General features: G+C 37.9%; 1 protein-coding gene across 1 annotated transcript; it reads left to right on the forward strand.

The window, feature by feature from the left end:
• The first annotated feature begins 130,627 nt into the window (after nt 1-130,627).
• LOC129238478 (uncharacterized) lies at nt 130,628-131,644 on the forward strand. Its single transcript, XM_054873507.1, has 2 exons — nt 130,628-131,006; nt 131,073-131,644. The coding sequence occupies exons 1-2, from the start codon at nt 130,888-130,890 to the stop codon at nt 131,530-131,532; spliced, it is 579 nt and encodes a 192-aa protein (XP_054729482.1). The 5' UTR covers nt 130,628-130,887; the 3' UTR covers nt 131,533-131,644.
• The last annotated feature ends 12,535 nt before the right edge of the window (nt 131,645-144,179 follow it).

Below are 144,179 nucleotides of genomic sequence, written 5' to 3' on the forward strand. Positions count from 1 at the left end.
AGTTGAAAGCAAGTGGAAATTAATTAGCACATAAAAGGAAAGTTTCAATTTGTCTTTAGATGTTGCCTTTTCATCTCCTCGTTGCCTGCCTATGCCTTCGGCTCACTCGCTACCTCTGTGGCAGCTTCAAAGACTTTTCATCTTCTGCTGATTTTTTTAATCAAAAAGTGTTGCTACAATATTACCAGCAAGGCATCAATAACGCGGCTACTCATAACTCAAAAGAAAGAACACTTGACAACACGAGGCACGTTCGACAACTTTAACTCCAATAATGGCAACGATAACAAAAACAATGCCTGTGGCAAAGTTTCTACATAAATTGCGCGCGTTTTCTTTGTAGCTTCTGCAGTAGTGAACTTCTTATTGCTTATTTCGCCACAATGCAAGGCTGGAACAAGAGGAGGTGAAAGCGATTAGAATCGCTTCTACTAATGGCACTTGAAGCATAAATCGTAGGTATGCAAATGAGTCGCTGGTGCACGGCTGGCTGCTGGTGCTGCTTGATGTTGCGCGATTCGTAAATTTTATTCAAATAGTGTGCACTTGAGTGAGTGATATATACATTTAAACAACAGCGATGGGACAGTCTCGCTCTATTTTCGGCCGTTGAACAGCATGCTTGCGGCAAATACGTTTGGAGAGGCGCCCCAGCTGGTGGCAGTGCTTACCGCTTCTCGTTCGTTGATAATTTGGAAATAATTCGTTTAAAGCCAATGTACGTGATTTGTTTGGCAAATTGGCAAATCGGCTGAGTGAGCTCCGGGGCGGTTAGCTCGGTGCTGGCTTAGGCGCTAAGTTGCCATGGCGTATACGCAACAACTTAGCAACAGCTCAATTTGTCCGCTATTTACTGCGTTTGCTCAAGCACTTTGCTGGTGCTGTAGCAGTCAAGTGAGACTTTTTGGTAGTTGTGCGGCTCGCTGACTTACTTTTGTGCAGTTTGTTTGTTATTCCATACTCGGAGCTGGTGCTCGCGAAATCCAGTCAGTGGTTTCGTTGCCTAGTTTTGGCAACTTCCCCTAGCTTTGTTCGTGTACTCGAATGAGTGCGTGAGTTTATTTGGTTGCGATCTCGTGGTGACCCCGATTTGTGGGTAAAAGGATTTCGCTATAAAAGTGAAACTGCGCGCACTCGAAACTTAACTGCAAAACTGTTGCCTAATCATCGGCACCGACAACAAGTTTAGCATTGAAAGCGAGTGCAATAGAAACGGCGGCAGTGGTAGAGGATGAGCGCAAGTGTGGCAACCCGATACCGCGACAACGGCTGCTACCGTTGAGGCTTGAACGAACGTGCGTTTACAAACTTTCTATACAAAACTTTTGCTGCAGTTGAATTTAGCTTTTGTTGTTATTTTTGTTGTTATCATGAATTTTCTACTCCCATAGCTGTTGCTTCCACGCAGCTGCTACTTGCAACTAATTTATTGTTATTTTTGTTTAGCGAAAATGTTGCGTTAGCTGCACCCGTTGTTGCTCTTACCGGCAGGGTGCTTGGTTTGGGTTGCAAATTAATCGTGCCACGCATCCAGCAGATAAGATAATTGTAGCTCTGCTCATTGTGCCACTTTCGCTAATGTTGATTTGTGTTTGCGTATCTGCTCGTACGAATGCAGCTCATTGACAGCAACTGGCATGCACCGTTAAATAGAACAAAGGTAGTCCTGGATTCAGATTATATTTGCATCGATGTTATTGTTGTTGCATTGTTGTTGGCATTGCTTAGAAATGCTTTGCTGTAATGAAAGTCTCACAAAAGTTGCTGATTGTAATTTCGTAATTGTACCCATGTTGCATGGCTTTGTGAGTTTCACTTCGCCGCTTGAATGAATCCATTTTAATTACTAGTTAATGTTCCTTCTTGTGCCTCTTTTAATCATTGACTTTTCAAGATTTGTTTTTTAAAGTTGTCCTAGTTTCATCGGAATTCTGGTTTTCTTTCTGAGTATAGTGCCAATGTGGGCATGATGAGTTTGTTTTAAATTTAGACTTTAATACAAATATCTTCGTTTTGCTTAGTTTCACCTACGTTCGAACAAGATCGTCACACCTATTCTATTAGAAAGCGAATATGAAAAAGGGTTACGAAAGTTATTTAATCGCAAATTAAGTATATTATTTCGAAGAAATAGAGGTTGACTCAAAAGTAGGCAAGTGGCTCGAAGCTGAACGGAAGGGCTAGTGCAGAAGCATTCTGCGAGGAGCTCCCCATTATGTTCAAATTCAACTTTCATACCACTGTAGTGCTTTCCGCGCGGAGGTAGCCGCAATTAAAGAAACAAAAGAGGACTTGCTTATTTCTGTACGGACTTTAAGAGAGGTAAATGTCTTCTCCGACAGTCAGAGGGCAATTAGTGCCCTGGGCTCATTGTTTTTGAGCTCGAAGTTAGTCGTAGAATGTTGCTTTCTCTCTCAACTGCATCCGAATACTTCGGTATTAGACTTTTCTGGGTTACCGGTCATCCCTGCATAGACGGAAACTGCAGCGGTAATGAGCTGACTAGACAAGGCACTCTGGAGACGGTTTCACTGCAAATTTTTTTTTTTTTTTTTTTTTTTATTCCCCATTTATTTTATACATCTGTCCTTTGACATTAAGTATGTTGGTTAACAATTTGGTCAGGATTTATATACATCGCTTAATGGCCAGTGTCATAAAGCGATAAAATTAAAATAAACGAAATAATAGCAATTAAATAATATAAGTTAAGTTTTTATATTAAAACACTTTTTTTATTATATTTTTTTACATATATCTTTATTTAGTCCAGTTAAGTTTTTATATTAAAACACACCTTTTTTTTTACATCTGTATTTACTCCCGACCACGACTTATCGTCGTCAATCCACAAATCAAATAACTAACTATCACAAACAACATTTTCTATCATTTACGTTTCAAGAACCAACCCATTCGGGTTCAAATGCCACAATGTTTTTGTAATGCGTCTTCACATTGCAGTCCGGGGTGGACAATACGTCCAGGGTTGACCATCTACAATACGCCTCCGTCCTTCTCGACAACCCGCTTTTTGTAATGGGTCGGAATTTATAGTAAGGCTATATACAGCAATCATAAGCGTGGTCGCGGTTGTTATAATAATAATTAAATACAGGTAGTTTGTCAAGTAGTTAGGAATGTAAAAATTATAGTGACTTCGAGTCTAAACTTCAAACTTACGTGGGCCAAGCGTAGTAAAGTAGGGCGAAATTATGTTCAATGTTTGTTTTTAAGTCTACTAAATGTATGATTAAACCGCTTGGGTAACATAATAGCGTCATAGTGGCGAAACTTCGCCGTTTTGAATTTAAAAATTAATTCACAAAATAAAGTTCTTGGATTAAGTTAAACCATTTTTGTTTTTTTAATTTCATATTGAAAATTTTCGTTTGTGTCATATATTTATTTATAATTTAAATAAAGAAACACTTTTTTGTTACCATTTTTACCAAAAGGTATTTAAGAAAGTGAACAATTCTTCACCTGTCAGAATTCTAATGCCACAAGTGAGCAAACCTTTAATATTTGAATCATGGGCTCAGCGCCCCTCAAAAAGTTATCCTAAGCCACTTACCATTGCTATGACATTACTAGGAAATATAAAAAGTGTACATACACTGACGCTCCATCTTAATGCAAAATTGTATGTACGCTCATGTTACAGCTCATAATGCAGATATAATATAATATTATGGATATGGTCCCAAAGAATTGTTTGCCAAATAAGGAAAAATCTGTCACATGACTTCACACACATGCACATACAAACATATGTTTATCGTAAATGTTGCTTATCACAAATGAAAATAAACAGCTCATTGAATGAAATTTATAAGAAAAAACAACAGCCTTCGCTATGCGCTGACGTAGCTGAAATATCAGCAGCAGCTCCATCGCGGAGTGAACTTTTCTTCATTAACTTTAAAATTCCACAGTCAATATGTTGCAATCAGAGCAAAGTTGGCAACTTCTGGCGTAAATACAATTTTGCTTTGGCAAAGCGGTACACTGACGACTCTGGCAGTAATAAGAGAAGCAAGCACCGCGGCAACTTCGCGACGCTTGGCATTGGCATTGATGAGGGCGTAAGGAGCGTAAAACACAAATTACTTTTCCGCTTCAAGGTTTTCGTTATTTTTGTTTTTATTTGTATTATAGGTGCTGAACGGAGAAATTCCCTCAGTGGTGAAGTTACAACAGCAAAGTGGTAGCAGCAAAGACAAGCACAGCCTCAGGCTTTGCTAGCAAGACGTCAAGCTGTCATTGCTGTCGTTTACTTTGCTTATACCGGCATAAGATAGAGTTTAAGCTGTGTGTATTTGTATGAATTTGTGTAAATAACGTACACATGTAAATTTTGTGACCTAAGCAGAGGAAAACAAGAAAATTTAAAATTTGATGGTTTCATATTTGTGCTGTGTATTAAATGACTGGTTTTGTATTTGTATTGTCTCCATGTATTGTGTCCAAGGATCAGGATTCTGTAAGTAGATTGAACACAAAGTTATCCAACAAAAAAGTTTTGGCAATCGCTCCGCGTCTCTCCGCCTTAAAACTAGCTTTGATTATAACTGGTAAAAGTGCTATCAAAGATCGTTTATGGTCGTTCTCGGTCGGGGAAAGTGTTATCGTGTTCACATTATATAATCTAACCTAGTTCACGGTTGAACCATATTCAGGATAATAGCATTTCCTGGAACCAAGACTTTCCAAGCTCGTTTCGGCTCAAACAAACAATTCTTTGAGGCTGACGTGATAAAAAGGGGATTGGAACTAAAATTTACTGTTACGGTTAGTATGAATACGTACATTGTTTGCTGATTGTTTTTTGGTTTTCTGATAATACTTTACTTCATCGAGATTGGACCGAGACTGAACCGTGAGCGCAGTATGGTGGTGATCGCAGAAAGATGAAAGTGCGCGTAGGATAGGATAGGATAAATGGCTGCCCATGAGAGGGCACCCTCAACAAAGAATCAAAATTTGTCCGTTGTGATACCACACGGAAGGGGGAAAAATAGAACGAAAAGAACCAAACAGGTTGAAAAATGAATAGAGGCCTTGGATTAGAGGATGACAACCAACAGTGCCTAATTAAATTTTTGTTAACTGCTCCAAGCGATTGATATTTGATCCCGGAATATTCGCAGGTGTAGCCAAGAAAACAGAGCCCAAATGTCTAGACCTTAGCACGAGGAGAGCAGAGTAGCTGAGAAGAACGTGGTAAGCAGATTTCACCAAATCCTCTAGATAGATTTTCCAGAAAGGACTTGAAGCAATCCCAAGTCTAACCGCATGGATGGAAACCTAACGGACAATGTCGGATAAGGATACCTACAAATTCGAGAGCTGCGAAGAAGTTTCCTTGTACGATCCAAATCTACTAGTGGCCAGAAGAATAACGCGATCTTGCATGTTTGCGCACTAAGCCAGCGCTCACTCAGTTTGCGCGAGGCCCATATTTACAGGAGCAGACCACAGATTCTCAAGGTGACCCCAATCCTCTTACTTCGGGGTGAAACCGTCTCGAAGGTCCCCTGATAGCCAACTCCTTTATTTACCAAGCAGTTTCTAGCTAAGGCACTGTGACCGGGAACCCAAAAAAGCTTAATATCGGAGTATTCGGACGCAGTCAATAGAGAAATCAGGCATGTCTCCACTACGATTGCCGGCTGGCTGTTTGAGAAGAGATTTACCTCCCTTACAGTAATTGTAGAGGTAAGCAACCAATCCACTGCTGGCTACCTGCGCTTGGATAGCAGGGGTCTGAAGGCTTATATTTGACTTGATAGGGGGCTCCTCCTCCAAAAACTCTTCCGTCCAACTTCGAGCCTTCCGTAAACAGGCCTGCAATAAAATATAGGAATGTTCACTCAAGTCTTAATATTAATATAACGGTGTAGTATCGCGACTATTAGCGATATTTCGGAAAACGTTGAAGCTTATAAGTACTGGAGAAAGGGGTCTGTATATGAGCTCAGCACTAAGAAGAGGGACTTTATTGAGGTTTTGAAAGAATTGCACAACTATTTCTGTAAAAGCTCTAGAGGAAGATGGATCTTTAGTGCACAATTCTTTCGCTTACCTGATCCATGCATATATACTTATACAAACGGATCTTCAGATAGTTTTACATGGAAGGCGCGTTGACTGTTGAGAGGCGAGTAGACCGCCGAGCCTAAACTAAGATAATCTGGGTTTACTTATTATTTTTGAATTCAAGTTTTGGCTTCACTTCTAATAAATAAAACGAGCTTTATTCCTACGTCGATAAACTACTCCTAACTTCAGGGCATAGCTGGAGTAAAAATACAGTCTTATTATTTTTCAGGTTGGTAGTGGCAGCGAGCAATCTCAGGTGCTATTAAAGGTATGAGTATTCACTCCATTTCAAACTCCAAATTTTAAAGACCACATCAGCTGACCTTTAAATACTTTGGTTCGATAGCTCAACATGATTTCAAGAAGTCTGAAATCTATTTATTGATATGACAAAAAGAGCTGGAGCAATAGAGAAAATACCTATGAAGAAACGGAAAATTTTCTCAAACATTTTGTTTTTCTATTTTTCGCTATTTTTATAGCTTAGCTATGTTGCTACAAGGAAATTTGAAACGTATTTTTTGGGTATAGAAACTGTCAGCTAAATGTGACACTTTTTGTGGCCCCCACATAAAGTCAGTTAAGTTCGCTGATGGTGGAAGTAATGACGTCGCGCACGTGCGTGTTTCCTAAACACTCCCATCACATTTTGTTTTTATAACTTGTAACAGTATTTGTTGTAGCTGGCATCCATTTATGTTTTACCAAAAAGTTGCTATGATATTATTGTGGCTCCAGAAAGACTCTCAACTTTGTTTTGTTTGACTGGTTATTTAGAAGTGGTGGCTTACCCTCTATGCCTCGTATCAATCATCTCTCCAAAACACTTAACAATGCCGGAAAATAGACTGTTAACATTCTCATCAGGCTCTGCGCGACTTGGGAAGGGGAGATTGTGGTGTCATGCGAGCGTGTAACATTTACATGAATTATATAATTGGTTTTGCTAAGTGAACCAAATGAATGAATGGATGGTTGTTTTGGGAGTTGGGACTACGCGAACGTGATGTAGAAGAGTGATGCCCGATACAGCGCCGAAATGTTTAGATAAATAAGCAGCACAGGCACTCGTCGGCTCTTGAATACTTTCATTATTGTTGTTGTTCAATTGGTGTACCAGCACGCGCATTAATTTGTTGTGAAAGCTGGTGGCTGGCTGGAAATAGAAGTTGCTTATCTAATGACACTAAACGAAAAATGCGCTCTCATACTTGCGAAGGAATTTTTAATGTTTTAGTCCCAAAAACTGATTTTTTGTAGGAAGAGGGATTATTTGCGTTAAAAATTTAATGGATGAACAGGGATGTCTGATGGCAGAAAATGTTTGATTTTGAAGCAAAGTTATGCAAATGAAGATTAGAGCCATACAATGCGTGGTTGGCAGTAGCGCCAGTTAGTAGCAGGGGTCTCATCGTAAATTGTCAAATAATTTCAAAAGTTGTATTGATTGATTGGAATATTGCTGTCAGATTTGGTTTTTCAGAATTTTTTGTTAGTGTTGGCAAAGGAAACGTGATCGGAGAAGCTTACATTTATCTTCTTCTCTACAAACCATTGCCAGTTGCAGTTCGGTTGCGGGTTCGCGAGTTGTGTATGAAGCGTCAAAAGGATAGAAAAAATGTTTCTAAAAGCGTACGCCACTCGGGTGGGAGTGGCAAATCTCAGAGTGTAAGTCTGCAAAACATCGTCACAAACGACAGCTTGGAAGCCATGAAATTCTTGATCCTTCCAGGTGAGACCATGCCAACAGGGCACACTTGGAGGAGAAATGTCTAGTGAAAGATGTTTAAATCATGCTGCCATAAGAGCTGCCAAAGTAAGCGGCATATTAAGTAAGCTCATGGGAAACATTGGAGGTCCCATGCAGAACAAGCGAAAACTTTTAATGGGTACAACGAACTCGATTCTCTTATATGGATGCGAAATATGGGCAGATTCGCTAAAAGTACAATGCCGGCGGAAAACTCTGCAATATGCGCTCTCAGAGTGGCTTCGTCATACAGAACAGCATCTGAAGCAGCGGTGTTAGTTATCAGCGAACCATCCCTATAGATATTCCAGCTGAAAAGCGCAAACGGAGATGGGAGGCAAAAATCTCAGGAATCCCAGTACCTTGCTTCTTCGATATTAAAATTCAAATGCTCACACTTTGGCAGGCAAGATGGAACTCTGAACGGTACGGTAGATGGACAGAGAGACTAATACCTGACCTAAAAAGTGGGTAGAAAGAAAGCACGGTGAGGTTAACTATTACCTCACACAGTTTTTGTCCGGACATGGGTCCTTTCGCAAGTATTTGTGACGAATGGGAAAAGTGAGCCTATCAAACTGCATATATGGAGATACTGAGTATGATGATGTGGAGTACACCTATTTTAAATGCGAGAGGTGGAACATAGAGAGAACAGGTGTGCAACAAGCTATTGGTGTATTTTCACCTGAAGAAGTGATCGAGAAAATTATGATAAGCGAAGAAAATGGAATTCCGTCGTAAATTTCGTGGAGGATATTATCCGAAAAAAGAAGCGGGAAAGCAGGAGACCCTGAATGTAGGATGAGTAAGTAAGTGCCCTTCTTAGGACGCCGCACACTGGGGATTTTTGTACAGAGATGCGGAAAAAAGTATACATCCCAAAAAATATTTACATTTTTACTACTAACGAAGTTGTATATATTTGTGTATGAAAAGAACATGTCTAAAAACTATTTTTTAAAAAAATTTAAACAAAAATTTTTTTTTTTTAAATTCATAAATTTTAATTTTTTTTTTTTATTAATATAAGCCAGCAAATATTTACGCACAGGATACATGTAAGTTCATAATTCTGAATTACCCTCAAAACGTCAAAACAAAATTAAAAGTGTTTCGTTATCATTATGCACACACTAGAAAGCGTTTAGTTATTATCATTGCCAAAAAATAATCAGTGGCGCCTGGTGGCACCTGCAATTGATTAAAACTGAAAGAGACGTTATTAAGCAACACGTTGATACTAGTTTCTGACCGTAGGTAAATGTATCTCAACTTGCAGATCCAAGAATATGAAGGAATATGATTTTTTTTTCGTAAAATTAATTATAAATAGATAATCAAATGCTTTACAGCCTTTGTTCTTCCGGCTAAAATATATAAAAATATCGTACCCTAAATGAAAAATAAAAAATTGGAAGTCGGCTCAAGTAAAAAGAAAAAAAACCACCCTGGGCTTTGAAGTTTTTTCTTGGTCAGTTCAATACTATAAAAAAATTATACTTTTGACATATCTATAAAAAAAAACTGTAAGTCGGAGTTTAGTAATTCTTTTTGATTTAATTGTTGGTTCTATTCTGGAATTTAGAAATACCATTAAACATTGCGTAGGTGGTATGTTGCAAATTTGACTTTTTTCCGCAAAATCCCCAGTGTGCGCCGTCTTGGCCCTTTACCTCGAAGCAATGCGGAAGCAGTCGCGGGGTGGAGAGAAAAATCTAAGAAAAGAGGAGGGATGTTTTTAGTGGAATCAGCACACACGTAGCAGCGACGGTTACTATATGGTGCGAAGGCATTTTTAACCCAACCTTACCGCCAAAAAAAATATTGGGGTCGTACTGCCAAAACAACTATTGACACCATTCTAATTGCTTGTATTTAATAATATTCTAGATAATTTTCACTTCCCACTACCATATCCACTTCCTCCTTTTATATACCGGCCGGTCACTTTCACCGTTATTTTTAACGTTTTCAATATGAAAATGATATGAAAACTTCTCAGGAACTACTCCAAGCCGCCACTACGGCTACGGCCGGCCAAAATTCCCGGAAAATTACAGTAATTGCAGTTTTCTCCGAAATTTTCAGAATTTTTCACTTTGTGATGTATTTTTTTTTTGTATTGGCAATTGTTGTATACACTTGAAATGCACACATAAGAACGATTGAAAGAAGTGAAGTTGAAATACTTTCAATATTCGAATAATCCCGTTAACAATTATGTGGAATATATTTCTTTGAATTTAAAATTATTGTTACTAACATTGTAAATAAATTTAGATTTTTATTATAATAAGGGAAAATATTTTATATGCAGTGTTTTGTCCAGTTATAAAGTTTTAGCTTAAAAATATCGGGATGTCCGAAAGTACGCAGACTTTTAGAGGACATAACAAATATACGAGACGATTTTTTCGATACTGACGAAGTTGTTTTTGATTCTGAACTAGCAGATATTTCTGACGACCAGTTTGAAATAGAAGAAGTGTATATTTCCTCAGACAGCGATGGTGAAGAAGGGAACATCCTGAATGTACATAGATCAGGAAGATTGCCATCATCTTCGGATGAGAGTGACCGTCAGGAAAATGCAATTGCTGCTGATGGAACCATCTGGATTAGAATAAAAGCTGGAGCGATGAAATACGACAAACTGTTATATAATATTTTATAATACGACTAAATGTGGGGTAGATATGACAGATCAAACTGATATAAAATATAATGTGAAGTCAGGATTTCGATGATGGCCTTTTCAAGTATTTTTAACATTATCGACTTTGCGGCAATAAATGCATGGGCTGTAACGTAACAACCGGCGAAAATATAATATATTGCGAACAAATTGCTGGTTTCAATTAGTTGAATAACTTTTCGCAAAGTATAAACATCTATTTGAACAAGAAAACTTTATCAACATCTTAAACAGCCCTGAAAGTCCTAATATAAGAAAAACTTGCCAAATAGGTTTTTGTAATGAAAGTAAATCTATGAATATTTGCGTGGATTGTAAAAAACATGTTTGCGGTCAACGTACACTGAAAAATCTCTATATGTAAAAATCGTGGTGATCCAAATAATAACTAAGTAAAAATAAAATAAAAATCAAATAATATTACTACTTTTTATGCACATGGGTGTATATATTATGTGCCTGCACTATTAGAATGAAATAGATTTTATTTTATTTAAGGCTTTTCTTTCAATTTTTACGTTTTGCCAAATAAATTGCACCGGTCATAATAGCCGGTTGGGTAGAAAGAGGTATATAACAACGGTTGGTAGTTCCAGTTTAAACACGCGCAAAGGCTACGAACTCACCTAAGCCATCAAGCTGCTGTATTTAGCGACAAACCGCACAAACTGATTTGATTTGTGGTTAATATCCTATTTTAAATAGAAGTTTTTATCAAATGAAAATAATTTATTACTTTATTCAATAAATAGGTGTAATTATTATGAAACCTAAAAAAAGATTTGTTTTATTTGTTTTCTTTCAGCTAAATGGAAGTATAATGTGAACATGTTCTAATTTTTAAAATATTTGCGTTTCCTCTTGATGAAAATGCCGCCCCCCACCATAACGTTGCGCCCACCAAAGTTCATTTTTGACATACACACGCCGTTGTTACGCAAATCGTGCCAATAAAAACTGTACGAGTCTGGGCTGTGTAAGTTGGCTTTTTTTCATCGAAGAACACAACCCCACTCAGTTTCTCATTGATTTTGAGCGAAGTCTAAACTCGCTTGCCTGTGATGCGTTTCAATAAAGGCTTCCTCACCTGATTTTCCATTTTACATAATCTGTGTTGCGTAAAATGTGTTCCGGTTGTCACTGGAAGACCCAACTTCTCTTTTATTTGAGTCGAATTTAAAAAATTTGCATCGCTTCCTTTTTAATTTGGTTTATTAGGAGGTTAGTCAGTTTTTTATTGTATTTCGAAGGTTTCCTTACACCATATTTTTTCCCTTTTTTAAAAAAAGAGCGCAACACTGCCTCAGGTCTTCTTATTCTTCGTCCAATCTCTCGATTTTAGTAGCGCTCCTTATGGTACAGATTGATTTAGACCATTTCAGAATCATTGAGATATTTTTCCTTAGGCATTTTGACAAAAACCTTAAAACGTATATCATTAGAATAATTTTGTTGTGGAGTTGTTAAAAAAAAAACTGACCAATTATCAATTTAACTCAAAATCCACTTCAATGTTTTCGGTTTCTTTATTCAGAAGCGTTTAAATGAATATGTTCTCAATTTTAGTACGATATTTAAAAGGCCACGATTTAAGCATAGCAACATAGGGCGTCAAGAGATGTATTCATAGTGAAATACTGAAGAAACAAGATGTTTACAAAAAGAGTACCTTCTCTTGTTACATAACTTCAAATATAGCAAAAAAGTTGTTCTCTTAACAAAAAACTCATACATTTTAAGGACAATTTGTTACGCATACAAAGTTCTTTAAGTAATTCAATAAAAATTTGGTATTTTATTTTTTTAAATGGGCATTTTAGTGCGTTTTTATATTCAAAGCTAGGCAGCATTGCAGTAGCGAGAGAAAGGTTTGACTGCTGAAAGGAAAAGAACACCAACAATAACCGCAATCGCGGACAATATGACCAGATGTTAAAAAAAAGTAAATCTAAATAAAACTGAGTGAATTATTGAACTAATTTAAAAAAAAATGTATATTTTACAAAATTATAAACATTACATTTTAATTAGAACAGGCTACAATAATGTCAGGAAGAAAGAACGAAAACTCCGAGACTAAAGAAAAAAAAACAGCTAAATCAAGTTACGTAATCTGGCTATACTAGTGCTAATACGACGTAACTCATTGTCAAATTCGCTGAGAGCAAAGTAACGATACCACGATAAGCGCCATCTCATTATTCTTTCCATCATGTGCGCCACTGATACTTAGTTATGACGGCTAAGCCTTCCATACAAAGTAGGCTAATAGCCGAGGACGATGGTACAATAAAACGCGATCGTCACTTTTAAAGGCACCTAACTGGCTTAACCAAACTTTTTAAAATATGCAGATATTTATTGACATCTGAACATACTCGTATCACCAGAAGGCATTCGCTCGTTTGTGAAAATACAAAAAATTACTTCGCTGTCGCGGCGCTAATGTGCCCGTGTCGAAAGAAGCAAGCTGAGAGGTAAACAGAGCCTTGCGATAGCTCTAACACATTGATATTATTTTCCACATAAGCATCTGTATGTATACCTGGGACAGTGTGCTATTCCAGGAGCTGTGAATTTTGACAGGGTGACACAGATAAACACATTATGGTCATTATTGTAATTTTCCAGCAAATATTTTCGAATTTCATGCGCCGTTGGCGTTTTTGTTAGTCTCAGATGACTTACACACCCACACATACCATATACATATATGATTAACAGTTATGTGAGAGCATTTTTCTGTGCAAATGCCATTGTGCCGCATTCAAACTTAAAATTTGGCTGTATACGCCGGAGTACAGAAATACGCACACACACACACCTGGTTTTATTGGTATTACTGCGATAATTTTCTATAAGTAAGACAGGTGTTTATGTGAATTTATGAAAATATGTGAACAAACAGGCACACCCACACATGCGTGGCGCATATTTATGTTATTAATTATTTAACCCACTTCCATGTGAACCCAGACACACATATATACATGCATGCGTCCGGCTAGCTGCGCTCCTCCAAACGTATGTGGTAAGCATTAATCGCCCAATGACTATAAATGAGTGTGTATGTTTGTGTGTTCTGGTATGCGCGTGCATGAACAAATGCGTTTCGCGGTAGGAGACTGAATTGTTGATATCGCCGCATTTGCTGCATTTCATTGTTATAAAATTTTAATTAAAATGTGGTAGTGAATTTAAGTAATGCCACTGAGGCATGTGCAACACAAATGAAAATGCATATTTGCATAGCACAATACATATGCATAAGTGTGTGTGTGTATGTTGATAAATACAAGCAAATAAGTAAACTTTAATGGAGTTGCAAATAGTTCGATTTCCCTCAAATCAGCTGGATTTGTTTTGTTCTTTCGGAGAGGCTGTTTTGTGCAAAATACTTCAAAGAGGTAGACACTGTGTATGTATGTGTGTGTATGCATATACGCATGTACAAGTACGTACAATGCCAATATATCTCATGATGGTAATTGACATATTTTCCTGAAATGATTACTTTTGCCTCGACTGTGATTGAACAAATCATTGTGCAAGGTATGGAAATGCCTCGTTCGCATGGCATAAATCAATGGAAGAATTTTTTTGTGAATTATAGTTTTAGAAAAGTTGGCGTCGAAATAGAGCTGTTTGAATGTGAAGTTTTACTTTACATGGGAAAAGAAAAATATTCTTAGAAATTAAAAAAAATTGACTTCATTTGAAAAATGCTACTATTTATTATTGCAATGTATAGACTACAGTGTCCGGTAATTGACCATGTTTCTCACTTAAGTACATTTTGACAAATTACAAACTCAGATTCCTCATACATTTCCTAGTGTTATCATATACAGGTACATCTTTCTGTTGGGAGAAAATAATTCAGTGGTGTGAAATAGTTTAGTTTTGGTGTTAGTCTGATCGGTTATACACGAGGTGACGATATTTTCTTTAATTTTCTTTTATTTTTATATTTTATATTTGATATTTTTATTAAGGGTTTTCCAGTAACAGATGTTATTGGTGAATGGATTGCGCTATCGAGAGATGATTAACGATATTTTATGTCCGGAATTGGATGGTATTGATCTAGACAACGTTTATTTTCGACAAGACGGCGCTACGTGCCTCACAAGCAACGAAACCATTGATCTTTTACGGGAAAAGTGTCCGGACCGTGTTATCTCTCGAAGAGGTGATTACAATTGGCCACCGAGATCTTGTGATTTAACACCTTGTGATTTTTTGTCTTTGGGGCCACGTGAAAGAAAAGGTCTACGCCAACAGCCCAGGGTCGATCCAAGACCTCAAAGATAGAATTCGTGAAGCTATCGAGGACATAGGGCAGCCACTTTGCAATTCGGTTGTAGAAAATTTCATGAAAAGGATATTGTCCTGTAAGCGTGGTTGTGGTGGTCATTTGCCTTATGTTATTTTCCACTATTAACGGCATACCTTCCTCTTTATAATGAAATAAACATCCGATCATTTATATTAAAAATTGCTTTTTTCTTTGAATATCAAAATAACACCTCTTATTGGAAAACTCTTTATTTTCATATATTTATTGTAATTTATTTTATACATCCTCGTATGTAAAATTTGAAACTGGCTCAGCTGACATGACCATGTAGTCCGAATGAATACTATACAAATGCTCCGGCTCTCTTCGATGCGGCACCAGCTGGTGGTAGCAGAGGAAGAGGAAGGCCTCCGCTGCATTGGAAAGATCAGGTAGAGAAGGACATGGTTTATCTTGGAGTGTCCAACTGGGGCCTTGTTAAACCTCGGTCGAAGTCGCTTAAGCAATTATTGTACCAATCAAGAAGAAGAAGGAGAAGAAGAAAGTTTTAAACTTTGATTGATTAATGTTCTAGAATAAACTATAGTTTTTATTAAAAAATGTATGCACATTAATTTAAACTGCTTTAATAGTCTCCAGATATTTCGTTTTCGTATTTTTATTTTGTGGGCTTAAGGCCTGCTTAAGAATAAAACAACAAATTAAATTATTGCCTCGACTTCAAGAGCTGTTTGCCCAGAAAAAAAAAGTACGAAAACTAAAAAAAAGGAACAGTTCTCGAAATTAGTTGATAAATTCTTATCTATAGTTACGAAACGCGCTGTATATGTATTCAAGTATGAATATTAACGGTATGCCATAAATTTGTTGCAACATTTGTAGAACATAAATATTTACGAATATTTATTTGTGCAATTCTTTGCTCTTTTCCAAGCTCAATGAATTTGTTTGCCGGATTAGTTTTTCCACTGAATTAATCTATTTTGAATTTATGTTTTCAGTGAAATGGCCGTTTATTCCAATCAAAGGAAATCGAATGCGAGTGTAAATATTTTGAGAGAGAAGCTTAGGTAGAATTTTATAAATAATTTTAAGCAGCCATTAAATACGAGTGGAAATAAGCTTTTATGTGTGCTAAAAAAATAAAAATGAGAGACGTTGCTGGTATTTTCTTCCTGCTACAAAGACTGGTGCAACATGCGCGATAATTAAGTTGGGACTTAATAAATTTGTATGCCCCTCGTTTATTCAAGCTTTCGAAGTTGATTCAGGAATGATTTCTTATATTTCACTTTTGGGGTTTTTATAATTGTTATCGTTTAGGAAAAAACTCAGGAAAACCTTTAAAATCCAAATATGATAAACTTCACTTTTAAGCTAAACCAGACTCTCATCAAACTTCGGAATAGCGGATCGAAACTGACGACTTGGCTGCTACCATCGCAGGTAGGGGTGACGTTGAGTGAAATACTCACAAGGAGACTTAGAGAGATCTCAGAGCAGACGGAACAGTTTGAACTGGAAGTAAATCCATATATAGTAAGACAGACTTAGTACTCTTTACAAGGAAGTACAAGATTCCAAAGACTTGCGGCCTATCTCCTCGACTCACACATTGGATATACATGACGGCTTAGACCAATAATGCTTTATGGTTCGCTTGTATGGTGGACGACGAGCGATAAAGTGATTTACCTTAAAGATTAGAAAGCATAGAAAAGATTACAGGAATATGTGGAACCTTCGCTTTGAGCTCAACTCCAACAACGGCAATAGAAAGAATTTTCAACTGACACTCAATCAAACCAGTAGTAAGAAACTCAGCCAAAATATCTGCTCTAAAACTGAAGATGTTAGGACGATTCTGACAGAAGCTCGCTGGTCACAGCAGCAGGATTAAAACAGAAGGTCAGACTACGTAATTCCCCAAGTTAAATTTGGCAAAAAGCCCAAAGTCATTATAGAGCAAAATGGATGACAGGAAGGTGTAGAACTCACATATCATTCATAAAATTTCTTTACAGATGGATCACAAATGGCGAAAGGAGTGGGCCGGTCGTCTATGAATTGGTCGAATTGGCTTTGGAATTTTTTTTCTTCTTGACTGGCGCTATAACCGCTTAAGCGGTTTTGGCCGAGTTTAGCAAAGCGACCCAGTGCTTTCTAGCTACTGACGCCAGTTGGAAACACCAAGTGAAGCTAAGTTCTTCTCCAACCAATCTTTTCAATGCAGAGCAAGCCTTCCTCTTCCTCTGCTAACACTAGTTGGTGTGTCGTGTCGAATACTTTCAGAGCCGGAGCGTTTTTTTCAATTCGGACGACATGACCTAACCAACGAGGCCGCTATTTCTATGTCACCGTAAAGCTCTTACAGTTAAAAGTTTCATCGTCTGCTGTCTTCATCGTCATCAATGTGAAGAGTTCCACAAATCTTCCGCAGAATTTTTCTCTCAAATGCTCCAATAGACGCTTCAGCGGATGTTGCCATCGTCCAAGCTTATGAGCCATACGTTAAGACATTATTATGACGTGGGTGCCGATACTTCGTTCTGTCCTCGTTCACCATCAGATCTATTCGCTTTGCTTTTTTATCCAGTTTGGAAAAGGCAGAACTAACATTGCGTCTGTTAAGGCAGATGATGTCAATATCATCTCTGGAATTAACTCCTTTTATATTAATACTCGGACAAACATTTTCATTGCTAACCAAGCGGTTATTAAGGTAATTATGACTTCTTCGACTGTCTTGGAATGTGTTCAACAATGCAGATCTAAAATGGATGAGCTCTGTGGAAATGGGCAGGTGTTTAATTACTGGATAGTAGGTCACAAAGCAATAATGGGAAAGGAGAAAGCGGATGAGCTTGCTAAGGCAGATATTTGAGCAGGAGAGATTGAGGCAGGTCAAAAATGTACCAATCACTAGCCTTTCTGAAAACGAAACTAAATGAGGAACTAGGTCTCAAAACACAATCGATATGGGAACACTCAAGCTCGTACAAAATTGCTAAAATTACGAGTACGAAAACTACAAACTCCATTTTATCACTAGACTGCACTGAACAGACTGTAAAATATTGGTTGTAGTACTAACGGGACACTGCCTCAACCCACATCACGCAGCCTACATGGGACTAGTCCAGAGCGATGCGTATAACACAAGCAACGAAGCGAATGCTAGAGGTACTTCGGAACACCTACTTTGCCACTGCCCGGGTCTTTGTAGGACTCGACAAATGTGTCTCGGGTCAAGATATTTTTCATGCATGAAGGACGTTGCTGACAAAAGGCTGAACGGCTTGCTAAAACTCGCGAATACGTGCATTAAGGATTACGTAAAATAATATCTTCGACACCAAATACATAGCACTGGCCACCCAATGGACCCTAGAGGTCTAAGTGAGAGCTTTTTATAGATCAGCCAGCACTAACTAAGCTAACCTAAGTTAAATGGCTCATATGCAAAGTGGTCGAGAACGCTACCTGCCACACATAGCGCTCACCCACCCATAATCAAACAACAACCAAGGTGAGGCATGCCTTATTCCTACTTATATGAGTTAATACATTATGTATGCGAAAGCTTGCCACAATGCCAGTCGTAATTGCGCTGTATGGTAATTATACTCGTACCAACACCAACACAGTGTGGCTGTAGAGAAAAAGTGTTGTCGGCAAACTGTTGCAATGTGTGGCGTGTGACAGTTGGCATGTGAATTGCGGCAATGTGGCAGGCGTTTATTGTTCACGACATTGGCGCTAATAACAACATAACAACAACTTATAAACGTCCACAAATTCAGTGCACCTACGTGCACCGCATGCAAATGATTTTAAGGAATGCTCCACAGCAGCCAATTACAACCGCTGGGATCATTGCTACCGAAATGGGTTATAAAGGTAGCAACAACGATACTAAAAGCTGCAGTTAATTAAATATCTCAACTCTTTATTTATGCAACTAGTCGTGATTTTAAAGGAATACAACAATACGCCCATATGTGATGTGGCATGCATGCACACTTAAAAATAGGACGTGCCACTGACTGAATATTCAAGCACTTTGTGGTGCATATTTTTTGCAACGTTGCTGCAATAACAAAGTTAAAATCGAAATCGCCGCAAAATGATCGGAAAATGGAAGTTTCGGTAGGAACGAAAAGTCAAATATAAAATTTAAAGCAATTTCACAAATCTAATCTTGCAGCCATACATAAATATGCAACGCCTATCTAACAAGCCAAACAAATCACGCCCATCCAAGTGCTATCGCTCAGTGACGGTTTGTTTGTTCTATGCAACACAACATAATTTAATATTCTGGCATTTGCCTAAGAGCTCCGGACTGGGGCGTGCAAACTGGCAAAAAATGGTCGCAATACAGCGGTAGGCAAAGCGGGGCTTGGCGGTGGCATAAATGGCTTTGCTGGGCAATAAATATTTACATAGTGCGATAGGAAGCGCCATTCCTGGCTCAAGCGGCAATGTTGGCAGTAAAAATTGGCGCACAACGTAGATATTTTTTCTACACTCGCATGCACTCATTTTTTAATTTACATTTTTAGAAAATCAGAAAGTTGGTTTTTGATAGGTGTTGTTGTTTTCCTTGTTTTTGCTTTTGCCCTAACGTTATTGCTATGGCGCTTATCAGTTGGCACATTGCTGCATGCGACAAGCAATTTATGTCCGCTGCCTGGCACATTTCGCTACGGCCCCAGCTATTGTGTGCGTGCGTGTGTCTGTGTGTGCGTGCGTGAGGCACGAATGGTGTAGTTGGCCGGCAATAACGATAACAGTAACCATATAATAACAAAAGGAACAAGCTGAAATTGCCATAAAAATGTTAAAAGTCAAAAAGCGAGCTTGCAGGCGCACGGCAATGCAGAGTCGTACACAAATGGGCAGCACACATCCTGCTCGAAGGTTGCGGACGCATGCTTCATGTGGCATGTCGGCAAAGTACCTACTTCTACACTGCATTGCTGCAACCATCGTTCATGCGCCGCATACACGTCTACATATCATCGGTCGCTCCTTTGAGCTACGCGCTGGGAGTTAGAAGAGCAACTGCCGCCATTCGCAACGGCGGCGCTGATTTACACAAACTACAAATTCCATTGACCAATTTATGGAGCTGCTGAGTGCCGTCGATGTTGTTGCTGTTCGTCTTTCACACAGGAAGGCATATTCGGCAGATTCGCTAGATTGCTGAAAAAATGGAGGCGAGCAATCCATACGTCAGCGAATTTTTTGCATATTCCCAACTGGGTAGTTCTGAAGATAAAATATTTTTGATGAAGTGTCATTCATACGTGAATGGGTATTCATGCGGCCAGGGAAATCGTGGAATAGTTCACGCCGCATATACAAAGGAGAGCAATCAAAACCTTTTCAGGAAATAAAAGATAAATAGCACTGTGCGACAAACTGGGGCGAAACGAAAAAGGCAACAATGCGATATCGGAACTAATTGAGAGAAAGAGCTGTAGAATAATGGACCTTCTGCTATTTTACTCGTAAACGTCACAATTTCTTTTAAAGTGCATTAAAATTTTTCCAATATGAAAAAAACTCATACAAAATTACATTTCCCAATAAATTGTATTTAAACCTACATATAATAAGTAATAAAATCTAACTTTTTTGCAATGCAATATTTTGCGTGATTGCCTTTAGAATAAATGAAAAATAATTAAATTAAAATACACATCTGACAGAAATATTTTGTTAAGGTGCATACAGAATATTTTAGGTGGAATAATTTTTTAGAATATTTTAATCCTTTAGCTCTCTCACGAAAGGGTCGTTCTGGCCCCTTTTTAGTATAGTCAAAATAAAATGGCATTTTGAAGGTCGCTAGAGGGTTAACATATTTTAGAAAATTATTTGCCATACAATTTTACTAGGCACTAAATCAGATAAAATCTTTGCACGGAATGGTAAATGCGATCCACGCAGGTTAAACGAGAGTTCATTCCAATTTCCAGATTAATAACAAAAGATCAGAATTTTAATCGGTGGCACTAAATTTGGTTGGCGATATAAGATTGAAAGAACCAGCTGCGTTTTTGTAGCATTAAGCAGAGGCCATTTGCTCTGTCCGAGATTTCTTATCTCCTAAGACCTTCATTTAACCAAAACACAGGTATTTCTTCCCAGTCTTCAATTGATTGCGAGTAGTACATTTGTGTGTCATCGGCACACAGATGAAGGTGCGGGAAAGCAGTTAGAGTTGAATTTTTATAAAATGGGGTCAGGCTATAAAAACGCATCTATGTATGTTAATATATATCAGCTGATTATTTCGATCTTCTATTGCCAACTAAATTCAGTGAAACCAAATTGCATACCAAAAGTGTATTTTTTTTTGAAGGCACCATTGGCATACTTGGTAGTGATTTTAGCGTGGAGAACGAGGACCGTGGCCGGCCACCGAAAAAGTTTGAGGACGCCGAATTGCAAGCATTGTTGGATGAAGATGATGGTCAAACGCAAGATTTGATGGCAGAGCAATTGAGAGTGACCCAAAAAACCATTTCCAAACGTTTGAGAGACATGGGCATGATTTTAATGGTCGGAAGATGGGTGCCGCATGAACTAACAATGTGACAATGCACCACCACATCGAACAAGAGCGACCCGGGAATTGGTGGAGACGTACGATTAGGAACCGCTGGTGCATGCGGCTTACTTACCAGACTGGGCGCCTTCCGATTACCATTTGTTTGCATCGATGGGCCACGCACTTTCCGAGCAGCGCTTCGAAGAAGCCAAAAAATGGCTCGGTGATTGGTTTACGGCCAAAGACGGCCAATTTTTTTTGGCGCGGCATCCACAAATTGTCTGAGAGATGGGAAAAATGTATCGCTAGGGATAGCTATTATTTTGCAGATTAAATTTGTAACCATTTTTTGTTAATAATCGTTTGAAATTGAAAAAAGTTGCTTACATATTGTAAGCGAAAAGTTGATTCTATATCATGTCTGACTAAAAATATTTGGGATTTAGCTTCGAAACTGGCTATTTTTATCTAATCTATTACCATTACCACATTAAAAGCATCGCTACATGCAGCGCGGTGAGACTCCTACAGGGACTCTGACTGCTCAAAAACAAATCAGACCTCAAAATCCCTGACCTTAACTTCTAGAAAGATTTTACGGTATGTTTCCCATCGAGAGCCGAATGGAGGAAACAAAGGGTGATTGAGGGGGGGGGGATCGGGTACTTTTTTCCCCGGGCCCGGAGTTTTCAGAGGGGCCCGGACTCGAGAGTAATTCGAATTATATGAATTAGACATAATTGGGATGGGCCCGCATTTGCAATTTTCCCCCGGGGCCCGGATATGCTCTCTACGGCCCTGGGGCTGACCTCTATGCGGAGCCCATCAAATTATCCAAATCAATTCGACTTCTTGACTATGCCAGCATTTTCCAGGCAGAACTATTAGCAATCGGGGAAGTTTTTTCACACAGTCAAGGGCTATCAAGGCCTTAGATTCCAAGTCCGTTTCATCCAAACTAATTCTAGAGTGTAGAGAGAATTGATTGGCCATTAGCTTCAAATTACTCGGATATGGGCTTCCGCTCATATAAATATAGAGGGTAATGAGAAAGCAGACGAGCTAGCAAGAAAATGTTCGGCATAGGACATAGCAGGAGTCTTGCTACCCCATTCACCACAATAAAAACATCCATTGCTTCACACTACTATGCGTTAGCCGAAAGAAGGTGGAAGCAGTGAACTGCATGCACTACAATAAGACATACATGGCCGTCGTACAAAAGAGAATGAAATACCAGTTACGCTCATATATTTCTCGCATCACTGCAACCCTTACAGGTCACTGGAAGGTAGGGGATCATGCAGCCAGACTTAACCTTCCTTTCAATCCCATCAGCAGAAGCTGTCAGGCGGAGGGGGTGAATGAAAGTGTTTTCCACTATTAATGGGAATGTCCAGGTCTAGCTAGAGTAAGATTTCGCTCTTTCGGTAAGCCGTTCTTACAGGAAATTAATGAAATCTCAGGCATTGAGATAAAAAGTTTACTGTTATACCCGGATCTCACGAAATAGATTTGACTCAACAGAAAAAAAAAGAAAAGAAGAACAAGACATCGCATGAGCGCAGTGGTAGTAAACTGGCGTTAGTCGCTTATCCGGAATATTTCAACAGAAATACTCAACTCCTTCAACAACAACAACAACCTCTCTGAAATTACTTAAAGTGCCCCAATATTGTACTTTTACTTGACTTTATCAGAAACCGCACACCATTTTATCTTTACTGTAAATTAAAATTGCTCAATCGCCTTCGCACTCGGAAATTGTTGCCCCAAAATATCTAACACTAATGGCCTCAAGCATATTTTTTATTGGTGCTATCGGAATATGGATTTCTCTATTAGCTTCAGTTAAATGTTAGAGTTTAATTCAATGCCTCAAAACAGCAGTTGCAAGTCCACTAGAAGCATAATTATCCATTTTTTGTCATCTTATTTTGTTTTTAAGTTTCTTTCGGCGGTCAAATGCCTTTTTGGCTGGCTATTCTATTCTTTAGCGTTAGCTATATTTTGTACTATAATTTAATTCTACAAGCAGTACTAGAATCCAGTTAAATTTTTTCTTTGAAGTCTATATATTTGTGTGCTTAAAAACCTCGTGTTTTACTGTACCTATGAAATAAATAAATAAATGAAATCAAATGAAATGGGATGCTCTCTTAGTTGTCGGTGTGCTCGTGCAGCTGTAAATTCATAAACAGCTGATCTGTATGTGAGCAAGGTGGGTCCACCCAGAATATATGTACGCTTTGCAAACTCTAATTGTTATAATGAATTCCTATTTTATGAATGATGTCCTTTGTGTTTATTTATTAATGCCCCATATTTTGCAAGTTGAAGTCTTGTTTTGCTTTCAGTGCTCTGGGCTTATTTTGGTCTGATTAATTATTGCCGCAGCAGGTGTTTAATTAATTGTGTTCGAAACAATGCCACCTACTCAACAGTCGTACAGACCCATTTAAGGCCCGATTCGTTTCGTTTGTAATAATTCATGCATGACTACTCAATATCATTGCGATTGCTTTGAAGTGGGTGTTTAGTTGTGGTATTTTGAGGGAATTGGTGGTTAGAGCTCTTTGAGCACTAACATTTGCTTTCACTTCAAAGCACAATCGAGCGAGCAGTTTCATTAAGTTTGTACAATAATAATAATGCATGTTTATTTGTGTGTAGAGAAGTGTGCTTGGGAAAGTAAAATTCAAATATTATTGGAGCAACAAAAACTTTGTATTAATAATTGCGTTAACATTTTGTAAGTTTTATGTTGGCAACAACAATGCTTTTTAATACACTGGACTGTTGTAACTTTGCTGACTTTGTACGCACTTTGTTTTGTGCCTGTACAATGCATAAGTCGAGGAAATATTGTGAGATTCTTACAATATGGCACATGACGTCATTGATGTGGCCACAGGTATTACAATTAGATCTTATCGAATAAAAACTACGCTACGTAGGTAGGTGAAATGGTTGAAGTACCACTTTGGTACCACTATTATGAGACCCCCAACAGGCAGATGTCTACAAACAGCCAGATGTAATGGAGAAGTGTACTACTACTTGAGTATTACTCCAGGCTCAAAAGTCGTCTTCTCTGAAAGGTCCCCACAACTTTTGCAATTGGGATCAAATCGTAAACTTTGTTTTTCTGCGTGAGTGCAGATCGTCCAATGACCGGTAAAAACAGCTACGTGTTGGGAGATTCAGTGACATGGAGTCCCCAGGACTTTCGGAGTTCTGCGTCTATTGTACTGGGGACAAAAGTATTTCAAAATAGGACACGAAGAAATGGAGCTTCCTCTCTTCTGCGCTTTCTTGCAAAATAAGTAGTTCAATACCCTTTTAACAACAGGGATGCCAAGGGCAGGCTAGAAGATCTCTGAGACCTGTTCATTTGACCCTTTCTAGCAAAAAGTTACCCAAAAGTAATTCATTTTTTTTCCTCCAAAGTAATATATGCACTTGTCTCATTTAGGAACTAGAAGAACCGTAATCTATTTATGGGGTTATATACCTTGTGAGCCCGAAAAAATGGACGATTGCCATAATTTTTTTTAAATATGTTTTAGAACTTTTATTCAAATGAGGCATATATCATACTGAAGGGAGTTTTTATTTAAAAAAAAAAAATACCAGTCTAACGGTCAGACGCGATAGAAGTGAAACCTTCCGTAAAACAAACTGAGAGAGAATGAGACGAAAGCAGCATTAGGAGCGGGATAATTATAGGTTCCTTATAATATTGCTATAAAGTTCATATTTTATTTTCTTCATTTTATTATTATTCATCCTCAATGTTTTCAATGTCAACAAATGATACGAGTGGCTTATGATAGCTAAAATATGATACAAATGCTTTGGTTTCGATGTTGTCAACATATCTTTGAAATACCGCGTCAATGGTTGTTTTTGATCGTGTTGTCGATTCAGTGCGATTGTTACACATTTTTAAATTGAATGTTGTATTGAGAACGTCAATTAAAGGAACCGCTGTGTCCAATGCAAAATTTACGTTAAAATCGCCACTTAAAATCATTGGAACTTTATTGTAATCTTTTCTAAGTATCCGCGATACTTCTGGTGTATACTTTATTCACAACACTTTTCTGCATTATTTTTCGGCATAATTGCGGTAAATATTTAAAAATGAAAATATTTACGAATATAAAAATACACACGCGGTTGCTATTATGAGCGACCCCAGCAAAACCTGCGTGACCGAAACTCTAACACAATTACATTTTTTTGAATGTTACAAACACATATGCACGCAGGTTTTGCTGGGGCGTGACCGACACTCTAACACAATTACACATATGCACTCGTATTTGTTTGAAAATCGACTTTTTTTTTGGTTCTCCGTCACCTTTGGAAAATGTGTAAACAGTAAGCAAACTTTATTCATATATTTTTCCTCATTTTTGCATCAGTAAAATTAAACGAACGCCGTAGCCGAATGGGTTGGTGCGTGACTACTATTCAGAATTCACAGAGAGAACGTCAGTTCGAATCTCGGTGAAAACACCAAAATTAAGGAAAACTATTTTTCTAATAGCGCTCACCCCTCAGCAGGCAATGGTAAAACACCGAGTGTATTTCTGCCATGAAAAAAAGCTCCTCATAAACATATCATAAAATAAAATAAAATAACTGTATACAAAAATTTTTTTTCTTGTGATTTGAACCAAGGATTTTGGATCGGAAGCTCACATTGCTAGCCGCTCGGCTATCGCGCCATGCTGTCGGCGCTGGCCTAAAAGTTATTTAGTTCGTCGCTACGTGTTTATGTAATATTCGTAGCCAAGAGTGTCGCTTTTTTCGTTTCACTTTTTCTCAAATCACTCCCAACGATTCTAAAGAAGTTTTCACTTCAAAAATGTTATTATTTATTGTTAATATAGTCCCTCCCCCGAAATGCCGTGTTTTAGAAGAGGTTCGCGGTGATCACGGTAGCGCATGAGCAGCTCAACTGAAATCAAAAAAATTAAATGATTATTGTAGAAAAATGTTTTTTAGTGAATCTGAAAGGTTTATTTACCAAAAATAAAAAATTGTTCTGTATATAATAACCGCTTTGCACCAAAAAAACGATTTTTGAGGGGTTGAAATATTAAAAATTTTTTTTTTTATTTATTTATTAGAATTAATACCTATATAATACTAAAACTAATACAAGAACGAGTACTAGCTGCCAGGGCCTACAACTCGATAGTCAGATAGAACAGTCTGTGTTGTTATTAGCAAATCATATTAATTCATAGTAGTTAAGTTCCAATATTTCCAAAAATTATTTAAAGCAGTTATATTGGTGGTAGAAACAGTAGCCAGTAAAGCAGTAGGTTTGGTGGATCCGAAGTGTATTTTCCTGAAACTTTCTAGGGTGCGACAATCTTTTAAAAGATGGTCAGCTGATGCGTTATAATCACAAAATGGACATTGTTGTTGGGTACCTCCTGTGAGGAGGTATTGGTGTGTGTGTTTAGTATGTCCGATTCTGAGTTAGGCGAACTGGCTTGATAGGCTTGAGATATGGTTTGCGCCTGTCGTTGAATTCGGTATACGGAAGCCTAACCGTATACCATTCTGTCACTTTAATCGAGTCAATATGTTTTTTTATATGCCTATGTAAATCAATCTCTAAATATACTGAAAACAATGCGCTTGTTGCTGGCATAAGTCGAGCTGTTTCGTCGGCTCGCTCGTGCCTGGGCTGCCTTTATGGCCCATACTGTTGATCTTTTTTAAGTTCCGAATACAAAGGTCCCTAATTTTTTCAACCAATTTGCTACTACTATTAATGTTTTGTATGGCTTTAATAGACGACATGCTATCCGTACAAATGAGGAATTTTCCTTTATTACACTGCGCGAAATCTGCTGCTTTTATACGGCCATTGCTCGCGCTGTGAACACCGAGCAGGGTTTAGGTAACTTCTTCTCTTCTTAATTGGCGCTATAACCGCTTACGCGATTTTGGCCGAGTTTAACAAAGCGCGCCAGTCGTTTCTTTCTCATGCTAACCGGCGCCAGTTGGACACACCAAGTGAAGCCAAGTCCTTCTCCACCTGATCTTTCCAACGCAGAGGAGGTCTTCTTCTTCCTCTGCTACCACCAGCTGGTACCGCTTCGAATACTTTCAGAGCCGCAGTGTTTGTATCCATTCGGACGACATGCCCCAGCCAACGTAGTCGCGGGATCTTTACTCGCTGTGCTATGTCTATGTCGTCGTAAAGCTCATACAGCTCATCGTTCCATTGTCTGCGGTATTCGCCGTTGCCAACGTGCAAAGGTCCAAAAATCTTACGCAGAATCTTTCTCTCGAACACTCCAAGCGTCGCTTCATCGGATGTTGTCATCGTCCAAGCTTCTGCGCCATACGTTAGGACGGGCATGATGAGAGTCTTGTAGAGTGTTTAGGGTTTAGGTAACTGGCCTCCAGAAATGAGCAATCCTTGTTGATTAACCACAGCGAACGTCGTGTTAGTGCTGGTTTTTGGTCCGTCCGTATATACAAAATTCCAGTTGTTGTTCCGGTAGTTTCTTTCCTGTTCTGCGAAGAGTTGTTTATAGGTCGAACTACTTGTCGGAGACTTATTTAGTGCGTGAAGTATGAAATTCGAAAAAAAAATTAGTTCCAGCGAACTATGCAAATATTTATAAAAAATCAACCGTTCAGATTCACGAGGTTGTAACTTCGAATAATTTAAAAAAAAAGTTTATGCAAATCGGTCCAATAGTTTTTGATAAATAATGATCACCGCGACGGTAATTTAAAAAAAACACGACTTCGAGACAATTGCGTCTAAAGTTTTGCGTGCACTTCATTTATGGATAATTTACGCGCTTCCACTGTCTGTAACTTTCGTTCTAGTGCTCCGATCTTTATGATTTGATTGAATTTATATTTTTAAGAAGATTTTCGATTTTTTAGTCCGACAGAAGGTATATAACCCCTTATTTCTATCTACGAATTATTTTATTACATTGAAAAAATTTTCTTTTAATTCGTTTATGTTTTAATAGTCCTCTACACCATCAGGTAATTCATTAGAACAATTTTCTTTCCGACTTATCTTTGTGTATTTGTAGTTATAGTCTGTCGAGCCGGATTTTTGATATTTTTATTATTATAAAAACTATTATAAACACAATTAAAGTGTGACATTTATGACGTGAAACGCATATTTTTTTTAATTGGCGTAAATTACCAAAATTCTCGAAATTCAAAATCCGGCTGACAGACTATAACTACAAGTTTATTTTATAATAATATTTTTTACTTTTTACAGATCCATCAACATTTGTAGGAGAAGTGATGCAGACAATGAATCAACTTTTTTTCATTGTACTTTGGGTAAGGTGGTTTTTTATATACTAATTTCTGTAAAGAAAATTTAAATTAATTTTTTTTATAAAATTAAAATATTTTTGTTTTACGTACTAATAAAGAATGTATACAATATTTTATATTTATTTCTATTGTTATCGCTTCTAAAACACGTTTTTGGCGCTGCTGGCCGTATGTAACCTCTTAAATGAATAATTAAAAATAAAAATATTAATAAAATAAATAAATAAAATAATAATTAAATAATAATAAAATTATCAAGAAAAAAAAAATTAAAAATTTTAGTATCGTACTTTGGTACCTTAACTGTTTGGCAACTGACATTTGCTCAAGTGTCAAACTTGGCAGCCGATTGCGAAATTTCCAACGAGGTGCATGAAAACTTTAAAAAAATTTCTTTCATATCTACATATTATACATATATGCATATATACATAGATAACTGACAAACTTTTTAGCCAATTGACCCAATTCCGTGGGCGAGTATCGAACAGTGGGAGCCGGCGAATGAATAGAGGTATTTTCAATTTATGTTGCACATTTGCCTGCGCATAATAAATCAATAAGTCCGAACAAATCACACACGCACACACGCCTATGAATGTGTGAAGTGGTTTGAGTGATAAAAGTTGCGTATACGTCCTGCGGGCAGCGTTTGGTTGACACAAAACTGAGCTTTGATGTTGATTTGTAATTTTTTGGTTAGGCTTAATTTTTTCAAACTACTCTTTCATTGGCGCTTCTATCAATTACTGCTTGCGGCTTTGCGAAAATCTCTTAATTGCACTTGATTTATTGAAATGGGCTTGCAAGTCAAAATGAATTGGTACATAATTCAAATAATTTAATTTCTTTGGTTAAGTTACGCACCCATCTACATGTGAAAAAAGGGAAGATAAATTAAAGTGCAGGCACTGCTGAATTCGCTAATAGAAAACTTGGCTGCTTATTGTCGCTGTTGCAACCGCTGCTGGAGCGGTGACTGTCACACAAATCTGCGGCTAGATCAGCGACAGGATATAACATACGCTAAGGATGCGAAAGCATTAATGGGGTACAAACACGGCGAGGAAGCTGGCTACAACTGAGTTACGTCAGTTTGTTTGCAGTGCCAAGTCGCGCAGAAATGTAATTAAATTTTAATTGTTTACACTTTTGCAGCATCGTACTAAACAAAGCTCTGCCTGCAGGCTGTTACCCGCTCTCTGCCAGGCGGTGTGTTTGCTTTGGCGCAATCAGTTTGGCTTTGTTTTTGTTTGACAACTTCAGCTACCGCCACCGCTACCGCTTTCCGTTTTCCCGAAGTGCTACAGTACTTCCGCTTGTCTGTTCTTGCTTATTTTATACACATTTGAGCAATTCGCAATCGCAACAATGCTGCAATATTTTGTGCTTGTGTTGTTGTTGCTGCTTGTTGGTCTAGTATATTTCATTTCAATTGTTCTGCTACTGCTATGCTTCTGTAGCCATGGGAACGGTGCCAGCATCTTAGCAACTGTGTAAACACGTACGCAGAGCAAGTTGTCGGGAAGTGGAGCGGAAGAGGGTGGTAAGAGCACCGGAAGGGTGCAGCCCTTAATTATGTTTAACAGGAATCAAGACGAAAACAAAGCCAAATGAGGTAAGAGATGGAGAACTGGGCTAGTGCGTGTATGTATATAGGTGAGGTTGTGCGCACACTTACTTGACTTGAGTAAAGTCCCACCAAAACGGGAGCTATCAAACGAGTGAGAAATTTACAAACATAATACCGCACGAACTTATTCATAGACCTATTATTTTGAAGGCTTTGCATCAGCGTGGATATATGATTGGAAAAGGAAATGAAAATTAATTTCTGCTTTCTAGGCATTTCCTTCTAGGATCAACTAGAACTCAGAATGATATAAATTCTGAACTTTGCTATTCATAAACTCACCCAATCCTTTGGAGAAAACTAATCCTCTTTACTTTAATATTTTTTCTCACTGCACGTAGCATTTTCTGCATCTTTATTTTGTCAGCCTTGTCCAACTTTGCCAGGTATTCATCTTAAGTGCAGTTGAGTTCTTCTCCGGTTGGGTCTATCGTTGTGTCAGCTGACCCTTTTCCCTCACTGAAAAGTTTCTTTTAAATGATGTAATTAATGATAATTGACGTTGCTTATGACCGCTTTGACTCTTTTTCACAAAGGAAGTTCTATCGCCATCGAGAAAACGCGCTTCATTCCATCCGGCACACTTTTTGGAAAATTTGGAAATGATCTGAGATAGTCATAGAAATAGTCAAAAGTCATCAAATGCGCAATAGAAGCAATGCAGACATAAAATATGCAAATTACATATACAAATATCTAACGGAAGTTTAAATTATAGGCTGCAGTTCAAAAATGGATTCAACTTCAAGAAAAGGAAAAACTCTAGTTTTTCAATTATTCTAAAATCTCAAAAAATTTATGTACAAATTCCAATTTTACAAAGCGTCTGACTTGCGCTGCAATGATATTCAAATCATGTCCGAGTGTTACTTACTTTCCGATATATTCTTCTCACAGTGGACCATAGGGCCTCGAGAATTCCCCTAAATCTGCGGACGATATAAAACTCCTCAAAAAAGTACATAACCCAATAGATGGCCAAAAATTACAGTCGGATCACGATGCGTTCAAAATTGGTGCTCAGATGGTTAATTCTGAATGTCAATAAGTGTTTTATTCTAATATTTAGCAGGAAGCGAAAATACTTTTCTGTTAACTACAGATTAAATAACTGTATACTAAGTAGGAAGCGGAAGAAATGAAAAATCTTGGTATTATTTTTGATGCTAAACTTTCATTCACTAAACATATTGATTATGTGATATCTAAAGCATTTGCAATGGTTGGTTTCATCAGAAGAAATTCCATTGACTTTAAAGACCTTAAAACTTGGAAATCTCTCTATGTTGCCTTAGTACGATCTCACATAGAGTACTGCTCATTAATATGAAACCCATACTACGAGGCTCATTCGAGGAAAATCAAAAATGTACAAAGGATTTTCACAAAAATAGCGTTGTTTAAAATGGGCTGGCAAGCTTATCCTGCCTCCTATATAAGTCGCCGTAAATGACTTGGCTTGCAGTCATTAGATGATAGGCGAATACACTTCTCCACAATCTTTGTCTATAATATCATAATTTTGTAGTCTAAGAATTATTGGTTTATTTAACTTTTCTAAAAATACCACCAATTATGCATGTAATGAACCTCTTGAGCGATCTGCACGATTTTGTCAGAATTATTGTAACGCCATTAACTTTAATGATAACACTGTAAAATTTAAGCTCGATCTCTTTGTCATATTTCATTAAGTGAATCAATCTGTAAGAACATTAATAAATAAAAATAAATAAATAAATAAAATAAATAAAAATCTAACTGGTTTGCTTTTCGTCATATTCTCATTCGCTATCGACAGTTCTCCGCCAGGTTTTAGCAGCTGAACTTGGCAGACGGGATCTTTGAGGGTTCCATCTTAGGCCTATCCATTGCCATTCTTACTTCTCGATTTAATTGCTTGCACGTACTTGATTGACTCGTTCCCAAAGCTTTTCGTTTGATGTGCTACCATATTTTTCGAACCTGCTGCACGCACTTGTTTACAGAGGCTTGGATCTTACGAGCAATAGCTTTTGGATATTTAAAGATTTCCGAAACATAACATAACACTGTTCATGATTTGATCTGACCGTCATATATTGTGCAACATACTAAACGCGGCTATGTGCTTAACAAATTGGGTAGTAGGGTCTTTGTTGGTGTAACTATACCCAGATATGAAAATCGATCGAATATTTATTGAATATTGCAGTTGTCTAATGCCAAAGTTGGTTTTACCACATTTTGTGCAAAGCAGGCAACCACATGGCAGCAGATATCTTTGAGTCGTTTCCAAGAAACTTCACACAGATATTATCTGTACCGGGGGATTTAGTGCTCTCTAAATCCTTACCGCAATAACTTTAGCTTTAGTTGGCGAAGACGTGCTTGTCCCGTCGAGATAGTTGGGTATATCAACAAAATGCATTTCATTATCGTTGCCGTTCACTTCTTTAAAGTGTTCAATCCAGCGATCTGTCTGTTTTTTCTTTTTGTCAGCAGTATGTCTTGTTGGCGGCCGCCATAGCCGAATGGGTTGGTGTGTGACTACCATTCGGAATTTACAGAGAACCTTAGTTCGAATCGCGGTGAAACACCAAAATTAAGAAAAACATTTTTCTAATAGCGGTCGCTCCTCGGCAGGCAATGGCAAGCCTCCGAGTGTATTTCTGTCATGAAAAAGCTTCTCATAAAATTATCTGTCGTCCGGAGTCGGCTTGAAGCTGTAGGTCTCTCCATTTGTGGAACAACATCAAGACGCACACCACAAATAGGAGGAGGAGCTCGACCAAACACCCAAAAAGGTGTACGCGCCAATTATATATGCATATATTAGGCCGGGTCGAATTGTGGGGAGGCAAAAAAATCGGCATTGCTCTGTGAAAGTCATATTCTAGGGATCAAAATAAGAAACTTTGCCGAAGGAACCATACCTCTAAAACGGATTCTGATGTCCCCCAAGTTGGGTCGAACTATTTAGTTTCTTTTCTCATGTAAAGGCCAAAAATGGTGATATTTTGAAATGATTGTATACTCGATTGGAGCACTCTAAATGGGTCAAAGTGGGATTTTTCGTTCGACCTAAATTGGGGAATATCAGAATTCGTTTTAGAGGTATGGTTCCTTCGGCAAAGTTTCTTATTTTGATCCCTAGAATACGATTTTCACAGAGCAATGAGCGATTTTTAAATCGACCCGCCCTAGTATATATATATGTATATATATATGTCTTGTTTATTCCTGACAGGTTTTTGTTTTCAAACGGCAGTACTCCCTTTTTGACTTGCGATATCTGTTTTTCTTTTCTTTTCTTTTCCTTGTTGGATTATGGTATGTTGCTGTCAATTTAGAAATATTGGGCGCAAGATGTGAAATCATGCCTAGGGATATATCAGATATAATATTCTGGAGACGAGCAATTCCATATCAACTGATCCAAGTATTTTCGACATTGTTGCCAACTTTTCTGGAAGTTGGTTTATTTGTAGGCTTTACTTATATTACATATAATGAGAAGTGAACTGAAAAAATGTTTAGAAAAATTTTATAATTGTGAGATTGCGTAATGTTGAAGATTTTGGTATATATTTTTGTGAAGTGAAATATCTCCGGTTAGTTTTAATATTTTTAATTTTTTTCCTAATTTTTTCAGATAATATTTATCAGCCATAATGATGTGTTTAACAGTTTGTAAGCAATTTCAGTGAAAATGTATGCGTTAAGTAAACTTTCTACTGGGAACCTGTGTTGAATCTACTAAATTAATTGAAAATCTTCATTAAATGTGTGGAAGCTGCGGTACCCTTCAATAAAATCAGGTCCGATTTTCATGAGTTTGTCGATGTCGACCATTTAATACATGAAAAATCGAAAACTCCTGCAGAAGCAGATTTACTTAAGACGGCGAAATTTTTACAAACGTCAAGCAATGTCGATGAAATCTTGAAAGTAATATTAATCATAGTTGTGGTAGCCTACCAAAAAAAAAAAAAACAGCTCTCAAATTAGTTGACTTAGACCGTCAAGGATTTCATGAAGAAGCCTTTATATCCAGCAAATGATTACCTTTCGATACAGTGCAGGAGTACCCAGTGATGCTTAAATTTATAGCATCCAGATACATTTTTAAGCTATTTAACTTTTCACTGCCCATAGGTTTTATCGGGGAAATTCATTGAACAGCTGCTTAAATCCATTTTTATTTTACTTAATTTAAGCGGTTTTAAGCTGACTAGCGGAAGATTCAGCATGAATGAGTATGCACGGACCAACCAAAGCGAACGAATAAGAACCAGAGAGAACAGCAATTAAAGCAGTCAACTATCAGCTTTCCCGGCTTTCTTTGCTAATGGGCTTACTGTCAAAGCGACAAGAGCGAAGAATACATTCAGCAGCGTGGATAAATTTTGTAAAAGTGCATCTGATATATACATACATACATACATATGTATGAAATATATACACACACAAGCGCTGCGTACATGTGCACATAGTTTGCAAATTGAGCGAATGTGTGCGGGCTTTGCGTGTGTTGGCGAACTTAATTAAGAGCAATCGCGGGCATATGTTGCTGCCGACACGTGTTCTAAGAATAGCTCGAGCAGAGGCCAGGAATTGGCTGTAGTCATAGATGTATTTCGCTCACTGATGTTTTGTTGTACACACAGCGAAGATTCACGCAATCAGCACGGCTCTTTAGGCAAGCAAAATTTCTTTCAGAAATTTAGTAAAATATTTTCCTATGTTTTCCATGCCACGACAATTGCTGAGTTCTCCATACTTTTTCTAAAATTCTTGCAATGTTAACGCACTGCTAACAGTTCATAGCAGTTAATTAATTTAAAATTGAGGCTTTTGTTCAAATCAAGTAGCGCTTCAAGCTAAGTGCCACAGACCACAAGCAATCAGTATAAGCAACGAAACTATTTTTTTCTTCGCATACTTCTATGAAAAATTTCTCACATTTCCATAAGGCAAATATTATATTAATTTTGCAAATATTAAAAATGTGTACAAAATGTTCAATAAGAAATAGTTCCTATGCAGCAACAAAGCAAACAGCGCTGGAATGAGTTCGTAATTAAAGTTTTGGTTACAAAAATGTTAGCTATTTACATATTTTATGGGATCCTTGAAGCAAAGGATGCACTTAGCTGGTTGTCAATACATTTTCTTGGTAATTCAAGGCATGTTAATTACACCCAATGAATGTGGTGGAACTTGAGCGTTTTCATACATACACACATACATGCACAGATTCATGCGCGTGACTACACTCGACATTTATTTGCTTATGCTTTTGCAAGCTAAGGTGCAATGCCCGTGTAGTTGTAGAGGAATGTGCCTTTCTCTTTATTCGTGCTTGACTTAAAATAATAAAACAACAACACCTCAAGTGGTGGGCTATCGATTGCTTTTCACCGCAGGCGTATATTACAACTTGAAGCAAAAGTGTTATGATGATGCATTGGAGTACTGTGAAAGTGTTGGTGTGTGGAATTAATATACCTATCTATATTTTATATAATTAATAATATATAATAAGAATAATGATAATAATATATAATTAATATAAAATTAACAGAGCTTATCTGACCTAAAATTCTGTATACTTCTATTTTGAAACCGCAAAAGAGTGGAGTAGTCTTTGTTTTAGCAAGTTTGGCATTTTTATTCGTGCCAAACGTACATATATTATATATATAAGGCTGCGCAAACTAATCACCCTATCAAATAAGAATTTCCAAAACTCAAAATTTTGTTTTTCCATTCAATACAAAATTTGTTCAAAAAGGACATTGGAAGTACTCACATGCATGAATGTTCGGAAGGTCAGCTCTTTCTTTTATAGCAAAAGTTAACGCAAAACTGCCATTTCGTGAGCAGTATTTTCCATAAAATCATTCGGGTGATTCAATTAAAAAAATGTCATTTCGTTAATTGTTTGTAAAAATACTTACATAGTTCAATTTAATTAAAACTGACATTAGAGTTTTCAACTTTATGATCGAAATTTTAGAAATCTTCCTGCTATGGAATTTTATAGCCCATTCAACTTCAGTACAGCAGAATGTAAGTTTGTAATCGCTAAAAAATCGCGTTGATTTCGGACAATTTTTTGGCATACGCAACTTATATATATTTACTTATTGATACACACGAATCATTTTCAAAGAAGCATTAAATTATTTCTACCAAAGCTTCATATTTCGTAAGCTTTAGTAAAGCCCGTTGCTGATTCTGTGTATTTTTATACAAACATAAATAAATAATTGCTTCCACGAGACACATATCATTTTGCACTTAGAAGCATAAAAAGTGCTACATAATTTATACGGAGATGATTTATTGGCTGGTTGGCACTTTAGACCACCTCCATCCATATAATTTGCTTTTACATTGCCTCTGTTTACCAACGTACGAAAGATGTGATGGTACGGATATTAATATCGACTCTGTGGGCTAGTGTTTCATCTGACCGTCAAGGCTACATCCATTAGATAAAAAAATAAAAGTCTGTAAATTCTGTAGCAATACAAATAAAGCAGCTCAAGAGCAATTCGAAGGACTTGGGCAGCTAAATGCTAACAACAACAAAAATATTGACGATGTAGACGCTAAGACAAAAGGACAGTGGCTGGTGTTCCGTACTGAGTTACTTCAATGGAATGTTGCCAACCGATCAAAACATGTAATGGGGCTACATTTACTTTCCACCATATTGGGAAAGGCCACAGCAGTTCGAAATGGGTAGAGATGGGCTGCGGTAGCTGCACCGATAGTGGTTGCGGTGGTGACATCATAAATGCTTGAATACATCTTGGCACAATATGTGAATTGTGTTGAATAAGCAAAGGCATACATCTATAGGGTGTTTTTTTAAGAGTTTGGGAACTTAAAATAGTAATGCAAAACAGAAATGGAACGGAAATGCATCTGTTTTATTATAATCGGGTAGATGATTTCATGGCATTTATTTTTTTATTAAAATTCCAGCATATGTCCAAATTTTGACTACTTTTTCCAAAAATTCTGATTGCTTTTTTGTCAGCATAAGCCAATGACATAGCCATGAAGCGTTAAATCGCACGAACGAAGGGGCTACTGGTCATCAAACGACTGCGATGTCACGCGAAACGGTTCAAAAAGGAAAGGAGCGACTTGAGCGAAATCCTCGACGAAGTGTCATTCAAATGGCGAAAGAACTGAAAGTATGTGACCCTAGCATCCGCCGCATACTGAAAAATGATCTCCAAGTCAAGCCTTACAAGATCCAAAGGGCGCATGATCTCACATCGAAGTAGTACAAGCCAGACTTGAGAGAGCGAAGGAATTGCTTCGTTTGGCCGAAAGCGGTCAATTTCCGAATTGAGCAATTTGTAAACTCCCAAAACGATAGGGCTTATTCGACCGACCGTTAACATGAGAATTTGAGTGATCGATTGGCCACCAGGACGCAGCACCCGCCACAGGTAATGGTTTGGGCCGCTGTAAGCGCAGATGGGCGTTCTCCAATCGTATTCATCGAGCCTGGCGTCAAGGAAATGCAAAATATTATCGGGAAAATATTTTGGAGGTTGCTTTAAAGCCGTGGGCGGAAAAAATATTTTGGTGGCAGTCTATGGACGTTTCTACAGGATTCGGCACCGTCTCAGAAAGCTCGACTGAACCCAGAGTGGCTAAAAAACAATGTTACGAACTTCATAATGTCCACACAATGGCTTTCAAATTCGCCAGACTCAAATGCGATGGATTGTTTTCTTTGGGCCGTTTTGGAGATCAAGGTCCGAACTAAAAGATTCACTAGTCTGGAGGAGCTGAAAAATGTCATTGTCCGGGGGTGGGCCAAAATTCTTGCAAGTCACATTCAGGCAGCTTGCGATTCGTTTCGGGATCGTCTCAAGGCCATAGTCCACGCAAAAGGTGATGATTTCGAGCAAAAGTAAATTGATTCTTATTTTTGCATCATTTTCACACATTTTTTACTTTGAATAGAATACAAGTAATTTTCCACTCTAAATTTATGGCCTTTTTAATGGGTTACACTTCGAGTGCCGGACCCAGTGAATTCCCACAATTCGGAAGCGTTGTTTTGGCTTTAAATGATTGATGATAATTTGCCAAGCCTTTCTGAACAGAAACCTCAAGACAGTTTGCCATTCTCAGCTCTCCAACTTTAGTTATCGTATCGATAGTTCGCAGCTCAGAAAACACCCGATACTATCGAACCTCTCTACTATTGAAAGCCCTTTCTCATGGTTCATACATATATACACACACCCACAGGCATACATACACCACCTGTAAATATGGTTCTTAATGTCATTTGTATATTTAAGGCAAGTTGTTTTTGTTGTCACTACTTTTACAGTACTGTTTCATGTTATTATATTAGTTGTGGCAGCTAAAACGTATTGGCTGCACATTGCACATCAACACCTGCCGGCTGATATGAACTTGCTTGTTGTTGCAATTTGTGTGCTACTTAATCAAAGCACTTAAAGTGTCTTGTCGGCGTTAACAACATCTGTGTCCTTATATGCGGCAAATTAGTTGCATCACTTTGTTTCTTAGAAATGCGGCAATAGGCGACGATGTGGCAATGGACAGCAGTAAAGTGCATAATGCAATCAGGCAGCTGTCAACATCGGCAGAGACAAGTGTTTTGAATGGCTCCACTGTGCGCTTGCAGATCTAATTTAAATTTATGCCATAATTAAAATGCAGTCGACTGGCTTTGTGTGTGTCTTTGGGGCCATGAGCAGCCAATGAAACGGCAAACATACAGAGAAGGCCAACTGAGTTTGTTGTTGTTTTTGTGCGAGTGTATGTATGTGAGTTGTGGGTGTAATGTTAATAAAATGGGACGGGTTTTGCATACAGCTTTTTTTGTAATTACCTGCCACTTATTCTGGCGTCACAGTGCAGCTGACATTTTTCCTTTTAACTTTTATTTATGGAAAAACTATATTTGAACTAAACACTGAAAGCATCTTTGTCATAGCCTGCTATCCAGTTTTTTCCTTTGGCTTTGTATTAGAGGTTTTGCAGCGTCCTAGCCTTCAAAGATTTTGTAAAGAGATAGTCGCAAATAGTTGACTTTTAACGCATACAAAATTATATTCCTAACGACAGTTAGGGGTGGGAGCGGGTGTGGGGATACTACAAAATATACTTGAGTCAAAGCTAAGTTATCATTGAACGTGCAACGGCTCTTAGCACTCAGCAGTCAGCTTGTTTTTGCTCCATTTCCCAGCTATCCACTTTGACGTTCCCTTTTTGCTGAATAATTTTCGTTGCAGTGCACATCGCTACATGACGCGTGTCACTGATCACTGCACGTACACTGTGAAAGATAGGCGGACTCCTTTTAGTGAGAAGATGCAGTTCTAAAGTTTAAAATATTTTCAAGCATTTATGTAAGTTATTTCAAAGCATTAAAAATTTTTCAAAGCATTTATGTAACTTTGCAGCTGCTCACCTTCACTGTAGTTAGCTTTTAAATATCTTCTACTCAGCTAAGTTAGAGAAGTTTTGGTTCATCGAATTTTCAAAAAGCTTCATTTAGGGTGTAGGAGAACCTACACCTATGTGCACCTGTACGCAAAATTCGCTATACTGTAGATGTGTTTGGATATGAATATAAAATGGCTAGGTCTCTATTGAAAAATCTGGTACTTCGGAAATCAGCGAATTTTGTTGCCAACTATTGACATGAGTAATTCTGATCTAAACTAATTTTGCTAAAATTTTTGTTATATAATCGAAATCCTCTTAAGGTGAATGTTTTTAAAGGAAGATATTAAAATCTAAGTCGGACCTTTTTTCTACAGCAAGAAACTGAGGGTTATCCGCCATATACTCATATATACGTCACAGCACTAAAATCAGAACCCCTTGTTGATTTGTTTTCTGATTTTAAGTTCCTCCGAGATGAAAGTAATGGATCTGACGATAATTGCAAATTAGTCATTGAATCTTTATTGGACGCTTTAAGTTTTTCGAGTATGAGACAGCAGAAATTCTCTAGGTTTTGTGTGGCTTTTCTAAGGCTTCTCCAGATAAGAAACCTACCGAGACACGTTAAAACAAATAATTAGATAAATAAGTAAATAGCTCTGAAAATATTGTCTATTGTTAGGCAAGAAATGTAATTACTACGACTATAACTTCTGGGGCACAAGTCTCTTGTTTCGGTTACCAAGTTACTGAACTCAGAGGGAATAATAATTAGCTCTCATTATGTAAATACATTTGCAAATAATGCGCAGACTATTATGTGGGAGCAAGGATGGAAAGAATAAGTTTTTGGAGTTGAGGAATGGAATGGGAGGATTTGTTTTGTTTGTTTTAGAAACAGGGATAGTAGGTAAATTTGGAAAAGTGCGAGTACATAGGATTCGAACCCACAACCTCTGGGATGGCAGGCTAGCGCAATTACGTTAGACTTCCGAGGCCGTATATACATATGAAATAATTATAGTTTTTTTTTTGCATTGTTTCAGCTAGCTTTACTCGCTATTCTATCGCTTAATAGACCGCTTGGGCTAACTCGAACTTTCGCAGTCATTGTTATTAAATAGAGTTCAATTAACAAACGAATTCTTTCACGTAAATTTTCAAAAATTGTGTCAATTGTTTTTGCATCAAACCAGCTCCTTTCATAGTAAACGTTAGTAAATTAGTACTTTTTTCAATCAACTGCTTTATACCCTTTCTAACAATATTTCATATTCGTTTTCATTTAGTTTGATACTTTTAAGCTGAAGCTTTCTTTAAACTCTCTCTTTGGACACCAATAATGAAATATCTCACAGAATTCAAAACAGGCAGCCTCTTCCAAAAATATACCTATTTAAACGAAAATTTTCTTAGATCTCTTCCGTTTGACATCCATATTTAAATACAACAGTATGTATTATAAATTAGCCAAAGGGTTCAATTAAATCTTACAATGCTAACAGATGGCAACCCTATTTAAAAATAAAATATATTCCAAATGGTAGCCAGAGTTATAAGCGAATCGTGTGTCAACGTTCATCTAAATCTGTCTAACCGTTACGGAGTGAAGAGAAATCATTAATGGTGCCGGTTTTTCATTTCATCAAATTTCAAAACATTCTGTATCGCTAAATCGAGTTCTCAGTTTCAAAAATAGTTCTTTGTAACTCGACAGCTTAGTTTTGAAAATCGGACAAACAATGCAAATATGGATAAGCTAATACAAAAAAAGTTATAAAGGACTTTCTGCTGGTGTAGAGGGTTCAAATTTCCATAAATTATAAACAAATTTTAGAAGGTTTTAGGATGTTTTTTTTGTCTCTAAATTCTCCCAATTTTGGGTTTTAGCATCTTTGAACACGGATGTACTCAATATTTAAAAAAATATTTATTTTTAATTTATTATTTTTTATGAGACATCTGTTCTTGGGTTCACATATGTAACTATCTCTATAAAAGGATAAAAATGTATTTTTAGCAATTTTTACCACAATTACTTTTATATGACAAGCGTGGAAGTGAAATGGTATGTACAAATTACTTATGATTTGAGGGGATGTATAAAGCTTAGGGTCCATTTTACCGCAGTAAAAAGTTAGAAACTTTTCGTACTTGTATTTATAGGAGGACGGGCTCGGCCAAACACCCAATAAAGGGTATAGGAGCCAATTGTATATACTAGATATGTATGATATGTATGTGGTAGTAATAATCCTAATGCTTACTTGCATTGTTATGATAAGGAAATTATGAATATTCTACCACTCTAAGTATATAAAGGGATTTCTTAGACCAATTCTGTCGTTAGCTATAAAACTCTGTCATTTTTGCATTTTGACATATTTTATAATAAAGGGTGATTAAGTTTCAAGGGCCGGTGTTGATTTTGAATAAATTACAATTTTTTACGAAATTTTTATGATAATATTAGTATGGCTGAGTTACGTATAAAATAAAATATCGGCCAAATGGCCGCCGCGGCCTCGGCGGCGTACCTCCATCCGATGGTCCAAATTTTCGATGACGCTGAGGCATAATTGAGGTTCTGTGCCGTTAATGTGCCGAAGTGTCTCTTTCTTCAGCTCTTAAGTTGTTGCTATTATATCGACGTACACCTTTTCTTTCAAATAACCCCAAAGAAAGAAGTCCAACGGTGTCAAATTACAAGATCCTGGCGGCCAATTGACATCACCGCGACGTGATATTATTCGGCCATCAAATTTTTCGCGCAAAAGAGCCATTGTTTCGTTAGCTGTGTGACAAGTGGCATCGTCCTGTTGAAACCACATATTGCCCACATCCATATCTTCCGATTCAGGCCATAAAAAGTTCGTTATCATCTCACGATAGCGAACACTATTCACAGTAACTCCCTGACTTGGTGTTCAGGTGTGGTTCACATTCAACATCGGCCCTTGAAATTTAACCACGCTTTACTATAGTGTTGCACACCCATAAATTTTTTGTTCTGGACCCGGTTATAAAGTTTTCTCCGCGCAAACGATTTTTTCCAAGGATAGTTCATTTGATATGTGAATTATGTAATACTCGTATTGTGCAAGTTTTCAATTGATTTGATTGTGAGTTGAGACAATACATTTAAATTAGATACATAACAATTCATATTTTCTTATGCCTTCATTACTTTAATTAGCATTTTCTTTTGTATCATTCACTTCGTGCTTATTTTTAACTTAACTCAACAAAGAATTATTAATTTATTTAAAATGTATTTATATAACTTGTGGCGCCATCTTATTGTTTGTATGTATGCCTGTTGTTTCACTGCCTGTTGTTTTAAGACTGGAACTGAAGAAGTAGCGGCTGTATAAACAAATGTTCCGTTGCCTTTTTGGCCGCCGGGTAAGGTTGCGAAATATAAGTGGTGAGTTTGTGGAAAATGGTGGCGAATACTTAATTGCTGTTTAGGTCGATTAAGTTTTTACTTATGTCCTCCACAAATATAATATAATTAAAAATTTGGTACTTTTACAAAATTCTAAATTTTTTTATGTTGAAAATTCAGCTTGAATACCAATCATTTCCTAATGAAAGCTAATATTAATATGACAATAAATATAAGGACCTCGAAACTTCAAATTCGCTAGAATATCAGCGGTGCTAGTTACTTGTTAAAATTAATTATATTATACCTTTATATACCTTTTGTATTAGATATTCTTTGTGATAGTTTGGAATATCGCACAGAATTTGTTCTCAGTGCATCACGCATTTACATGTGTACGTTGCAGTTATTGTAATCCAGTTTGTTGTGCATTTTTATTCATTTATTTCTCATGCAGTTTGGCATTTATGTGTCAATGGTTGTTCTGACTGCTTTTTTGCTCTTAGTGACATATTAACCCATACCTGCTCCACTGCACCAAGTGACAGCACTTACGGCTGCAAACACTTATCTTGCTCCGTCAAATGTATTCGCATGCATATTTGCATGCACGCGGAATTCTTTGTGTGAGTGTTAAAACCTCTTTACCTGGTTGCCAGAGCAAAGGAACTGTGCATCTTTTAAATGATAGGAATGAGAAATCAAAGGCAAAATCATAGAAAAAAATAAGAAATATTTTCTTAGTAGACCATATTTCTTTAGGATTTCTGTATTCATTTTTATGCTCACAAAAAAGATACGCCATTGGTGGTCGATATTGGCTTTGGACTTAATGACACTAAAGATCTTTGCTTTTGAGTTTTCTATCGATTCCAAAATAGTGCCTGTTCGAAAGAATTATTTTTTGCCCGATCACAAGGCTTATATTGTTGCTTCCGAAGTGAATAAAGTCCACCACAACTTTATAGTTATAACAGCCAAGAGTGACGTTTTGGTACTTACTTCCTTTAATGGGTGTTTGACAGAGCTCCTGTTCCTATTCGTGGTGGGCTTTTTGACAGCTAATGCTTATTTATGAATATCTCCTTTTGGGAAAAAATACAATTGGGGCTTTCCCATAGCCTGTCTAGGGGTGACCGCTATTCAAAAAAAACTGTTTCTATTACTTGCAGTTTCATTTTCAGATATTCGAGCCTAGGCGCTTCAAATGGTAGGCACTCAGCCACCCATTCGTCTATGGTGGCTGCTCGGCGCTTTTTGCGGGGATTTTTGTGTACTACCGAAGGGCTCTTGGCTTTGGTCTTGTTCGTAACTAGATTTACTTCCTTTTTGATATAAGGTCGATGATGTTTATATCCTATAGGTATGACAAACCTATTGTACTTTTATTGTAATTGTAATAGAACAGCAACGTTTCAAGTTGATAATAGTTATTACGTTTTCCAAAATGATAGTGAATACATTCGCATGAAAGTGGGTCATCTTGTCTGAAACCTCACTCGGTTTCATGCGGCGTGGATAGAACCTTTCCAAATTTTAAATGGCTGCTAGAATTGACGACACTTATTTATATTTCTTTATTTCAAAAAGTCTATAAACTACAAAGGTTCTTACTGACAATAACCTAGAACTAAGCACAGAAAGTACTAAAATAAAATTGAACTTAATAGTTTAGAAAACAAATTCTTGCGCAAAAACAATAAAGTAAAATAGAATTCAAAGTGTCGTTGAGTTCGCGAAGTGAACGCCCTAATGAGCGATTTCTAGCGTAATACGTATTGAGGGTCCTGAGGTAAAGAGGCTAATTAATGGGACTTATGCATTGTATTGGAAAAAGGCGTGCTCAGCATAATCTTTGGCTGCGTAACCATATATTATATGTATGTGGGGTGTTCGCATTTGTCTGTTTTGAACAGGTATTTCTGAAAATACCCGTTCCCCGAAAGTATTTGGGTTGTATAAAAATTGACATCACCAATAGCCTGGCCTTCCAGGCCTTTTAGCATTTTCGTTTCCTCCTTTATTGCACGCGCTGCAAGTTTGCTAACTCTTTCTTCCATTCTCTCGTTCTTTAATGCCCACAATTTTTTCCTTTCAGCAGGTGTTAAGTCTATCGGTATTGAACCGCTTATCACTTGAACAGCTGGCCCTGATAAACCTCACTTGGAGCCTTGATAAAAACTTGTCAATATTGTCTTCGCTAAAAATCGCTAGACGTAGACCCTCCAGCGACAAAGCCATGCTGGTGAGGTGAGATTGAACTCTTAGCGCTGACATACATTTGTTTTTCACTATACTCACGAATAGTTTAGAAACTATTGACAGCTTGGAGATTGGCTTATAGTTAGTGACATGAAAATTTGGCTAATTGATGTTAATTTCCAGGTATCCGAAAATACAGGATGTGTTGATAGTAATTTTCAGTGGTGATATTAGTGCTGGGCATTTGTTTAGAAGGGTAGGACAAATAGTATTATTCTCAGTCTATGCAGAGAGTTTTAAAGTACAGAAGTAAGATTCGGGTTAGGTTAGGATAAATGGCTGTCCTTGCGAGGGGCCCACTTGGAAAAATATTCAAAATTCGGTGGAAAAAAGGAAGAAAGGGCTTCGGAATTCGAGGATGACGTCCAACAGGAGCTATTTACTTTCGTATTAGCCGCTTCAAACTACTTCATCAGATGTGTGCTATTTAAACCCACAACATCCATAGGTGTATCGAAAAAGTGAGAGCCGAGGTGTCTTAACCTTTACCCGACGAGAGCAGGACAGCTTATCCTCCAGACAGATTTGGCAGAAATTACTTGAAGAAAACCCAATTCTCACCGCATGGACACCTTACAGACAATGTCAAATGACAAATGTAAGGACACCCATCAAATTCGACTATCTTTCCAGAGGCAGATCACTCGTTCTCAAGGGTACCTCAATTCTCTCATTTAGTGACAGTCGTCTCCAGGGCTCCTTGTCTAGCCAGCTCATTCGCCCAGTAGTTCAGTCTATACCGTTGTGACCGGGAACCCACAAGCATTTAATATTGAAGTATTCATTTCACCATTTGGTTTCTATTGTGTTAAATTTGACGTATTGTGTAGACTTAGTTAATGGGGGGCTTATCAGATATGATGCCGCACCGTTAAAGATAATCTTTTGGTTGGTAATGAGCTCCAGTCTTTTGCACAGCACTGTCGATAAGAACTTGTGAACGCTGATTCGGACGCAGAAATAAAATTTTTACGAATTGGATGCTTGTTACCAGAGCTCTATCTCTACTTTTTTATATACTAGCTCCGGTCTTGGCAATATTTGCAGACATCTCATACTTCTAGCCATCCCATTTTATACTACGTTTCTCATCCTTTCGTTGCTATCGTTAAATGGTATCTCGAGTAGTAATTGAGCATAGAGTGACTAGGTGCAATATATTTCTGGTGTCTGTGGAGGCCCTTTTAATATTCCATTAACTCCACCGCACGAAGAAATTTAGCGTTAAACTCCAGTTGTCATTTGCATTCAGTTTCTAAGTTTAAGAGTTTCTCAGAGAACCATATTTTACAAGACTCTCATCACACCTGCCCCCTTGTATAGCATATAAGCGTAGGATATATCGATCAAAGATGAAAAGACGGAATATGTATGACCCAGCTAGCGCAGAAAGAGAACAAGCGATGAACTATATTAAAGTATACAAATATAGTGACTGCGTTGCTTTGGTCAAGTCATATTTAAGAAAGACGACGAAGTGGTGAAAATATTCTTCGGACCGGCAACCATGGGTAGGTATGAGAGCAAAATTACTTACAAATGCGATAGGAATACCAAATTCAGGGAACCCGTCTGCCGTGGGTATGAATAGTTGGTTCAACTTCAAAAAGGAGAGTCGGGATTAATTTTGGTAATTTCTTTACAGTCATCGCACTCACCCATGCGCTGGGTTCGCAGCCATCGTTTACGTGTTCGAATTATGAAGTATGAAGACACTAAAAATGTGACATCTCTCGAAAGAGTTTTTGTATAAATTTTCTTGACTTGTATGTGGTGTTATGCAAAATAGTCGGATCGCCAAGAAAGAGTTACCCATCAAGGGTTTAATTATTGGAAACTGGCATACGCTGCATTGAACGCGCACGTTCTGCAACGCTAATTGGCCTCATTTGAAAAACACGCACAGCACAAAGAATCATTTGCTGCAAGCGGCCATTTAGCAAAGTCAATCTTTGTCACACGCAGCCAGCTGCGGCTTCGTTCGTAAATCTCGGCGGCACAATTAATAGTCGAAACGCGTTATTGCGGTTCCAGGTCGACTAATTTATATGCAATCATGTAAACGCGCAAGTGGAGACACTGACTGACTTACATACAGAAGCACAGATGGTGGGACAACGAACGAGCTGCCGCAGCCGCTGCGCTTTGACGACATTTGCGGTTAAGTGGTTGGAAATAGGCAAGCGTGTGGCATGAGGGGGTATTTGTAGGTGATCTAGCGGTCCACTAGAACTTTTGCCATTGCTGCCTCTGTTAGTTGGAGGAGTGCTCGGTACGTGTTTGGAAATTTAAATGTAAATTTTATTGCCAACAAATAAATATTTGCTTGGGATTGTAGTAGGTCGGGGTGCTGCTTTTATTGCTGTAGTTACTTAACACGCCCGATAATAGGATCAATTGCGCGACTTCTGCACAGTGAACGCTTTACGGTCACATGAGTATGCATACGATTGATTGCCCTTTTATTGACATTTGTGAGCAATACTGTATTGGCTTTGTAAATTCCCCTTCGTTTTTAACTTTGTTTGTTCAACGGAAATCGTTCAATGAGAATTGGTAATAATTAGTTGCTACTTAAAGTATGGCAAATTTTTTGCTTTTGCGTCAGTTATAGTTGCACCTAGTAACACAATCGATGTGAATTCAAGTGCCTTTAAAAGTTAATATTCACAGCACAGAGGGGCGTATACGTAATGCTAAGTGGATTACTTAAATGCTGAGTGCGTGGGGTAGTTGGCGGGCGTGAGCGGCAAATAAGCTTTTTTCAACGTACTCCAACTCATAGCCAAGGCTTAATTACACGCCTGAGTGAGCGTATGTGTGCGATGGCTTGTATTCGCGCACTCGAAGGATTAAAATTGATGTAAAAGTGAAAATTTAAACAAAAAGGATAAGGATTAAGTATTCTTTGCATTTTAAAGGGCATGAAATTGACGGCGTGCTTGCATAACCTTGAGCTTAAAAAAGATAAAATAAAATGCGAAAATAATTTCTTAATTCAATTAGCGCTTTCCGACGCTTAAGTGCAACTCAAAGGCGTGAACATTCAGGCCAATGCTATGGAGTACACGCGGCCGAAATAAATATAAATAAACATCCACATGAATTGTAGCGATACTCACTTTTCGAGCAACTACTTCCCGCGGTCGTGCTTCAAAAGTGACCCACAATTGTGGTTGCAAGCACACACATACATTCATAAACAGTTGTGCGGGTGTCAAGAAACATACACACACATACTCTCATGCGCGTACAGTTATTCTCGCCACCGCAGAGCCAACGTGTTATAACTTAATCCCCGCCAAAGCAAATACAAAAGCCAGCGAAAATAAAATAAAAAATAAAGTCATTATAAAGTTACACTTTGGGTAGACTGATGGGGAAAGCAGAAAAAAAAACGGAGAGTTGGCACCAGAAAAACCCAGACAAAGGCGAGAAGGATTCTACAAAAAGCAGAAGAGAATGAATTGCAACTAAAAGCAAATAAAAAATTGAGATAGCAGAGAAAAGTAAAAATATCGTGGGCCAAGGCAAAGTGATTCACCCAGGGATGAGTAAACGGCGGCATACAGGCCAGATGATGTGTTTGTTTACTTACCGGTATGAATAAATACATAAATACAGTATAGCAAAGCGGGCAGTCTTAACACCTGCACGTAACTGGCCCATTTTTGATGGATACTAGTCTGCATCACGTGCCAATACCAATCGCCATATTCTGCCCCATTTTTTATTAGTCCGCCACAATAACGAGTTCGGCGTAGTCAAGGACAACAACAACGTCAGCGAAAAGTTCGAGCGAAGAATAACTCTTGGCTCTTAACAGGTGCTACTTTGAGCTCGGTAGACAATTGAAAAGCAGAGCCCACTCTCCACTGGGCGGTTATTGAAGATTTCGAGAGAAACATTTTTTGTAAGATCTATGATTCGATTTGCGTAAATGATGCATATTGAGTAAGAGGTAACATACAGTTAAAAGGCCGAAAAAATCGAATTTTCTTGAATTTTTTCTAAGAAAACTTGTATTGATCTAAAAATTTGTACTCATATTGTGTTATCTTTTAACTGTATTTTAAGACTTAGTATTGTAAAAATATTTATTTGGAAAGGAGCTACAGCTGATCTCCGGGAGCTTCTCTCATAAAAGACGTTTTGCGGTGCCTACTATATCTCTGAACTAAACCCTTTGAAATTAAAAAAATCAAACAGCTTTTGTTAAAGTAATGTTAAATCTAGTAATTAATCGAAGGAATAAGCAAAATACATTTTTTTGACAAAATGACAAAAATGACAAAAAAAAAATCGATTTTTGTCCAAAATTTCGGTCTTAAATCGTTAACAAAAAATTTGTTTCTCGGTGAGAAAAAGTCTTCAATTAATTACTAAGAAATATATCGGTTTAGCCGTTTTCGAGTAATGTTGGTCACCGACTTTGAAAATACTATTTTGAAAAAAAAAAAAAAAAAAAACGCGTTTAAAGTTTTAAAAGCGCTTTCAAGCACTCTGCAACGCCTTTAACTCTGAAACGATATTAATTTTTCTGTGCGTATTCTTAAATATATGTACATTAAGAAAAAAATAATAAAAAGAAATCGTTTTTTTGAACATTCTAACTGTATATAACCCTTAAGATGGAACCAGCTCGAGTTGTACGACATCGGCTGCGCTGGCTAGGTCACAATGAGTTTGGTGCTCTTTGTGAAACGCACTGGTGACACTCGCAAAAAAGGACGTCCTCATCTACGTTGGAAAGACCAAGTCGACGACGACCTTACCGTCGTTGGTGTTTGTAACTGTTGTGAACGCGCGAAATGCAGAGGCGATTAGCGCAACACTTTGGTAGCGGCCAAGACCCACCATCGGTTGTAGTTGCCAGCTAAGTCAGTATGTAAGATCAAAATTTACTTTATTTGGTTAGAGAAATTCTTACATAGCAAACTATGCTAGAGGCAGCATGAAGTGTCATGCAGAGTTGCATCTGTCTACACTGGCTTCACATACTGGTAAACGTACAAAGCTGCTGCTGAAATGGTTATTAAATTACTACTCATTTTCAAAAACTTTGTACATTTTCCAACCTTTAGAGTTACCTTTATCCATATATTTATATTTTTGTAAATTCGTTTATGAGATACTTTATTTTTGTTGGTGTAGCAAGGGGATGTGCTAGCGCTGGAGCTTAACTCATTTTGAATTATTTACACTCCGTTGCGCGAACAGCAGTACATAATAGGGCAAAGGACGGTCAAACACATACACACATACACTCACACACACGTGTGGCCATATAAGTACACTATTCCAATAATCAGAAGTGCAGAGACTTGCTAGCCAGTTGTCAAAATCAAATGAATCTCAAGAATGAGTAAATCAAAAGTGCTAATGAGATTCAGTGATTTTAAAAATTGGGTGAGAATTTCAGATAACAGGCATGTACCCACTGCAAACTGTACGATGTAATGAAAGTAATCAATATTTAAAAGAAAACTGCTAGGAAAACATCACTTAGATTTTATGCAATGTTTCAGTCTTTGAAATTTAGTTTGTAATTCGCATTGATTTCAATACGTTCTAGCAGGACTTGCAAGATAAGTGCATTGGGTGTTTTTTCTGGATGCATGAGAACCGTCGATATTGTCAACTGGGAATGTTGAACTGAGTTGTTTAGTAAAATTTGGCAAGTTATCTTGAATCGTTTGACGTCAGAGTACATACGCAATAAGTACATTTTAGAACTAACCAAGTCCGACAGTGCTTGGTAATCTTTAGGTCACGTCTAGCTGGATAATAAGTATTGTACAAGGCGCAAAATTAGTCATGCAATTTTGTTTTTGAATCATTTGTTTACTGAATAAAAAAAAATAATTTTGAGAGATGGAAATCTTTATTTGACCTTTACGCACTGCATTGCTTGTCTCTTTGTATACTGCAGCTGTCTGGTTAACAAGTGCCAAATATAATTGATGCCATTTGAAAAATTTATACATTTTCCGATTGGGTGATTAATTTTGCACCCCCTTGTATAAACAATTAAGAGAAAAAAGTAAAAATCGCAGACTCTGTAACAACGAAAAACCCAACAGAAGCCGTTAATAATTTGAATAAATCCGCACAGATGGCCTGGATGTAAGTGGCATATGTGCCCATAATTATGAAAGTGGTCTAAGTCAAAATTTCAAAAAGATGAGTTTATCACTTATTTCATATCCACATTATATTAAACTATGCGTATTTAATGTAATTTTCACGATATCGTCAAAAATGAACCTTTAGAAGGTGAATGTAATTTCAACGTTATACGGAATTCATTTAGTGTTAATTATGAAAGTGGTCTAAGTCAAAAACTTGAAGAAATTAGATATAAACTTAGCTTGAAAATAGCGCGTGACCTTCTTCGATGTGTTTCTGAACTACCTGGTAGGCTGGGGAAATATATGATAATGAAAACGCCAAGAGATGAAATTTAGACAAAAGATGTACGAGAAAATATTTTAAGTTTTCCAGCATATGGCAGCCACTGCATCAGACCTCGTCCCATTTCTGGTCGAGAATACTTGAGTTCTGACCTAGATATTCGTGAATGTATAGCCTCTTTGTAGAGAAATCTTTTGTTAAGGAGTGGATCTACAGAAAAATATTTAATACTGAATTTAAATTAAATTTTCATGCTCCTCGAAAAGACGCATGCCAAAAATGCGATTTTCTGAATGGAAAAATCCAAGCATGCAATAATGAGGAAGAGAAATTACATCTTAGAGAAAGTCATGATGTACATTTACAAAATACCGAAAGGGCTAAGAACTGTCTTGCAGAGGACCAGAAAAAACGTAAAAAAAATTCCAGCGAATGCTATGGATTCTCGTATGATTTACAAAAATCACTTCCGTACCCTAAAGTGTCTGTTTCGTTAGCTATAATAGGCTATGTAAATATGTACTTTATAACTTGGGCTTCCTTAATTTCCATAATGACAATGTCAAGGTGTATGTATAGGATGAAACTACAACATCAAGATGTGCACAGGAAGTAGCATCAAGCATTTTAGCGCATATGGAGGATATCATAAATAATCAAAAACACGTAAAAACTTACAGTTATGCCTGTTCAGGACGATTTTATCCTGAAAAGTAACATGAACATGGATGAAAATGACTCAGTCAAAAAATATTAATGTTGAAATGGTACACATTTTTGGTATTGATTTCGGTTTGATAGAAATTAAAATAAAAAAAATTATGAATTGATGAAATCGTAGAAGGAAAAAGCCATTTTCGCTGAAACGAATGTCGCAGCCGGATTTAATTTCGACGAACTCACTGGAATAATCAGTAACAAAAAGTGTTAAAAGTACCTCGGGCGAATCTGTCTTTTGGCTGAAAGTTCATTGGATGCGTTTTTTGAAAAATAAACCTTATAAAATGAAGGATGAACATTCTTAAAAACCAAAAAAAAAATGGTAAAGATGGATTACTATTTAAAAATAATTAATAAATTTTTATGAATTATTTCATAAAATTTATTGTTTTAAATCATCACTCATAGTTCTTTATTGCATTAAGTCATTTAGAGGACATTCAATGCATTTTGAAAATGGTCTAAGTCAATTAGAGCTTTAAAAATAACATTTTCGTATGAAATTCATACAAAATGTCATATTCAGAATAAATTTCCATTAATCAAGACTAAGAAAATCATAAATTAAAATTTTGCACAATATAAAAGTATTTTTTACTTCGCTCAAACGCAATTCATTAAATATCTCGAAATAAGAAAGATATGATTTAGACCACTTTTATAATTATAGGCACATATCTTCTGATGATAGAGTAGAGTTTTTTCATCATACACGATATTTTAAAGTTGTGGAACTTATCCCCAAATTTGCCACATGTCGCATGTATTTTTTACACTATTTGTTTTTTGCACCCATTTAATGAAATAGAGCTGGGTGTTTAATGGTAATGCCAGTAGAACCTTGCATTTTATTGGGTTCTGGCCCGATAATTTGTTTTTCATTTTATTAGCTTTTTACTGTGCTACTTCATAGAAGCCGGGCCAGCTCATGACCGAAATGTGTGTGAGAAGCACGATTTTTTGACTGCACCAGCTGGCTTTGACACCGTCACACTTTAAATATAATCGTTATAGATTTGCAAAAGGGCCTGACTTTATTTGGTTTCAAAAGAATCTACGAGCACTCGTGTAGACAGCGCGATAATTTTGTGCAATAAGCCACACTGAGGTACAGCAGCGTAAGTGAAGAATTAATTGCTTTGCAAAGTGTTGTTGTAATTAATGGTTTACCTTTGACTCATTATCTGCGTACTCATAAATCAGGGAAGTCAATAAATAACTGTTTAAATACGCGCCTCGCCTGCACTGATAACAACAATCCATTTTTAGTAATGGGGTTGTTATCAATGTTGTTGCTGTTTTTTTGTTTTGCATCGCACTGCAAGTGATTTCTGCGTTGACAGGTTACAAAAGTTCACTGCAGACTTTTCATACTTTTTCATTGAGCTGCATTTGTTGTAAGTTCAGTTATTTACTTTTAAATAAATGCGAATTGAAAAGAGCTTCATTTGGTTGGCGTGAAATTCAGTTACTGATTTACTGATTGTAAGGATATTTCCAGTATTTTTTTTCAATTATTAGCAGCACTACTTATGAAGAGGACTAAATATTCCTTGAGTACTGCTGAATTTCAATTTTGCAACAAACGGAAATTGATTTGTGCAATAAAAGGTTTGGTAATTTTGATTTTTTTAATTTAATTAAGTTTAATACGGAATATGTATGACAGGTTGCATTCGATAGATGAAGTTAAAAAATATGTATATTAAAGCAAGGATATTACAACAAGAGTCGATTGAGCAAAGCAGTTGATTACGAAATGGTCTTCAAGGATTAAAAAACTTTCATTGCTGAAGAAAAAGTAACCTGCTTGCAAATGGGCAAAAGCCAAAAGCTAGGAAATGTTGTCACTTTGCTGACAAATGTAAGCCGGTGTAGCCAATAGCTTCGTCGCCAGGATTATGTAATCTCGTTAAACTTAGCAAAGATAACACACAGGATGAGAAGACGGGCAAAAGTATTTGTGGCGGAATTGGATAATGTAACAGTAAAAAGATAGTAAAAAGCTTTAGAAAAGAAGAAATGTGTAACAGAGAGGCAAATGTTGGCAGCAAATGTGGGCAAGTGTGGCGCATTCTATGGCGCATGGTGGGGATATTTAAAATTCTGACACTTTTGATGAATCCTTGTACTCGTGAAAGTTGCTTTGGCAATTGGCAAAAGATGCCAAATAGAAATGTTGCTAAAAATGGCACGAATTATATAGCAGAGGGCAGTGCTTTCTGGCAGACTACTGAATTGCAGCTTGCTAAGAAAAGCACAATCTAGAAATATATGCACTTATCTATTAGGCATAAATATCTATAAAAAATCTACTTCCATGCACTCGGAAGTACTAGATAATCTGCTCATCTGTACACTCCCCAATAGAAACGAACACGTGTCGACCCACCAGAAAAGTTGAATTTGTCGAACGAATGTGTTTTCGGCGGAAAATGAATTCCACATTTCTTTGCACAATTATTCATGGGAGGAAACCAACAAAAACCAAAAACAACAAAGAAACACAAAAAAAAAACAAAAACGAAAAATATCCTTCTCCGCCAGGGGTCGGCAACCTGCGGTTCTTTGGATGTGAAGCTGTGGCTCTTTAGTTTCATACGCAAATATTATTTGTTTTATCAAAAAAAAAAAAAAAAGAACAGAAAAAAACGTTTAAAAATAAAGGGGTTTTTCAATAAGAGGTGTTATTCAAAGAAAAATGCTATTTTTTAATATAAATGATCGGATGTTTATTTCATTATAAAGAGGAAGGTATGCCGATAATAGTGGAAAATAACGTCAGGCAAATGACCACCAGGACCACGCTTACAGGATAATATCCTTTTCATGAAATTTTCCATAACCGAATTGCAAAGTGGCTGCCCTATGTGCTCGATTTGAGGTCTTGAAACGACCCTGGGCTGTTGGCGTAGACCTTCTCTTTCACGTGGCCTCAAAGAAAAAAATATCGGCGCGTTAAATCACAAGATCTCGGTGGCCAATTGTAATCACCTCTTCGAGAGATAACGCGATCCGGAAACTTTTCCCGTAAAAGATCAATGGTTTCGTTGTTTGTGTTGCGCGTAGCGACGTCTTGTTGAAAATAAACATTGTCTAGATCAATACCATCCAATTCTGGCCATAAAAAATCGTTAATCATCTCTGGATAGCGCAATCCATTCACCAATAACATCTGTTATTGGAAAACCCTTTATTATCAACTTATTGTGAAAAACACTTCCTATATATAATATTTTTATTATTCATTTAGTTACTGCGATCTGTTTAATAAAATTGTAGAATATTTATACTTAAAAGTAAAATACTTTACGAGACATGCATGGAAGGCACCCGGTGGTGAAACCATTCCTCAAATTTGGCTTTTTAGCGCATGGGATTTATTGTTGATCCCTCTTCAATCTATTAAAGGAAATGGGATAGGTGTTAATTTCTGTAATTAAGGGGTTTGGGTGCGATTGGAGTCCTTTATTGTGTGATGAGACATGCTTTTTGATTTCCTCAGTTAATGTGGGAACTTTAAGATCACGATGTATGTGGGCAATTGACATCTAAGAGTTTTCGGTTGGAATCTTTGGAATATTTCGATGTTTGATTTAGCTGCGGTGCCTCAGAGTATGGCATACAACTGTCCATACTGATGTTGGGATAGCTGAGTACAGTGAAAGCTTATTTTCGATGGAAACATGGGAATTGCGATTTAACGTCTAATAAAGACTTCGGAGTTTGATTCTTAGTGCCTTGCGCTTAGTGAAAATATGAGTTTTCCACGTGAGCTTGCAGTCCAGATGCATTCCGAGATATTTTGTCACATTACTTTGGGAAATGATTGTATTATTGAGTTTAACGGGTGGGCAAGTATTTCGCTTGAGTGTAGAGGTAACTTCAATAGATTTGACTAATTTGATTTTATTTTCCAGTCTTTAAGCCTTTTTTGGAGTTTAAGAGAAGCCACATTAGGAAGTGAGTCAAAAGCTAGTAAAGTGGTGTCATCTTCAAAAGTTCCGACTATAGTTTGCTCAGAAACTGGTAGATCGTGAGTGTTAAGGGGGAAGTCTACTGAGACAAGGGAAAAAACAGGCTTATTTTCCGGATTTTATTTCTAACAAAATATTGCTCGTACATAAAATCTATTTAAGCTCTTATCTTTATTATATATTTAAGTTTTTAGTCAAAATATTCAAAATGGCCGCTGTGGCACTTCTGCAAGCGCAGGTCCGCTTTTCTTAGGTGCCTAAACGGTGTACATGAAATCTTACGTTTCGGTGATCTAAAACAAAAAAACAAAATATTTTTATCATATACATAGTATTGACTCTCGTCTGACGTAGGATTATGTCGATAAAAAATTTTGGCGTTGAAAAAAAAATTCTTGAAATTTTTTTCTTTTTTTTTTGCCTGAAATTGATGTTACTATTGTTTATAACAATTTAACAAATAACGATATCAAAAAAATCCTATGTCAGACGAGAGACACTATTACAGAGAATATATAATTAAATTTTTAAGCTGATTCATTCATCAGAACTCGAGATATCGTGTACACCGTATACAAAAACTTGGTTTCGAGAAAAATGCGTTTAAAGTTTCATGTGCCGCAGGTACGCGCTTTGGAGCGCTTCGGGAAAAGGTCGAAATTTCAACGAAGAAAAATTTAGCCAGCTGTAACACATATTGTACCTTATTTAAGAGGGTTCAAAGTATTTTTTAAGCTAATAAAAAAAAATCGATTTTTTGAAAAATTTACAGTAGACTTCCCCCTGAAGCAAATATAAAATGGGGCCCATAATACTGGTTCCGGTACACCAGCTTAACTTTTCCAGAGCTGAGATTATTCTTCTTTTAATTTTTAGGTAGGATTTGATAAAAATATAATAATTTGTGGGTAGAGTAGCCTTTATTTTACAAAGTAAACCGTCATTCCAGACACGGTCGAAGGCTTGAGTTATGTCGAGAAATACGAACGCGCAATACTTCTTCTGCTCAAAAGCTTTTTGAATACTATTTATGAGTCTGTGTACTTATTCGACGGTACTATGTGTTTTTCTGAAGCTGAATTGTTGATTGGAGACTCTTTTTCGGCTTCATTCTTTTGAGAAATATTCACTCCAAAACTTTTGAGATAATAGGCAGCAAGCTAATGGGGCAATAAGATCATTTAAGCATCCTTTTTATTTGAACAACTTTACATTGGGGAAGAACAAAACCTGCTAATATTGAGGTATTGCATATATGCGTGAGGAAATATATTCCCTCTTCTGGGATCTGCTTTTGTACTTCTCCAGTGATGAGCCCCGCCCGGATATGGGGCTTTCTTGGTCTTAAGCTTCTCTATCGCTTCTTTAACTTCGTTTTTCTATATTTTCATGGGCCAGTTTATCTGGTGGATGAGCTCCAGGATGTTTTTCAATTTTTTAACAGTATTTAGCGAGTGTTCGATATCATTTGGGGTAAAAACACGGGATAAGTGACTCTCAGAAAGAGTGGTCGGAGGAAAGTTCCTAGCATCAGTTACAGGTTATTTTACCAGCCGGGATACCTTTCGCTACACAAAAGTCGATTAAATCGGCGGTTTTATTTGTGCCAGTCGGCGAATGTCTTAGGGAGCCTGAGGAGGCTGTGATGAGATTCAATTTTGTTATCGCTGTTAAGAGTTGTTGGGCGTTTGAGTCTTCCGCTGCAAGGAATCTGTTGCCGACTTATGTATGAATAAATATATTTTTTTTTATCAAAAAGCTTATTTATGTTTATTTATGCGAGCAGGTACTATTTATTGTTGGCAAGAAAAAAATTTTTGGCTCCTTTAAAACTTTAAAATTTTGTAAATTGTAATTTTTCACTCATCCGACTTAAAAGATTGGCGACCCCTGCGCTAGTCCCAACCGAAACCGTAAGAGAAGGCTTTTTATGTTTCTGTCAAAAAACGCAGATAGTGAAAGGAAATACAGCAAAGGGGTTGGCGGCAAGTGTCTTCGTTGAAAGCCCAACTTTTTTCCACTTCACTTTGCTTTTGTACTGGCATATCCGTGTGCGCAGAAATACACACATACATACATATGTACACATGTTTGCTAAAAGTATTCCCACAGTTTATGTGTGCGCCTGGTTATGCTTTGATTTATGGACCTGCTGACAGGCATTGCGCTGCAAATTCGTTGGCATTCAACCATCGTGAGCGAAGTTATGTAATATTACCCATATACGTTTATATGTACGTGTGCATATCTGTTCTCCATTTGTTCGTATGTGACCACTCACATTTCTTCTAGTTTTAACAAAATCAAGCAAAAGGAGGGGAATGATATCGAAACGTGTATGTATTATATAATATATACTATAGTATTTATACTATAGTACCTACTTATATAATACGTCAGAGGTCTAAGAGTCAAACTTGAAGGCGTTGGTTAAAGACATGGCAAGCCTGCCAAGTTTACATTCAACCGCAATGTTTTCCACATAAAATGAAAACATGCACGTGTTGTAACAACAACAACAACTTAACAATGTATTTGTGTAATAACAATTACAAATATTAGGGATTAAAAACTAAACCTCTGTACAGCTATGCTGCGGATTCTTAATGTATGCGCACTCTGAGGTTATGGAATGTTTTTGGTTTAAATCATTTCCTAAAAATATAAAATACACAACTCGATTTGGCTCTTACAAAACTGCACCTACAGTTTTTCCTTAATATCCTTGCTCGTTATGAAGAGTAGGTAAATACACATATTTTTTTTACTTATTTTGTGGAAAGCTCTCACCACTTCCGTTGATTCTAATGCGAGCTTCCAACTTTCAATTGCTCATGCATTTTTTCCACATTTGGTTATCTCGACCAGTAACAACTTCAACGACCTATGCTGCTTACAGAATGTCTGGTATGTGGTGAGAACGGGGAAAATGAGTCTACATACCACTGATGCCTTGCGACAGAAAGTTGTGCATTCATCAAGGCAAGTCCGCCCGTCAGCTCAGTAGCGAGTGAGGCAGCCAGCTGGTTGTAATGGCTGCAAGTAGTCAGTTGTGAAAATGAAGTGATAAGAGAAGCTGGAGAGGAAATAAGCCAACGTCTGAATTGTTGTTCAGGAGCTCGAGATACTTGACCGCAACCAAATGAAAAGTTCTGTCGCACAAGTAATACCAAGAGACCTGTTGGAAATTTGATGGCAGAAGGCAAATGAACGACTACTCGTTTTATTTGTTACTCAATTGCAAAACTAACTAACTAAAAAATCATAATTTTATTTTTTAATGCATTTCAGCAATCAGCACTCTGCAAATAACAAATAAATTAGACTCGAAGTTTGGGCGAACTTGAATATTAGGCACCCCATGCATTTGCATCTGTACATGAGGATGATATTTATTTTTATTATAACTAGCCAAACTTTTTGTTTGTTGAATAGCCTAAAACTGACATTTTTGTATTTAAAATGCTTGTTTTGCTTCTAATAAAAATGGAATCTGCGCATACATTTTCCAGCTTGCGTTATACAATTTTGAAGGCTGTCAGTTTATAATTAAAAAATTTCTGCTTTTATGTAATCAAATGGAATAAATCTGCAAAACTATCAAAACTCTGTATTGTTTGCCGATGCCATTTCAGATCCTATGCACATTTGCCGTCATATCGTTTGAAAATTGAAGAGACGCTCGTCAAAAAGTAGCTCGTCAGCACTATCGTTGTTATTAGCAAAAATTAAAAATGTAATATTAAAAAGAAAAAAATGTCTACTCATCACTTACTATCGTTTTTGTGTGGATGCACTTAACTGAGCTGCATACATATTAATAATTTCACAATAAAATGAGCAAAATAAGCGAATTAGGAGTGAAATTTGCGCAGTTAATTGAAGTTATCCCTGTTTACACTCGTACAACAACGATTTAGCTGGGTATTCTCGGAAAGATATTTCCGAAAAAGCATGGCCATGGATAGCAAGAGAAATGTAGTGGCTGAATATGTAAGTTTTAAGAAGTGCAATCAGTCAATAATAAAGTGAACTGAAATGTGTTTGTGATTTTGAATATTTGGACCCACAATTGGCTCAAGGGGAAGAAGATTTTTTGGTATTCTGTAGAATGATTGGAACTTACTATTCTTTTCTGAAAGCTCGGGCCGTTTCGGGTCTCGGGTGGAACCATTTTCAGATATTATTTTTTACGCAGGGAATTTCCTTTGCTTTCTCATTAATTTTCTTCTTGATCGGCGCGATAACCGCTTACCACCTTTTGGCCGAGTTTAACAAATGGCGCCAGTCGCTTCTTTTTCATGCTCACCGACGCCATTTGGGGACACTAACACACTAAGTCCTTCTCCACCTGAGGAGGAGGCCTTCCTCTTCCTCTGCTACGATCAGCTGGTACCGCATCGAATACTTTCAGAGCCGGAGCGTTTCTATCTATTCGGATGACATAACTCACCCTCTGGAGCTTTTTTCGCTGCGCTATGTCTATATCGTCGTAATGCTCATACAGCTCATTGTTCCATCGCCTGCTATATCTCTACGGTGCCTTCTCATTCGCTGGCATCAAAATAAAGAACTGGAATCATGGCCTACGATGACATCGCACTGCGTCTGAAACTGAAAAAAATATAAAAAAATTATGTGATGAGTGCCTAGTACGGAAAGTGCGAAAAAAGTCTTGCTGCCGAGATGAGCGTATGACGTTAAAGAGCGATCATGATTACAAATATGCATATATGTTCATATATATCATATTATATAATTGCTATTCAAATCGATCTAGCGGAAAGAGACGTTATAAGAAATTTAGAATATTTCATTCGCATGGCAGGTATTTGAACTCTCTCTACCAGGATATCGAGTTATTTGAGTGGCCCTATACCCGCTCCAAATTCGTTCGTTGCTCAACTGTTCGCACGAAATTGATGAGCTTTTGAATAATTTGGGCAGCAAGAAAGCGTTGTCAGTCTTTTTTTCCAGCATTTCTCTAGGCAGCCACCGTAGCTAAATATGTATAATAGGTTGGTGCGTGACAATCATGCCTTAGTGCTGGGATTCGAAACCCCGGACATGAGGCACCAAATAATAGGAAAAGTTTGTTCTAATAGCGGTCGCTTTACTGCAGGCAATAGCAAACCCCCGATTGTGTTTTCTCATCAAAAATCATCTGCCGTCCGGAGGTGGCATAAAACTGTATGTCTATCCGTTTTGCGAAAAAAATCAAAATGCACACCACGAATGGAAGGAGGCGCGGGGCCAAAACAGCCAAACAAGCCTTATATCATGAGCTTCCTTAGGGTGTTATCACTGTGTATTAATAAAAGCTTAAAAAAAAGAGCTGACATAAAATTTAAAACAATCAAAACAAGCACCGCTCAAGCTACAGTGCATTCAGTGAGCCAAGTAGCCAAAACAAAAAAACAGTAACCTGCTTATTTTACAATTCGTTTGAATGTTTTGGCTTAAAATTTTCATTAAGTTTCACTAGTTTCAAGCAGAATGAATTTAATTTTTATAAATTTTTTGGAATAATACAGCGAGTGCCATAAGACACTGTTATCCCACTGACCGATTTCATACAACTGGTCAACGATTTTTTGGGTACCCTAAATTCAAAATTCGAAAAGATGATTTATACCGATTTCAGTTATGTCAAATCCCATGATTCCAATGAAAACCAGTTTAGAATAGATTTATACTACTACGTTCAGCAAGAAGGTTGAGACATCTCGATCAATTGCAGCCAGAAAAATACGCGCAGCCCAACGCACCTGTATCTTGAGTTTAATAAGGGACCTGTGACTGGATGAAGTACTGTGATGAGTAGAAGGCACAAAAGGCCATGAAGTCGAAGTGCGAAGCTCAATTAAATCTAATCTCACCTAAGCGCAAATTATATTGTACGTATCTGAATCATCTAACTTTGAAAATTGAATCTATAAATATTGATGTGAAGCACTTAAAGGTTGTGAATCCTCTATCTGCATCACTCATCGCTGGCTCCACCTTTATCACCAATGATGCCTGCGGGAACTAAGCCATATTAATTAATCACTATTTCGATATGTAATGGAATCTTGAGCGGGGGCCATTTAAAAATTCAAATAGGATGATTTTGTCATTCACATTAAATTTTACTCAACTTCGACCGATTGACCGAATGCTAACGGTGGCCCTGTGGATTTTCTGACTGAATCTGGTACGGATATATCCCAAGATCTTTTTTCAGAATCATTCACATAGAGGACAGACACAGGCCAGAATGCTATTTAATCCACATATTGTGTCCTCGGTGGCACTCACTGTTGTCAGCTTCGGTAACCTTGCATTGGATGCATACAAATTGCCCGAACAAACAAACAGATACTGAAAGACTGTTTCCTTAGATTTTTGGTGATTACGGCTCATACATCTATCGTTATGCGGCCACCCCATCTTCCTGGTATGGTCTCCCAAAGGCCAGTGGCTGGCTATTTTTGTCGTAATTCTGAATATGTCTACTTCCTTAACAACTCCTCAGTTCTAGATTTGTTGAAATTGGGCCACGTTTCCTCATTTACTTTGTAGGTATTTGTCCGTATTAGTTCATCTGTTAGCAGCCTGCTTCTGGAATTGCAAGAAGGTCTTTCTTTTGCACAGGGCTTGGGGACAGCCTATTTCTACCGCTTTGGACTCGTTATAGGATGCCTCCTGTCTTGCCAGTTCATCAGCTTTCTCATTTCCTTCTAGGATGTGGATGTAGAATTCTATTGCATTAATTAGAATTAAAAATATTCCAGTAGGGTTTCCGGTAAAATCAAATTTGGGTGCCTTAGTATTTGCATGTGGCTGTGTGCAATGAACAGAACGTAGTTGCATAGCCACATTTCCATTTCGTTTCGAAAATTCACTTTAATTTTTCTATTCATGAGGCAAAATTGAAATGGAAATGTTGAAAAGTTGTTCTCATGTTTCTTGCCACAGGGCTCGCATTTTTTTCCTTTCGCATTGCACATTTGTTATTTCGTTTATTTGTTTTTTTTTTTTGTTGTTTTTTTTTTTACATGGCAATGCTTACAAAGCATCGAGTGGACTGGCATGGAAAATTATAAAAGTGGCCAACTAAAAAGTTTAATGGAAAAATGTGTGCTTGGAGTGATTTACATAAAATACACTACAGTTTTTAAACTCCCCCATTCATATATTCAGTGCCAAAAGTATCCGTCATTTAGATTCAGGCCTGAGTGAATATTTTTTTCCTAGCACTTTGCGCAGACCCAAACAGACAGGCTGGGTGCCTGCGTTGGTTGAAGAATGGGCCAGAGCCTACGCCTTATTTGGTGAAATAGAATCAGTACCCCGTTGGCCACTTCGAATATTACTTGCAATTCACACAAATGTCTGTAACAAGATAGGGAAGTCATATGCATATACAACATTCCGAAGCGCATTTGCTGCAGCTGATAGAAGATCAAAAATGAGATATTCGGACTACCAGTCACGCTCAAGGGCTCCTATGGGAACATGCAACTAAATAGGGTGAACCGTTCTTCAATATACTTGTAAAGTGTGATCAATTTAGAGATATCGGATTTTAAATCGAAATTGGACAATCCTTATTATTTTTGTGGTGAATAATTCATGACTTTTATTTTTTAAAGATAATTCAATGAAAAATTATGTATATATTTAGTGGGCCGTCAAAAAAACCCTATTGGAAAAAAGTATTATACCTCCAATCTTGACACCCTTTCCCTATAAAATCTAAAAAATATCAGCAAGTGTCGCTTGTTGCGCATAAGTATACTCATGATTTGACAAGCCTAAGTGGTTTCGGGATCCTAATGAATCGCGAAAATAGAGCTTCCAGGAGAAAGCTTATCGAACAGGCGACTCTCGCACTGATTAGGTTTTGGGATACAGAATCAGGTGCCATTATTCCTACTAGAGGGAAGTTATTCGTATCTGTACTATGTGAATCGCTTTACAAGATTCTTACTAACAAAGTGGCGTACCAATTTAAAATTTCAGGAAAAGGGACCTGAGGTCTATCTCAAGGATGATAGAATACATGCTTGTGCCTTCCTAATTCGCTGTGTTGTCAGATCTTATGAATAAACGAACTAAAGGAAGCGGAATTACTTGTCTCTAAAGAGAAAGAGCAGGCGAAAACAAAAGAAACTACTAAGCAAAAGAAGCTATACACACACTATCTTGCTACGGCGTCTTACGCATAAGAACGCAAAAAACTGCTCTTGAAGACTTTATATTCAATTGTTTTAATCTCAGATATGAAAATATTGTCAAGATATTCATTGAATTTCAAACATGTAATTTCTGCTCCTTCTGTTTGTTTTGTTCGTTGGTTTTGTATTGGCAAGAGACTTGACGTCAGACTTGTCAAAATCGCTAAAAATAAAGTAACTGTTTTAGGAAGGCGCCACCATTAGTACTCAATTTGGCTTGGGTCTATTTAATATGACCAGCTTTTTCTCAAAAAATGGCTTAGAATCTCAAATTGCTCACTGAAGAAGTTTACGTTAAACAGTTAAAGAAAAAATCCACGAATGTTTGCAATTTTTATTAATAAAATTCGAGCACTTAATACACAGAGGGTATGCAAATTTCGAGGCATACCACATATGCAGTTTTAAAGTTGCCTCTTTGTGTGAAGGAGAGTGGGGGTGCTCCATTTTTGAACATGCTCTGATGATTCAGAGTTAGCAATATTCAGTTATAATTTACAAGTAATGCGCGTGTACGTGTATGCGAATGTGTGCGTTACGCCTAAATGGCAGTGTGTGAATGGCAAATAACTAGCATTAAGAAAGAAAAAACTATTTTAAAAATGTTGCAACTTTTTCATTAAAAACTTTGGCGATTTACGGCAGGCTGCATAGTAACCGCCATCGAGTTTTTAGCTATGGCTACATTTGTCGCATTCGCGGCAGCAACTGTTCCCCCCCGTTGGCCCAACTCCTTGTAAACGATACAGTACATCGCTTTTCCGTCTTGTTTTCACTGGCGCTTACTGCAAGTGTTCGTGTGTGCGTGTGCATGTATGTGCGTGGGAAAGTTTCAGGCCAACGATTTTGCAATGTTCGCCAGGCTTATAAATAAATACAGCAAGCGAGCGCGAATACATAAATCTCTACATAAATTTGCATGTTTCCGACACGCAACAGCGCTCACCCCTTTGCATGCACCGACATACTTTGACGGGCGGGCGGCGTGATGCGGTGCGGTATGTTGTATTTAATGCTTCAAGTACAGTTCATGCTGGAAAATGATGCTATTTCCGGCGACCACTCGGCTCGTTTCGTGGCGGAAATGTTGCCACTTCCGGCTGTGCGCTTATGCTGTGAATGCGCCGCTGTTTGGACCGTGGCGGTGCAGCGTGGCATACAAACAAATCTGAGCGCAGGCAGCAGGCAGCAGCCATCTGCCTACAACAGCAATAATACACTCTACAATAGCAACAATGATACTTGAAGCTCTGAGCCTGCTTGTTATGCGTGTAAAAATAATAGCTGTGTTCATTTCACTTCCGACCACAGCTAAGTGGGTCAAATGGTGGATGAGTTGTTGCTGGTATAGTATTGTAGCAGATTTGAAATATGTATTTATGTGTGCAGAGCTGCATATTGCTTTTTACGATTATAATAAATAGTAAATCATAATTAAGTGATTGGAAAATTAAATTATAATTTGAAGTGTGCAAATTGGCATGGAAATTTGTATTCGCCAATGTATGGAATGCAGCTAATAATTTGGTTATATTTGCACTTTACCATTACGTACGAGTGTGTGTTTTGATTCAAAACAGGCAGGAGGAGAATATTTATTGGGTCTTTTAATAATTTACAACTCTCAAGTTGATACGTGAGTGGAATACCAAATTGTAAGTCGACGTTAAGTTGAGAGTGATAGTTTTACGTAAAATGGGATTATTGCTTGAAATATTATAAGAAAAGTACTCAAACCGTAGCATAATTAACATTGGAAAATAATAATGTTTATTTAAAAAAAAAGTCAAGTATATGCCTTAGTTTTCAGTAGAAGTATTTCGGAATGTTAAAAAACAGATTGCAATAAATAAATGGTTAAAAAACAAAATTATGAATAAATCGAGCCTAGATGCCACTAAAATTTGCGTAGTGAATCCGACAGTATTTCCAGTACATAGAACATTTTGATGAGTTACATGCTTTATTTTTAATACTAAGTATTTTTAGTAATAAAAACAATAAAAATTAGTGATCCACAGTTCAGTCTAACGCTTTGACGTCATGCGAAAACAGGTTTGTGAACGACTACTTTCATATCATTCTTTTCATTCTTTTTCGAAACAATATTTCCCAAGTCTCATCATCACCATAGTTCCTTGAGCTTCGTTGGGGTACACAGGGCTAAGCAAATCGGCTCACTTTGTCAATGCTGTTCTCTACAATATTGATTGACGCGTCATTCGCATTTATCGTCAAATATTTTACAATATGTCTTACAAGGTCGTTCAGTTTTGCATGTCTTATCAGCACTGACAAAGCAGTACTAAAGGGTTTCCCGTAAAAGATCAGTGGGTTCGTTGCTTGTGTGGCACGTACCGACGTCTTGTTGAAAATAAACGTTGTCCAGATCAATACCATCCAATTCCGGCCATAAAAAATCGTTAATCATCTCTCGATAGCGCAATTTATTCACCGTAACTTTTGCTCCAGCTTCATTTTCGAAAAAGTAAGGTCCAATATTTCCGCCGGACCATAAACCGCACCAAACAGTCACACACAGTGAGGGTAGAGATGCTTTTTAACAATAACTCTTGAATTTTCTGAGCCCCAGGTACGACAATTTTGTGTGTTGACGAAGCCACCGAGGTGGAAATGGACCTCATCACTCAAGATGATTTTTCGATGGAATTCCGGATCATTGTAATGCATTTCAACGACCCAATCAGCAAAGACACGACGTTGTTGATGATCGGCCGGCTTGAGTTCTTGTGTTAACTGGACTTTGTTAGGCTTAAGATCCAAACCTTTATACAAAATACCGTGTAATGACGTTTGTGGAGCGCCTAATTCCAAAGAACGACGAGGAATGGACACACCTGGGTTTTCTTCAACACTTTCGGCTACAACAACAATATTTTCGGCTGTTCTTGAGCGACGTGCACGGGTTTTATTCTCCACCTCATTAACTTGTCCTAACAGCTCGAATTTTTTCACCAATTTCTGTATTGCGGTCCGACAAGGTGCTTCACGATGACCCAAAAATAGTGAAGTTTAATAATTTCAATATGTTGTTTAAGTGGGTGTCGTTCTATTTGTATTAATGGCGTAGTTTTTACTTGTCAAATATCCAAAAATTATAGCTTCAAAAGTGACATCTAGCGAAATAGCAGGGTATTCAAAATAACACCTGTTATTGGAAAACCTCTTACGTCGTCGGCGAAATCTGATACAGGTTCCCTCTCTTTCTACATTATTAGAGTTTCATCTATAACGACTGGGAAAAGAAGCGGTGAAGTGGTGCCTCACGCGGACTTCAGTTCGTATGGACTCCGATAAGATTTCGTCCTGCAAAATTCGACATTAAATTGGACAATGAAGTTTCAAGTCGACTGGCCAATACTTGTTTGAGATTTAAGTTCGGCAGACTAGAACGCTAATAAGCAAATTACAAGAATCTAGACTCCTCAAAGCTGAGATCTGCGTTATAGACAATGCAGTAAAAGCAATAAAATAATGGACTTACCTCTGGCAAATCGTACCATTTTTGTTGATAGTCCAGCAGCAATCAAGGAACTGACCTCAGTGCGCATCAATTCAAGATGTATTAAAAAATGCAGGAGGTCACTCTCTCTTATCCAACAATACAACACCACACTGTTTTTGCTCCCCGGCTACTCTGGAGTGGAGGGTAATGAAAGAGCGTATGAGTGGGCAAGGAATACTTTGATCTTGACCTTCAGCAAGGGGTTAGCACCTTCTAGTCTCTGACTACTGATTAAAAGGTCTCCACAGTACTCTGGCAAAAACTGAATCTTAAAAGGACAAAAGGTTTGCTTGGATTCAACATATTAACTACCAGCGTCCTCACAGATGTTATAACGGGTCACTATTGGCACAATAACCAGTAGAATGGGTGTACCTCACATCGACTTCTGCAGGATTTGTTGAGATGAAGAAGAAATTAAGTCGGTACAACACTTCCTCTGTGAATGTCCTTATCTTCAAAGAAGTTATGCCAAATATCTTGGCGATTATTTCTTTGAAGACCTGGGAAATTTGCTGAATGTCTCACGGGAGGGACTAGTTACCTTCTTAAAAAGAATTAGGTGGCTTTAGCACAACCAGGTATCAAGAATTAAGTATTTTGAAATATTTATATTTCTGAACTTAGCCTCTATTTAAACCCACACATAAGTATTTATTAAACAGACTATTGAAAATAGCTGTAACTTTATTTATCTATTAATATGTCTCTATGAAGGTGACCCTGTAGGGAAAACTGCAACCGGTTAGATAAACTTTTACTTATCAACAGACGTGCTCTAGCATGATTTTTCACAACTTAAAGAATTTTTATTCTTCTGTGGTCGCACTAATTAAAAATATAGAATATTTGAAGAATCAGTGAATTTTTTTTATTTCAAAATTTCTGGTCAAATCAACTTCAAACATTTTAAAAAATGCTGAGGAATTTCTGCTGGGATCCCATACACTTTTATTAAAAATTAAATAGTACTTTAATCGGCAGACCTTTGACGAGATCTGAACTAGTATTAAGTCAAAATTTTCGTAAAATGCTTTTTATGGTTATTGAAATATGATTAGACTCATAGAATCTCGTTCCTCGTTTTTTTAAAACCCAATTCGCATCTCGCCCCTCGGTGGGTAATAGTAAACCTCCGAGTCTATTTCTGCCATTAAAAAGCTCTTCATAAAAGACCATTTTTCGTTCGGATTCGACTTAAAACTGTAGTTCCCTCCATTTGTGAAACTACATGAAGACGCACGCCACAAATAGGAGGAGGAGGCCTTATAGAAATGTGCGCGCGAATTATTTATTTTTTTATTTGAATTCGCAAGGAAGTGTAACAGATATTAAAAATTTTATTTAGTTTGGGCTGGAGATATTCAACTCAGGGTGAGTACCATATATTACAAAAGTTTGAATGTAGTTGGTGCATTAGTTGGGAAGTTTTGAAAAAAGTGATTTTCAGGAAAACCTGCCCGAACGTTCAAATATGTATTTGTTATTTTCTAGTTGTTGCGAAATTCGAGAAATCCTTTCACTTTTATCTTGTGCATATATTTAAGAAAAGATGAATGTATATAATTTTTAAATTTTTAGATCCACCACACGAGACAGATTTAAAAACATTCCCTCTAAAGAAAAAATATCCAATAAGGTACAAAGTGCAAAACTGGCACATTTCAATAACACCAGATTCTTTTTTGTGGCTTATGAACATTGCCTTCATATACTTAGATCTTATTGATTTAAACATCTTGCAATACTGCCGTAGTCGCATGAGTTTTTGGATGACTCCGAATTGGCATGGCCAGGGTCTAAGACTCACTGCATGCATGAAACAACAAATGATAGAAAAGGTCTATCATCACCTCTTCATAACCAACTGCCATTCGGAGGCGGCATAAAACTGTAGGTCCCTTCATTTGGAAAACAATATGCGAACGCATACCTTAAATAAGAGGAGCAGCTTATCCCAACACCCCCCAAAGGCAGACGCGCTCATATGCATATTTGTGACGCATACTCACTTTGCCCACTGCCTATTTATTTTACTTTAAACATTTTTACAAAAAAAGTTTGAAAATTCACCTTTCTTGTGTTCGTTGTATATTTATTTCTGATGAACTCTTTTTCTTGCAGAGAATCCATTGCAAGCAAGCCATTACAAGTTGCTCTGACAAAGAAATACAAAATCTTTATACTTAGTTTGTAGCAGTTTTTAGAAATCAATTACTACAAAAGCACACATGTTGCTTTTCGATATATTTCGACAATTAAGTCCATTGACAATTCAACATTGCTCAAAGTAAATAGTTGGAAATTACATTTTAGAAAAACATCCTCAAGGCGCCGTCTGACCAAAGTCAGACTGAGCAAGTTCTGAAAGAAAGTAATCGAATGCATGCAAAGTACTTTTTAAAGTAACTTTTTGTTTGAGAAAAGTAACTTGCCGATTACCTGTCTGAAACTAAAATTTGGCTATCAACACTAGAGAATCCTTTAGATGGCCAAAGTAGAAAAGTAATATTTAGTGATGAGACTAAATATAAAATTTCGAAATGCACCCTAATAAAGCAATTTGTTCAGTTAAGCACAGCAATGTTGTGGGGGTGCATGAGTGCAAACGGTGTCGGTGACATGCGATTTATTAGCAATAAAATGAACTATCGGCTTCATATTCAAATATTAAAGGAGAATTTGTGTGCTAGTGCCAATAAACTTGGGTCTTCGGAACATTATATCTTCAAGCAGCATACGAAATTACGTTAAGGGACAACCTTAAAGCAGCGATACTCAAAGAATGGACAGATATATCAACTTTGAGAACGCGAAAGTTGGTTTTCTCATTGCAGAATAGATTAGCAGATGTTATTAAAATGAATGGATACATTAGTAAATATTACAATAGTTATATACAATAGTTATTATATGCATGTCTAAAATTTTTTTCCGAATACTTTTGTGACATGAATTCACTTACTTTTTAAGTTACGCTTTTGCTTGAAATAAAATAATTTGTTTTTATATATAAACTAACGCGTAGACCACAATTCACGTTTTTGAGCAATAAATAAAAAGTGGGAAGAGTCTCTGCAATTTTATACCCGAGAAAAAATATTTCCGAATAAAGGACGGAAATGGCATCTACATTTAGTTGAAGCGAAACAGCTATGAATTTGGAAAACGTATTTTCAAAAAACGCCGAATACGATGAAAACGCGGAAATTAAAACGCGATGCCATCCTAACAGATAACAAAGGCAATTCAAAAGCGGGAAAATGGCAAGGCTAATGGCAACGACGATGGCCCCACTGAGTCTTTGAATGTCGACGCAAAATCTATAGCGTCGTTGCTGCTGCCATTATTCCAACAAATTTGGAAAGATGAAGAAATACCCAATGAATGGAAAGAAGACATTTTTATTACGATTCCCAAAAAAGTCGATCGTAAGAAGTGTGAGAATTGGTACAGAATATTAATTCTCCCATCAATTTCTAAAATATTCATTCAAATTCCCTTAGGATGAATATGAACTTTACTATACAAGCTTACGAGACCAAATTAAACTGGTTTTAGACCTGGCCACTCTGCTATCGACAATATGCATAACAGTTAGGATCTTAACAGAATAAGCAGCTGAATTCATTTCGCCTCTTCATTTGGGTTTTATCGGTTTTGCAAAATCATTTGATGCTTTAAGGCGTGATATATTCTGGTCATCTCTGTACGCAAGATGTGTTTCCGATCAAATAATGAAATAATCAACATCATCAAAAATATGTACAATGGGTCTTGCTGCCGAGTTATGTACGATAGACAATTAAGGGAAAGGCCCACGGTATATTAACAACTAGGGGACCTGCCATATGCTGACGACGTCGTTTTTATTAGTACTCGTAATTCCTTTAACGAAATGGAAGGAAAACTTTCAAACGTGTCAAAAGACTGCTTAAAGCTTGGTCTTAAAGCTAACACAAATAAGACCAAGCCTTTGCGTATCAATGTAAGCAACAGCACACGATTCGAATTAGATGGAGAAATAGTAGCAGATATAAACGAATTTAAGTATCTCGGCAGCATCCTCACCCCTGACGGTAGTACAGCGTCGGACGTTCAGCGAAGGACATACGAAGTGAAAAATGCAAGGTGGCGCAAAAGTAACCTTGCGATGTTTTTTGGCTGTAATTAAAAAAAAAAAAAATTAAAAACTTTGATTCTTCTTGTGGATTATTTTTATTTGGTCTTTTAATTTTTTTTACATCAAGTCGAGAATATGATGTCATGTAAATGGCCGCCACCACAGTTGATTGCCATTTGAGCCCTTTTTATGGTATTTTCAATCACTTTGGCCAAAACTTCCGGTGATAGGTCCTCACATTCTTGACGGATATTATTTTTAAGAGCTGCAAGAGTCTGAGGCTTGTTGACATAAACCCGCGACTTCAAAAAGCCCCACAAAAAGAAGTCTGGAGCGGTCAAATCAGGCGATCTTGCTGGCCAGTGCAAATCGCCAAAACGGGAGATTAGGCGCCCGGGAAATGCATCCTTCAGCATATCGGTTGTGGCACGTGCAGTGTGTGCGTTGCACCGTCCTGTTGGAACCACATGTTTTCCAATCCCAATTCATCAAGTTGCGGCAAAAAGAACTCGTTGATCATTGCTCTGTAGCGCTCACCATTCACAGTAACCGTTTGGCCCGCGACGTCTTCGAAGAAAAAAGGTCCGATGACTCCTCCAGCGAAAACAGCACACCATACAGTGACTTTGAGCGGGTGTAATGGCTCTTCGTGGGTTACACGCGGATTTTCAGTGCCCCAGAAGCGTAAATTTTGCTTATTTACGTATCCGCTAAGATGGAAATGGGCCTCATCACTCATGATTATTTTTGATGAAAAATCATCTTCCTCTTGGTGGTGATTCAAAATGGCTTGAGCGTATGTTAGACGCGATTGGCGGTCAGCAGCTAACAGCTGATGCATCGTCTGGACTTTGTACGGAAACATCTTCAAATCTTGTACCAAAATTCGCTGTAAAGACCGTCGACAGATACCCATTTGCGTGGCACGTCGTCTGGTCGATGTCGACGGCGCTTCCATGACATCCTCGGCTACAGCAGCAATATTCTCTGCAGAACGGCTACTCCGGGGGTCTGCCACGCCTGGCAGCATCTCGTGTTGTGCCAGTCTTTTCGAGGCGAGCGGCCAAAGTCACCGACCGATTATTGGTCAAATAAATAGTCAGCAATATTCCGCGTTCTGGAGCAGTGTAGCGTAACATTGCTTATTAACGTGTATTTCGCATGTGTTTACTACACAAATGTCAAAACAGAACTGACATTAGGCACCAATCGCAAAATTTACAGCATTTTCTGATAGGAGGATTACTTTGGCGCCACCTGTTAGTTGAATAAAGCGCTTAAAAAAGGAACGAAAATTAGAACAATTGATGCCTGCGTAAGATCGGTCTTAACTTACGGGAGTGAAACCTGGCATTTAAAGCAAAATTCGACCAGAAAACTAGTCTTTTGTAAAGCGATGTTTGCGTCATATTAACGGTATCTGGTGGCCGTGAACCATCTCTAAGCAACGACTACATATGTATATACACGAGGTGTGTTCAAAAAATAAGGTAAAGTTGAATTTTTCTCAAAACATGTTTACTTATTCATCAATTTCTATTTTATCTCCTTCAAAGCATCGTCATTCATATCTTCTCGACCATCTGTGAATAGTCTGTACCACTTGTAAACATTTTTTTGACTCAGAGTACTCTCTCCGTATGCCACTGTAAACATGTGAAGTGGTTTTGGGCACTTAATTCCACACATAAAATTTGATGCAACTTCTTTGATCCATTTCATTCGATAGCAAAAAATCGCCGAACACGCAAAACATTTGCCTTATTTATGGCTCTTAGAAACAGACTGAATATGCTATATTGCTAAAACCGTTAACATACCTTCGAGACGAGTGTACCAACATAAAAAAAAAAATAAAAAATTCACCTTATTTCTTGAACACACCTCGTACATATATAATTTACGCTTACACCCGTTTTGGATGTTTGGCCGAGCTCGTCCTTCTATTTCTGGCTTGCGTCTTGATGTTCTTCCACAAATGGAGGGACCTACAGTTTTAAGTCGACCTCGAACGTCAGATATCTTTTATGCGGAGCTTTTTCAGGGCAGAAATGCGCAGAAAATAAAAATGGATTGGACACAGACTGAAACAGAATCCGTACGAAATAACTCACTCAGCTTAACAGTGGACCGCCGGCCTAAATTGAATTGGCGGAGGAGTCTTAATAAGGAGACCAGCAAATTAGAGGGAAGTTCTTAGTTACGTTTTTGATTGTAATTTTGGAACTCATATTTAATAATAAAAAAAAAAAATTAACGATACAAAGCGCCAAGATTTTATAAATATTTTGCAAAAAACGCCACAAGGCAACACTACGCACTTTTCCGAAGAAAGAAAACTTGACTGGTGCAGCGTACTTTGCTTGCCATGTCTGAGCGCACCTTTATATGTTTATGAGCAAACTAGAGCATTGCAAGGCATTGCAACTATTTTTGCAGCAGTGTGAGGGCAGGAATATTTTCCAAAAATAATAGACATGCATTAATATTTGAAATATACGTACGCACGTTCTCGGAATTGCTTCTGCTGAATACCTCTTTGCAGTTGGCTGCTTACATGAAAAGTTAACTGCTCTTTTGTTTCTCATTGATGCCATTTTGTACAAACCCCATTTGTATTTAAATTTCCATTTGCTGTAGTGTGTTTTTTAAATTTCTTTAATGTATTAGATTCTTTGACGACCCAGTTAATAATCTGCAGAGTGTTGCAACAAAAATGTGTTGCACCGTGTCAGGAAATTAATTGCCAGAAAGACATTAGATCAACTTCACTCTCAGGAGGAGTATTACATGATTGTAAATACAGGGTGAACGATATGAACGATATTACCTATTCAAAACACCATAACTTTTTTGTGTGAAATTAGTTTGAATGATTTCAAAGACAAAATTATTCAAAAATGATTACGATTTTAACTTATATTCACTCCAGCTCGATATGACCACCGTTTGCCTGGACTATAGCCTTCAAACGGTTAAAAAATGAGTTGCATGCTGCCCGAATGTGATCTTGAGGTATTTTGGCCCATTCTCGTATAATCGCTTTTTTCAGCGCATCCATAAGGGGAAATTTTTTAGTCCTCACCTTGCTCTCCAAAATGGAGCAGATGGAATAGTCCATCGGATTTGCGTCTGGCGAATTCGAAAGCTATTGTGTGGACGAAATGAAGTGTGGAACATGATTTTTTAACCATTCTCGGTTCACACGAGCTTTATGAGACGGTCTTGTTGGAACGTCCATGGTCGACGACCGAATGTTTGCGTGTCCACGGCTCTAAAGCAGCTTCTAAAACATTTTCCCGATAATAAGTCGCATTCACTTTGACACCAGCCTCGATAAAAACGATTGGAGAGCATCCATCAATGGTCACTGCGGCCCAAACCATTACTTGCGGTGAGAAATTTCTTCGAGTGGCCATACGTAGGCTCAAATTCTCGTATGAGCGTTCGGTAAAGTAAACACGATCGTTTTGAGTGTTTAAGAACTGTTCAATTAGGGAATTTTTTTCATCACAAAACACAATGTAAGGGAATTCGCCACGTTCGAGCAAGCGCAACAACTCCTTTGCTTTTTCGCACCGAAATTTTTTTTGCTGGGGTGAAAGATCGTGTACTTGACCTTGAGTTCATTTTTCAATATGCGTCGAATGCCGTCTTGCGATATTTTCAGTTCTTTGGCCATTTTTCTTCCACTTCGACGTGGATTTCGTTCAAGTCGAGCCTTCACTTTCCGAACCATTTCTGGCGTTGTTGCGGTTTTTTTTGGTCCACCTCCATAGCGTTTTGCAATGCTACCAGTATCATTGTAACGTTTCATCGTGCGATACACAAACATTTTATTCACTTTGAGGTCACTGAGCTCACGAACAATAGCTGGCTGTGATTTTCCAGCAAAATATAACGCAATCAAAAAAAAAAAAATCAACAAAACAGACGCAAATGCTTTTGATGGCTTATAAACAATATATTGAACTGTCATTAGAACCATTTTGACGTTGATGTCATCAGCTGTTTTACAACTACAAGCAGTGTGAAGTTGGTAGCACTTCATATCGTTCACCCTGTATACGCACACATTTATGTGTGCATGTACACTTATAATATCAAATTTCGTTAGGAAAATGTTTGGATACTCGCCTTTGTAGATATAGGCTTTTTACTTAAATTCTACACAAATTGCATTACTTAATTGAGTTTTAGCAAGAGAACTGTTGAATAAATGAAATTTCTTCAAACTAATTGAGTATCAATTAAATTTGCCAAATCAAATAAATTTTAGATAAACTTGTAATTATGCAACTCGAATTGAAAACTGAGTTAGGTAGGGCAGGGGTGCCATAGGGTGGCTAACGGCAAAATGTGTTTGGTAGTTTTTGTAAGATCAAAAACTTTTTTAAACACAAAAATTAACCATCTGCTTGTGGCAGCAAAACCGCAGTGCATTGAATGAAGTAGCTGGAGCTTGGCGGGGAACTATTGAGTAAATTACAACAATTTGAGTTGTGATTTAATGAGAAGTGAAAATTTAATTCAATTGCCATTCTTGAGAGTTGAAGTCCTTTGCAATCCTTTGCAGATGCAAAGAGGCGTATTTCATAAATCGTAAATATCTTCAAGAACATGCAGAAAAGGAGTTTCGGAGATGCATAATTTCCTCTGCTGTTATATGCATTATATTTTTTTAATGCAAATAGAAAAATTGCAGTGTTTGATTTATAAAATCTTTGAAGTGAAAAAAGTGCACGGAGGAAAGTATATAGCAAACAACTGCAATCATGACCGTCAGCGGATATTATACACGCCTTGATAATCTTCGCAACTTCTCGTTGCTCTTCGCTCTTCTCGTATTCAGGGTGCAATTTTAACACTTGGAAACACGAAAAAAATCATTCAAAGCTCGATCAAATGCACAGAGTTGTAAGTACCATAGAAAGCGCTATGGAAAAGAAAAAAGTGTGTCCAGCCGTTTTTCTTGCTGTATCGCCAGCATTCAACAAAGTATGGCACCTAGGGCTCTTCCAAAAGGTCAAGTACATACCGCCAACCCAATACTGCGAGTGGTTCTCGTCATATCTCAAATATAGATTCATCTTAGATGGCTCAGACTTGTACAGTTGTTATTGGTACTGGCTTTAGGGTGTTTTATTTAGCTTAAAAGTCGTTTTGATCAGATAACTCGCTAATCTTGTGGTTGCTACCACATAAACTGTATTCTGCGCTTAAGGTAAGATTTATATCCGAGATCTTCACGAACAACTCGCCAGATAAGCTCCTCAGAAGCATTAAGGGTCCCCATTTTGAAGGGTTCTAGCCAATGTTTGCTTGCACTTGCTAAATAAAATCTGCATAACGGACAGTGTCAGAAAGTTTCTCGTGATTTTTGCGTTTTGCAGAAAATTCTGCATCGCCGCGTGATGCTTCGAATTCACAGAGAATCTTATGAACGAATGAATAGACGCACTTAAGAAAATTAGAGATTTCTAAATCGGTGTGGTTTACACATATGGCGATGAGAACTGCATTTCTCTTTATTTCTTGAGTTAAGTTGTAGTCCTCCATGTCTTATCTGAGAAAGAGCTTAAAGAAAAATAATGGTTTCGGGAAGTTATAGCCACATGTATGCATGCCCTCAAATACCGCATGCACCCTGTATTAATCGCCTACACCATAACTTACTCCTACCTCTCGAGTTGGCTATTTGTGCCACTTGTCCCAAAAAAATATTTTGCGCTCTATTTCCAATCAAAACTCATCGAATGGTTCTCTTCTTCCTCGGAAATGCATTAAATTCGCCAGTGCTGTGACTTGTACATCCCTGCATATTAAAAACAATGCTTCCGTGTTTAGGAAAATTATCCTTTTCTCAATTTCATCTGAGTTGCTCTTGCTCCTCGATTCTTGTACCCCATAGCAGTCCTTTCCTATGGAAAGTTAGAAAGTAGAAATAAAAGTATTATCAACTCTGCAGCTGAGTATAAGTAAACGCCCACAAAATAAACTCTCGCAGATGTTTCTTTCTCAGGTCACATTGCATTTGTATGAATATATTCCATGTGTATGTGTGTATGTGCCTGTGGTGTGTGCGCCATAAAACTTTTTCACCTGCAGCGTCCGGTTTAGATTTCCGGTCTCGAAGTTGCAATAATTCGTAGCTTCAACAAACCCCAGGTACTTTCAGCGCAGCGCCCCACTCTGCCTTTGCTTCGATCGTATTTCTACTTCTGCAACCGTTGCAGCAGTTGTGGCAAGTATGCGCTCCTTTTGTGGCAGTGCGGTTGAGTTGGCAGCGCGACAGTTGGCTGGCGCTCGAGAAGTCAACAACAAGTAAGTAGGTGAACTGAACATTAAATTTACATTACAAAATTAGTTTCAGATTCTATGGTCGATGGTGGTGGTCACTAGCCGTTGGTGGCCCCTGCCTGTGGCGAGTGCAGTTGAATGCTACTTTGCTTTGTTTCGCTGCGTGCAACGTATAAACACACTCGCAAATTGTTATCGTCATTGGGATTGTGGTGTGTGTGTGTGGATGTGTTTATGCTGTGTGGCCCAACTCTGTGTATGTGTGTGCATATGAGTCTGTTCAGAAAATGAATTTTGTTGTTCACTAATTTATTTTAATGAGTAAAGTTGTGACGCTTTAGTTGAACTTTAAGCGTGCAAATTAAATTACGTACCTGCTGCGATAACGGTGTTTCCATAGAGAGTATAAAAGTGAGGCGGCAGTGAGTGAAATGCAGTGTGCGGCTCCTATTGTTTTTAATAGACACAGGCGCATAAAAGTATGCAATATTTATGCTCAATAAATACTTAAAAAGGAAATATTAGGAAATGCTTTAAAGGCGAGCAACCCAAGAACCATGAAAACAATAAAATTTAATTAGGAAATATCAAAGAAACAAGGAACATTATTTCTGATTAGAGCTTAAGGCAGCCAGTTGGTTTGCATGACAGGGGTGCTTTTGTTTACATGCGCTGCGTAAGCAAGCAACAGAACTAAATGTAGATATATACATACCCTGTAGGAAAATGTGTCAGCTAGTTGGGTTAATTTTTTCATGTAGGCAGCTGCTGAATTTTCCGCGATGGAAACAAACTTGTGACCTAAATCGCCAATAGCCGCTGGCGCAATAGTCGATAGAGTACAACAAATCACACAAAAATGCATTAGAGGTTATGCGCTTGCTTCTTTGGGTTCTTCGCTATTTTTTACCGTTTTGCTGACTCAACGGTGGTAACAAACAGTTGCTACTTTTGACACATTGCATCAGGACAGTAACTGGCGTTTGAGCCTAATGATTAAACCGCCTTCAGATGAAATACTTGACGGTAGTACCGGGGGGATCGGTACTTTGGCGGTAGGAGGCCTAGTTTGGTTTAAAGTCTCACACTGACGGGGTTAGGCTTTTGATGCTTCGATTCTTCTTCGTCAAAAGAACAAAAAACCTGTACATAGGAACCTTTTGCGAAGATTAGACAACTAATTTATTTCTTTAACTTTTCAATGAAAACATAATTTATTGCCTACGAAATTTACATCGAAATTTAAAACTTTATACAGGTGCGCCATCTTTTATGTCAGTATGTAAACGTTGAATAACTTTGTCATTTACCAACCGATCGACTTCAACATACACGTTTTCGATACGTGAATTCAGTACAATTTCAAACATGGATCGCTTTACACCGAAACAACGCGCTGAAATCGCGAAATCGAAAATAGTCGTTCTATTGTTTTAACTCAACGCGCATATCGCAAAAAGTATCGCGGCAAACAGGCACCGTCTCAGAATAGTATTCGCCGTTTGGTGGCGAATTTTTTTAAGCTCGGGACAGTTAGAGATCGTTAATATGCCGTTCATCAACGACGAAGATAAATTTGTTGAATCAGTGAGGGAGAGCGTTGCCCAGGAGCCAACAGTGTCGTATCGTCGTCGCGCTCACTATTTTGGCGTCAGCGTCAACAAAATTGCCGTATTTGGGGGACCTGAGAATTCACATGAGATCCATAAAACGCCATTGCATGACGGGAAAGTAACTGTTTGGGCCGGCATTTGCGCCAAAACCATCATTGGGCCATATTTTTACCGAGAAAATGGAACTGTCGATGGAAATCGATATCGAAATGCTTGACAAGGTGATGACAAATGTAGAGAAAAGATCGCAGTTTGTGATTGCTAATAAAGGTGGCCACTGGATTGGTATTGTAATAAATAATATAATTTAAATAAATAAACCAATTAAAAATATCTCATTTATACAAATGAATTGTTTTTTTTTTCAGTGTTATTCAATGTTTTCACACCGACATAAAAGAAGGCGCACCCTGTAGAAACGGAAAAAAAAATTTTAAAAATGTGCATCAAAATGTCGAACTTTATAATCGGAATTTTTAGGAAAATGTATGTATTTAGTTCAAAGCCCTTTCAATTTTGTATGTTATGCAGCAATTTGATGGGCCCTGAAAGCCGTATACATATGTACTTGGCTGTGTATTTTCCATTTGAGAAGAAAATGTTTGTTTAAATTCGTTTGCAACGCACAATTTAAACAATAAAAAAAATCCTCTAAAATTTTGAAGAATGCATTTTTTATTAAGACTATTTTATTTACATACACATACGGTAACCAACATTTATTGAATTGAAAACACGGATTGAAATATTACCAAATTATTTATTGAAATCTACGGAAGTGAGATTACTAATGGGCGATTAATATGGGTGAATATTTAATTTTCAGTTTATGGAAAGTTGCAGTTCGATGAAGTAGTTCATAATTTCCATAAAAACGCATGCTATTTGTTAGCGAGAAATTTGTGACGATTGCGCAGCTTTTCCCTGCAGGGTTCACACAAGTAATACTACACACACACACACACATTACAATTCATATGAGAACGCAATCCGCTTAAGTTTCCCCCTTCCGCTTCCTTATGTGGTGAAACAGCACGCTGAGCATAGCAACTTGAATACTTCCTTCTTATATGAAAAGTATAATCAATATATGGTTGCCTCTAATTTGCGCGCGTAAGTCTTTATAAGTTAAGGTGCGCACTCTTCTAAAAGCTTTTCGTGATTTTTGTGTATCCTGAGTTTTCGCAAATATTTACATTGATTTTCCCAGAAATTTGCAGTTTCACTCAATAATCGCATTTTCCTCTTCTTTCCACAATGTTTTAGTTATTGTTGTTTTCGCAATTTTTTTGTTTTTGTTTTGTTTATGTCAGCATGCAGTTGTGGCAGGTAGCAGCAATGTGAAACATTCCCCGCTCTCAATGCAACTCAGATACACGAATTGTTGGCTTTCGGATAAATATTTGTGCACAAAGTGCAGCACTGAAGGCAAATATTTGGAATAAAAGCATACTGTAGGCACTGGAGCTTAGCAGCAGAAAGCCCAGTTTGAAAGGAATTATTTTGACGATTTGCTGTGGGGGGTAAAAGGTGAAATCCGCATTTTGGCGAGGTATTTTGCATGACTCTTTGAATACATGAATACAATTGTATATTAGATTTATATGTACATATATAAGGTAGGAAGAATAGATGGATGGAGAGACGGGGAGAAAGGGAACTTCTCTGACTACTCTGAGAAACCTATTCAGAGTTAGATGGAAAAAAGATATCGATACGTCATGAATTTGAACCGAAAAGGCCTCTCCTTACCAGAAAAAGTGCTTTGTAGTAGTGACAGTATTTATTGCAAATAAAGGTTTGATAGGTTTGGCAGCCGCATCGCACATAGAGACAAGGATGCCACTTAGACCACGAAATGGGACCGTTATTGCAAATAAAAGTAAAATATACCAATTTTTGATAATTACTTCTCTTAATATCTTTAATGTCTTTCTTTTTTAAAAGATAAGTCCACGAAGCATTAATAAAATTTTTTGCAACAACTGTTCTGTTTTCAACATATTTTTTAAAATTCATGTGAAGTGGTGTTTCCACTACTAAGTACTCCTTATATATAACATATAATTGTCGCGTACACCCTTTTTGGGTATCCGGCCGAGCACCTCCTCCTATTTGTGGCGTGCATCTTGATGTTGCTCCACAAATGGAGAGGCCTACAGTTTCAAGCCGACTCCGAATGGCAGATATTTTTATGAGGAGCTTTTTCATGGCAGAAATACAGTCGGAGGTTGCCATTGCCTGCCGAGGGGCGACCGTTATTGGAAAACTGTTTTCTTCATGTTGGTGTTTCACCGAGTTTTGAAGCGATGTTCTCTCTGTAAATTCCGAATGGTAGTCACGCACCAACCCATTCGGCTACGGCGGCCGCCGTACTGTTAGATAATATGTACCACTTCTCCTCTTTACTAAGTTTTCCACCTTTTCTGAGCACCATTATTTGTGACTTTGAGCGGTCTACTTCAAGGTTCCATAGGTTGTATTAACTTTCAAAGTTATTAATCATCTCTTGTAGTTTGCCTGGGTGATGCGCTAACAAAATGATATCATCCGCATACATTAAAAGTCTAAAATGTTTCCCCCCTATGTTTAATTTTCCTTCTAAGCTGTCTTGTAAGTCATTTATGTAAAGCGTAAATAAAGGGTTTTCCAATAATAGGTGTTATTTAGATTAGATTAGAGGTGATTAACGATTTTTTTATAGCCGGAATTGGATGGTATTGATCTGGACAACGTTTATTTTCAACAAGACGGCGCTACGAGCCATACAAGCAACGAAACCATTGATCTTTTACGGGAAAAATTTCCGGACCGTGTTATCTCTCGAAAAGGTGATTACAATTGGCCACCGAGATCTTGTGATTTAACAGCCCGAGACTTTTTTCTTTGGGGCCACGTGAAAGAGAAGGTCTACGCCAACATCCCAGGGCCGATTCAAGAGATCAAAGATGGAATTCGTGAGGCTATCGAGGACATAGGGCAGCCACTTTGCAATTCGGTTATGGAAAATTTCATGAAAAGGATATTGTCCTGTAAGCGTGGCAGTGGTGGTCATTTGTCTGAAATAAACATCCGATGATTTATATTAAAATATAGCATTTTCCTTTGAATATCAAAATAATACTTCTTATTAAATAACCCTTTAGTATTGGCGACAATAAGCACCTATTTGATACCTGAGTTGGTTTTGAATGCATCTGAAATTTCGGAGCCAAGTCCTTTGAGTTATACATCTCTTCTCTACACCCAAAAAAAGCGTTACTTACCTCAAATAATCGATTTGATTTACTTAAGTTGGATAAATAGAAATCCAGAAAAAATTTCTTCAACTTAAGTAACAACTGCACTTTACGCAATGAAATGTTTGTTGTTAATTCCTAGAAGAAGACGAGGTTGTCAACTACCCAACTGACTTCTTGAATTCGCTTGATTTGCAGGCATGCCGCGGCACGTTCTTACATTGAAAATTAGCGTACCCATCATTCTTCTTCGAAACATAAATCCACCACGACTTTGCAACGAAACCAGACTCGCAGTCAAGAAAATGATGAACAATGTTATCGAGGCAACAATTTTCACAGGAAAATTCAAAGGTGAAGACGTACTGTTGCCAAGTATCCCAATGATTCCGACAGATATGCCATTCGAATTCAAACGTTTACAGTTCCCGGTGCTCTTCGCTTTCGCAATGACTATTAACAAAGCTCAAAGACAATCGTTACAAGTGTGTGTATTAAATTTGGAGAACCCATGCTTCTCACATGGACAGCTCTATGTGGCTTGCTCACGTGTCGGCAATCCATTTGATTTATTCGTCTACGTACCAGATGGAAAAACAAAGAATATTGTGTATCTCACAGCACTTCAATAAACATCGAATTGAAACTAAACTTTGTAATGTCACAATTTTTTCGAAATAAACAAAATCAATAAAATGGTTTAGAATGAATTGAATATTTGGGAATTGATTTTTTTTAAGTTGTTTTTCTTAAATTTATTTTAGTTGTTGGCGTAGCAACGCGCGCCGGGTACAGTTAGTATTTTATATAATTTTTCTACTTATAATGTTTTCAGAAACTTCAAATGTTACTCATACGCCATGTTGCACAAGCATCGCGTTAACTTTTTGCCTCATTGAGTGTTTGTAACTCTGTAGGTATATAAGAATTTGCGTCATTTCACACACAAACAAAAACACGACTTACTCCCTTTGTTGAATTTTTACTGTGCTTTTACTTTCAGCGTCTCATGCATGTTTGCAGTCCATAGATATGTACTAGTAAAATATTCATGCTCCCAACACAAAGTAGCATTATTGCAACTTAATGCAGCCAATAAATTAGCGAAGTCACGTGAGTGGAATTTTTGCGATGAAAAGGAAAAACGAAAACCAAATGGAAGCAAAGTGCAGGTAAAGTACGGGCAAAGAAGCGGTACCGCGGCAGCAGAGAACTTGCACTAAGCAAACGAATTTCAAACTCTGCCCGATTAAGCGTGGGAATGCTGTGTATCGGAAGCTGGGCGGAGTGAGACTTGCTGAAAACAAGTTTGGCTGGAAATTTATACGTAAGTATCTTGAAAGCGCGTTGAAATGTGTGGACAATGGAGGGTGATAGTGGATGTGCGCTCCCACGTTGTCACAGGGTTGAATTCCGCTGGTAGCACTGCCGCAACTACGCTGAGCGGGTAAACGTAATATTTCATATTTTAACGACTTCCGAAAACTCGGTATTCAATCAATTTCATTTTGGAATTTCTATAAATCAGTAAGTTATTTTTTATTAATTAGGCATATAATTAAAATACTTTACTCAGCTATTGATTGTTCTTATTTATTTTATATTTAATTCACTGATATTTATTTTAGACTTATGCAACAGTTGTTCACTAAAAGCTTATTAACAATTCTGTGCTTAAGTTATGGGAATTAATATAACACTAAAATTATTCTTTAACACAGTAGAAATAAATGCATTTTTACACTTTGAAGTATTTGATTCAAATTTACTGTGAAATTCGTTCAAGAATATTATAAATTTAGACTTAGAAGAGAATAAGGTAAAAGCTAAAAAACTTGCGAAGGAATTCATTGCTCTAACAGCTCCATAAATTTAAGCATTGATGGCATAACTACTTCTACTCGTAACTTGTTTCAAGAAAAGTAGTTCATACTCCGGAGCCAGCGTTAGGAAATATGAAAATTAATGCATTCTAGAAAAAGTGGCAATCTATTATCCCATTAATAATACCAAAGATTAATGGGAAGGAGAAAATAGATCTCCTGCAGTTTAATGGTTTTAAGTTGATTAGCTTAGATCTGGCACTATTCGATGGGATTATATTTATGAAATTTAAAGATCGCAGAGCTTGCAAACAAACATCTTTTGAATGACCTCAAGTACTTTTAAATGGCAATCAGATTAAGCCACTAATTCCATCATTGCTCGCAAATGCTGGGCATGTCTTAACGAGATCGAGCAATATTTCCGCACCATGGGTGCTAGGGTAGAGCGACATATCAGCAAATTGTAAAGCACACAATTTAGCGAGAAAGAGCGCTACCACTCGCCTCTCTCTCGGTATGAAAATTGTAGGTTACTTCTCTCAACCTACAAACTGCGCGATGCAAGCAGCGTTGCCACTTCAGCAAACACGAGATGCGTTGATAGTCTGACATGCAATGCTATAAAAAGAATGTAGCGAAGATGAAATTTCAAGCGTTCAAAAGTGCTATTAAATCGGTTAAGGAAAAAAGTCTCTATGCTACTTACTTTGATCAGAGGCCACTGTCTCCTAGGTCGACGGACTCAAAAATTGAACGTACTGGTTTTCTACTATCACAAAAACTGCAGGAATGCGGAGGAGGAGTAGTCTGTCAGACATCTTTTCTGTTACTATCCGTGTGACATGCCATTAAGTATAGATTTTTGGCTTATAGTTCTTGAATGATAGTTGACCTTAGGGTTGCAGGTAGGTTAGGTTAGGTTATGGTGGTAGTCGGTCTGCACGACCAACTCACTTAGACCTTACAGGTCCGTTGTGATACCACTGTGCTACACGGGAACCTCGTTTATCTTCCTTCGTGGAACCATTTCGTGGCTCTTATGAAGCGTAGTATTGATGTCAGTATTGACAATTGCAGAGGAAGTGCTCAACTGTTTCTTCCTCTTCCTCATCTCTGCAACTTCTGCAATATTCATGGGAGAAGACTCCTAGCCTCGAGGAATGCCTTCCAAATAGCCAGTGACCGGTTAAGCAAGCCACGACCTTCGAGATATTGTCTCTTGAGAGACTAAGCAATTCCTTTGTTCTTTTCTTGTTTATTTGCGGCCATAGTAGCCTAGCTGTTAGATACGTATCTTCATTTCTCCATGACCTATTGGCCTCTTGGATAAAGTGGTTTTTTATTATTAGTTTACTCGTGGCCATGGATATTCCAATGGTACTTTTATCACTCAGCAGTTGGAGAGCGGTACCCTTTCTGGTTAGCTCATCTGCTTTACAGTTTCCCTCAATATCTCTATGTCCCGGAACCCAAATAAGGCTGACCTTGAATACGTCACTAATATCATTTAGAGCTGCCCGGCATTCCTGTGCAACCTTCGATCTTAGTAATGCCGCATTCATTGATTTGATGGCCGCCTGGCTATCCGAGAATATATTTATAGTCGTTTTTGTTAGGGCGTGCGTATTTAGGTATGTAGCCATTTCTTTTATAGCTAATACCTCTGCCTGATAGACGCTGCAGTAGTCTGGTAGTCGAACGGATAGTTCCAGTCCTAATTCCTTCGAGAAAACTCCGTAGCCAACCTTATCGTCTAGCTTGGAGCCGTCTGCATAAAAGTTTAATTCCCCCCTTCTCCATGGCCTTCTTGTATGCCACTCCCTTCTTGACGGTATACTCGTCTTGAAGAGTCTTTCAAAGGTGAGTCTAGGGATAGAGTAGTCTATTTCTTGTTTATGACTATTCACAGAGTGCAAAATGGAAGCGTGGCCAAAGCACCGGTCTTTCCATAGCGCCATACTTTTTAATCTGAGCGCCGAGGCGGCGGCCTCGTGTTTTCCTACCAGATTTAGGGCAGGTAAGTTGATTAGCACTTCCAGCGCTTTGTTTGGAGTAGTCCTTAAGGCGCCAGAGATGCACAAAAAAGCTGTTCTTTGGACCTTACTCATGGTTTTAGCGTAAGTCGCCTTTTGAGCAGATGGCCACCATACAAGTATTCCGTACATTAAGATTGGCCTAACTACCGAAGTATAGAGCCAGTGCGTAATACGGGGTGTAAGTCCCCATTTGATACCGACCGCTTTTTTGCAAGTGTATAATGCAACGTTGGCCTTCTTTACTCTTTCCTCAATATTAGATTTCCACATGAGTTTCCTGTCTAATATGAGTCCTAGGTATTTGACGTTCCCTTTCAAAGGAATCTCCACACCCTTAAAAGTTAGCGGGGAGATTATAGGGAGCCTGTGTTTCTTTGTAAAGATAATTATTTGAGTTTTTGAGGGGTTTATATCGAGTCCCCTGCTCTCAGTCCAGCTTCTAAGCGTGGCCATGTTAGAGCGCGGAATATCCATAAGGGTGTTAGGATATTTGCCCTTAACGGCGATTGCTACGTCATCTGCGTAAGCTGTGACGTGGCAACCCCCTCTTTCCAGGGTCAGCAACAGGGAGTTTACTGCCAAAGTCCAAAGAAGAGGGGAGACGACTCCACCTTGCGGTGTGCCCCTGCAGACCTTTCTGCTTAGAGTAGTGCTTCCTAATTTAGCCGTTACCTTTCTTTTGATGAGTATATCTTCTATCAGGGCTACGACATGTGGTTCAACTCCAAAGTCTTCTAATGAATCTACTATAGCGTTTGCATTTATATTGTTGAAGGCGCCTTCTATGTCTACGAAAGCAACCAATGCAAACTCTTTGTCTGATAAGCTTTTTTCCACCAACCCGACTAGTGAGTGTAAGGCGGTTTCTGTGAACTTCCCTTTAGTATAGGCATGTTGCGCCGAAGAGAGCCTATTTAAAGGCACGACACCCCATATGTATTCATCTATTATTCTCTCCAGGATCTTGAGAAGAAAAGACGTTAGACTAATGGGTCTGAAGTCTTTAGGGTTAGTGTGTGAGGACCTACCTGCCTTGGGTATGAAGGAGACTTTTGCCTCCCTCCATCCTAGGGGAATGTGGCCCATGTTAAGACAACTTCTAATGACAATTTTGATATACGGTAGTACAATGCCCCGTGATTGCTGCAGTTCAGCGGGGTAGATACCGTCCGTTCCTGGCGATTTATAAGGACCAAAAGTATTAATAGCCCATTCGATTTTTGAGTGTGTAACTAAGAGATTTCCTAGGTCGGATTGCCTTTCATTATTGGCGGAATGGTTTTGTTCCACCGGCTTGTTTCCTGGAAAGTGTGTGTCTAGGAGAAGACCTAATGATTCCTCACTTGACGTAGTCCATGTATTCCCTTGACCTTGTAGGTAGCCTAGGTTGCATGGCGTCTTTGAGAGAATTTTTCTTAATCTGGCCGCTTCTGAAGTCTCTTCAATTTCTTTGCAATAATTTTTCCATGATTCACGCTGCGCAGTTCTAACTGCTTTTTTGTAGTTTTTCAATTCAGCCTTATAGGCTTGCCAGTCCTCTGACCTTCTCTTGGCCTTGGCCAGATAGGGTTGCAGGTAAATTGCTACTGTGGTATCACAATGGATCTGCAATCATTTAAGTGAGTTAGTTTAGAGACCGACTACCACTTCTATCGACATATTATATTTATATATCGAATAAGCATGAAAAAAAATTAATTTTTATATTAAAAAAAAAATAGTACAATACTAGAATGATTGACACTTTTGGTGTTAAGATCGGACTTTTTGCAAATCCACTCAAATTAATTAACTACATTGGATTGGCAGAGTCATCATATACCTAAAATTATTTATTATTACAGCAAAAACCTATATGAATTTTGAAGATAAGGCCTCTAAAGCCTGAAACTCATTTTGATAATGTAAACGGGATCTACCACGAGAACGTAATTTACCGTCTAAAGAGATCTTATAGATCTACAAATCAATGATCGCCCACTGCGTCAGTAGCTTGAAAGCCAGAAGCTTGCAATGCCCTATGGTTTTATGGAAGATTTTTCGATACATTTCTTCTGCTACAACTATAGTCGTCATAATAAATGTGTATAAATTTATACAATTTTTAAGTTCGGGTAGGAAACTGAATAGAGTAGCTGAAAACTACTCATCATCATCATCATCAAGTAGAGAGTACAACTCAGGGTGAGTTTTAGCTTAGTCCACAATCCTCTTCCAATCTGCACGGTTCATAGCAACAGATCTCCAGCTCCTAACTCGTAGCTTTTTCAGGTCGGCTGTGGCTTGGTTAAGCCAGGTTAACCTTGAACGTCCTTGTGTTCGCGTCTTTAAAGAGTTTGTTGATAAAAAGAAATTTTGAGGGCGGCTGTCCTTTAAGTGCACAGTGTGTCCTAACCATCGAAGCCTTTGGGATTAAATGGGTTTAACAACATGTTTTAAGGTGTTTTGTTTTCAAACGCGAAAGTCTCTCTAATGCCATTTGTTGACTTCCTTAGGCTCAGTGGATTCTTTTTTGTCGGCTCTGGGTAGAATCTGTAGTCTACTTATACATGGAAAATAAGAACTTCATGTCTTTCATGGGGAATATACCTCGCATTTCAAAGCCCAGGTATGGGCCTAAAGCTAGGAAAAATGTCACGGAGTTAGGGTCTGGGGTAGAAATTTACATATCTGCAGTGACAGCCTAGTTACACTTAAGGCATTGGCCAGCCCCTGACTTACTTAAAAAGCTTTTAATTAATGCAGGTCACGGCTTAACTAAATTGGTAAACATAGCGTGTTTTCTTTTCTCAGAGTGTCTGGTTACAAGTAAATACCTAAGAGGAAGCCATCCGCCTTTACGACTGGAATGGGTTCTAAGCAGTCCTGCAATAGCCTGGTGCTATTTAGTTTGCAAAACCTATCATACCATATCAGAGTAATTTTTTAGCGAAAATAGTGAGTAAATATTTCATTCAGTTACACACTGGGAGCCATCGAAGGGCTGCAAGTGGGTTGGGCTTAGACGTTTACTTAGTAATTGGGGTCGTTAAGAGCTTGTGGGATTACGCTCTGGTAAATTTTTAACTGAACTCCATTAGTATATGCTTTTTTAACTGAACTCCTGATGCTTTCCCGCCTTGAGAAGAATGAGAGAGTGAAGTGCTTTCTGCACTTCTGCTCCGGCTCCGCCAAAATGCTAAGGCTTCTGAAAAAATTGTGTTGCAATTGGGAATTATGAATTCTGTGACCAATAACCATTTCTGCATATTTTCTATATTATATATGACTCAATTTAAAAAATCCATAGGCTTTTATTACATCTATGCACTTACAATGTGAAGTGACAGAAAAATATTCTGCATTTCAAAAAGGCTTTTCTTAAAATATATGCGGAAATGTTAAGTGAAAAGCATACAAAGTTTTGTTGCTAAAAATAGTTCAGGTTTGATGCACTAAAATTAGAGTTAATCTTCGCAAACATTGGATAAGAAATTTCGTATACAAACATCAGCCTGACATACAGCATTTTGTGGAGTTCATGAAAGCAAAACAGTTGCAGGCATAATTTTTATTTAGCAGCTTCTGGGTTTCAACGCACCAGCTCCGGTTGAGTGTAACAGCGTTGAAAACGCGTAGGAAAGTTTCAGACAAGCGAACACGCGTGCGAGCATGAGCTCGTGTTTTTGTCAGTTTTTTTGTTTTAAACTCAACTTATGAACATTCGTACGTGTGGACGTGTGCTCGCAAACGATATGCACAAATGATGCTGCTTGTGAACTTTAACTGACTCCTCAGCTACAGTGGAAAACAATTTATTAAACTCGTCAACAGAAACTTGAGTCTTGAAGCGAAAAGTTTGCAATGAAAACTTAAATTTTAACACATGTCAGGAGTTTTTCATTATGCGTACTTAGTGCAGGAATGGAGTCACATACACACGTGTGTAAAGCGTACGCATATATATATACGTGTGGGTTGCATGAGCAGGCGTTTTTGTGCAATTTTGGCTTTTTGCACTTTTTGCCCTGCATTAACAGCTACGTATTTGCTACTTGCTTGGCTCTCTGTAGGACTAATAGCTTTGCGAAATTTATTTACTAAATAAATAAAATACATGAAATAAAATTCAAATTCATCTAATTGTTATTTTACAACAACCCATCATTCAAAGTAAATTTCTTTGGCTTCAGAGTAAACTGCCATATTTTTGTTTATTACCATCATAAAGTGCTCAGACATGCAAGTGAAGCTCTATTGTATTCAAAATATTAAAAGTCTTGAAGAAATTCTTAGGAAATTGTCCATCACACAGTTTCAAGTACCTTTTTGTTATATAGCATTTGCAGAAAACAGGAGAGCTGAAAAGAAATTGAAAATCCGTTTGATTGAAAATGTCATTAGTTTGATAAGAATTTTACTTCATTACAGACATAACAATTCCATTACCTCACAAGGTGACGGAGAAAAGAAGGAGAGAACTGTAAACACTTAGGGGGCGTGCTCTGGGAAGAATAGGCTTCCCAGATAAGCTTCAATACTCTCTCTTAAGAATTTCTGTTGATGAAATTGGTCGAATTTTTAACAGACTCGATTTTGATTGCAATTAAATTACTTTTAAGTTGTATCTGTAAGTCATTTTATACCTCTAATCTGTAAGGTTTTGCAGCCAGAGACGTAATAAATAAAATGAAATAAGACGATATATTAAAATTATTTTTGCCTCTTCCGAACTTAGTTCAGTAGAGAAGAAGCAGAGTTAGAATCAGAAGTAGTAAACAGCTTCAGTTAAAAATATTGAGCAGCTTCAAGTGAAGTATTTAATCTGTTTTTTTTCTTACTTTTTAATATATTTTTTAACTCCACTCAGTCCATTTGTATCTTCGCACTTTGCTCAGCGATAGAAAATCATGGAAAAAAGGTATTTTCAAAGCACACTTTCCACTGCCATATAAACTTCACAAAAGTATGCAACTAACTGGCACTATTGAGAGAAAGAAAACAGCAACAACGACCACAAAAAACTCCACGCACTGTTGTTTGCTGGCAACAATACGTGGCTGAGGACAATAGTCGTAGTGTGGAATCAAATCCTAACACATTTTCTGTTTGCCACTTCACTCAACTTAAGTAAAGCAGATTTCCCCCCTATAGCACCGTAAGTATAATACATTTGAAAAACAAATCCGAGCAGCAGCAGCAAATAAAATACGGTAACAAAAAGTAGATCAAATGGAGGAAAACAATGCCAATACCCTGCACTTCTATGCACTTTCTGTTCCTTCTGCTCCTTCAGTTCAAATGCTGGGGGCCTAAAACGTGGCCTCGCACTTTTGCAAGCTCTTTAGTGCTCCGCGTTACGGGCATGTTTCCAGTATTAGGGACGTAAGCGCATTCACTTTTGCTGCCCTGGTGGTGTAGTATTTTTGTTGTTGCTGTTGCCGCTGGTGTTGGTGTTACTGATTAAAATACGAACGTTGTTCCGGAGGCTAAAGCAACGCCAGCAGTCGTGCATATCGGTAATCGTGTTGCCATTTCCGGCAGTGGTACAGACAGAGGATATCAGATAGACACAGCAACAACACAGGACCACTAACTGCCACTTCATTCTTGCAACATCCGCTGACGATGTAGCTGAAATTGGCAATGCGCCAAATGCCATTGGCTCGATGTCTTGCCACTTGCCACTGGCGGCGCGCTACGAAAAGATGCAGATACATCTAGCGAGCAGATAACTAGTAGCGCTCAAGTGCTGGCGATGAGCTGATGGTGAAGAATAAAATGCTGTGCAGAGGCATGTGGTGCATGGCAGGCTGTTCGAGGCACTTAAATTCGCTTTGACGAAAGCAGAGTGTGGCTAAGTAGCGGCAAATGGAGCAACGGTTCAGGGGAATAGGGGTGGGAAAGTGATTTGCAGGTTGTAGCAGGAGCAATATCTGCCAAGGCATTATTCGCATTCCTTAAGGGCTTCGGCAGAGTCCCAGCTATCTTCCTTGCTAAGCAGTTTGCCTGTTGATTTATTAGGGTGTATAGGAGCGAGTGGGGAGGCGATCGTGAGAGTGAGAGGTGAGAAATAAATAGAAGTATTCAATGCACTGCAGGATGCTTTTAGACAATACTTGAAAAGCAAAGTGATTGAAAGTAGCTTAGTGCTGAATGTTGAATGCGATGTTTGCAACAACTAGGCACCATGCAACAAGTACCTTTCAACCCGTCCACGCCCTCAAGACGCATTAAAAATGTATTTTGCAGGGATATGCGAAGGAACTCTACGCGAGGATTATGCGTCATTAAAAATGTTTTGTGTCAGCAAAGAGATTTATTTTATTAAAATAAATGGGTTAACTCCGAATTTCGATTACTTCAATTTTTTCATTGGAATGTTCATTTTAAATACAAAGCTGCTTGAGTTTGGTGACGTCAGAGGAGTATTTTGTAATATTCATAATTGTTAATATCTGGCCCTACGCCCAAACTGGTGTTAAAGGAAATTATATATATATAAATTTTGTGTACAAACACAAGCAAAGCCTATAATAAAAGATAAAAAATAATAATTGTTGATATGCCAACCTCTATTAGTTAACGATTTTGTCGTGTTTTTCGAAAAGCAGATAAATACAAATTTTTTGTTTTGTACCGAATCCGTTCAAATCCAGTGTAGAAGCAATGAATATTAGTCAAGGAATAGTTTCAAGAAAAGCCAATTGAAAAATAATTTAAAGGAGTGTGCACTACTTAGCGAGCACTCTTCACATATTTAATCCTTTAATTAGTAATTAATAAGCAAATGACGAAGTCTCTGGCAACCTTAAACAGGAAAGTTCGTATGTGCGCCATCGACTACAAATTCAAGTGTGAGTTGTTTGGAGTGATTTTTTAAGAGCTATAAGAAAGTTTTTCAAAAAACACACGTAAAATTCAGAAAAATGCGTGAAATTTTTATTTAAATCGATAGTACAGTCCATATAATTTAATGTTTGAAGATTATTTCATGTAAATGTTGACCGCGACTGCGCTTCAAATGGTCCATTCGCTTAGTCCAATGCTGAAACCACATGTCATGCAAGTCAAGCTCTTGCATTTTGGGCAAAAAAAAGTTAGATATCATTTCACGGTAGCGCTCACCATTCACAGTTACGTTACGATTCGCAGCATCTTTGAAGAAGTACGGTCCAATGATACCTCCAGCCCATAAACCGCACCAAACTGTGACCTTTTGTGGATACATTGGTGGTTTGACCTGACCATTGAATGATATGAGTAAGTAATAGGGGCCTAGCATCTTCGCACTAACACATTTTAACGATATTCGCATTGTTATCTTCATGTAACCACAGTTTTAACGATTTTCCTATTCGGTAACGACAAAAATTTTGTTGTGCTTAAATTAAAAGAAAAAACAAAAATTAGTAGTTTAAATTAAAATTTTGAAGCTACATTAATAAAAACTTATTAGAAAACGAGAATACGTCCTTTGAGTATTTGGCTTATGACGCATCGAGAGGAGGTAGTGAGCCCACAAACAGTAGAGCGGCGTTTGCTTCGGGATGTGGACAATCCTTTCCATTTAGCGACAGAAAAGTTCCAATAATCATTTTTCAAACTCCAGACGTTACCTAGGACCTAATTTCTCAGCTTGGCAGTCGCTTTCGAGGTTCCAGTATCACAGCGATTCTGACAAAGGGAAAACGGGTAAATCTTGTAAGCCTCAGGCTAATTTTAAATTCTGCCTTTATATTACTAGGTTCTTGCTGTACTGTCCGTAGTTGAGCAATGCAATCAACCGCTCCGGGCTTTGCGCCAAGGTGAGATTTCTTATGATCCAAGTGGAGCGGCAAGCTGCAAAAGAAATTTTTGATCGAATGGCTTGACTGTGGCGCGGCTCCTTTTAAAAGCTGTCGATAGTATCCTAAAGGATTATATATATTTATAAGTATTAATAAAACATTAAATTCAAATAATATTAAACTTACCTTATGCAAATATAATAACTAAACAAAAAGACATTTTGATATTTAATTTGCCAATGATGCCACTCTCGAGTAGCTTGAATAGGAAGAAGAACACCGCTGTTTGGTGTTAATTAAGGGGTTACATACGTCCAGCAAGAAAGGGTAACAATAGAAGGAATAACAATAGATGTAAATATGATATAAAAACATTTTATACATTGTTTATTAGTACTTAGACTTTATAATATAAAAAAAAAAATATTTGCATCTATGGAGAATTTTTACAATCGACTCCCATAGAAATACACATAAAACTATAAAGAATAATAATCTGTAAAAATAAAGTTTTTGAAAATTCTGGACGTATGTAGCCCCTTAACATAAGTTTGTGAATATCACAAAGTTAGTAAATCGCACTATAGGCATTGAAAACTTTTCGTATGAGAGATCGATACATTTCAGTTGAGTATATCAAAGCTTAGGATAGGAAAATAGGCCATTGTAGCGGTGGAAAAGCTCCTAAATTTCTTTAAAATTATTCAGCGGAATTATGACATAATTCAAATTTTGAAAAATTCTTTTATTATGATTTCGAAAATTATTTGAATATTGTTTGCTTTTTTTGAAAATTATATAAAAGAAAATGATGCCGCCTTTTTGATGAAGCCTTTTTAATTTACGATGTTTTCAATTATGTACCTGAGTAGCCAAAGAAGTATGTAATATTTTAAGTATTTGTACACCATATCTAAAAACAAGTTATTCGGAAATTGTTTATAAAAACTTGTAATATTGAAAAAAAACATAAAATTATCCCTACAGTTAAAATTTCAAGCCAAGGCTTTCAAGTAAAGACTTGTTGCAACCATAAATCTTACCGTCATTACAAATTTTGTTTGAAAAGAAAATTAAAGGTGTGAGAAAATTCTGATTTAGATATTTCGTCTGTCATTTCAAAACAAAAATAAAATTTTTATAGTGGTTACGTCTTAAAATTCGAAAAATTACCGTTTGCTTTGGAACGGAGTTCTTTCAGAGCGGACGGACAGAAGACGAAGTTTCTATTGTATGTTAGCAGCGTGTTGTTTTTGCTCTAATTAAATAACTTTCAAGATCATCTTTAATAATACAAAGGTGTGCCAAGTTTTGTTTTCGAGACTTAGAGGCTTAGTCGGCGTCTCCTTTTAATTTGGAAAGTAAAATGATAGACATCCGGACTAGCTTTCCTAGCGGTGTTCTCAATTCCGAGTGATACTGAAAAGTTCAAATAAAGCGCAGCCGTTTTTTACCGTATTACTTCGCCGAACTTTTTACCTCAAGTACATGGTTTTGAATTTGTGGAACATTTTTGTAGTATGTATGTAGTTCTGTGGTATATTGAATTTTTTGAGTAGTGTAATAAAGAAAAAATATTAAGTATCTTAAACATCTCGTTGAGTTTTTTAATGTTTTTTTATTCGGTTTTTTCCTTGCAATGAATGAATGATAGTTTGTTTGCTATAAATTTTAAAATGGGATTTATAATATATATAGGTTTTGTTTGGCAATGAGCTGTAATTAAAAAAAAAGATAACGAACATTAAAAAAAAAAAATAAATAAAATAAGAAAAGATAGTTGAAATTGGTCAAAGTGGGTAATGTTCCCGATTCTCTTAACCTGGTAAAAACAACTGTCATGCTAACAGAGTCATCAAACCCAAGCACCCTAGCCTGTAAGAGTATACAAATATATGTATGTACTATGTATATGTTGCTGTAGTTACCCTTCACTATTTCTTCTTTGGAATTTCCACCACAAACCGATTACAATCAAAAGAATATATTTATATACATGCATGCATGTGTATGTATATGTATGTAATAGTTGTACGTGATACTTACCAGAAAAGCACCAATACTACTTTGTTTCTTCTTCTTCTTACTTCCCATCAGTTCTGTTTGCCGTTGAGTTTTCTCAAGTGTTGACCCTTGTGCAAAGCCCTCTTCAAAGCGAACAAAACAGCAAACAGCAAACATCAACAAAACAACCGAAACAACAAACCTGTCAAGTATCTGGGCAAACAAAAACTTTTGACCGCAAAACAACAATAACAATAGCTACAAAGTCAGCAATAATGCGCATCGCTTCAAGTGTCTCCTAAAAGTATGCATTTTTTATAATCTAAGCACTAGCAGCATATTCATGCATACATACATACATAGATGTCCTATATACCCTTTATCTCAGTTACAAGGGTGATGCAAGCCCCTTGCAGTATCAACTTAATAAAATGCATACAATTTTCAGCACACTTATACATATACATACATGCTATATAAAACGATAAGAGAGAGAGACAGTGGCGCAGAAAAAACTAATACAAGCAAATATTTTGCTTTGGTACTTTTATAGCGCTCGTTTGCTGGAAGAGTGTCGTAATATCAAAATGAATGTCATATTTATTTAAATGAGTATAGAAGCGAAATTCTTGGCGGTATCATGAACAGTATCGCATTAGAAAAATCTATCTTTAGAAGGCACAGTAAATTGAAAACTTTAAGACCCCAGATGTAGAAACTATAAAACTTAAAACTTATTGCTTACATTTGAAGTTTTCGTATATCAAATTCGACAATTTTTTTCCATATACCAATGCGACAGAGCTTATATACATTTACGAGCACGGATATCTCTTTTAAGCGGGCACCTCCCATAAACGGATACTTTTTTCAGAACATAAAACCATTTTTTTTTAATTTTTTCTCTTGAGCGGACCACTCTCCCATAACAGGTTAACCTTCCCATAACATATTATTAACTTTCTTCAACTTTTCTCATAGGCGGACACTTCCCATAAACGGAAAAATGTTCCGGTCCCTTAGGTGTCTGCTTAAGAGAGAGAGCACTGTACTTGCTATGTTGGCATGATAATTTGAATGTCATTTTGCCAGAAGTGGTCCTTTATATTATAATATTTGATTTATTTATAATATTCAATTATTTGCTGATTTTTCGATTCACACAGAGATTTATCTTCTCACTTCAACTTGAAGTGCAACCCCAAAAATCAAAAATCGCAACTATAAAAACCCAAGAGTGCAAAGCTGTAATTAACTAATTAAGTCAATTTTATCACACCTGTAACACCGCTTGAGTACTTTTGAAGATATTTGCATCTGATCTCCATATTATGCATGCCATCTAGCATGGGTGGAGAATATTTAAAAGGTATTCCTAAGCTTTGCACTACGTAATCCACGATTTTCAAATTCCATCCCCGCCTATGAATCGTAATGCTCATCAATAAATTGAGAACCTCCGCAAGTAGGAGAAAAATGCGGTCTTCTCCATTGTCTTTGATATACTACGTAGTGTTGTCGGCTGCTCCGTGCTGCTTTCGATGATTTTCTTTAATGCACCCACCAGATCCGCTCACTTTATGATCTAAATGCTCCTTTTACTAAAGTTTAAATTGAGTAAAATAGAATTTCAAAAAAATTATCGAGATTGATTTTTCATTAAAAGAATCGCTTCTGGATTCTTATTTTTTGAAGTGAAACTTCTTTTGTCTCGAAGGATGAAACGCTGTGAGGAGTAAAACCATAGCGTTTCATCGATATGTGACGCTACGCCAGCGCCATCTGTTAAAAGACTGGCGTGGCGTGTCGTCGTGAATGTAATGCGGTCGCTTATTATTGCATTCTTATCGAATGTAATTTGTAAATATGACATTTGATTGACGGCCGCCGTAGCCGAGTGGGTTGGTGCGTGATCACCATTCGGAATTCACAGAGAGGTCGTTGGTTCGAATCTCGGTGAAAGCAAAATTAATGAAAACATTTTTCTAATAGCGGTCGCCCCTCGGCAGGCAATGGCAAACCTCCGAGTGTATTTCTGCCATGAAAAAAATTTGCTCATAAACATATCATAAAACAAAATGAAATAAATGCATAAAAAAAAAAAAAAAAAAATTTTCTTGTGATTCGAACCAAGGATTTCGGATCGGAAGCCCACATTGCTAGCCGCTGGGCTATCGCGCTGTGCTGTCGCCGCAAAATAATGTATCATAAATCTGTTTACCATACCAAAGACCATACACTTTGCGAACGCATTTCGGTGGAAACAGTTGACAGTTATCCCAAACACAATACAGTAGGTTCTGTTTTTATGCGGTAGATACGTTCCGCAAGAAACAGCATAAAAAAAGCTACTAGTTCTATAGTAAAACTATAGATAGGTTTCAAATGCTAAAACCGCATAAATCTGAAATAATGTAATAAAATCGCATAAAAAAGGGCACTAGTCCCATATTATAACTATAGATACGTTCCGTAGACCGCATGAATCTGTGATGAGTTTTTGCTTAGCTGGTTTAGAATCTTGTTTATATGTACAATTCCCGATAAGTCGACATGCATTTTGTAATTTAAAAAAAACCGCACTATTTCAAAACCGCATAAAAAAAAGCCGCATAAAAACAGAACCTACTGTATTATATTAGTAACGCGAGACGCGTCATAGAGTGTGTGTGTAGTTTTGAGCAAATCTTACAAACATATTTTGTTTTGTTGATTGATTTCTGTTAAATATGGCATCAAATCAACAAAAACGGAAACCGAAAACAGGTGCTGAACGGCAACGTGAGTATTTGGAGCGTAAAAAATTAAGAGCTACTGTTGAACACCGTGACAGTGAATCCTCCGGTTGTACGATAAGTGATAATTTGTAGTACCAACAACAAGATGCGGAACTACCATTGATGCAGTATTTCATCGATACCTTGATAGATTAGAATGTAGATCATTTTTTACGTATTTCAGTTACCATAAAGCCCTTGTTTCATTTTTGGAAAACGAATCCAATAATGATAATGACAATGCCGAGAACCAAATGTAATTGAGTACAATAAATTCATTTCTTTTTATATTAAAATAAATAAATAATTCTGTTTAATAAAATTCCATTCCATGCTTTCCATGACTTCTGCATGCATTATATTGAAATAATAGTTAAATTATTGATTTGTTGATAAAAGAAGTTTCACTTCAATCGTGCGGGTTCCGTGAACTACCACACACTTTCTTTTTTTTCTATTTATATGTACTAACTAATTTTTTATACAAACTCCTCATAAAAAATATTTGCTGCTCGGGGTCGGCTTAAAACTGTAGTTCCCTCCATTTATGGAACAACATCACGACGCACGTCACAAAGGAGGAAGACCTCGGTCAAATACCCAATAAAAGGTATAAGAGTCCATTATACATATAATAAAAATAATAAAAAATAAAATATAAAGGCTTTATTTCAACATTTGCCATTCATCCAAAATTATTTACACATACTCTTACTATTAATATATTCTAACTTTTTTTATTATGATCAAGTTTTGGAAAATAATTATGATGTACCGGAGGGTTATATGGTAACAAATTATTCGAATGTGACGGGTCTGGGTTGATGATACAAACGTGTTAATACTGTATTTCCAAAGTTCTGTGTTCTTGTCCGTGAGGGCATTGCTTCCTTTCGTAGAATCTCACGAGTGGTTATCTGAAGAAGCATTGCCATCTGAACTCAATGTGGGTTGTATGATTATCTTTCTTTTAAAATATTTATTGAAATAATAGTTTTTTCATCAGAACTGCTTTCAGTGTCTGATTTTAGGATTTCATTTTTGCGTTTTTTGATTGGGATGATTTCTACGAAGGAAGAAAAATCTAGAATATAAAAATGAATCGCCAAATGTGTTGGTAAGCGCATAATTCAACAACGCATGGACCAGTTTTAACAATTCTTTTTTTTAAATGTTCCTTGAAGTCCAAGGATGGTTTGTACGGCGAGAAAAATTCGAATAATTTCCGGAAAACCCCCAAAACAGGCCTTTTCTTTTTCCCATACAAATATTGCGTGTTCGCGTTGGGGGATCTAATGCGTTCACACAGAAGTGATAATATCATGAACCCGACCAAATTGAAAAGTCAAAAAATGTAAGTGCTATGGATGTGATTGGCCTCGCAATATTTTTTCTTTTGTTTTAGTTTCAGAACGACTTAAAGAATGATTTCATTCGCAAATAGATAATAAATAAAAATAGTTAAGTAAATTCTAAGAATAATCATGCAGGGCTGAATAAATCCAAACATATTTGAAAAATACCAAAGACAAACATTATTTTTTAATCTTGAAAACCCATGTTTGTCACATGGTCAATTGTAAGTTGCCTGTTCCAGTGTGGAAGACCATCAGATTTGTTTGTATATCCACTAGATAATCAAACAAAGAACACTGTGTATCATAAAGCACTACAATAAAAATAAAACAGATTTTTGTTAATAATTATGATTCACTTGATTTACTATAAAGCGATTACTGAAAATATTTAAATACGTTTTATTTCATTATTCCTTATTAAATCGGTTATTAACCCTATGTTAATAATAATAAAAATAATAATTAATTAATTATCTCTATGTTTTGTCATTGAAGCACCCACTTTATAAATATTTGTCCCCTTTAGGTTCCCACTGTCGCTTAAGATTATTTTCCAATCAGGTTTGAACCCTTAGTTCCCCTCTTAGTTTGAAGCCCTCTGGCAAACATCCCAGTCGGGTTTTTCAGAAAAAGTTTATAAATAAATGAGCCCTTGATTTTGAAAGTGGTATAAGTTATATTTTCCTTGTTTCGAGATATTTAGAGTTTTGCATTTTAAAGGATTAAAAAATATTTTTGTATTATGGAGTATAATTTTTTGACAGTAAAGTAATGCCAACAAACAAATATTTATTATGATTGTGAAATTCATAACCATTTTTAAAAGAAAATGTGGTTTTGAGAGGTTGAAGTGACTAATACCACTTTCACAATTTACTGCATGACTTTATAAATGGCTTATACCATCAAGGAAACATTTTTATTAGTAATTAACATTTTATTCAAACACATTTCATTGTAACTAAGTAAACTATTTATTAGTATTTAGGAAAATAAAGAGTTTGTGTAAAATTGGTGGGATAGAGGGTAGGAAACCCATCATATCTTTAAGGTTTTCTTCTGTTATTGGTCTAATGGTTGTGTATAATGGAAGCAAATTAATATTTTCGTATATTCTAGGTCTTCCTCGTTTTGTTGAGAGGTCTAATACTTTGAATTCGGAATTGTCATCCATGGAAGTTTCATAAAACATCTTATGTGGAGCATTTTTTAGAAATCTGATCCATTGTATTTTTAGCCCAGACACAGCTTCTCCATTGGTGTTTTTCTTTCTATTATTCGTTGATTCTTTTAGTTGTTTTGTTGAAATTAAATCTTTCTGAGCCATTTGTACTACCAAATATGGGTTTTTCGTTTTACATGCTTCTATTAAATTATTATAATGCTTAGGTATGTATAAATAGTTTGATTTTTTAATTTTAGTTTCTATCAAACAAAAATCGCGATCATTTGGCAAAAATAAAATGAGAAAATTTACGATCAACTGTTTCAACATTATTATCAAATGACTGAACAATTTTTAACGAATTTAAATCTATGTTAATGTTACGATTTTATCCTGAGCAAGCATCACTTTAAGCTATGACATGCTTTTGAGTGGCAATATCCCGAATGTAATTTAAGATGCAGGGCGCAACTTCCTGTGATCCTCTTGAGGCGATTGTTTCATCCCATGCATACATTTTAGCATTTCCATTGTGGAAATTATGAAACCCTAAATTGTATACATATATGTTGCGCTTATAATAAGCTAGCGAAACAGAAAGTTTTGGATAAGAAAGTGCTTTCTGAAGATCAAATGTGAGTCCATAATATTCACTCCATAATATTTACTTGTATGTCATCTGTTCAACTTTTTCTAGCCTGTTCGGCACTGTTAAGATGTGAATCATGAATTTTCATGCAACTTATCGTCTTCATTACTGGATGCTTCAATTTTTAGTTTAGCCAATCACACTTTTGGCACGTGCCTTTACGGGAAGTATGAAAATTTAAGTTGAACTCCGCATTGAATATTTTCCTGGAAGTCCACTCCTTCACACGTGATGTATTATTTTCATCACTATTTTTCATATACAGCTCATAGATTTTTCGAATATCTAAGTCAGCACTTGGATACTTTCGAGCTGAAGTGTGATGTGATCTGGTGTAATGGTTCCCACATGCTGGAAAGCTCAGAATATGTTCTTGTACAACTTTAGTTTTTTCTTCATCTGTTTTTCTAGATGAGCCAGCCATTTTGCCACGACCATCGGTTCCAGGTGTTTTAGCATTTAAGACACGGCTTAATCATCTAACGGAAGATTTTGAAAGTATCCAAAAAAAAAAAAAAGTTTTGCAATCAAAAACTTCTGAATTCCGTGCATTTAGATGAAACTTAAAACTACATTTTCTCATATATCCTTCGTAATTTCTGGGTCGCCTTTGTTTTATTGATTGACCAAACCATCGCTAGGTAGGTTGGGTGGTTGTCGTAAATACAGATCGCAGGTCCATTGTGATACCACTGGGGCTTATCCTTACCCTACGTGTTCTTTTAGAAACCATCCGGTAGCTTTCTAAACGAGCAGAGCTTCGTTAGTTTTAGATGGACTATGCCTGTTACATTGGTTAAAAATGCTGTACCAAGAGTGCGCAGCCTTCTCATAGCTAAGCTTTCACACTCACATAAAAGGTGTCCGACTGTTTCCTCTTCTTCTGTATTAAGACAGCTTCTACAGAAATCGAAGTACGGCAGTCCTAACCTTCTAGCGTGGCTGCCTTTTAAACAATGACCAGTTAATACCCCTATCATTTTTCTTATAGCTTCTCTGTTAAATCTTGACAAGATCTTCGATCGATCGCTGTTCCAGTTTGGCCATGTCTGTCTGCTTAGTTCGTATGTTGTGAGGTTTTGCCAGCTTGTATTTACCTTTTTGATGGTTTCCCTGTCTATAAGTAATTTACAAGTGGCTATGGACATGGGTATCAGCGCCTTATCCGGTTTGAGATCGAGCGTTGTACCGGTTCGAGCAGGTTCATCCGCCTTGCAGTTTCCTGCTATATTCCTGTGGCTTGGCACCCAGATAAGGTGCACTTTGTAGTACTTAGATACGTCATTTAGAAGTTTAACCATACAGAAACAAATTCTGTTTTTCGAAACTTCCTAATTTCCAAAAAAAAAATCCAAATTAGCTTTCCTGTCTTCATATCCGATTGCATTTATACATTTTTTGGAACAAAGGCAATCTCTATTATAAATAGTAAGTTTTTACATTAAAACGATTACTTGATCATACCTGAACCGTTATCTGAATACATGACAAAATTACTAATTTTTTTGCCAAACTTTGTGAGCAGACTGACTTATACCACTATCAAAAAAAAAAAAAAAAAAAAAAAAAACAGTAACCGTAACCGTATTTTGTTTACGAACCAAAAAATAAACACTTTTATCGAGTTAAAATTCTCTTCAGATTATGTTATTTTATTAGGATTTGATATGAAAAAGCTGATAAACTGGATTTTTAAAATCTTCGACTTATACCACTTTCAAAATTAAGAGCTCAAATATTTCATAATAAATTGTATTCATTTTTATTATGAACTAATTTTATGTTGAATTAGACTTACACCGCTTTCAAAGGAAACGATTCAGATACTAGATATATATTAAAAAAGAGCTTCGGCGCACAGCGGTAAAAAATAGATTTGTTTTTAGAAGAGCCCATTCGAGTATGTTTGTATGCCACTTATGCGCATTTCCATTATCGAATTAATATAATCCAATGGAAAATTATTTTATTTCAAACGTCATTTACCATTGAAGCCAAAAAAGTTGATGGATCACACGTAAGCCCTGGATAAACAAGTAAGCTCGTGCATTTATAGATATGCGTATACGGTGTGTGCATGTATGTGCACCTACACACACACACATATTTGTATAACACATTTTTTTTTGAAAGGGGATTGATCATTTGCGGTGTTTTATTTAATGCTACTAAAAAGCTACTGACACAATTTTTTAGTCGCGCTAAACACTTTTGTGCGATAACTGTCGCTCTGTGTTAGTTGAGTGGCAGTGAAGTGTGACAACGCATTAATAGCACAGCGTCTGATTGGAAAAAATAATCCAAACATATCGCGTTTGTAAAGGTGGGCATAATTGGATAAAGTATTTACTTAATTATCGAGTGCTTTTCATGTTGCTCACTTCAATAAGTACGAATGGATTTTCGTATGCTCGTGTGTGTGTGTGTGCATATGTATATGTTTATGTACTGAAGGTGGAAAAGGTTGAGAAGCAACGCCCTTAGGGGCGTTTTTATTTATGTAAATATGCCATTTAATCAACTTTGCCTGTTCGCTTTGAAATTTTAAACACCACCACTTTCATATTTATTGAAATGTCACGTTTTGATAATGGGAATTTTATCAAAGCACACACTTTGGTTAATATTTAATAAATCGCGACATGGCACTAGCAACTATTAAGTGGCCACATTAACAATGCAACCGTGTCCAGAATCTTCTTAACCCCGATGCAGACAACCCTGCAGCATCGCTTATGCAATTTAATTTTCGGTGCTTCTGCGGCTTCTACACAACTCTCAAACAACACTTGAGAGCACTCCAATCTTATCTTCATTTATTTTTCATTTACCCAAATTGAGCAATTACTTACTTACAAATTCCTTTCTGCTCCACATTTCGCACCCGAAGCGAGTGTTGCCTCAGCTAACTGCTCAAGCGTGTGAACAACACCGAAGCGCAACAATATCGGACAACTCACTTAATTTCCTTCCTCTTGCCCCATTGTCGTGTTGCTGACCTCATTTTGGCCACCTAAATGACCTTCATTGTGCCATTCGCTTGGCTTTGTGCTGCATTGCATTGCGCTGGTATTGCCACTGATGGGGTTGTGTGTGTGAGTGTGAGTGTTATCCTGGTGTTGGTTGTGGTATGTGAGCTTTTGTTGCTCAGCTCTCCCTTCAGGGATTTTGTTATTAACGCATTAACTGCATGTTTATCCCTTCAAGTGGTGGACAGCTATGACCGAGGCAAACTAGCGTGGACAACGCCCTGAAAAGCGAACTCAAAAAAGAACAAGAACAAAATAGTCCAACGCCATTCCTTTTCATACGTTGACATTTCCGCTTGTCACGACCAACAAAAGCCAGAAAAGATGAGCTTAGGTAAATTTGTGTAAAGCAGGAGGAGATACACACGCACGCATATATGCATGCGTATGTGCACGTGTATGGAACGTATGCACGTATTTGCCATAGACAATGCCTTGAAGTGTTGTAGTAGAGTATAAAAGCCATATAAGCGCAAACAAAAAAGAAATAAAAAAAAACAATTTAGTGTAAGAGTCTACGCGTCGCTATTTGCGCATTCAAGGCGTAGATTGTTGGGAAAATTTGTATCCATATCCCTAAATACATATAAGTGTATAAATATGTATGTACATATAAAGTTTACTGGTAATATCCGGCTCTGCCTTTGAGGCAAAGTATATCGAAAGAGTATTGCGCAACACAAAGACAGATCAACAGATATAGAAATCAGAGAGCACACATTTTCCCTCCATCTTTGCTTTGCTTGCTGATTCACATGCATCCCACTTAGAGGAGTTTGGCGAACGTACACACAAGCGATTTTTGGGAAAAGTGTTCTTTTGGTTTTCAAAATTTTGGTATTAGTAGGAAATGATTGGTAAATTGGATTAATGTGGAGTTTACAGTTCAGTGTGAACGGTTCAGAGTTTCAAAGCAAAAAAATTGCACTCCAATCGGTGAATCGTTTCAGAATATTAATGACTTTTTAAAGCAAGTTGGCTTATAGAGGTGCAATTATGCAATTTATGTCGAAAAGGTCCGGAGAGGTCAGGAGAGACTGACTTCAAAATAAAAATTAAAAAACTCTGTCTGAACTTTCTGTTGATATTTATTATAGCAGATTTTATTTATGGAGAGAGACACATAAATAAATATTTTACAACATGGATTGATGTTATTTTGGCGAATTCATTGCGCTCATTGTTGTAGCAAGAAATCTTAGGCTACGCTTCCGGTGGCAGAGAATTTTACTCGCGCGTACTCAGGAAACTTAACGAATATTAGCATAAGCGAGCTCGCACGAGTGAGGCTATTTTAGTGCCCATCTTTTATTCACGCATACTTAGCCTTCTATGAACTTTTAATTTGCTTACGCCAAGTAGTAAAGAGCAGTTCAGTGAACTGTTTTTATTGGAAAACTCGTTTTTAAAGCGCATTTGTGAGTTACGCCATTTTGGAAGAGTGGGAACGGGAAGATGTGAGACAGGGCGAGTCCATCCATGTATGCACAGATGGCTCAAAGCTCGAGGGCAGGGTGGGCGGAGGTGTATATTCCGAACATCTGGGGATCTTCTTCAGTTTTCGGCTCCCCGACTACTGTAACGTCTTTCAGGCAGAACTGATGGCAATAATAAAAACCGCGACACTGATACTCTGTGATGCGATATCCGGAAATGATATCTACATTTTCACTGATAGTCAAGCGGCGATAAAATCCCTCACAAAACAGTCGACAACCTCCAAGGTAGCCACGAAATGCCGCACATTTCTTAACGAGATGGCTGAGTCATTTCACCTAAAGGTAACATAGGTTCCTGGCCATCGCGACATTGAGGGAACTGTAGAGTCGTACATATGATGAGTACATATACAATGACATAGGGATACCCTTACAAACATGTAAGCTACTCATCCTTGAAGAAATTCTAAGGAAAGCAAACGAAAGGTGGCGTAATGAAGCCACCCAAAGGATGGGTGCGCAAACACATTACTTCTGTAGTAGTTGTCTAGATGAGGACGAGGAAGAAACAATCTCGCACCTACTGTGCCACTGGACTGTTCTATCCACACGCAGGTTTACTATTCTGGGTAAACAATTTTTTAATGAGTTGGAAGATCTCAGTTCTACAGAAATCAGAGATATTCTAAAATTTTTGAAAAGCACACACTGGTTTTAGGAAAGATAGGGACAAGCTCCCCACGTGGCTTCACAATGGGCTATGAGCCTGAGTGTGTCCCACCAGACAACCGCTTCAACCTAGCCTAACCTACGCCGTCTTAAGCAAATTTACTACGGCACATGCGGCTATTCTCACTGAGCATCAAAACAATACTGCAACCCTAAGTTAAGCGACCTTCCTTTTGGTGAATAAAAGAAAAACTTATTCGCAAGAACTTCTTTTTTTATTAATTAAAAATGCTAAAATATTTTATTTCACAAGAAAGTAAGAAGGGTTTATATTTTTTTTCAGTTAAAATTTAGCAGTCAAAAAAATTCCTAATTTAGCAAAATTCCTTGTTTTGGGAATTAAAAATACTGCTCATCAGCATCTACTTTTTCCCACAAGGTTGCCTTCTGAATGTACGCAAAAACTCCTTTTTCTATGTGTGCGTGCAACTTGTTTGCTTATAAATATTTGTGTTGTCTTTTGGTATTTTCCATTTTTTCTCCGGTTCTTAGAAATCATCATAAATTGCAATTAATACACAAATAACGGCATGTCTTGAGCACAACACAAAACTGGCGTGGTTAGATGGCATACAGAATGCCATTTTATTAATGCAAAGTACAGGGTGCCTCAAAAGGGGGTTTTATATGTAACGCTTTGGCTTTTTTTGTAATTGATTCTTGTGGGTTTTCCATGAAGACAGCTCTCCAAGCCTGATTTGGATGAATTGAAAAAGTCTTTTGAAATGGTGAGAGCTTGCGCAGACTTGGAAAATGTTTTTATGTCTCGTCTTAAAGATCTGAATCTGATGAGTTGCCTATATAATGCGACTCGATGCTGTGTGATATCCACCTATGGTTTTTTTGAAAATCAAAGGTACGCCAGAAACATTAAAACACAATTCCCGAACTCGAAAATGACATTGAGACCCTAACACTGATATTAAACCGGATGCAAAAATTTGATCGAAAATTTCGTCTATTCGGCTAAGGACACGGCCATTCACCAGATTGTGTGTGCTGATTATACTGCAATGAACCAAACTATTTACTATTTTTCAAATGAATTTATTGTTTTTGGTTCATTTAAAAGCTTCCGTGTGACACCCTGTACTTGCAGGTGTAGATACAATTTGTAGTGAATCCTGAAGTGGTCTCAGACGATGAGGAAAGCATAAGCGGGCCGCAAACACGCAAATAACGATACGAACCGAACAAAACAGCCCGACGTGTGTGAGACATTGTTTGCTCCAAATTGAGAGTTGACAAATTTTTTTATTTTCCCTGCAATCGGTTGCGTGGGAGTAGCAAAGTACACGATTCCTGTAATTTTTTTGAAATCTCGAAGTGGTGCTAACATGAACGGATAAATGGCAAAATTCATAATAGACATCACCATACGTTTTTTCGGTTGAAACATTAAAACTTATTTACATTTCATGGTATTACACTTGGTTAAGGGGGTATTCTGCTCTAGAAATTTGAAAAAATCGATTTCTTTTGCATACTTTCGAAGTTTCTTCTTCTTAATTGGCGCGATAACCGCTTACGCGGTTTTGGCCGAGTTTAACAAAGCTCGCCAGTCGTTTCTTTCTCAAGCTAACCGGCGCCAATTGGACACACCAAGTGCATCGGGGTCCTTCTCCACCTGATCTTTCCAACGCAGAGGAGGCCTTCCTCTTCATCTACTACCACCATCTGGTACCGCATCGAATACTTTCAGAGCCGGAGCGTTTGTATCCATTTGGACGACCCAACAATGAAAGAGCTCAGCTGATTTCAATTTAAACTGCTTCTTCCATTTCAGTTGGGCATCTAGGGTCCTGCTCAAGTACTTTGCGCTGCAGGTGTGTGGAACGTTTACTGAAAATAATGAATGGATGGGCTGATAGAGAAGTTAACTTTTTTATTTGCAAGGTTTACGTGTTCTGATTTTATTTCATTCATTTTTATGTTCCCCATTCTAGTCCATTGCATTATTTTATCAATCGATGTTTGCAATTTTTCAGTTGATACACTCTGGTTTTCCCCCACGGAGAGTATGCACTTATCGATCAAATATGTTGCGATTTTGCTGGATTCAGGAACAGGAATATCAGAGGTGTATAACAGACTGAAGATACTGCCTTGAGAGACGTCAGCATTCATTTTCTTTATGTTTGGCCGTGCCTGTCAATGATTTATTCGAAAATGCCGATCATTGGTAAAGGCTTCTAGTAGGTCTGTAAACTGCGTCGGAAGTATTGTTTTAAGTTTGTGGATTAGTCTCTTGTGCAAGACTTTGTCGGACGCCTGTGTGACATCGAGGAATATGGCGGACTGGACGCATTTTTTCGCCAGAGGCTCTTCTATTATATACACAAGTCTATGCATTTGGTCTATCGTAGAAAGATTTTCTCTAAACCCAAATTAGTGAGTAGGTACGGCTCCTTTGAGCGCGATAATTTGTTTTGTGGGTTGCAAATAACTTCTCAAAAACTTTTCCAAACAATGGAAGCAACGAGATTGGACGATAAGAGGCTGCATCCTTTGCATTTTTTCCTGGTTTGGGAATCATTGTAATCTCCGAGAATTTCCATTGCAATGGAATATATTTTAAAGGAATGGATGCATTCATGATCATTGTTAATTTACCCAGTGCGGTAGGTATTCAGTTTTTTAGAACTTAAGTTATTATCAAATCAAAACCGGCGCTTTTCTTCGCGCTATCAATTATTTCATGCGGTTGAAATATGCTTTAAAGGTGTTGTGCAAAAGCGTCAGTCTTCTCGATATCGCTTTTTGTCCAAACTTGAGAGTTATTTGCTTTTTTAATTGGAGGATTGTGGATGGTTGGTTTCTCTATGTTCGCTGTGGCTTCCTAAAGAGACTAACCGAATTTCTTATCAGCTGAAAGGCGTAGTAAATTTGTGTTGAGCATTTTATCTTACATAAAAAAATAAATAAAGTAAATTAACAAGTCTCTTTATTTAGGGTAGTTAGTTGTATGAATTAGGACATCACTGAAATTTATTTTATACGATTCAATTCAAATAATTTCTCAGGTTGCGGATTAACTTTCCACTTTCGGAGGCAAAGCAAACTAAATTCAATACTACAGAGTGAAAATGGGTTAATAACCAGTGGCGTATCGTAAATAGAGAAACTAAAGGGTTTTCCAATAACAGGTGTTATTTTGAATAGCCCGATATTTCGGTAGATGTCACTTCTGAAGGTGTAATTTTTTGATATTTGACAAGTAGAAACTACGCCATTAATTTTTTTTTCTTAACCCTTTGTTATTGTTTCCTCTTTGTTATTGTTTAACTCTTTGTTATTTAAAATTTTTATTTTTTTTTGGGTTTCAACAGTATTTGAAAGCCAATACCACTATATACATTTATTTAAAAAATCAACTCGTTATTTAATTATATATTTATTCTTATTCAGAAAATTGTGACACTATTTAAATCTGGAGGTCAGTTGGTCCTTTGCGCTTAAGTCTCCTCGTCTCGGTTTCCTCTTTTAATGGAAGTTACCGAATTTCCCTGTTAGAACGTTCTAGTAGCCGATTTGTGTGTCGTAAGCTGTTGTTACGTATTTCTTCATGGACTGTTTTTACTTTAAGTTCTCGACGGATATTATCATTTAGTATATACCACTCTGCTTTTGATATTATACGGAGTATCTTATTTTGCATTTGTTGTATAATTTTTATATTTGTGCTGCTCGCAGTTCCCCAAAGTTCTGAGCCATATTTCCATAATGGTGTTATAATTATTTTGTATTATAGTATCTTATTTTGTAGTGAGAGCTTTTTCCAAAAGCCAATGAAGTAGTTTAAACCTAGTCTTGATTTCGCGTCGTTTTTGTCCAATGTGTAGCTTCCAGTTAAGTTTATTGTCTATAATCGTACCCAAGTATTTTGCCTTTGTGTCGTGGTGGATTTGTTTATTCTTTATGAATATTGGATTGTATTGTTTTTTTCTCTTGTTAGTGTATGTGACGTGGGCGGTTTTATCTTCGTTTATTTTAATTCCCCATTTCTCGAATCATTGAGTGGTGGTGTTATCAAGTAATTCCGTAAGTTTATAAACATCCGTTCTCGGATCTTTGTCTGATGCTAGCAAGACAGTGCCGTCTGCAAATGTTGCTATTAGAGAGTTCTTAGTTGCCGGTGTAGGGATATCAGCTGTATAAAGAAGGTAAAGAAGCGGCCTTGAGGTACACCTGCTTCCATTGTTAGTATATCAGAATACTTATCTTCAATATTAAAAATGGAACGATACACGCTTAAACAACACATTGAAATTATTAAAATTCACTATAAAAATGGTGCAAATTTGGCAGAGACGGTTCATGAAACTCGAAAATTTTTGAGTCATCGTGAAGCACCTTGTCGGACCGCAATACAGAAATTGGTGACAAAATTCGAGCTGTTGGGACAAGTTAGTGATGTGGAGAATAAAACCCGTGCACGTCGATCTTCTTCTTCTTCTTAATTGGCGCTATAACCGCTTACGCGATTTTGGCCGAGTTTAACAAAGCGCGCCAGTCGTTTCTTTCTCGTGCTAACCGGCGCCAGTTGGACACACCAAGTGAAGCCAAGTCCTTCTCCACCTGATCTTTCCAACGCAGTGGAGGCCGCCCTCTTCCTCTGCTACCACCAGCTGGTACCGCATCGAATACTTTCAAAGCCGGAGCGTTTGTATCCATTCGGACGACATGACCCAGCCAACGTAGCCGCTGGATCTTTATTCGCTGCGCTATGTCTATGTCGTCGTAAAGCTCATACAGCTCATCGTTCCATCGTCTGCGATATTCGCCGTTGCCAACGTGCAAAGGTCCAAAAATCTTACGCAGAATCTTTCTCTCGAACACTCCAAGCGTCGCTTCATCGGATGTTGTCATCGTCCAAGCTTCTGCGCCATACGTTAGGACGGGCATGATGAGAGTCTTGTAGAGTGTTAGTTTTGTTCGTCGAGAGAGGACTTTACTACTCAATTGCCTACTTAGTCCAAAGTAGCACTTGTTGGCAAGAGAGATTCTACGTTGGATTTCAAGGCTGACATTGTTATCGGTGTTAATGCTGGTTCCTAAATAGACGAAGTCTTTTACAACCTCGAAATTATAACTGTCTACAGTGACGTGGGTGCCGATACGCGAGTGCGCCGACTGTTTGTTTGAAGACAGGAGGTACTTCGTTTTGTCCTCGTTCACCACCAGACCCATTCGCTTTGCCTCTTTATCCAGTTTGAAGAAGGCAGAACTAACAGCGCGGTTGTTAAGGCCGATGATGTCAATATCATCGGCATACGCCAGCAATTGTACGCTCTTATAAAAAATTGTGCCCGAGCGATTAAGTTCTGCGGCTCGTACGATGCTCTCCAACATCAGGTTAAAGAAGTCACACGACAGCGAGTCACCCTGTCTGAAACCTCGTTTGGTATCAAACGGCTCGGAGAGGTCCTTCCCAATTCTGACGGCGCTGCTGGTGTTGAGCAACGTCATCTTACATAGCCGTATTAGTTTTGCGGGGATACCAAATTCAGACATCGCGGCATACAGGTAACTCCTTTCCGTACTGTCGAATGCAGCTTTGAAGTCGACGAAAAGATGGTGTGTGTCGATTCTCCTTTCATGGGTCTTTTCCAAGATTTGGCGTATTGAGAATATTTGGTCGATGGTAGACTTTCCAGGTCTGAAGCCACACTGATAAGGTCCAATCAGTTGGTTGACGGTGGGCTTCTGCCTTTCACACAATACGCTCGCTAGAACCTTATAGGCGATATTTAGAAGACTAATCCCGCGGTAATTGGCACAAATTGCAGGATCGCCCTTCTTATGGATTGGGCAGAGCACACTTAAATTCCAATCGGCAGGCATGCTTTCATCCGACCATATTTTGCATAGGAGCTGATGCATGCACCTTACCAGCTCCTCGCCGCCATGTTTGAATAGCTCAGCCGGCAGTCCGTCGGCGCCCGCGGCTTTGTTGTTCTTTAGCCGCGTTATCGCTATTCTCACCTCGTCATGATCGGGTAGCGGAACGACAATTCCGTCGTCAACGATTGGGGTATCGGGATCTTCACTTTCTCGGTGACATGCGCAGCTGTCACTGTTTAATAGGTTCGAGAAGTGTTCCCTCCATAATCTAAGATTGCTCTGTACGTCAGTCACCAGTTCACCGTCTTTGTTCTTACAGGAAAACGCCCCGGTCTTGAAACCTTCTGTAAGCCGCCGAACTTTCTGGTAGAATTTTCGGGCGTTGTTCCTGTTGGCCAGCATCTCAAGCTCTTCGCACTCACGTATTTCGGCCTCTCGTTTCTTCTTTCGGATAATACGTCTCTCTTCCTTTTTCAGCTCTCTGTAGCGATCCCACATGGCTCGCGTTGCGCCCGATCGCAGCGTGGCTCTATAGGCGGCATCCTTTCTTTCTGCGGCAGCATGACATTCCTCGTCGTACCAGTTGTTTTTTCGGGCTCGCCGGAATCCGATTTCTTCTACGGCGGCGGTACGTAGAGAACGAGAAATGTTGCTCCATTGTTCGTGGATGCCGGTTTGTTGGGCAGTACTCTCTGAGAGCAGGAGTGAGAGTCGAGTGGCGAATCTTCTGGCTGTCTGTTGTGATTGCAGCTTTTCGATGCCGAACATTCTTTGCGTAGGTAGATGCACGTTTTTTGCTGCACAGAGGCGTATGCGCAGTTTGGCTGCAACAAGGTAGTGATCCGAGTCAATGTTGGGTCCTCGGATCGTACGTACATCTAATACACTAGAAGCGTGTCTTCCATCTATCACAACATGATCGATCTGGTTTCGTGTTTTTCGATCAGGAGACAGCCAGGAGGCTTGGTGAATCTTCTTATGCTGGAATCTGGTGCTGCAGACTACCATGTTTCGGGCCCCGGCGAAGTCGATCAGCCTCTGTCCGTTACCGGATGTTTCGTTGTGCAGGCTGAATTTTCCGACTGTTGGACCAAAAATTCCCTCCTTGCCCACCCTGGCGTTGAAGTCGCCAAGCACGATTTTTATGTCGTGGCGGGGGCAGCGCTCATAGGAACGTTCCAGGCGCTCATAGAAGGAATCTTTGGTCGCATCGTCCTTCTCTTCCGTCGGGGCGTGGGCGCAAATTAGCGATATGTTGAAAAATCTGGCTTTGATGCGGATTGTTGCGAGACGCTCGTCCACCGGAGTGAACGACAGTACTTGGCGACGAAGTCTCTCTCCCACAACAAATCCGACACCGAATTTGCGCTCCTTTACATGGCAGCTGTAGTAGACGTCGCAAGGTCCTATGGTTTTCTTTCCTTGCCCCGTCCATCGCATCTCTTGGATGGCAGTGATGTCAGCCTTTACTCTCACGAGGACATCAACTAGCCGGGCAGAGGCACCTTCCCCATTAAGGGACCGGACATTCCAGGTGCATGCCCTCAAATCATATTCCTTAGTTCGTTTGCAGGGGTCGTCATCAGTATAGGGAGGTCTCATCCGAGGCTTTTTTAAAGTTTTCATTGGGGGGGATTTTTAAGTGGCGGGTCCCAAACCCAACGCACAACCAGCTATCCTGGAGTGTTTCGCCTTCTCACTTTAGCTCACTCCCGAACGGGTGTTCGGAAGCTACCCAGAGGATACGTGGGCTAATCCCGGCCGTTGTGAGCTGCTTGAACCATATGCAGAAGAATCGTCCTGGCCATTCCCAAGTGAATGGCGATCAGTAACTTTCCCCACTTGCGTGGACTTCTACACATGGAACCATCCTCCAAAAATCTGGCTTTGATGCGGATTGTTGCACGTCGATCAAGAACAGCTAAAAAATATTGCTGTTGTAGCCGAAAGTGTTGAAGAAAATCCAGGTGTGTCTATTCCTCGTCGTTCTTTGAAATTAGGCATTCCAAAACGTCATTTCACAGAATTTTGCATAAAGATTTGGATCTTAAGGCTAACAAAGTCCAGTTAACACAAGAACTCAAACCGGCCGATCATCAACAATGTCGTGTCTTTGTTGATTGGGTCGTTGAAATGCATGAAAATGATCCGGAATTCCATCGAAAAATAATCTTGAGTGATGAGACCCATTTCCACCTCGGTGGCTTCGTCAACCAGCAAATTTGTCGGATCTGGAGCTCAGAAAATCCAACAGTTATTGTTAAAAAGCCTCTCTATCCTCAACGTGTGACTGTTTGGTGCGGTTTATGGTCTGAATGCCAGTCATTGGACCTTACTTTTTCGAAAATGAAGCTGGAGCAACAGTTACGGTGGATAAATTGCGCTATCGAGAGATGATTAACGATTTTTTATGGTCGGAATTGGATGGTATTGATCAGGACAATGTTTATTTTCAACGATGCGGCGCTACGTGCCACATTAGCAACGAAACCATTGATCTTTTACTGGAATAATACCTCTTATTGGAAAACCCTTATAATAATTTGCCTCCATTTTTATCACAGGGAAGCGGAGAAGCTTTGCAAAATTTTTCAATTCTCGCTTGCTGGGTTCGTTGGTTGTACCAATTTGTGGTGGCATTTCTAGCCGCGCACATTGCAAAATGTGTGTTAAGTTTTTGGCTTGTTTTTAGGCGTCGTTGGTTTCATCGTTGACTTTGTCGCTGTTATAGCTGATGCCACCCTACCCACAGTGCCTTGTTTTTTCTTTTTATATTATTTTGACAGATTTGGAAATTTTGACAAGTTTGTGGATTTCCCAACCATGCAACGGAGCAAAGGTCACTTGTGCGTTTTTAGTGAAAACCACCACAGCTGAGCCCATTGTAGCGGCAAAAGCAAAAGCAAAAACAAATTATCGTCACAAAAGTTGCGCCGCTGCTCAGATTCTGCTGACAGCTCGTCAAAGAGCTGGTTTGTGGGACATTTTTTATTATTTGCCGCGTTATTTCTGCTTTTTACACAAAAAAAAAAGAATAAGAATGTTTGGAAAGTTTACGAGGATGCTTGTTATTGTTGCAATGTTGTCATGCCTTACAAGCAATTAATCATTTTCCTGATTTTCCAGCATTCACCGTTGTTTATGAAATTTTTTTGTATGTCTCTTTCTGTATAGCTAATTCCTGTTATTGCTATGTGGAGTAGATATTTTCCGCTCCGTAACGAAAGTTCTTTGGCCAAGTATGTGGCATCTAAAATTAACGAAAAAAAATTTACCAACGTTTTTTTGTTTTCAAAAAATGCGAATTTTTCTTACCTAATGAAAATTCTCAAAGGAAAAAAATTTTAAGAATTTATTAACTTTCATGCTCGGCGAAGTACAAGGTGGTTGGGGGACATCACTAAATGCGAGCAAAATAGCGCACGAAGCTGAAGGCTGTCAAACTGGCGCGCAGCATTTTCGAACACGTTTGTGTGTGCGCCTGCCATTCGAATGCTTCTGCGGTTGTTACTGTCGCTGCTATCGCCGTTATTTACGAGCCTTTTATTGCCACTGTTGTGACCTCTGATGTCATAGAATTCAGCTTCCCAGGAATAAATGGGGCGGCTGACTTTTCGAAATTCTCTCTTGGCAGCTACGTTTTTATTTTATTGTTTGTTTGTTTCCTTATTTTCTGAATTTTATTACACCACTGCTGCGAAATAAAAAGTCACCTACATACATAATCACATATCCTCATGTGTATGTATGTGGAGGCTTACACACACAGGTCAAGTTGCGAATTAAGCGGAAATGACGGGAGTACCGACCATAAAGTGTCCCATGAAAAACGAAACATTTGCATAACAATCGCCGGTGTGGCCCACTTGCACTGCTGCGTGAGTTTACAAAGTACGTTTAGTGGACCGTTAAAGCAGAATATTACTTTTGTAACTTGGTAAATGATATTTTTAAAAATTTCGATAATTTCTTTTGAAAACCCGAGACTGCATATGCGAACATTTAATAAGCGCTGAAATATCTGGAAACATGTAAAATGTCTCGCGAGTAGATCCTGAGGATAGAAAAGCCCAAATTAGCAAGTAAGTCGAATTCATTCGAATTTTTTCTTGTACTCCATCCATTTATTGTGATTCAGTGAAAATCGAGTTCGCTAGCCTCAGAATACACGAAACATCAGCAAACAATTTATTCATCCACAGTGGTTCAATACAAGTGGCAGGCCTATTGGCATGCGTCTGTGTTTAGCGTATGGGAGAGTGGGGAGCCGAGGGTTGAGACTTTGATTATAGGGCTTCTGTGTGAGCTTTATTTATATGAGATTTAAAGTCCGAGTGAGCACTACGCATAAGTTTTGGGCTGTTAGATACAAATCTGTTGAATACATTTTGAATAAGTCTGATTAAAGGAAAATTAGCCAACTGACTAGAAATTAGCAGCCTGTTGAATTTAGATTCAACTGAAGGTTTTGTTAAGCGAAATTTCAAATTTAGCGATGCCATGAAAAGCATATTATTATATTAATTAATATAAGAAAATTGTATGTGTCATAGGATTCTTTTTTATGAAATACTGATTTCTTATATGCGAAGTATAATAAGTCTTAAGCTCAAAGTATCGGGGATATAACGTAATAACCACACCTTTACTGTCATCGATTGTTGTTGCCATAACCATTAACAGCTGACAATTAGAGACTGTCTGTTGACGGGCCGCATCAAATTTGGTATGTAAAAGAATTTTAAAAACTTAATAAATTGCAAAAAGTTTTTTGATTTTTAGAGAATTTATTAATATTTATTTATTTTCGTGTGCTGCATTGGTATTTTTTGAGGTGTTCTATTGTGGAGCGATTTACAGAGTCCTGCACTTGAAGTGTAACCAACTTCAGACCGTTCTGATGCACGGACGCGCGGAAGCATTTTGCTAAGAGTAAACGCGAAGAAAGAAATTCAGTAAAGGATTTGTAACGTAATAGTGTGATTGCATTATATTTGGCTGGAAAATCAAAACGAACGATTGCTTGAGAGCTCGAGCACCTTAAGGTAAATAAAGTTTTTGTTTATTGCACCATTACCCGTTACAATGATACTGGTAGCATCGCGAAACGTCAAGAAGCAACTTGAGTGAAATCGCTAACCAAAGTGCAAAAAAACTGAAAATATCTGACCATAGCATCCGCCGCATACTGAAATATGATCTCAAAGTCAAGCCTTAAAGTTCCAAAAGGCGCATGATCTCACCCCAAAGCAACAAGTCAGACTTGAGAAAGCGAAGGAGTTGCTTCGCTTGGCCAAAAGCGGTCAATTTCCGAACATTCTGTTTTCTGACGAGAAAACTTTTCAAATTGAGCAATTCATTAACTCCCAAAACGATAGGGTTTATTTGACGGACCGCTTTAACTGCATATGGGCGCTCTCCAGTCGTTTTCATCGAGCCTGGCGTCAAGGTGAGTGCGTAGTATTATCGGGAAAGTATTCTGGAGGCTGATATGAAGCCGTGGGCAGACAAACATTTCAGTGGCAGACCATGGACGGTTCAACAGGATTTGGCACCATCTCACAAAGTTCGAGTGAACAAAGGATGGCTAAAAAACAATGTTACGAACTTCATAATGTCCACACAATGGCTCTCAAATTCACCAGACGCAAATGCGCTGGATTACTCTCTTTCAGTCATTTTGGAGATCAGGGCCCGAACTAACAGATTTACTAGTATGGGGGAGCTGAAAAAGCATTTGTCCGGGGGTGGGCCAAAATACCTGCAAGTCACATTGAGGCAACTTGCGATTCGTTTCTGGAATGTTTGGCCATAGTTAAGGCAAAAGGTAGTCATATCGAGCAAAAGTAAATTCAATCTGAATTTTGTATTATTTTGACATATTTTTTACTTTGAATTGAATAATAGTAATTTTCCACTCTAAATTTATGGCCTTTTTAATTGGTTACACTTCGAGTGCCGGACCCTGTACACGTCCAGACCTTGTGAGTATAGGTCAAGAGCATATTTAAGCAAATTTGAGAAACTATTAAATAACCATTCCAGTGACAAGGAAATCGATAATGTTTTTCTTAACCTAATATCTTTATATGCCAGGAGAAGAGCATTGAGGATAAAAAGACGATGGCGGGTACACCCAATTCACATGGACTGTTCGAAGGCGGATATCATAGAGAAACATTCCTAAAAATTAAGGACATGGATGATGATGAACTCTTTGTCCACAACAGAATACCCCGGTCATTGTACGATATGTTTTTAAAGTTAATGGCGCCCTCACTTGTGAAATACAATCAACAAATCTTTGTGGAAGAGCGGTTATCGCACATTTTTTGCAGGTTTTTTGATGTATTTAGGAATGATAGTGATTGTTAGTTACTTAGCGTATGATGTACCCTTTAAACAATTGGCTTGGAGTTAATATACAAAATTGTCAAGAGTACCGTAGGAAAAATTATTTTGGAGACTTGTGAGGCCATCAGAAACATGCTTTCAAAAATAAATTTTAGTGAACTAATACAACAACAATATAACCAATGCAATAACATCACCACTGACTTTGTCCAATTGCGGAATATGCCTAATTGCGTTGGTGTTGTTGACGCAAAACACATTGCTATTAAATGTTCTCCAAAATCAGAATGCATGTTCTCGAATTATAAGAAGTTTTTCAGTCTAGTATTGTCAGCAGCATGTGAATCTAAATATACCTTTACGGCAGTTATCGTAGGCGTTTATGGAAGTGAGAGTGATGGAGGCGTTTTGCACTCCATGAGATTTGGAAAAGATCTATTGGATAATAGATTGCCACCACCACCTGATACCCCTCTTCCATCACCAGCACAGCTATTTCTACATAATTTCGTTGGGTATTGTCTCTTTCCGCTAAAAAATAACCTGATGAATCTTTATCCGGGTGCCAATGAAACGAATATTTAATTATAGTCTCGTGTCCGCCGTGTTATTGAAAATGCATTTGGAATTTTGACTGCGAGGTGGAGAGTGCTGAGAACAACGATGGAGTTTCATCCAGAAAATGCTGGAAAAATTGTTCTCGCGTTTTTAATACTCCACAATTTCATAATGCTGCATGAGATGGATCGGTGGTACTGCCTAGGCAATTACACTAATGGAGCAGGTGGAGACGCAGAATGGAGAAGCGAACTTAAGACTAGTGGAGGGCCATAGCGATCCATACAAACCTTCCGGCGTCGAACTAGCGCATATGAATTAGCGAATATTTTGCTAAGTATTTTACTAACGAGGGCGCAGTGACCTTTCAAGACCAACAGGGTGATATCGTCGACAAGAATCTTGCAATACCATGTCTGTACTCCCACGCTCTCTGGGTAGTACAATTGGAATAAAACAACAAAGAGGAAAGGCATCAAAATTATGCGCTATTATCTATAGCAAATAAAGCGTTTTTCAATAGGTGCGCTTCAACTTTTTTCCGATAGGGAGGGCGAACGACGCAATATTTTTTATTTTTCGTTTGTCATTTGTAAACTTCATTAGTATACATTTCATCATGGAACGCTACACACTTGAGCAACGATTGCAAATCGTGCAAATTTTTTATGAAAATTTATAAATTTTCCAAAAAATCATCTTCAGTGATGAAGCTCACTTTTGGCTCAATGGTTTTGTCAACAAGCAAAATATGCGTTACTGGGCAGAAAGCAATCCACACGTGATTCATGAGGCACCGTTGAATCCCGAAAAAATCACTGTTTGGTGCGGTTTACATGCCGGCGGCGTAATTGGCCCATATTTTTTCTTTGACGAGAACGATCGCCACATTACTGTGAATGGAAATCGATACCGCGACATGATAAACGATTATTTTTGGCCGCAATTGAATGGTATGGACTTAGACGACATGTGGTTTCAACAGGACGGGGCCACAAGCCACACAGCACACGCTACAATTGATTTGTTGAAGAGTTAGTTCGATGAGCGCATTATTTCCAGAAATGGACCGGTCGAATGGCCGCCGCGCTCGTGTGATTTGACGCCTCTAGACTATTTTCTTTGGCGTTATGTGAAGTCATTGGTCTACAGTAACAAGCCGGCGACGATTTGTGAGCTCAGAGCCAATATTGAACGCGATATTGCTGGAATTTCGGCCGATTTATGCAAAAGAGTGGTCGAAAATTGGGTTCAACGATTGAACTTCGTAAAACGTGCACGCGGTGGTCATGCAAAAGAAATCGAGTTTCATACTTAAATGTATATGTTCAAGCTCGATAATAAAAAAAAAAATTAGTTAAAAAAGTCAAACCGTTTGTGTTTTATTAAAAAAAAAGTTGAAGCGCTCTTACTGAAAAACGCTTTATTTAACTTACAGATTTGCGTGTCTTTCGACTCATATATCGAATTATGTCATCGTGAAAGCAAAATGTTGTTGTCGAAATTGCACCTTACATCTTAGTTGTGTATTGAATATTTACCAATACTATTACAATCGGAAAAAGGCTCATCGTGTTAATACCTATGAATATAAACTTTAACTTATTCTCGAATATTTACCTGCATTTAAACATTCCAGTGTAAAGTCCTGTATGCTGATAAATACCAGCATCCAATTTTACAAATATGCATTTTCGTTTCAGCAGCTTCCCTGCAGTCGAAACAAAAACAAATATGTAACTAAATGCAAATGGGTTTCAGGTATATTTCATTTTTATTTTACTTTTATGTTTTTAAGTAAAGTAATTTGGAAATGAAAGGAAAATATTGGAAATTTTAATGAAAATTTGTGGAATGTGAAAATTATGAATGTAAAAAAATTTATAGTTGAATTTACATTGTCTTCTTTATGAAACAAAAATATTTCAGCTTATACAATAAAAACACCAAGAAAAATACTAAGTCTAAATTTAAATTATTACATTAAATTAATTCTTTTAAAACATAAGAATATTTCTCATATGAATTTTCTTAAACTACGTTTTCAAACTGAATAAAAATAAATATATTTCATATAAAATATTATAAAGTGTAAATAATTTACGAAATCTAAAAATGGTTTGTTGAGACTTAGATATTCATTCTTTGTAACCAAATATACCTCAATTTAAAGTAACGAAGTATAACTAAAAATAATCAAAATTAATAACCAGTAAATTTTTTTATAGTCTACCATCAAATGTGCGTTGCAAGTTTATTGCTTTTATTTTTTGTTTATGTAATTGGAATTGAAGTATCTGGACTCTCGTTCTCACAATCTTACGAGATGAAAGAAGTCCATAGGTTGTTACCCAGGCCTGATGCTCACAGTATCAAGTTCAGCCACTTATGCTTGCAGATCTTTTTTTATCTGCCATTTTACCACCGCACAGCAGCGTGGGCTCAGTGAACTCTGAAATCGCTTAACGGCGACGCACTACAATTTGGGCAGCGTATTGGCTTATCTCACGTCTTCCTGGAATTGGCCTTCATACCCATGTGACGACTGTTCGACTTGTGGTCGGCGGCAATTGCCCCTCCCTAAGCGCATCTACACGCCTGCACACACAGTCAAGGCAAGTCGCCCACCGCCTACCGATGGCTCAACTGAGGGTCGTGCATTCTATTTACGGCATCGATTGTTACTGGACTGAACAGCACAACGGGTGAGAAATCGTGCACAGCCTTCGCTGCATATGCGCGTTATGTGCATGAAATGACCGACAATAACAGGGAACAAAAAGAAAAACAACAATTGCCAATGCTGCGTAATGCTCGAACAATGCGATCCATTTCTGCCTTTAAAAGCCATAATTAAGCGCACTAATTGGCAACCGAGATACAATAAAAGCATAATAAATGTTTTCGCTAGCTGTAAACGCAGGCAAATATACATGCATACATACATACTGGTACATACTCGCACATACATACATAAACACACACAAATATGAGTACTTTCAAGCATGCAAACTTTATTGCCTGTCTATTTGCTGCGCTATTTTGCAATACTTTGCCGCCTCGTAGCTAAGATATGGGCTCGAGAGTTATTTGTGCCCATAAAATGGTAATGCGCACCTACATACATACAAACTTTCACTCTTACATGCAGCAGTCAAACAAAGTCGCATAAAGTTTATCAACTCATGGTTTTCTTGTATTCTGCGGACAATTTGTAGGTTTCGAGTGCTTTCAGTGTGGCCCACATTTAACTTCATTTCCTTTGGTGTATTTTAATATGCTTTGCCTATTTGTTTTCGTATTTATAAATGCGCCTCCCAGTGCTGCCACATCATTGGCAGCAGTATCGGCATCAATAATTGCATTAATTGCCTGTGGCGTAGCCGTGGCACACCTCTGTCGCTTCGTTTGCTCCACTTGTTCCGATTATTCCGCTGGACGGTTGCCATTGACGGCTGACAGCGGCCAGCGTTGCGCTCGCAGCAAAGGACGAATATTTGCATTTTTTGCTCACTCTTTCATACTGCTTCCAGAATTTTCATGTCAAGGGTAGAGTAATGTTAAATTGTCAGCGCTTTATTAATTTTGCGTCGCCGAACAGTGAGCGGGTTTTGCGTTCTTGGGATGTTAAGAAAAATATATAAATAAAGTTTAACTATTTCACCTTCTGCTTTCACGCACATTCAAACTCATGCATAGCTCACAAAAGGCTGCATAAAAATATTTTGTAAAGCAGCTCCGTAATTTACCAAAACTATTTTAAAGTCATGCATTAGAATAACAAATTAAGGAATGCTAAATCAAATTTATCGTTACACTCCTAAAATGAGCTTGACTACCGTTTAGTAGCGCCAGGGCTCGACACCCGCTGTGGACATGAAATACCAAATGATAGAACATGTTTTTTTCTATTATCGGTCGCTTAGCGGCAGGCAGTGGCAGGCAATCGAGTGTTTTTCAGCCATGAAAAAGTCCCTCATGAAAGTTCATCTGCCGCTCGGAGGCGGCATCAAACTGTAGGTGCTTCCTTGGAGAGGAGCTTCTCTGGAAAATAATGTAAAATGGAGACTTTTGCCTCAAACTACCTAGATGATTCCAAATCAAAGGGTTTCCTGATGAAATCGCAATTGTGGTCGTTGCTAAATTCCTTTACCAAACTGAAGAAATCTGCAATCAACCGATTGAAACACAAAAGATTGGCTGAGCAATAGTGGTCTGTGCCTTTCAAACTGTAGAACGGAAATAGTTCATATCAGTAGCAGTAAAATAGTTGAGACGACAAATCTTACAGTAGGTGACCACGCCATGGAGTCTAAGTTGTACATCAAATATCTTGGAGTAATTATTGACCACAGGTTGAGCATCAAGCAGCACCTCATATACGCCAGTGAAAAAGCAGCGAGGGCTATAACAGCACTAACCCAGATTATGATGAATACGAGAGATCCTAAGCAGGTTTCTAGGAAGCTACTTAGTAGTGTGGTATTATCTATGTTGCTATATGCTGTACCGCCCTGGGTCGAAGCAATAAACTGCAGGTCATACATGAAAGGCATTAAACCGGTATACCGGTAATTGTGCCCCCAGGATATGTTGCGCATTCCGCACAGTATCGGAGGTTGATATATAATATTAGTTTTCGTGGGTATGATACCGATTAAGCTAACCACTATCAATGGACCTGAAATAAAAAAAAAACACCGCGGGGATCCAGCACAGCTGATCAACAGAAAGACGGAAGGGCGAAGCATCCGTACTTGGCAGGAAGATTGGAAGAACTACATGAACGGACGAAGGATGTATTTCCAAATGAATTAATCGAAATCATGGACAGATATACTTCTACCTGACCTAAGTACTTAGTGGATGTAAGCATGAAGACGATCCGTACTGCACTTTTTCTGACAACCTAGTTGAAGATGCTCAGCATGTTTTCTTCGTTTGCCCACGTTTTGAGTTCGAAAGGGTTAGTAACCTAGAAGATATTATGTTTGACTCAGAAGAACATTGGTCCGTTGTTAGCAATACGGCAAGAATAGTAATTACCAAGCAGTGTCGGTTGTCCCGCGGGAGGGAAACGTGTCTGGGCTGGGTTTTTAGTCGGTGAGTCGAAATACAAGTCTCACACTTTTCGGCTTACAGTAAAACCTCTCCTAATAGTCACGTCTATTGGACGACATCTCTCTCGGGCGGACATTTTTACCTCTTTGCCGGACGGTGACAGTTATTATTAATAAAATTTACACAAAAGCCTCTATCGAGCGGGGGCGAGCCTCTTATCAAAAGACATTATTTTCATAAAAAATAAAAAAAAAACAACTGTTGAGCGCACACCAACTCCGTTATATACAAGATGTCTGTGAGCAGTGACTTATTAATTAGAAAATAGGGACTTCCTGAAAAAGAGTCTTTCATTCACAAATTTACATTCAGTTTGATTGGCGAGTTGCTTTTATTAACGCTTGCGACAAAAGCAACATTTGTGTGTCTGGGCATTAGCCAGTAGGAAAGTTTTACTAATCAAATCTTGCAAACATAGTAAAATAAAACAATAAAGCAAACAGATAAAAAATAATTCATTCAGTACATTCGGTGCATGAAATTTTTGCTTTTAAAATAAGTCCGATTTTCCTTACTAAGTTCAAAATTGGAAAAACACAGGCTGCGCTCATCGCAACCGCAAAAAAGGGATTAGAGATTGTTCGGTCACAACGGAGGTGTGGGGCATTGACTTTACTGCTTTCGAATTTCCAATAAGATTGGAAAACACTGTGCAAAATAATTTCCTTTTGAAAAAAAATAAATTAAAAATTACTTCAATCGATAATTCCCCAGTTTTTCATATAATGAGTCCCGGACCTAACATAGAAAACACGTGTTTTTTTTTAAACAGCTTTATTCCATAACGCTCTCAATACCACTTTTGTATAACGATTTATCTTTTGCCTCAAAATAGGCCTCAGTTTCAGATATAACCCCTTCATTCGAGCGAAATTTCTTACCGGCGAGCATTGTTTTTAGGTCTGCGGACAGCCAGTAGTCGCTGGGAGCCAAATCTGGCGAATACGGTGGAAGCGAAAGCAATTCGAAGTTCAATTCTTGTAGTTTCGCCATTGTTTTGTTGACGTCCACGACGTGTTTTATTGTTCACAATTTTAATTTACAATTTTTCTTAAATATAAATTTATTTTATATTTCTTTCTAATCGTCTGCTTTTTCACCTTTTAGCTGCTTGCTTGATAAGCACAGTTCAGTTCAGCCTTTAGAGTTGTTTTCTGGCTGTATAATACTATTGTAAAGCCTATCTTGTTATATGGAGTCATAGTCTGGTGGAACTCACTAGAGAAGACGACATTGGTGAAGAAGCTGGAGAGAGTTGAGAGGTCGGCATTCATTGGAATCAGTGGGGCGCTTCGAACGACTCCTATTCTGGCGCTCAACGCAATATTAAATGTGGTACCCGTAGACATCGCAGGCAGAATTGCCGCTACACGTACCGCAATCAGACTGAGGGGCTGGAGCTATAAGCTCAACCTCACTTATGGGCACTCAAGCATCCTTAGAAACTTCGAGTTCATCCCTCTGTCAACAGACCAGTGTATACCCTCGTTTAGTCCAACTCGAACATTCTCCACTCACATCCCATCAAGGGAAGAGTGGACGGAAGGCTACACTTGGGGGCAGGTCCTGGTGAACTTGTTCACGGATGGATCGAAATTGGAAGGAAAGGTTGACGGAGGAGTCTTTTGCGAGGGGCTCCCCATCAGACTCAAATTCAGGTTACCGGACCACTGCAGTGTGTTCCAGGCAGAGGTAGCCGCAATCAAGGAGGTAGCTGATTGGCTGCTCAAATGCGTACTAGCAGTCAAGAAAGTAAATATTTACTCCGACAGCCAAGCGGCAATAAGAGCCCTCGGGTCTAAGACGGTCCATTCGGAATTGGTCAAGGAATGCTTGACCTCACTTTCGACTGCGTCCGAATTCTTTGACATCAGCCTCATCTGGGTTCCCGGTCACAGCGACATTGTGGGAAACTGTAAGGCGGATGAGCTGGCCAGGCAAGGGACATGTGAGGGGATTTCCCCGCGAAAGGAGAGAATTGGGATCCCCCTGACTACCTGTGGTCTGCTCCTGGAAAGATGGGTATCGCGCCAACTCAGCGAGCGCTGGGCAAATACACAAACGTGTAAGGTCGCGAAATCCTTCTGTCCACGTGTGGACCGGAGGCGCTCAGGCGAGCTTCTGAGGCTGACAAAATATCAGCTCTCCAATGTAGTGGGTTCTCTCACCGGACACAATGCGCGAGGAATGCATGATGTGGGACTGGCATCACCTCGAGTCGTTTTTGCGCTGGATGCATGGAGGATAAGGTGGAATCATCTCAGCACCTTCTCCTTAGCTGCCCTGCTCTGCCGGGGCTAAGATCCAGGCATCTTGGCTCTTACTTCTTTGCCACGCCTGCTGATATAGCTGGCGCTGACATTAAAAATCTGATGAATTTCATCAGCAGCATAAAGCGGTTGACGCAAACATAGTCATCGTTCGTAATCCGCACGCTCCTAACCATCCCATCACCACCTCTTCCCGCCCTCTCCCTGACACCCATCGGTCTTTCCCTTTCACCTTACCTCCTTCACAATGGTATCACAAAGGACGAATCTTTCTTCGTCCAAGTGTTCTCACTCCATGGGCAACCATACCAAGCTAACCTAACCCTTGTTAGTTTTGCTGCTCGCTTTAGCCTCTTAGTTTTTTGACTGGTAACGATCAGCGCGCAAGGAGAGTCCCGTTTTGGCTGCCAGGTAGGGTTGTAGGTATTTAGAGTGGTGAGTAGGGAATATTTAATTGATTGATTCCTTGACAGGAGCTTTATGTAGTTTGTAGACTGAATTGTAACGAAATGACTGAAATACATAAATGAAATATGCACTTTAGAAAAAATACTTCATATTCTTTTTTTGAATGATATATCCATTTCTTTTATTTAAATAGGAAATAATGTTCAATTAATTCAAAAATTAAAAGGTTCTAAAACTATGTAGCTACCCTCCCCTTGAGCGTACACCTCTCTTTGGCGGCCAATAGTTAACTGGCGATGAGTGTCCGCGCAAGGGAGATTTCACTGTGTAGAGTAAAAATATAAAGAGTAATATTCAACTTTTATACAAAGCCGATTTAGAACCTCATCGACTCGTTCAAAAGTTTCGTAACTTTATAAGAATATTTAAAATTAGCAGCGAGCTGCCTTCGCTGCGCTCGCAAACGCAATCGCAACTCACGCTAATCGATTTTCATCGGAAAATACAAACACACACACAAATTACCCGTGGAAGATTAGGAAGCCCAAACGGATTTTAATGGTTTTTGCTTGTAATCACGTCTTAATTATTCGTCGAATCCTGTCTGTGTTGAAATTAAGCTGAAAAGCTTCCACGTCAGCAGAAAACAGAGTAAGGTCGTTGGCAGAATACTAAGCTGGTATTTAATCAAATGTCAGCATGACTTAAGACAACGGATTGCGTGCGTAAGGGGTGGGGAAACAAGAATTTGGTATCGTACTTTCAAAAAGCAGCGCAAAAAGACCTTTTCCAGAGAAAATTGATGACACTTCAAAACTAAATTCATACCCAATCGATCTCCTACAACAATATGCGTATTACAAAAGCACTAAGATGCCTGTAATAGCGTTAACATTTTTATTAATGTCAGGGCAAATTTTTTTAATAGCTCGCATGAGTTGCACAAACCGTTTTCGAGACTTTGATTAGCTGATATTAGTTGATATCAAAAGGCACAACGGCAAAACGCTTAACTCGCTCAATACTCTTACACCGAAAAGCCAAGAAAATATTTACATTACCGTTTTAAGGGCTGAAAATAAATACATGAACAAATGTTATGTAAATATTGATGACAAAGAGTTTATAGACCATTTTCGGATGCCTCTTGCACAAACAGCCACTGACGCTCTGACCCGAGAAATGAAGTGTGCGCTAATCAGTTGAACGACTTTAATGCAATTTAGCCGAAACAATTTCAAAAATATTTGTGAGCAGTTTGAGTGGATGAAGAATGAACAAATTTCTCCTGGCAACTATGAAAGTCAAAGCGGAACACGCGCCAGACGGTGAGTGAGGCCCGGCATACAAAGCCATGTAACCGCGGGGCTACCGGGAGCAGCTGCCTGGCTTGTTTGCTCATTATGGCTGCCGAAATGTGCGCAATTAGGCAATATTCAAATTTGTTACCATATTACGGTGAAAATAGGCAAAATTAAATATTTACACACCTTTTTCGGCACACAAAAGCAAATACACAAGCAAATGCGCACAAACGTACACATACGCATCCATTGCCGGCGACAAACATTAATATTCGCTCGCATTTGCGTAACCTACAACCCAAAGCCTGTTTCGGTCCGTCCCTGTTGACAATGCCTTATTCGAAGTGTTTGGGTTAGGTGGCTTTGCCACACTTGAGCTGTCGGTTTCGAGTCGCACACCTCTCAAGTGAAAATGAAAATCAATAATAATAAAATATATGTATAGCAAAATTCAAAATTTTCTATCAATTAATTATATTTTTACTAGATTATCCAATTTACTACGTACGAGGGAGGGGAGGACGACATCAATTCCAACGCGCGCCATATTCTTTTAACTACTTACCGAAGGCTGCAAGGATAACAGCAAAACAAACAACTTCAGCATTCATAAAGTCGAAACCCATGAAAATGGGAAACTTATACAGCACAGTGTGGCCGAGCAAGAAGGAGTCCAAGTTGTATGTGACAGCCACACCGAAGAAGCACACAGTGCTGACGGCGGTGGACGATATTCAAAAGCTGTAAGTGCATGCGTTTCTCATTTAAGCGCCTTAATTTTAATTCTATTCTTCGCTTCTCCTCCACAGTACACCCGAGCAAATGGTGGAGCAGTTTGAAAACGTTTGCCGCGCCTCACAGAGGGTGCTGCGCAGCTTGACGCACAATCCGTGCGGCCAATTATCGTTGTGCATCAAGCAATGCCTAGATGCAAACTTCCAACAAATGTCCAAATGTTTCGCTGTCATGGACGACTATAGGGCCTGTGTGAACAAAATGATGTCAGAAAAGTTGGCGGATGTGGTGATTGATTTCGAGAAATATGCAGAAGATGAAAGAAATGGCAGCAGTTACGATATACTGCCAGAAGATGATTTGCTAAATGAGGAAGACTGTTTAAGAGGCAGCCTTGAGAAGGAGTTGAAGCGGCGAGTGGAAGAGTTGAATCCCAAAGTTGATACGGAGTTGCGAACTGAACAAGAAGAATGCAAGCAGAAACAGGAACGGTTGGATGAAAATGAAAATGACGACATAAACACATGCGCATAAAGAGAGGTGATACGCTCGTTCATATATGTATGTATGTATGCACGTAAAGATATATTTTTTGTAAATTTTGCTTTGTCAAATAAAATCAATAAAAATCTGTAAGTGAAAACTATGCACGTCTGTTGCTAAAATCCTTCAGCTCGCAGTTCCGGATTTAGTGCAAACGATCTTTCAGCCTCGCTATTTAAAGTCGTATGTGCTTTATTGCAGTATGCACTGCGAGGAAGCTTGGCGTCGCGAAGGCAGTATTATGTGGCGATATATTTCCTGTAAGCCAAGTTGACGCGAGATGAGTACTCACCTGCCAGGCAGAAAAAGCGATAGCTGCAGCCTACTAAAAAGTTGGAAAAGAAAAGTTTTCTGTGCAATTTGAGAGTATGGCATGAACACATATTAACCTTGATATGCACTCCAACGCTTTCATGCAGAAGGCTTCTTCAGCCGAGCAACCACAGATCTTGTCGATGAATTTATTTTACTTATTAAATTATTTTTAATTATACAAGGTGGCACAAAATTAGTCACCCCCTCGGAAGGTTTGTCATTTTTGCAAATGACGTCGCACGTGGATCATATTTCACGCTTGTGAACTAGACAGCTGCGGTATACAAACAAACAAGCTCGGGGCGCGTAGTCAAAATAAAAATTTCCATCACAAATCATCAGTAAAATATTTGTTTTTACTAAGTCAAAAAGTTATTTAAAAACAAAATTTATGATTAATTTGTCGCAAACATTTGAACATTTACTTATTCATGCCATGAGTTCTGTTACAAGTTAAGTCCGTTATAGTTATGAAATTATAATTCGAGTACTTGTTTTTAATGAAGTTAGTTTCATTTAATCCTGTAAATATTAAAATTCTTTTTTTTTTAATTTTCATTCGGAATGTGCTTTCCACAAGCCTTCAAACTATAGCTATTGCAGCACACACGCAGCATTGATATCACGTCGCTGCTCGAAGCAAAGATTATTTAAGACTCTCTGAATTTCTGCAAGGCCTTCGACAGGCCATGTTCTCCAATGGACTCATATCTGGACTTCCAGACGACCAATTTTCTGCGGCTATGAACCCATGAATATTGTTTTTAGCCACTGTTGGATGGTGTTTGCCCTATTGGCTGGAGCGGTATCTTGCTGGAAGATCCAATGCTCTCCATTGAAGAGAGTACTGCTCAACTGCTTCACCTTCTAAGACATCCTCCAGGTACACTTTTGCCCTGGTCTTAACCCATTTTTCGCAGAAAATGAGAAGGTGTAACGCCTTTACAAGTCACTCCCCACCAAATCATTACGGAGGCTGGATGGTGGCCACGCTGAAGCCTTGGAACAATATTTTTGCGTCCTAAGAAGTTTTAGCAGAGGTTTTGTTGTTTTTCTTATTAAAAATCCTCTTCAGTATTGAAAATTTGTATCAAACAAACGAATGCAAAATAACGAAACTTTTTTCTGCACATTTGTTCTCGCCGTACGCATTGAAAAATTTGTCACAGAATTTATGGCAAGACTAAGTATATATGTACTTACAAGTATCTGTTGGTGGTCGATCAACCAATCAAATCAGCGGTAAAGTGGATTTCAATAATTAGATCAAGAGTTCTTTTGCAGCCTTATGACCGTTAGCTGATTTGTTATGTTTTGCTAGAAAGGTCCTCTCTGGCATTTTCTTCCAAAATAATCCGGATTTATCAGCATTAAATACCTGGTCTGGGCTGTATGACTTTGCGCCAATAATTTCAGCAAACTTTTGTGGATATTTTTGTGTTTCTTCCAAATTAGCAGGTGCTTGTTCACCTTTTAATTTTAGACTGTGCAAATAATATCTTTGCTTAAATCGTTGGAACCAGCCACGACTTGTGTTAAAAGCCACCTTTTTGGTTTTGCAGTGTATCATAAATTATCAAAGCTTTATTTTGTATAGCATCTGTATCAATTGGAATTCTTTTTTGATTTTGGTCTTCTACCCCTATCATTAGAGCCTTTTCCTTGTTTTCCATAGTAACATTTCTTAATTGTGAAGTTGTAATCATACTCATATGCATTCCAGGTGCTACACTTTTTCTAATTGAGAAAGAAAAGAAAAACGAAGCTTTATTGATCTTAGTTCAGTGAACAAAATTTAGCAATATCCACTATTCTTTCTTGATTTCTTAAGCGGCCCAAAATTTCAATTTGAATTTCTAAAGAAATATTTCTCATAGTAAAGGTATAGGTATATTTCATTTCGCAACTAAAAACCAACATACATATGTGTGCATTTAAAAAATATTATTTAAATTTTATATAAATATATAGAATTTTAAATGACTCAAATTGGTTCTGTCTGTAAATCTAGTGCTAAGATGATTTGTTTTTGTTAGATAAGTTACTAATAGACTTACAACACTTAGTTGCTAATCACTAATTTCAGAAGGTACGCAAATAATTCATCTGTAATGCGAATAACTTTTTCATGACCAAGCATATTTGACCCTCTCATGACTACCGCACTTACCGTTTCCCATTATCCTGTTGATATCATTGTTTTGTCAGGGCATTGTTTTTCATGCAGGACCCCATTTTTCACACTCATTATTCATAACTCACTAGCAATGCCTTATTACATTTAATGAATTCTTTATTTCCTCAGTCATACGAGCAACACAGACATACATACATACACTCGTACAGTTGAGCTTAGTGTAGTTTCCTGCGAAGCACTTAATCCACGCCCTCCACGCCCTCCACGCCCTCCACTCTTGCACTCGTACACACTTTACTCATTATCTATTCATCTCTCAGGTTTACGCTACAGAAGAAATCATCAAAAATTCTTGCTTGTGCGAGTAGTTTTTCCTACGGTTTTTCTGTTTTTTTTTGCTTGTTTTTTTTGCTTTCCTCGGCCCTTAACATTGTGAACAGCTGCGCATGAGTATGCATGCATGTGTGTGTGTATGAGTGCGCTCGCATTTCGTACGTATGCATACAAATGATTGTTGTTGTTGGTGGTTGAGCTCGTATGTAAATATTTGCATACATATGCGTATTTTATGGAAATTAATTATGTCGCCTTTATTTGGCAACATTTCTAAACATGAAAATGTAGGGACTTGTAGTGCGGGGAGCTCGTTTCTTTTTGCTGGCATGACATTGCAGACATTAGACATTACTGCAAAAATAAAGTTGCTGCTGTTGCTGCTATTGTTTTTGTAACTATTCGCATAAGCTGGCCCTGACAGCCAAGCTAGCACCATGAAATTATAATTGTGAGTGTGTGTAAATATGCTGTTATTTTATACTCGTACTTTTCGGGCGCTTATTTTCCGGCCATTCAGCGCCAATAGCCCAGCAGGGAAGAATTGAACTAGTAAACGAGTTCTTTCAAAGTTGCGACCTATTGATTTTACCTTATAGATTAAACATATCGAACCCTTGGTTTTTGAAAACCTAAACATAAAAATTCGTGTCGTCAATTTTACGAAGAAGTGCCAACTAGAGTTAAAGGTGTAGCAATATAAGACGGGCCATTACATATTACATTACATATCCGCGTCCAGAGGCGTAAGCAAGTACCAGTAATTAAATCATTCATAAAATGCTCGATCGAAGATATTGCCAAAATAAAAGAAAAAGGTGAGACGATAGATAAAGAATTCCATTTGGGTGTAATTCAGAGTTTAAACGAGCAAATTCGTCCATAAAGATTCGCATAATTTGTCTCAGAAGGCTATCATGGTGAACAAATACAACCAATTCCACAAATATCTTCGGATAACCAACGTATTCACATAGTTAGGCATAAGGATAATTTGTTTTTCTCTCAAACACTCTAATTATCCCTTTATGTGCGGTATTTGTTTGTCAGAACGCATAACACTAATTTTTGATACCACAAACAACACGACATCAGCTTCCCATTGAGAGTATTCTGCTTCGGAGATGGTGAGCCGTATTAGCTGTGATTCATATATTACAACCTGTATATGCACATACATACATATATTATTTATAGCTGCCTCAATCCATGCAGGGATGCCTTTTTCATGGAGTTGTTTAAACATTTATGTCATGCGAAATCGGGTTTTGACGTCGAGAGGCTTTAACTCACAAGTTGCCTTGCATTTGTATGAGCTCTGATATTTTTACGAGCTCGAAAACTACTGCCTGTGCCACTCTCAACAATCCTCAAACTCTTCTTGCTTTTAATACTAGTCTGAGCGATGTCTTTAAACCGTTGTATTCGAACTTTTTCTAAGGACTTTCCATACCTTACTGGCACTTTTATGATGTGAAAACCAGAACGCGCATGCTTTTAGCACCGTTGTACTGCACTCGGATTCCATTTTTAAATTTCTTTAAATCTACTCGATCTCCGAAGAAATCTGAGTAGATCTTGTGGTGCCAGGGAGCCAAGGTGGTCGCTTCTTAGCACATCAGTGCCAAAGACCTCAAACCTGATTCGTGCGAAGGCGGGGCAGACGCACAGAAAGTGGTCCGCCGTCTCATCCTTCCTTTCCACGTGCTGAGCAGAGTGCACTGTCTGAGATGCTCACCTTTTCCATGTAGTTTGCCCATAGAAAGTCGCCCGTCAATAGTCCAACCAGACTCCTACAGTCCCCTCTGCTTAGTGACAGAAGGAAATGCGACAGTCAGTCGGACATGACAGGTAACATCAGTTTTGTCCATCTGCAGCCTCTCTCAGCCTGCCAAGCTCAAGCTAAGCGATCACAATAAGCTTAGTCGAACATCTAACAGATTCTATATATCCTTTATACTATAATTATTCGTAACAAAATGGATAACTACCAAGTTTATTGCAATTTATCTTTGCCTGATCATGTTTGAAGAAGAAAACTACCTACCTTTCAATAATACCTCTGCCTGCTTAACCAGTGAATATCGCTACAGGGATATTTATATGTTTTGTTTTGTATATATGCATTTAATTTGTACGGGCACTCACTCTGCCTCTCTAAATCTCAGTTTTTTGCCCTCAAGCTTTGGTTCTTTCTTGTTCGAGTGAATGTTGCGCATACGCCCAGCAAGCCCAGTTGTCAACTGAAATTAATTGCTTTGAGCAAAATACATGTACTTCTACATATAAATGTGCACTGACAGTAGGTGCTTACAAGCCAGCAACTTGATAACTCGAGCTGTTTAGCATTTGGCCATGCAGATTTTATAAAGGATACTTTATTTTCTTTGTTTATTAATTGCCTTGACCGTTCCAATGAATTGACATAAAATTATCAAAGCACTTATCGTCATAAAAAAGTAGAATACACACAACACTATAACTACTACCAACAAATAAGAGCTCGTGCGAGGCTCCATGCGCTCTTAGCGAGAAAAGATGGATGAGCTGACAGCTGTGGCGTCGCTGCCACTCAGCTGTATGCGTGATATTAATTTCAGCAAATATTTAGCTTATACTTTTTTGCGCCACATCTTTACTTACGATAACGACGATGGTGACGAGGACGACAGTAAGTAAGCAAGAGAATGAAATAAAGAAGCAATTCAAACAGCGAAAAGATACATTAATGGAAAAAAAATACATTCTGATGCTTTATTACTTTCAGCTGATATTCTATAGTGCTGGAAAGGGGCATCCATCTCGCTTTGGTTATTTTTCATTATTGACACTGTGCACACTGCCACTTCCACAGACTCTGCGCTTCATTCTTCATTCACTTCTGCCACTTTTAATGGCGCCGCCCAGATTTATCTATTAACTTCGCTGTCAATGGACACGCTGTTTTTCTATATCGTCTGGTATAAGTCAGCGCGATGGCAGCGGTTCAGTAGTTTCCGCTCTGCGCATTAGGAACGCCAATCACATAAACGCAATAAACTCCTGTCTCTATCGAGCGAATATTGATAGTCTGCCAAATTTCGTAAGCAATTTCAAACACTCCATACAATGGCGCCATCTTTTTGCGCCGTTATTCAATCGATACACGACTATTGTATCAATGTTTGGCAGTTAAGGTATTGTTGTTATTATTGCTCAAGGTTCATGGTTGGGGCAAAGGGTGGGGGCAGTAGCGGAAGCTGATTAAAATCCTTCCCTTTGGTAATGACGGGGAGACTTTGACAGTATTATGCTGATGGTACATTTATAACGAGGTGACTACATGCGCCGCACAGTGGGCAAGACTATGAAATTCTATTCTTTGCTTTTCATGCTGTTTAAAGCTGCTATATTCTATTTCTTTTTCTAAAGGGTATTTTAAAAGTGACGCTTAAATGTTAGCAGTGAATAATTCGTACACATCTATTTCTATGTCATCTTTGAAATTTGTCAAGTAGACAGACGTGCATTTTTACACGATAGAGCAACGCGCTAAAATTATTGAAACTTTTTATGAAAACAGTCGATCTTTAAGAAAAGCATATCGCAAAATTCGGTATTTTTTTATTGGAAATTATCGCCCAAATCAGTTAAAAATTCAAACGTTGGTAAAAAATTTCAAGAGGTTCTGTAGACGATAGTGAAGGGACAGACGAGAAAATGGGCCTATTGAGGCCACTGCTACTATAGCACAAAGTGTTGCTGAACAACATTCAACATGAAACGGCTGTTTGGCGGATTTTATGTAAGGATTGGGGAATGGAAGCCAATTGATCATTATAAATGCAGAAATTTCGTGAATTGGTTCCTTGAATTTGATGCTTGTTTGCCATGCAAAATCATCTATATGATGAAGCTTTTTTCATATTGGATGGATTTGTCAACAAACAAAATTGCCGCATCTGGTAAGAAAAAAACCCTCGAGTAATGTGAGAAAAATTATTACATCCACTGAAATTCACTGCTTGGTGTGGGTTTTGGGCTGGTGGAATAATGTTCTCTACCGAAATAATGCGCCCACTTAAAAATCTGTATGCAAGTGGAAAGAAGGAATTATTGTGAATCTTGAAAAACTGCAACAACTGGAGAGACATTTGTGCTCTGCCTGCTGTTGCAAAAATAGTTCCGCTTATTACACTTGCCTGGTTAAAAATCCACCTTGAAGGATCGATTAGTTCTTGCCGAGCTTCTTTTTGTTGGTAGTGGGTTTTCCTGTGCAGACCATATCAACATACGCCGTATTATCATAGAACAATGCGCCGACTATAACTCCAAACTTCACCTGCTGTTCACCGATTTTGAAAAAGCGACCGATATCGTAAATAGGGAGTATATCTGGGCTGCTTTGCGGAGTAGAGGATTACCAGCTAAACTTGGAGCTCCTTTCAATAAAGGAAAATTATCGGAGCTCTTTCTCCAGCTGTCTGGCATCCGTCTGGATTGCATTATGTCCCCAATCCTTTTTCTGTTGGTAATTGAAGACGTTCTTAACGCTTCTTTTGCTAACGAAAACCATCAAAGATGTATTCAGTGGCAGATCAACAACACATACTTAGACTATTAAGCATTTGCTGACGACATTTGTCGGCTTTCGTATATCATGTGGGATCTAAACGTGATGACGCAGTCAATGCTGGAATGGTTGCAAACAAAGCAGAACTTCAAATCAACGTAGGAAAGACAAAATCATTTAAACTTATCAAATTATTTAAAAGTGGGTGAGCAGGTTTTTGAAAACGTGGATGGTTTTTGCTACTTAGGATGCATCATCGCCGCACTTGGACAAAGGTAGACTGACGTTGAAAGCAGAATTACCAAAGTCAAAGTACCGTTCAGCACTCTTTTCCGCCATGGAAAAATAATGACGTAACTACGCACACCAAACTGCAACTGTTCAACGCATATCTCAGGCCCGTCCTGCTATACGGCTGTACAACGTGGAAGGTCACTGCAATGATCGCAAGGCTTCTCCAAACGTTCATTAATCTCTTGCGACGCATAATGCGAATTTTTTGGCCTCGAACTATATAAAGGGGGTTATGTTTTAAGGGCCGGTGTTGATTTTGAATAAAATACAATTTTTTAAGAAATTATTGTCATTTCTCTTTAGAATGCCTCGGCGGCACACTTCCATCCGATGGTCCAAATTTTCGATGACGCTGAGGCATAGTTGAGGTTCTATGCCGTTAATTTGCCGAATTATCACATCCTTTAGCTCTTGCATTGTTGCTGGCTTATCGACGAACAACTTTTTTTCAAATAACTCCAAAGAAAGAAGTCCAACGGTGTCGTTGACGTTTAGGTGTAGTTCATATTCAACATCGGCCCTTGAAACTTAACCACTCTTTATAACACCGAATTACTGAGGAAGGCTAATCAATCCTATATGGCGACTGAAATCCGGAAGGAAATGGCATTGGATCGGACACACCCTGAGCAAGAGTGACGACAATATCGTCAAAGAGGCGCTGTCAATGGACATCGCTATAGACAAATGATTGAGGTTTCTTTCTGGCCCGAGCTTGAAGGAATTGACATAGAGGAATTTTATTTTCAACAGGGTCACGAGTCGCACCACACGGAAAAACATTGCATTATTGCGATCTAAGTTTTTTGACCGAGTTTTTTTTCAAAAAAAAAGCCTATATGAATAAGCCAACAACGATTCCAGAGCTGAAACATAACATTCGGATCGAGATAGTTGAACTCTATGTGAAAATGTGTGAGTGAGTCTTTGAAAATTTAATTCTCGATAGCCTGAAGTCATTTAAATGATGCAATTTTGCCCGTTTCATTGCGAAGAGTCGGATTTTGAATGAAAATAAAATAGTAAAACTTAAAAGAATCTAAATTTTTACATATTTTCTTTGAACCAACATCTAGACACATCTTTTGCATGACCCTTCATTTGTATTTTGAAATCAAAGTAAACACATTTGCCATTTACATAGTGCAGCAGCATTTTTGGGAGCAGAATGATTCCAACTCAGGATGAAAGTCTTAGGTCCATATAGTAAAACCTCCTAATCTTTTTACATTCTTAAGTAAATTTTTTTGGCCATATAAAGCTTGCAATTTTTTGACCGAATGCTTTTAGGATAATTGGAACTCTCTTTAACTCAGCTCTCTCACGAAAGTTTGTGCTATCCCTTTTTCGAAAAGTCTAGATAAAATGGCATTTCGGTGGTTGCTAGAGAGTTAAAATGTTCCAAAAATTAATTATCCGGAAAATTCAACTAAAGGTGTTCTGAGATAAAATCTTTACACAAAGAATGTAAGGGTAATGCTGATGGTTTGTAACTTCTAATTTTGGTAACGAGAGGCGAACTTCATGTGTTATCTTTATTTTTAATTAGGAAATGTAGGAAATTCTGAAATTCTCTCTCTGTGCACCTTAAATCATGTTTTCAATGCTTCTCTCTCTAAAGGTCATTTGAAAGTGGCTTCTATTGCACGCTTCCTTTATTTCAAATAATGCTTATAATAGTTTAGGAATTAATCGATCAATTTCAAACACTTTTCCTGTCGAACGATAGTCAAAAGACAAGTGTGCTGCTTGATTTCTCACTAAACGTTTCCTACTTCGCATCGTAAATTATATATTTATGTATGTATATGAATAGCTTTCTCAAATTTTATTACCTGTGTCAAATGTTGTTATAATATTTTGAGTAAAGCTCATAGTAACTTGTCGTACCGTGCATTTCGGTCCCACTGTACCTTGAAGAGTTTTATGTTGGCCGGTTAAACGGTCGCACTAATGCATAGAATGGACATAATGGATGGGAACGAGAGTAATTATGCTCAGCGGTCCATTTGCAAAATGAGACAATATCGAACTCATTATTATGCTTTTTAGTACAATGCGGCTGCTGGATATTTTTTTCTTTTGCCCATTTTCTTTGTGATTCTAATGGCCGTTTTGCTCTTTGGTGTGACTTGTGGTCAGCTTTTCAATGTGTGGCGGTCTTTCACAATCACGTCCACTCAAATCGGATGGCAACGTGTCCTTAAGCGCGCCCATATCTCAGCAGTTAAAAACACGCTTTGACAGCTAACAAGCTGTTCCCCGCCCAAGCAGCATCCCTTGATGAGGGACAGTGACATAAAACACATGCATATATTTACATAGTCTATCACTTATGCATATCCGCAAGCGAAATAGTGGCTCCGGGAAAGTGGAAGTGAAACTTATTACGAGTTATTTGCTGTTTATGTTTGTCGGCATTAATGAGCAATTGCCGCGCCCAAGTAGCAGAAGAACAAACAACTACGAGTAGGTATCTGGCGTGCATTGTCTGTTGTTATCATTGATGTGGTTCTAGAGGCTGGGAACGCCTTAGCTTTGATGATGTCGGTTTGTAGGCAACGGACTAGAGCGGACTGTAAATTGCGGATTGTGGATTATGCTAATATCTCATTTGTGCTCAAGTGTTGCTTCATTATGCCGCTGAAGTGCTTGTTGTCAGGAGTGAAGGCATACGCCTGGGCACGGCGAAGAACAATGACTGTTTGGTCATGCCACCAAAGCGGAATATTTCATGAAGCGAGGAGTCTATGCGTCTGAAATTGATAAGATATTTAATGAAAATGGAAAAGTTTTGCTGAACTCAAATATTAATGTAAAATATTATTGAGAATAACCGTAAATTGCTGCTCAAACCATATTATTTACAATATAAAAGTTTACTTGTAAAAGTGCTATTACTAAGAAACTTATGCATGAAGGAACCTTTAGAAGGATTAATTACAACAAACATTCATTGGTAGAAAATCTTTGAGAAACATTATCTGAGAAACAAATAGGAAGTATATGAGAATTGTGGGGTTTCTTTCAGAATTTAAGTGGGGAATCAAAGGAAATAATCTTGTTTTATGAATTAAGACATAACAAAAAGTTTCTTTTTCAAGCTATGAAAATGAGAAAGATTAGAAAAACAGAAAGGCTCTGCAGTATTTGGTAAAGAGTGGGATGTAGTATGTGTGTTTGTGTTACTTCTATAGACTGAGTTGATTGCACTTAAATGCGTAGATACAGTATTTTTACTTTGGATGAAAAATATCTTCGGTAAGTGGCATTGAAGTTAATATATTTCTATAATACATTTTTGTTTTTGTTTTTTATATTATTTTGGCTCAAAGTTTTTATTCGTAAGTCATATTAATTGTACCATTGTCAAATCCTGTGCTATGCTAGCTTTCATTTGCCGTTTTAGCTCGATTTTAGTGATCCGTTTACCATGAAGCTCTTGTATACGACCCTACCTCGATCCAAACTTGAATAAAAAAAATAAATAATTGACTCGTACACTTCTCTTAGCTGTTGGGGCGAGCTCCTACTCCTATTTGTGACGTGCGTCCTCCGCAAATGAAGGGACCTACAGTTTTAAGCCGACTCCGAACGGCAGATATTTTTTTATGAGGAGCTGTTTTATGGCAGAAATGCACTTGAAGGCTTCCGATTGCTTGCCGGCGGGCGATCACTATTAAAAAAAAATGTCTATCATTTTGCTCTTTCTTGAATATGCGATCTCCATTTAGAGACCTTATTTTGACTGCCGCATTAAAATCTTGAGTGTGTCCAAGAGGTATTTGTTCGCTCTGTGCAGCCTTTAGTTTTGGGGACCCAATCCCATCGTACAGTGCCAAATGTAAGCTAATCAACTTAAATCATTAAATTGTAGGAAAACTATTATCTACCTCTCATTTGATTTTGGTATTATTTGGGGTACTTGATTGGCACTTTCTTTTAGAATGCATTAATTTTCACATCTCTCAACGCTGGCTCCGGAATATGAACGCTTTTTCTTGAAACAAGTTAGAAGTAGTTATGCTAGAAAGGCTCCAATTTATAAGAGCTCGGAACTTAGTCTTTGATTTATTTTTGCCTAAGTAAAATTTGTAATATTTTTACATGTATTTTACAATTAATTTGAATCAGATATATTATATTTGGACTGCAAAAATGCATTTAAAATATGGAAGAATAATTTTAGTGTTACATTTCGTAGTTTAAGCACTGAATTGTCAATCTTTGTAAGTGAACTGTTGTTGCATAAGACTTAAGTAAAAAATAATGAAATAAATATGTAAATAAAGAATTCGCGAATTCTGTGAAATTGTTTGCTTCCATGTTGAAGTTTTGTATCCCACATTTCTGGGCTTTCGGTGAACTTGGTCTGTATTAAATGTTGCTCAATGCTCTTTATTTACCGTCTCACTCGTTTTATGAAATTTCGTAAAGCTTTTAAACTGAATAAAAGTTTTTTTCAAAAATTTTAAGCAATAGTAACAGAGTGTTTCTTCTTAAGTCGCATTTTTATGAATTTTAAATGAAATTAGTTTCAGAAAAAATCATATGAATATAAGTTGGGTCGTGCTTTAAAAAGCTATACACCTACTAAAATATTTTTGACGCATCAGTCGTTCGAGGGTTAAGCCTCAAATAAACAGAACATTTCCATTGCTGCTCTTTGTATAAGCAAATACAAATTTGTTAAATAAACGATAGCTCAATTTTTAGGCCAGGCGAGCACAGAAGACGAGCGGGCAGTTAACTGGAAAAACTTCGAAGATTAAGACAAACTGGTGTACCAGCTTTCTGCCGCTTAGTAATCCAAAAACGAAAAAAAAATGGTGAAAAGCGCACCGTTTTACTTTTGGATGTAAAATCTAACATTTTGTTGCTGAAGCGCCTCAGATCTTGTTTATAGTAAATATGAATATAAAATTTTATGAAATATTTTTAACTTCACGCAAATTAAGCCGTCTGGATTTGTACTACCAACAATTATCAAAAAAAAAAAAACAAATT

This window comes from Anastrepha obliqua, chromosome 2 (assembly GCF_027943255.1).
Source record: "Anastrepha obliqua isolate idAnaObli1 chromosome 2, idAnaObli1_1.0, whole genome shotgun sequence".
NCBI classification, from domain to species: Eukaryota; Metazoa; Arthropoda; class Insecta; order Diptera; family Tephritidae; genus Anastrepha; species Anastrepha obliqua.

Excerpts from the sequence above, each read along its gene's own strand:
- LOC129238478 (XM_054873507.1), top strand. The coding sequence starts at position 130,888 with ATGAAAATGGGAAACTTATACAGCACAGTGTGGCCGAGCAAGAAGGAG. Across the intron at positions 131,007-131,072 it reads GTGGACGATATTCAAAAGCT|TACACCCGAGCAAATGGTGG; the intron begins GTAAGTGCATGC and ends TCTCCTCCACAG.